At 47.1% G+C, this 142,049-nt stretch overlaps 3 protein-coding genes and 3 long non-coding RNA genes across 16 annotated transcripts; 5 read left to right on the top strand and 1 right to left on the bottom strand.

The window, feature by feature from the left end:
- Positions 1-25,912: 25,912 nt before the first annotated feature.
- Slc7a15 (solute carrier family 7 (cationic amino acid transporter, y+ system), member 15) lies at positions 25,913-37,438 on the top strand. 3 transcript variants are annotated; one of them, XM_087552533.1, is made up of 6 exons: positions 25,934-26,732; positions 29,877-30,007; positions 30,183-30,312; positions 31,183-31,307; positions 35,579-35,666; positions 36,272-37,346. In XM_087552533.1, the coding sequence occupies exons 1-6, from the start codon at positions 25,974-25,976 to the stop codon at positions 36,500-36,502; spliced, it is 1,464 nt and encodes a 487-aa protein (XP_087408659.1). In that variant the 5' UTR covers positions 25,934-25,973; the 3' UTR covers positions 36,503-37,346. The 3 variants fall into 3 exon arrangements, with proteins under 3 accessions (XP_087408660.1, XP_087408659.1, NP_001100184.1); NM_001106714.1 differs by having other exon boundaries at positions 25,952-26,732; positions 29,874-30,007; positions 36,272-37,438; XM_087552534.1 differs by lacking the exon at positions 29,877-30,007 and having other exon boundaries at positions 25,913-26,732.
- Positions 37,439-48,157: 10,719 nt separating this feature from the next.
- On the top strand, positions 48,158-67,126 carry LOC108351200 (uncharacterized). Its single transcript, XR_015622266.1, has 2 exons — positions 48,158-48,251; positions 64,663-67,126. It is a non-coding gene; the product is annotated as an uncharacterized LOC108351200 (long non-coding RNA).
- An 8,129-nt stretch (positions 67,127-75,255) lies between these two features.
- Positions 75,256-77,430, top strand: Rhob (ras homolog family member B). The gene has a single exon (NM_022542.2). The coding sequence runs from the start codon at positions 75,539-75,541 to the stop codon at positions 76,127-76,129; it is 591 nt and encodes a 196-aa protein (NP_071987.1). The 5' UTR covers positions 75,256-75,538; the 3' UTR covers positions 76,130-77,430.
- A 1,600-nt stretch (positions 77,431-79,030) lies between these two features.
- LOC148005137 (uncharacterized) lies at positions 79,031-85,470 on the top strand. 3 transcript variants are annotated; one of them, XR_015622254.1, is made up of 6 exons: positions 79,031-79,323; positions 81,142-81,297; positions 81,865-82,305; positions 82,519-82,871; positions 83,390-83,484; positions 84,156-85,470. It is a non-coding gene; the product is annotated as an uncharacterized LOC148005137 (long non-coding RNA). The 3 variants fall into 3 exon arrangements; XR_015622252.1 differs by having other exon boundaries at positions 83,387-83,484; XR_015622253.1 differs by lacking the exons at positions 81,142-81,297; positions 81,865-82,305 and having other exon boundaries at positions 79,109-79,323; positions 83,387-83,484.
- Positions 85,471-91,249: 5,779 nt separating this feature from the next.
- LOC120103508 (uncharacterized) lies at positions 91,250-123,436 on the top strand. 7 transcript variants are annotated; one of them, XR_015622260.1, is made up of 7 exons: positions 91,250-91,428; positions 107,234-107,332; positions 107,860-108,028; positions 108,337-108,454; positions 115,686-115,833; positions 117,210-117,356; positions 122,337-123,436. It is a non-coding gene; the product is annotated as an uncharacterized LOC120103508 (long non-coding RNA). The 7 variants fall into 7 exon arrangements; XR_015622263.1 differs by lacking the exon at positions 122,337-123,436 and adding an exon at positions 117,916-119,284 and having other exon boundaries at positions 108,337-108,458; XR_015622265.1 differs by lacking the exon at positions 107,860-108,028 and having other exon boundaries at positions 115,686-115,829; positions 117,235-117,356.
- Positions 123,300-138,807, bottom strand: LOC148005136 (uncharacterized). Its single transcript, XM_087554926.1, has 3 exons — positions 138,490-138,807; positions 131,884-132,069; positions 123,300-126,811 (listed from the first exon to the last, which is right to left on the bottom strand). The coding sequence occupies exon 3, from the start codon at positions 125,100-125,102 to the stop codon at positions 123,300-123,302; it is 1,803 nt and encodes a 600-aa protein (XP_087411052.1). The 5' UTR covers positions 125,103-126,811; positions 131,884-132,069; positions 138,490-138,807.
- Positions 138,808-142,049: the final 3,242 nt, after the last annotated feature.

The following is a 142,049-nucleotide window of genomic DNA, read 5'->3' as shown; positions in this document are numbered from 1 at the left end:
GAGTGTAAGAGCTGGAAGAAAGAGTCCAAATGTTCAATTTCTAACACAACATGGTCGTTGTACTCTTAAAACCATGACAGCTGGGGCTGGGGATTTAGCTCAGTGGTAGAGCGCTTGCCTAGGAAGCGCAAGGCCCTGGGTTCGGTCCCCAGCTCCGAAAAAAAGAACCAAAAAAAAAAAAAAAAAAAAAACCATGACAGCTGTGATTATTAGCACAAGTTCTGCACATAACTGAGTATGTTGACACCCTACCGTGGAGAGGAGAGAGCTTCGTGGGAACCCACTCCTCCCTGTGTATTTGTACAAAGTTAAACGTCAATAGCGGTGGCGAGAAACATTTTCTTTAGTGGTGTGGCTTCTGGGAAGGTGCTCGTGCACCTGTAAACAAACCGACACCTATGCCTCTGTAAACAGTCCTAACGAAGCTCACTCGGTCACTTAAAAAAAGGGGGGAGGGGCTGGAGAGATGGCTCAGAAGTTAAGAGCACTGACTGCTCTTCCTGAGGTCCTGAGTTCAATTCCCAGCAACCACATGGTGGCTCACAACCATCTGTAATGAGATCTGATGCCCATTTCTGGTGTGTCTGAAGACAGCTACATTATGCTTATATACATTAAATAAATAAATCTTTTTGAAGGCATGAATCAAAAAGGGGGTTAGAGGGGGGTCATTCAGCGTGAGTGGGAAAGGGACAAGAGATGGTAACAAAGACCAATATGACTGTAGGACAATGTAGTAATAAACATGTTATCATGTATAATTAATATATACTGAAAAAAAAACACTTGAAAAAATAGTTTCTCAGTTGCACAAACCATATTTCAAGTGATCTCGAGCCACGTGTGGCCAGGCATTTTTACATTATGGGTTCTGTATTGGATGGAGAGACATTCTCACATTAAGTCCAACCTCTTCACACTCTGGACTTAGTCCTGTCCTGTCTACACCGACCTCATCCTTCATCCACCGTCGGGTTCTCCCTGAGTCCTGCTTCCCCCAATCTGGTTCTTGGACCCATGAAGCCTGGTTTGGAACGAGCAGTATTTTTTGACAGTTGTTTGTTTTGAGACAGAATCTATCTGTATAGCACCAGTTAGCCTAGAACTCACTATGTAGCCCATGTTGGCCTTGAACTCGTGTCAATCTTGTTTCAACCTATCAAGTGTTAGGATTACAGGTATGAATGTTCCAGTGAAATGAATGCTTCTGGTTAAAGCATTTCTCCTCATATTTCTCCTGCGGATGTTAGCTGTCCTGCTATCAGGCCAATTCCAGGTCATTGGGCCCCATACTGAGCACCTCCATCCGTCGAGCCACCTAGCCAGCCCAAGTACTGGATATCTCTATGCACATGCTCACCTTGAAGAATTCGGGCTTCCAATAGATGGTGTGGGTTTATATTTTAAGCCCAGAATCCTCTTCTATCGGTTCTGCACCTGTCGGTAAGCACTAGAAGTTTGCAGTGAAACCTCTCTGGAAATTTGACTGAGTTAGCATGCGTCCTTTCATTGACACAGGTCTAGGTCAGTAAGATGCCAGAGAATCAGGTTCTGAAACCAGTGTCTTTACCTTTTATCTTCTGGTTCTGTCTTCCCTGGGTCGCCATAGTCACTGGCTCTGGGAAGGTGCTCAGAAGCCTGCCTCAGCTCAGACAGAGACAGCTTTCAATAGAGTGCTGAGATGAACAGAAGGAAGGAAAGGGGGATATATGGAGCTGGACACGCCCCTCAAGAGGGAAATTAACCAGCAGAGCATCCAGCGTGTTTCTGATTGGCTCCGTCACCTCCATGTCACATGTCACACGTCACAGCTGGCACTGCAGCTGTTTTGGTCCACATGGGCAGGTATGGAGCCAGCCTCATGGTCTGGGTAGTCTAGTACATCCTGGCTGTGCTGGGCTGTCTGTTTCGGCTTGGATGAGGACATAGGCTGCATTTACATATTTTCTTATCACCTTCCCGTCGGTTCTGATAACCAGCCTCCACTGTGGCGCTGTCGGAGCTTCGCTGACGACACACTATCTTCCTTTCGTCCTGGCAGCTTCCTGTTGCCCCAGCGGTGGTCAGGCTCCAAGATCTCATGCTGGACTGCTGTGACCATTCACACACTGACTGAGCTCTCATGCTGGGCTGTCTCAAAAAAGCAGAAGCCTTCCTCACCCACTCTGAGCCTCACACCCCAGGCCAGGCTGCTCCTGAGCAGGAACACTCCCCTACTTTTACCTGAGCTTAGACATCCTCGGACCAGTTACTATTCTGTCCAGATGTCCTCCATCAAAGTTTCAACACTACCATTTTGGGGACCATCACAGTGCCTGTCTATATGCATGTCTTCACCCCACCCCCTTTCTATAGTATCTCTAAGTGATCTGAATTTTGTAGATAGATCAGGCTGGCCTTGAACTCATGGAGATCCACCTGCCTCTTCCTCCCAGGTGCTAGGCTTATAGGCACACATCATCACACCTGACATAAGTCCAGTTTTTGGGACTTTTTGACGGCACTGAATCAAAGAGAAAGGAAAGAGGGCTGTGTGCATCCCTAGCATCTATAAAGCCTGGGCTTGAGCACTACGCAACTCATGCATGGTTGTACATGCCCCTGCACATGCCTGTAATCTCAGCAATCCAGAAGCAGAGGCAGGAGGATTCGAAGTCAAAGGTCATTCTCACCTATATAGCAAGCTAGAGAGACTAGCTTGAGATGTGTATGACTGTCCCTGTCTCAAACAGAAAGAGGAATGAAGTCATGGTTTGAGGATTAAGAATGCTCTTCCAGGGCTGGAGAGATGGCTCAGTGGTTAAGAGCACTGACTGCTCTTCCAGAGGTCCTGAGTTCAAATCCCAGCAACCACATGGTAGTTCACAACCATTTGTAATGGGATCCGATGCCTTCTTCTGGTGTGTCTGAAGACAGCTACAGTGTACTTTATATAATAAATAAATAAATCTTTAAAAATAAAAAAATGCTCTTCCAGAGGACCTAAGGAACTTGGGTAGCTCACAATTGCCCGACTCTAGCTCCAAGGAAACAGACATCCTTTTCTGGCTTCTGAGGGGCACACACTCGAGCATGCGCACACATGCACGCACACACACACACACACACACACACACGGGGTTTTTTTTGTTTTTGTTTTTGTTTTTTCTGGTTCTTTTTTTCGGAGCTGGGGACCGAACCCAGGGCCTTGCGCTTCCTAGGCAAGTGCTCTACCACTGAGCTAAATCCCCAACCCCCAACCCCCCACACACACGTTTTAAAAATAGAAACATAGAGAGATAAAGCTATAAAGTGTTTCTGCCTAGGGATCTTCATAAGGTTCTTTTTCTCTGATACTTAAAAAAAAAATTAAAGGTAGGATGAATCTTCAGTGCATCAGGTAGCTCAGGGAAACTCTCAGAAGCAGCTGATGAAGAAAGGCTTTCATCAAGAGTGAGAAAACACCAGGGGCAGGGGGCACACAGAGAAAACCCTCTGCAGAGCAGAGCCTGGGATTTCCCAAAGCATGGTCTGTCTTTGAGTGCTGGGGTTGTAAGGGGTTTTGAGAGTTCTTCCTTCCTTAATGTAGGGTCGGTCAGTTGGGCAAAAGACAGGGAGGCTGACGGGCTCACAGCTTTGGGGTTAACATGCCCTGATCTGGCCTTGAACTTACTGGGCTAGTCCACCTTCAGGGAAGCATATGTGGGCACATGCACTGCAGCTTGCCTGTGAAGGTCAGAGGGCAACTTTGTGGCGTCTGTTCTCTCTACCATGTAGGCTCTAGGACTCCAACTCAGGTGATCTGACTGTCTACATCCATATGCTGGGATTAAAGACATGCACCACCATGTTGAGCCCTTAAGAGTTTATGTTGGGGCTGGAGAGATGGCTCAGTGGTTAAGAGCACTGACTGCTCTTCCAGAGGTCCTGAGTTCAAATCCCAGCAACCACACGGTGGCTCACAACCATCTGTAATGGGATCTGATGCCCTCTTCTAGTGTGTCTGAAGACAGCAATGGTGTACTCAGATAAATAAAATAAATTATTTTTTTTAAAAAAAGAGTTTATTTCGTTTTGTTTTTAAGACATTTATTTGTTTATTCATCCATATTTGTATGTCTCTGTGTGAGTGAATATGCATGTCTGTGTGTATGTGGAGGCCAGAAAAAGGCAACCTCTCTTTTGCCTTTGAGGCAGGGTCTCTCCCTGAACCTGGAGTTCATGGCTTCTTGGCTAGACTGGGAGCTTGAAAGCTTTAATGATCTCCTGTCTCAGCCGTCCTTAATGCCTAGACTGTCATATAGGAGCTGGAATCTGAACGCCGATCCTCATGGCTGAGCAGCAGATACTCTTAACGGCTGGGCCGTTCTTAACTTCATTCTTAACTCTTTCTTTCTTTCTTTCTTTCTTTCTTTCTTTCTTTCTTTCTTTCTTTCTTTCTTTTTTTCTTTCTTTCTTTCTTTCTTCTTTCTTTCTTCCCTTCCTTCCTTCCTTCCATCTTCCTTCCTTCCTTCCTTTCTCCCCCTCCCCCTCCCCCTCTTGTCCCCCTCCCCCTCCCTCTGTCTCTTCTTCTTAGTCTGGCTCTTTCACAGGCCAGGCTGAAGATGACCTTGAATTTCAGATCCATCTGTACCCACATCTTAATATAATTACAGGCATTGCCCATCGTGCACAGTGGCTCTTATCTCACATTTATTATTATGTTTTGTGATTTTTTATTTATTATTTTTAAACATTATTGATTATTTTTAAAATTACTTATTATTGTATGGAGTGTGTGTATACATGTATGAGTATGTGTGTGTCTGTGTGTGAGTGTGCATGTGTGAGTGTGTGAGCGTGTGTGTATGTATCTATGTATGAGTATGTAACTGTGCATGTGTTTCTGTGTGTGTAAATGTGTTTATATGTGTGAGAGTGTGTCTGAGTGTATGAGTGTGTGTGTGAGTGTGTGAGAGTGTATGTCTGTGTGTGACTGTGTGTGTGAGTGAGTGTGTGAGAGTGTATGTCTGTGTGTGTGAGTGTATGTGTATATCTGTGTGTGTGAGTATGTGTGTGTATGTGTGACTGTGTGTGTATCTTTGTGTGTGTGAGTGTGTATCTGTGTCTGTGTGTGTGTGTGTGTGTGTGTGTGTGTGTGTGCGCGCGCGTGCGCTATGGATGTGTGGAGGTCAGAGGACAACTTTGTGGAGTCAGTTCTCTTTTCTTTTTCCTCCTTGTTCTAGAGATGGAATTCAGACAATTAGGCTTGGGAAGCAAGCCCTTAACCTGCCGGGCCACGCCTCTGGCTCTAACATGAATTACTAAGTATGAAACATGGTTTGAAACATCATATGGATGAGGTCATAAAATTCTTTAGCCTAGAGAAAACATGAGTGATCAGATCAAAGTCACTTGAGTTCCTCTGACCCAGCACAGCCGGTCTGTGCGCACTCCCTGACACCAAAGGTTACCAAAGGCTCCTGGCACAGCTCTTCCCTGCTTACTGCAATCCTTACCCAGGACTAATAATGTAGATGACTGGTACCCAACCAATGTCTTGTACTGCTCTTAGCACCCCACGTCACTATAATAACTGGTTTCTCTAGAGTCTTTCATGTTCTTTTTTTGTTGTTCAATAGCAGAGTCTCGTACATGCTAGGCTAACACTATCTCTGAGATACATTCCCACCCCCACCTCTCTTCATTTAATGTAAATCCCCCGCTGCCTTGGGTGATCTCCATAAGAATGCTTACTCTGAGTGTAGAGTTCATTTTTTCTCCCCAGGATCCCAACCTCGCTTTGGTTCCAGTACTGTCTCTGTTCACATACTCAATGGGCCTCAGCTTGCATTTTAGGGTCATATATTTTGTGACTGTCACAAAGTGGATCTTCCTTTACATACCTTTACATACTTCATCCTTGTTGTCTCTGTGAGAAGTAGTCAGATAAGATCAGCAGATCCCAGTGCAAAAGGTAGAGTTTAAAAGAGAGCAGAGGGGGGTGCACACTTGAGGTGGAGTGAGTGCGGACAATACCCTCAGAGACCACTACATGGACTGACGTTCTCTATGGACATTTGTGTGTCTTCTAAGGGCTATCTAGAATGAGTGGCCTCTCCTGGAGGGCTTTGTTCTGTCCAAATGATTGACTGCTGGCTCTGATTGAGCTTTAAGGAGGGAGCAATGGTATGACTTTGATCTTTATCAATCAGAAAAACCTTCTGCTATGTAGTAATCTCATAAGATTTGTGACTCCTGGAGTCAGGTTTAGAAAGTTATCCATTAATAACCTTCTCGGAAGGCCAATGTGTCATGTCTTCCTCCAGGGCCAGAGACGTGACTCAGTCCCCGTCTTTTAAACCAGTTACTAAACCCTGTTCCTCCTGTCCTTTGTTTTCTAGATTGCTGACTACAAGGGAGAGGCCCAGCCCTAATGTTTTCCTGGGGTAATGTCAAACTAGTTGCCTGATAAGGCACTCCAAAAATGTCTTTCAGCACTTCCCTCGTGGCTCTCTTCAGGCTTGGCTGGGATACCGATAGGATGGTGATGAATCCCGTATGCTCTCTTCCCACTCAGAGCCCACCCAGACATCAGGCCTGAATCCCCTCAGTCTCCCGGATATTTGTCTCAGACTGTGTTTTAAAGAGATGTTTTACAACCTTCTTTGAGAATTAGGCCTAATTTAAGTGTCTATGTGTAAGATAAGTACTGCCTCCTACTGAGTCTTGGACAAGCTGTGTGTGTGTGTGAGAGAGAGACAGAGAGACAGAGAGACATAGAGAGAGACACAGACAGAGAGGCAGAGAGACAGAGAGAGGCGAGAGACTGAGTATAGTGGTGCATCCCTTTAATCCTAGCACTTGGGAGGCAGAGACAGGAGGATCTCTGTCAGTATATGATCAACCTGGTCTACATAGTGAATTCCAGATCACCAGGGCTATATAATGAAGTCCTATATCAAGAAAGAAAGAAAGAAAGAGAGAGAGAAATAAAGAAAGAAAGAAGAAAGAAAGAGAGAGAAAGGAAAGGAAAGGAAGGAATGAAGGAAGAAAGGAAGGAAGGAAAGAAGGAAGGAAGGAAGGAAGGAAGGAAGGAAGGAAGGAAGGAGAAAGATCCAGGAGGGGTGGTGGCATATGCTTACAATCTCAATACTTGGGAAATAGAGGTGGAAGGATCAGTGCAAGGCTGCAGCCAGGCTGACACACATGGGAAGTTACACACCAGCCATGGCTACCTAGAAAGACCTTCTCTAAAAACTAAACAAAAATTCCAAACACCCAAACCAAAAAAAAAAAAAAAAAGAAAAAGAAAAAGAAAAGAAAAGAAAACAAATCCTTGGGGCTGGAGAGATGGCTCAGAGTTTTGAAGCACTTGTTGTTCTCGTCCAGGACCCAGGTTTGAATCCCAGCACCCATACGGTGGCTCACTACCATCTGTAACTCCAGTTCCAGAGGGTCTGACATTCGCTCTGGCCTCCGTGGACACCACACATGTACATACATATATGCAGGCAAAGACACTCATATATACAAATAAAATAAATATGTCTTTTTAAAAAAAGAAATAAAAAGGAAAACCTTCTCTCCACATCCTTCTAAAGCAAACAGTGAAAACCATGAGAATAACTTTCTGAAGAGAACGAAGCTCTTTCCAGATCGAAAGGGTGATCAAGAGTCTCGGAGTTGCATAGATTCTCCCACTAGAAGTTTCTTTTTTTAGGGAACTTTCAGCTCATCTGGAAGATGCACATGAAGACTTGGAAACTGGATTTCCAAGACATGTAAGAGAATCTCTAAGGTGAGGAGACCTGGAGGAGCAAGCCTCACACGCTGCACGCTGAGCCACACAAAGGGATTGAACTTGGACCTCTCGAAGGAGTGTGTCTGACAGCATCCACCGCCAGAGCCTTTCTTTTAGGGATAATCTTCCCTGAAAACCCCAGCTGGCTCCACAGACAACACCTACAAGAACATAGGAGAGAGGTCCTGTGAGGCTAAGGGAACCACAGGGTTCCTTGTGTTTTATTCCACCCCCCAATACTTTCAAAGCACATCACATACAGTCAGAAATACTAAGCATTTTTCTCGTGTACTCATAGCTGTGTTCTATGTCTTAGTCAATTAAAACGTCTCTAAATGTTTTCCCCGAGTCTGCTTTGCCAAAGAACAGAATGTGATAACACATTTCCTAAACCCTTACGTACTTGGGTCCCACGTAGACAACCCCATACTTGGCCCTCATTGTTTGCTTTCTTTTGGAATCTAACATCCAGTGGGAAGGCTTAGGTCATTAGAGTTGTTTGGTGTTTTTTGTTTGTTTTTTTTGTTTTGTTTTGTTTGTTTATTTTAGATTTTCAAGACAGGGTTTCTCTGTGTAGCCCCTGGCTGTTCTGGAACTCACTGTGTAGACCAAGCTGGTCTTGAACTTCCAGAGATCTGCCTGTCTCTGCCTCCCAAGTGTTGGGATTAAAGGTATGCACCACCACCTCCCAGCTTTTATTTTCTTTTAAAAATATTATTTTTACATTTATTTAGGGTTGGGAAGCATGTGTAATGTGGGATCTGAATGCTGGTCCTCGTGACTGAGCAGCAGACACTCTTAACCCTGAGCCATCACTCCAGCCATACTCCATCTATTCTCTGTCTGTGTCTGTCTGTCTGTCTGTCTGTCTGTCTGTCTGTCTGTCTGCATGTCTCTCTGTCTCTGTCTCTCTGTCCCCCCCTCCCTCTCCCCTAGCTCTCCCATAGTCCAGGCAGACCAGTATGTAGCTGAAGATGACCTTGAATTTCCTGCCTGCACCCACATCTCAATATGATTACAGGCCTTTGCCATCGTGCCCAGTGGCCCTCATCTCACATTTACTATTATGTTTTGTGTTTTTCACTTATTATTTTAAACATTATTAATTATTTTTAAAACTATGTATCATTAGTATGTGTGTGTGTATGTGTGTGTGTGTGTGTGTGTGTGTTTTTCAAACAAACGAAAAATAAAGTTGGAGGTTTATCTTTGGTGGTGTTTAGAAGCTTCTAAATGCAGCACAAATAAAGATCAACTCTTTAAAACAACCAAAAAAATTTAGTATTGTCTCTGAACTGACGATGTTCTGAGGCTACCATTTGCTGCCAGGATGCTCTTTTAGGGACAAACTCATAAGTACTTGTGGGAGTAGAAACTCCCGCCTCTTTAGATGACTGACCATGCCTTGTCAAAGTCCCCACCACCACCAAAAAAATTCCGTGAAACTTAGAAGGAACCAGCCGGAACCCCGAGCCACTCTGACTCGTTCTGCTCCGGTGACTTATCGTGGAAACATTGCCCATCGCAAAGTGAGTATTTCAGGCAGAGGCTTGTTGGAATATGTGGTCCGTGAACTGGAACTGAGCATGCTCAGGGGTATGCCCACCTCTACCTGAGAAGTGTCTTCCGCGTTTGAATGTAAGTATCTCCCCAGTTAAAGCCCCTTGTTTTCTTTGTTCCGGAGGACACTGCTTGGAGAATCGTGTAGGTGGGTGTTGGGTGTTCTCATCCTCACTGCAGGTCGCTAGCCTCTCTTAGCTCTTTATCTCCCTAGGGAGCACAATAGCTTTGCATCTGCTGGGAGGAGTTGAATGAAGGGGATTGGTTGGATGGTTATACTTTTCCCTGCCTCGCCCGATGTTGCTTGGGCTCCCCGATAGTTCAGTGCTAGGATCAGTACTTTAGTCGCTGAGACAAAGGCTTGATTCCTGGACCCTGAGCCTTGACACTGTTGGTAACCCAGACGAAATACTGTGGCTTCTCCCCCTTTACCTTCCTTCTCAAGAAGAAGAAGAACAACAAATGTAAATAAATAAATAAATAAATAAATAAATAAATAAATAAATAAATCGTGTCTAAAATGTATCTACTGTGGGGTGGGGAAGACTGAGTATGATTGCCTATAATCCAACACTAAGGTAGGGTGCACAGCCAGCTGGGACTGTATCACAAGCCACTGTCTCAAACCCAAAAACATCCATAGAAACAAACAAACAAAACCTCAGAAAGCCATCCCTTTAGTCTCCCACAGGCAACAGGAACCTTAGAGTTTACAAGAAGAGGCCTTTCTCCTTCTTAAACCTTAGAAGTCCGAATGAATGTCTGTTAGTGGAGAACAAACCCAGGCTTCGATAGGTCCTGGCTGGAGTCTTTCTGTTCCTCCTTCAACTTGCAGATGCCCACAGGTTGCAGATGCCGACCCCCTCCTCCCGCCCCTCCCCCCTACCACACCCGGTAACTAGAAGCGGGATGAAAGCTTAGCATCTTCGTTTCCATTTTGCATGTATCCTCTGCACTGAGTTGGTCTTTCCTGCCAGCATCTGGCCTGTAGGATTCCAGTAACAGTAGTGCAGACGGCTAAGCAACTTGAGACAAGGGCCCAACCACCCTGGAGGCAATAGCAACTGTCTTATTAACAATGCCTCTGCCTGACCAGTCCTGAGATAACGATCAGGCAGAAGACAGTTTGTCAGTTACCCCACGGGTCTTGTTCTTCCCCCTTCTGACCTTTCCCTGTATAATCTAGAGTCTCTGCAGTCCCCTAGAAGACATTACTGAGGACACTTGCTTCCCTCGCCCTCCCAAAGAACAACATGAATGCATTGCCTTGTGTCGGTGCTGGCATGGGCCTTGGTCTCTCACCATTGCTGGCTCTGATTTCAGAGATGAGCCCGTGCACCCAGGTTCCTAGGACTCCCTGACTTCAGGCTGGGTACGGCCTAGGGCTAGCAGTGGTTGTAGTTTACAAATCCCAACCCATAATGTTCGGTGCAGTTCCAACCCCCTTATCCCATCTACACTGATACATTTTCTCAATGGAAATCTTTTGTAAACTCCTAGTACACATATTTCTTTCTCTCAAAATGGGAGGTGTTTTAAAACTGAAGCAGGATGAGCAGTGAGGACCATTAAAGCAATCGCAATAGTCAATGTAAGGACTCCAAAATCCACTTTTACAGCATTCCTGTCTACAGTGGCTAAAAGCTTTAGAGGGCTCTGAAGAGGCATCCCCAAAGACAACCTCTGGTCAAATGGGCATACAACATGTTCTTTGTTTACTAAAGGACTGTGTCTAACATCTATAATCTAACATAAAAACAAATGGTGTTTAGAAGGACTGGGTCCATCCTCCAAATCACTCATAAAGTGTGACTTTCTGACTCTGTCGTTTGTGGTTTTGAGGCAGGGTTTCACTGTGTAGCCCTGCCTGCCCTGGAACACTCTCTTTAGACCAGGCTAGCCACAGCAATCCTCCTGTCTCTGCCTCCCAAGTGCTGGGATTAAAGGTGGGGCACCACCACCACCCAGAGACTTTCAGACATTTTAGCTATTTTAAAATATACGTCTATAAAGGAAAATTCTGTTCGTGAGGATGTTTTCCTCTCTGTCGACTAAGTCTCCAAGTAGGGAAAGACATTGACATAAATAATAAGCTTCATCCTTGACCATCTCGTCTCAAATGGATTTTTATTTATAGCAGCATTCTTCTAGCACACAGTGATTACATTGGACTTCGATAAAATTGTTGAGAGCGGGCTTGCCCTTCCCAAAGGGATTCCATATTTTGTAAAACAGTGGTTGTTCAGATTGGGCTTTGCCGTAAGAGACTCTCCTTTACACAGATCATGTGACCCCATTTTAAGGATGAGACTGACGCCTCTTGGTGGACATTTGACTGGTCCCATCTGTCCAGCACCACGCAGGCGGTACAGGCTGGTAACTGACTCATTCCTGGGAGCAGAAGAGGTGCCGCCCTGTACGTTTATGGGAGTGAACTGAGATTGTAGGAGCACGTGAACACATTAAAATCATGTCAAATAAACCAGCTCCAAGAACTTATTGGACACATCAAACTAGGGAAAGGGTGCAGCTCCCTCACCCGGATCCCGTAAAGAAGAAAACTCCTTAGAGTGTGATGAGGATGGCACTTCCTACCTGTTGCCTGACCACCTGTTGAGTGTGGCAAGGGACCCACAGGCCAAAGGTTTCTGACTGTCCCCGGGACTTCAGCTTGGCTTGGTCTCTGCTGTTGACAGGGCTTATGTGGACTGAAGTCTGCCTGTCCAGTATGTGAGGACAGGCTATTCCTTTGTCTACCTTAGTTCCTACACTCACCTCTGGACTTAATGCTGCAGTTCTGGGCAAACCTGTAATCCAGGATGAGCCGGCTCTATGTTAGTATCTCCAGCAGACTTCCCACTCTGCCATGTATAATTTAACCCTTTCTAGCCAATCCTTACTAATACAGACGCATATGTGTGTTGACTAAGCCAGCTCAGTCAGTCAACAGGGTTTCAAGGGAGAAAGCGGGGATTAAAGAAAGAAAAGACAATTAGACGGCATTACAACAGGACCCCAGCCAGTGCTGGAGTGGGTTTATTTTCTCCAGTCTGCTTTTATACCATTGTAGTCGGTACATGCAAAGAGTAGGGTCAGTTCTAGGTTAAAGACAAAGTAGTCAAGGGACAAACAAGGCATAAACAAAGGTCCCGTGATTACCTTGTTCGGGGACTTAAGGAGAAAATCAAGACACAAAGAGCACATTCCTCAGCTGTACTCATCTTGAGTCTACTTTCTTGTCTAGCCCATTGTCAAATTCTTGCCAAATTCCTAGAAGTGGCCCCAAGAGCTCTCCATAGTGTAAATATGTTGTGGTAAAAAAGTGGCAAGACCGGCTCACTCCATACTTCCGGCTCCATCCGGTCATAGTAACTAGTGCTAATAATTTATCTCAGCGGCTCAACATTGGCACCCATGGTACTCTCTAACCCAGGTGGCCCAAGAGCCATTCGAGCATGGCACCTTGCCACGACGCTTTGCTTTCACTCACAGTTTCCTTGGCAGGTTGTTACCATGTCCAAGCGTACATATCCCGATTCTGTGGTGGGCTTGGTGCGTCCCGCCACCGCACCTTCCCTTGAACTCAACTAAATTGCCACATGAAAGAACACACCACACAATAACCTCTGATCCAATTGATAAGATAGAATTTGCCCATCTAGACAGCATAAAATCCTGTACACACCCACCCCTTAAGAATAGTCATATCAACCTGTATCTATATGCACAGAGAAGAATCTTAATATCTGCCCGCCATGTTCTCCCAGCTCCTTCTCCTCTTTCTAAAACTTTTCTCTAGCCCATCCTTCCTTCTCATCCAATGACAGGCCTCGTTCTATCCAGTACCTGCCTTCCTACATAAAGGCATCGACCTACATGAGTACATGCATGTATTTGCATTCCGTATGGCTTGTGACCTGGCAGCTAAAATCTAATCTCAGCAGCAGGGAAGCAGAGTCAGTCATAACTCAAGGAGGTGGAGACTATGATCTACACGGCGAGTTTCAGGCTAGCCAGGGCCAAATAGTGAGACCCTGCCTCAAAATACAGGAAGAGTGGAATAAAGAAAATTGTGTTTCCCGGGGCTGGGGATTTAGCTCAGTGGTAAGAGCGCTTACCTAGGAAGCGCAAGGCCCTGGGTTCGGTCCCCAGCTCCGAAAAAAAGAACCAAAAAAAAAAAAAAAAAAAAAAAGAAAAGAAAATTGTGTTTCCCTTAGCCTGACTAACAAGGAAAGTGGGATTACTTGGCAAATTGCTTCCAATGAAACCACCCACTTAGTGAATTGATTATCACTCAATAAACTGTGCCACTGTAGAAAGACTCAAATCTGTTATTGTCATTTCTGACATCGTGTGCTCATGATGATATTGTAAATTTTACACCTTATTTTGTTGAAGAATCATTCATACCTTTAAAGTGCAAATGTGGGCTGGAGAGATGGCTCAGCGGTTAAGAGCACTGACTGCTCTTCCTGAGTTCAAATCCCAGCAACCACATAGCGGCTTACAATTATCTGTAATGGGATCCGATGCCCTCTTCTGGTGTGTCTGAAGACAGTGACAGAGTACCCACATACATGAAATAAATAAATAAATAAATCGTTTTTAAAAAAGGGTGCTCATAAGAGTTCCCTGTTGCTAACGATGATCTGGTCCCAGCCTCACAACTATAGTCTCTTTCTTTCTTCCTACATGGGACACAGCTGCCTAGGAATGAACCTCCCTTGTAACCTGGGACTCTAGTTCTTAGCCCCCTCCACGGCCCCTCCCCCGCCACCATCTGCTGATCATCAATGATTCCAGAGATTAATCTAAGATTAAAGATTCTGTAAAATGATTGTACCCTAGTAAGCATCTATCTTTATGTTAACTGAAGGATGGAAATGAGAAAGTATTTTAAATGTCACAAGAATGAAGTCACAGAATTCTTTAGCCCAGGGGAAAACATGAGACATGGGCTCGGTCTCTCGAGACTTCCTGTGCTATATAGACACCAACGCACACCAGGGGAAGCCTTTTCCTGCTTGCCTCACTTCTCACCTGGAGCTAAGTGTGATGGAAGACAGTCAGCCGGCATCCTGTGCTGTTGCAGCCTCCCTCTTGTTCTTATTAGTGTAAAAGAAAAACAACTCTAGCCCCCTCCCATTACCATTTGAGGAGCACTCACTCTCAGCCACTGGGGTTTGTATTTCTTCCCAGGTGGCTATCTTCATTTTGGTTCCAATAAACCCTTATTCTGACACTTGATAGGTCTCCATTTGACTCTAAGGTTGATTTGTATATAGGTTGACAACTGAGATTTTTGTGGACTTAAATCATGTAGTTCAAACAATTTTCTTCATTTGCTTTCAGATTTTATTATTTGTATTAAATTCTAGCAAATATTTTCTTGGCAGCTACTGACTTTAAATTTGTTAATATTACACACACACACACACACACACACACCATGTATTTTGAAATAAGGTCTTGCTATGCAGATAAGATTGGCCTTGATCTGCTTGATCTGATCCTCTTAGGTTCATGACTCCTGAGATTACAGGCATGTGTTGCTCTAACTAGATTAACCTTTCTTCGCTTCTCCTCTTCCCCCTCCTCTCCTCTCCTCTCCTCTCTGTCTCTCTGTTTCTCTCTCTTTGTGTCTCTCTCTGTCTCTGTCTCTCTTTGTGTCTGTATGTCTCTCTATCTCTCTCTGTCTTTCTCTGTCTCTGTCTCTCTCTCTCTTTGTGTCTCTGTCTTTCTGTCTGTGTCTCTATCTCTCTCTGTCTCTTTGTTTGTGTCTCTCTCTTTGTGTCTCTCTCTGTCTCTGTCTCTCTCTGTGTCTCTGTATCTCTCTCTGTCTCTGTCTCTCTCTGTGTCTTTCTCTCTCTGTCTCTGTCTCTGTATCTCTCTCTCTTTGTGTCTCTCTCTTCGTGTCTGTCTCTGTCTCTCTCTGTGTCTGTATGTCTCTCTCTCTGTGTCTCTCTCTGTATCTCTCTCTCTCTGTCTGTGTGTCTCTCTCTGTCTTTCTCTTTCTGTGTCTGTCTCTCTCCCCCTTTCCCCATTTCCCTCTCTCCCTCCCTCCCTCTTTCTCTCTGGTATGATGCGTACGTCTTGCTGGGAATCTAACCTAGAACTTCATCACACTCTATCATATCCCATATTGTGGTAAATAATTAGTGTAAACATGTTTTCTGAAATTTAGATGGCATTGCTTTGGCGAGACAAACCTTTGTCTCATAAAATTAGAAAGCACACTGTTGGATTTCATTTTTAATGTTATGTTAAGAAATTATGTGGGGCTAGACAGTGGTGGTACACACACATCTTTAATCCCAGCACTTGGGGAGCAGAGGGAGATCGATATCTCAGCTTGAGGCTAGCCTGGTCTACAGACTGAGTTCCAGGACAGCCAGGGCAACACGCAGAGAAGCCTTGTCTCCAAAACAAAACAAAACAAAAACAAACAACAACAAACAAACAAAAAGCCCCCTAAAAGAAGGAACAAAAACAATTATGTTTCTATATTTATAAGTGAGGATTTTTTGGGGGGATGGGGGCAAGGTCTCACGGAGCCCAGTCATTAGATAAGGATTTCATTAAGAAGACAAGGAAAATAACTTTGGGGAGGTGCCTCTCTGCACCAGAGGAATCCCCAGGGAAAACCGACAACTGAGAACTTTCTTCTAGCAACACTTTGCACTTGGAAGAATAAATCTCTCATTCCAAGGCTGCTCTTGATGACCCAGTACCTTATCAGGGAAAGCTGGCAGGCTTCAAGCACAGCAGGAACGCCAGGAGAGGGACTGAGGAAGACAATGAGCTGTCTAGGAGCTGGCAGTTGGGCACCAGTAGACAGCTAAACTGAACCAATAGGTCTGAAGCTCTAAGGCAGCGGTTTTCAACCTTCCTAATGCTGAGATCCTTTGATACAGCTCTTCATGCTGTGGTGACCCCAACCATAAAATTATTTTTGTTGCTACTTCATAACTGTAATTTTGCTGCTGGTATGAATCATAACATAAATAGCCAATATGCAGGATATCTGATATGGGACCCCTGTAAAAAGGTCATTTGACCCCCAAATCAGTGGAGACTCTTGGATTGAGAATTGCTGCTCTAGAGAGAAGTCAAGGACAGAAATACAGCAAACAAAACAAACAAAAACTCATAATGGTGCAATGGCAGGGCAGCCAACTCCCATTGGAGTTGGAACCAAGAGAAGATGACATCTGAGGTGACCAGCAGGCAGCTCCTCTGGAGGAACATATAGGGAGGAACAAGCAAGAACCTGCAAGCTCAGGAATTTCCAGCCTGGCCAGAGCTTGGTCAGGGTGGGTGAGGGTGCTGGTCACCAACCAAGATGGATGAACTCCAGGGACTGATACAAGGCACGGTGAGAAGACTGACTGCAGGTGAGAAGCCGGATGGCCACAGGAACGCGGATGTTCACGTGGGGACGTCTCCGTCTGTCTGAGCCCTCTGAGTCCACTAGAGGGCGACATCTCACAGTCTCGGTTCCAGCAGTCAGGCAGAGTCAGTTTGTTAGCTGCCCTCTTGTGGGGATCAAGGAGATGCTGAACTTCCGGGGCCTCTTCCCCCTCAGAGCTCTCCTGTTGTGTTATAGCGACCTATGTGGTGGGAGATTTTGTGTTTAAGAAAGAGGGGAGAAACTGCTTCCCTACCCCACCTTCTGAATTGAGAAACACTGCTCAGTGCCTGCGATCGGACAATCACTTTCCCCAGCTCTTTCAGGGCTGAGGGCCACAGAGCTCAAGAGATAGGGAGTTAAGTGATCTGTATCCAGAATATCTTACAATGCTCTGCTCTATTTATTTTTAGGGAAGGTTTCTCTTTGTAGCCTTGGGCAGCCTGGAACTCACTATGAAAATCAGGCTGGCCTTGAACTCACAAAGATCAATCTGCCTCCTCCCCCACCCCCACCAACCACCCCTGATTTTTAATAGACTCAAATATTCCAGGCTTGGCTTCAAACTCACTGTGACCTTGAATTTCTGATCCTTCTGTGTCTACCTCCCAAGTGTTGGCACTATGAGTGCTGGCCATTGGCAGTTTATACTATGCTAGAGATGTAACCTTGTGCATACTGGGCAGACACTGTACCAACTTCGCAACAGCCCCACTTGGTGTCCAGGACATTCCTGAAAGGGGTTCACTGTTATGCAGAGTCTCAAAAGCCCAACTCCTTACCATGAGCTGCTCCACGCCATTTCACCGGGGCACGTGCGGGCCAGGTAATTTCTGAAAAGGCACCTTGTGACCAGAGGTCACAGTAGAGGTGTCTGGGTCCTGGGGATCATTTCTGAAGGCACACTCGGGGCTGGAGGAGCTGAATTTTCCCACTCGAGTGGAACAGAAGTAGAAGACTCTGGTTGGGAGGTAGTGTGCGGGGAAACTCCTAGAACAATGCTCCCGAATGCTCGGGGTCTAAATGGATGACATGACCATGTATGGATAAATGGAAAGGTTTTTACTGTAACTATGAGAAAGAACAAGTGAGGCATCTGGGAGAGTCCAGACAGAGAAAGAAGCGGACTTATCATGGCCAGCAGACTGGACCTAGCCTTGAGAGAAGCAGGAGTTAGGCAGACAGACAGAGGCAGACAGAGAGACAGAGAACCGTCCAGTAGAGAGAAGGAGGGGCACAGAGAGAGGGAGGGAGACTGAGAGGAAAAGAGAGAAAATCATGTCGGGATTATAAGGCGAATGAGCAGCTGGGAGGAAGGGAGCCCTTGAGCTGGATGGTTTAGGGTGGAGCGAAGGGGAAAGGGGAGTGGGCCGGGAGGAGGGAGAGCTGGGAGGCCAGCATGGACTCTGAAATGTGTATCAGGTACTTGAGATACTGAAGGAGCCTGGAGACCAGCCTATTGCTAACAAGCACTAAAGAGAGCCGTTAGCTCTTCTGCCTTTTGGAATCTGAGGAAATGGGGTTTCCTTTGGACCTGACACCTAGTTGTAGGCCTCAGCAGCAGCCTCTCCCTGTCCCCACTATAGCTACCCAAAACAGCCTCACTCACAGCTGTGGTCCACTCAGGGGCAGATTGTCCTGTTCGGGCTAAGGGGGCTGAGGAGGGGTCCAAGGGCTTCAACAGCATCCTGGAGATTTTTTCCCCCAGAGCCCCTGATTGGGATGACGTTAATCGTGCCTTACAGAATGTGCATGGTGGCTGCCCAGAATGTCAGTGTGCTGCCAGAGGGAGGGCAGTGCTGTGTCCGTGGGATAGTTAGCTCAGGCTAGGTGGATGTGGCTGAAGTCTGTGTGTCTGGCCTAAGGAACAGTGAAGGCAAGCATTGCTTCACAGAAGGAAAACTACTAAGGCCCACCTGAGCAGGTCCAGGCTGAAAACCTGCCAGTCATTGTGTGGCAAGTAAAGGGGGCTATGTGATCTCCAGAGTCCAGCTGGACAAGGGTCACCGTTGAGTTGAGAGAACAGTATCCTCCGTCCTCTCCCTGAGGCTTGTCATCCCCGAACTACTACACAGTCATCCAAGGCCCAGTTATCTGGATATAGTTTTGGGAAGGATCTTGGAGGAACATTTCAGGGCCCTCACTTAGCTGTGTAGGGCGGCTGCTGACTATAACACCCCTCAGAGAGGCTGGTGTTATGGTCAAGTCTCTGACACACTTCCCCCTGCTGTGCTTTGAGCTTCAGATCACTGCAGTTAAAGCAGATGTCGCGTCAGGTCATCTTTGGGGCTCTGCCAGCACTGTGCGTGCCCAGCCTGGGATACATTCGTGATTCCTCTGTTTGGGTTAATGTTTAGCTGTTGTACTGTAGATAAAAAGAATGCATTTTAAAATAGTGTCTCGTGTATCCCCTGCATTGCAATTTGGGGCACTGGGTGTCTATCACTTCCTGGTAGAAGTCAAGGTCAGTTGCTAGGGTTCTCTAGAAAAGTCATTGCTGGGCTTGGCTCTGCCCTTGCACTGGTTGAACTGGGTGGCCGCTGGCTGAAACTAGGAGCAGAGCAGGAAGACTTGCTTACCGCAAGAGCACCGTAGAGCATCCCTGGGGCTTTGGGCTAATAGGGAGAGCCAGGAAAAGAACGAACTTCCTGCTGCTCTACTTAGGGAAAGTGAGGCAGAGCTTGCTTTGAGGCAAACACAATGCGGCAAACGTCGCATTTGGACAGGAGGCTTTGCTGAGCTTTGTTTTGGGGAGGTAGAATCTCATGTATACCAGGTTGGCCTTGAACCGCTGGGTAGCTGAGGATGACCTTGAACTTTTAACCCTCCTGCTTACTTCCACCTTCTTGTGCTACTTCCCCTGGGTTTTAAGTGATGTTGATGCTGGTGGGGTCAAGTCCAAGGCTTTGTGCAAAGATAGGCAAGCATCCTAGTAACATCCCCAGCTTGCACATAGCCTTGCAAAATCCCATTGCTCATCCTTAAAACATTTCAAGAGTTATTTTATCTTTATAAATATTTTATGTGCACTGGTGTTTTCCCTGCATGTATGACTGCGTGAGGGTGTCAGATACCCCTGGAACTGGAGTTACAGTCAATTATGAGCTGCCAGGTGGGTACTGGGAATTGAACTCAGGTCCTCTGGAAGAGCAGCCAGTGCTCTTAACTGCAGAGCCATCTCTCCAACCCCTCAAAAATTACTTTCAATTCTTTATTCATGTATGGAGGGGGGAGGGGCTTGCTTGTACCACAGTGTTAATGTGGAAATCACTTTATTTGTGTATGTGGGGTGCGGGGGAGGGGGAAGCTTGCTTGTACCACAGTGTTAATGTGGAAGTCAGAGGATACCATGGGAGAGCCATGTGTGTCCTGGAGATTGGACTCAGGTCTTCAACCTTAAAATGCAGGTATCTTAACTGTCAAGCTATTTTAACGGCCTGGTATGTTTTCTTTTTTTTTTTTTTTTTGATGGTCCATCCTTTTTATTTTTATTTTTATTTTTTTTTTATTTTTATTTTTTTTTTATTAACTTGAGTATTTCTTATATACATTTCAAGTGTTATTCCCTTTCCCGGTTTCCGGGCAAAATCCCCCTCCCCCCTCCCCTTCCTTATGGGTGTTCCCCTCCCAACCCTCCCCCCATTGCCGCCCTCCCCCCATAGTCTAGTTCACTGGGGGTTCAGTCTTAGCAGGACCCAGGGCTTCCCCTTCCACTGGTGCTCTTACTAGGATATTCATTGCTACCTATGGGGTCAGAGTCCAGGGTCAGTCCATATATAGTCTTTAGGTAGTGGCTTAGTCCCTGGAAGCTCTGGTTGCTTGACATTGTTGTACTTTTGGGGTCTCGAGCCCCTTCAAGCTCTTCCAGTTCTTTCTCTGATTCCTTCAACGGGGGACCTATTCTCAGCTCAGTGGTTTGCTGCTGGCATTCGCCTCTGTAATGTTTTCTTTTTTACTGTTTGTTTAGATTTATGGATTTCATGTGTATGAATGTCTGCTTACATTCATGTGTGTGTGCCACATGGGTGCTTGGTGCCCTTGAAGGTTAGAAGAGGGTGTTGGACTGGAACTGAAGCTACAGAGAGCTTGTGAGCCATCATGTGGGTGCTAAGAATTGTCTCTGGGTCCTTTAATAATGAGGGCTCTTAACCTCTAAGTCATCTATTTAGACCACCATCCATCTTTTTAATTAAAAATTTGAAGTAATATATATATATATATATATATATATATATATAACATAATAACTGTTTTAATGTAAGTTCAGGGGTTTTGCTTGTTTGTTTATTTTTTGTTTGTTTGTTTGTTTTTAGTTTGAGTAACATTTCCAGGAACTGAACCCAGATTCACACATTCTGGGCAAAGACTTTACCCTAATTTACTATTGAGCCGCAGCCCCAGATCGACTCCAGTGTACTTTTAGAAATTACATCCGTAATGTTGTACAGTCATAGCAGTAGCCAACGCTAGAAGATTCTGATCACTCTCTCCCAAAGGAAATTCATTAATCCATGTTGTTTTACTGGGCTCATCTGTCCCAGACACCTATGCTTTATAAACATAGCCATAACACGATGAAACCATTTGAGTCTTACTTTCTGCTTGTTCGAAGTTTGGTTGGTTGGTTTGTTTGTTTTTTAAACAGAATCTCATGCAGTCCAGGCTGGCTTCAAACTGTGTGGCTAAGTGTCATGGTTTGTATACGCTTGGCCCAGGGGGTAGCAGTATTTGGAGGTGTGGCCTTGTTGGAGTAGGTGTGTCCCTGTGGCGTGGGTTTAAGAACCTCACCCTAGCTGCCTGGAAGACAGTATTCTGCTAGCAGCCTTCAGATGAAGCTGTAGAACTCTCAGCAACTCCTGCACCGTGCTGGCCTCCTAAGCACTGGTATTAATGGTGTGGTTCACTAAGCCTAGATTTAAGTTTTTTCTTCACCTAGAACTTGCTCGGTTCTAGGCTGGTCTTGAACTCAGAGATCTGCTTGTCTTTACCTCCTGGGATTAAAGGTTTGTACTAAGTTGCCTGGAGCTGACTTACCTGGGTGGGATCTTGCCCCAAGGTCATTACTTTTTTTTTTCTTTTTTTCAGAGCTGGGGACTGAACCCAGGGCCTTGCGCTTGCTAGGCAAGCGCTCTACCACTGAGCCAAATCTCCAACCCTAAGGTCATTACTCTTAAGTCAATTAATCTCCTTCAACACAGGATGCAGCTCCATTTCACTTCCTGGTGTCCCTTTAATATGTGAACCATATAGGCTGTGTTTTTCCTTTCTGAGCTTGCTCCTTTTCATTAAAATGCTCTTCATAAGAGTGAACTTTAGTAAACACATGACAGAATTTACACCAGGCTGTTTTGAGTCTTCCTTTTTCAAAGCAATTAATGTAAATCTTTTCACCTTACCCTCAGGCACACTCTTTGGAAAATGGCAAAAAGCAGCCACCACCCCCCACCCCCAATACCACAAAAACAGTCTCTAGGCTACATACTGAAATTCCTCCTCACTGAACCATCTTGGTCCAGGTCTACACAGTTCAGATCACTCACAACAAACTCTTCCACATTCCTGCTAGGATAGCCCATTAAGCCCCACTTAGAGCATTCCACTGCTTTCCAAATCCCAAGTCCAAAATTGACATTCTTCCAAACAAAAGCATGATCAGGTCTATAGCAGCAACACCCCAGTCCCTGGTACCAACTTCTGTCTTAGTTAGGGCTTTACTGCTGTGAACAGACACCAGGACCAAGGCAAGTCTTATAAAGAACAACATGTAATTGGGGCTGGCTTACAGGTTCAGAGGTTCAGTCCAGTATCATCAAGGTGGGAACATGGCAGCATCCAGGCAGGCATGGCACAAGCAGAACTGAGAGTTCTGCATCTTCACCTGAAGGTTTCTAGCAGGAGACTGACTTCCAAAAAGCTAGAGTATAGGGTGTAGCCCACGCCCACAGTGACAAACCTATTCCAACAAGGCCACACCTCCAAATAGTGCCACTCCCTGGGCCAACCGTATTCAAACCATAACACCAAGGATGCCCTTAAACTCCCAACTTCACAAGTGCTGGGATTACAGGTATGTACCATCCTGCCTGGCTTTATATGGTACTGGGGGAAAAACTCCAAGATTTACACTTGCTAGACAATGACTGTCAACTGGGTGGTATCCTCAGCCCATGTGTCTGACTTCTTTTTTTTTTTTTTAAGATTTATTTATTTTATGTATGTGAGTACACTGTAGCTGTCTTCAGACACACCAGAAGAGGGCATCAGATCTCACTTCAGATGGTTGTGAGCTACCATGTGGTTGCTGGGAATTGAACTCAGGACCTCAGGAAGAGCAGTCAGTGCTCTTAACCGCTGAGCCATCTCTCCAGCCCATCTGGCCTCTTTCGTTTAGGATAATGTCTTCAAAGTTTGTTCATGGAGTTGCCTGTATCCTTAAGTCTTTCTTTATATGCATTAGTTACATCCCGCTTTACAGATATACTATAGTTCATTCATCCATTTATTACTTTATATAAATATGAGCTGCTTCCACAGAATAGTGCTGTTATGCCAGGCCTAATAGTACAGACCTGCCATCAGATAGTCAAGGCAGGGGGAGTGTGAATCTGAGGCTAGCCTGGGCTACATATAATGAGAGCTTATCTCAAACAAAACTAATTGTGTGACGTTTGGAATTCTGGGGACTTGTCAGAGGGTATACAAGTGCTAGGGCCTGAGATGAAGAGTGGGCTGTGGGTTGGTTGAAGTTTGTTAAGTAGCCATGTGCAAAAGAAGAAACAACAATAAGAAGAGATTAGATATCCTGACAGCAAAGATCAAACTTGCCCCCGTAAGCCAGCCACAAATTAAATGTTGTTCTTACAAGATTTGCCTTGGTCATGGTACAACTCGACGCCCCTACTCATCAGGAAGCAGTCTGACAATAAGGTCACCCCTTTCTGACCCCTGACTTTGTACTGTCATTGCTCACAGCTTGGGGCTTACAATGGCTAAAGTCTTGATGATGTCAACTTGAATACATTTGGAATTAACCAAAACCCAGGTGACTGGACCCACCCTAAATCTGGATTCTTTGAGGTGGGAGGAACCACCTTAAATCTGGCCACACCTTCTGCTGGCCGCCTATATAAAGGACATAGAAGGATGCTCTTGTTCTTCGTCTGCTTGCTTTTGCTCTCCATGGGAAATCCATCACTTCACTGGCATTAGAGCTTAGGTCTTCAAGATGTTGGTACATACCAAAGACCAACTGAGACATCCAGTCTCATGAACCGAACAACTACTGACTGTTAGACTTTCCACTGGTAGATAGCCATTATTGGATTAACTACTCTAAAAAAAGTACTATATCTAGGAGGTTATCCTTGCAACAGACATGAAAGGTAGGAGGAACACTAAAGAGCCATGATAGTAAAGGTCCTTGAGATGGTTTGTATATGCTTGACCCAGGGAGTGGCACTATTAGGAGGTGTGGCCTTGTTGGAGTAGGTGTGGCCTTGTGGGCGTGGGCTTTAATACCCTTGTCCAAGCTGCCTGGAAATCAGTCTTCTAGCAGCCTTCAGATGAAGATATAAAACTCTCGGCTCCTCCTGCACCATGCCTGCCTGGATGCTGCCATGCTCCCACCTTGATGATAATGGACTGAACCTCTGAACCTATAAGCCAGCCCCAGTTAAATGTTGTCCTTATAAAATTTACCTTGGTTATGGTGTCTGTTCACAGCAGTAAAACCCTAACTAAGATAATCCTGGTATTGACACATTCCGGAGATCCAAGTTGTCCGTGGGACTAGCTTGAGCTAAAAGAGCCTGATAGAAAACTATAAGTACCTTTATGTCTACTTTAAGAGTCAACATCTTTACCTAAAATCCCAGTAAGTTCTTATTACCTTTCTGTAACAATATTAGCAAAGGTCCTCTTACTGTATTTTGCAAAATGGTGTGCAAAAGAGTGATCAACTAAAAAGCCACACGCAATATCCTGAGATAAGTATTTTTTATAGATCAAAGACATTTAGACATGATAAATATAATTTAATATTAATTACATATACATATATATAAACATATACAATACACATAATTTAATATTAATTACATATACTATATATACAAACACAAAAATACACACACATATATATGTATATATACACACACACATATATATATGTATATATATATATATATATATATACACACACATATCCTTTGAATCTTTTATGTTCCTGATATTAATACCAATCCCTCTTTCCACCAGTGGAACTGATGAAAGTTGTCCAGAGAGTAAGGGATGTGGCCAGATTGCTGAAATGCTTCATACCTATCCAAACTAGTTCAGAGTATTTGTTAATTCTTCAAGTATCTCTACAAGATAGACATCATTGATTGATGGGTGAGTAAGATGAAGTTCAATCTCACATACAACTTTGAGGTTGAAGATCTGGGGTTTGAAATTAGTGATCTCATCCTAAAAATAAGTGTTCTGTCGACTTATGCTACGGTTAGCTTACATGGAGACAGGGTACTTACCACTTGGGGGGAGTCTGAAACGTCTTTAGGAAGTCTACCAGGAAGCAAGGATTCCAACACTGTCTTAGGGTCAATTGTATAAACCCTCGCCCAAAGAAGAACCAGGAGGATTGGTGATGAAGATACAGGACGGAGCTTGCTCCTTGGCAAGAAGGAAGGAAGTGGCTAAGAGCACAGGCTAGATCTATCTGTGATGTGAAGGGAGAAGGGAGATGCAGAAGTGGGGAGAAGATATTCGAAGAAAGAGGGATGCTTGGCTGTCCTCATGCAGATAGAGAGCTTTCATCCAGTTGTCATTCCACAATGTTTCTGTGGAACCGGGGGACAGAAATTCCTTCTTTCCCTCTTTTCCTGTCTTGCCCTTTCCCCCTTCCTTTCTCCCCTCCGTCTGATCTGCAGTGCTGGGGATGGAACCGTGCTCAAGCAGCCCACATGAGCCACGCCCCACACGTCAGTAGAGATTCCGACCCCTTCTCTCCCGGACCTTTCCTGAGTTCTACTGTCCCGTGGCTCCGATAGACTGTCTGTACTGAGGCTTGAGATGGACTGCTGCTCGCTTGTTCAGCTCCATATAGACCACACCCTGGGTCTTTGCCCTTTGTCTTGGACTCCCTCCAGCCCTTTAATGATTAACGCCTTCAGAAAACCCACGGACAGTAGGTACCACAGCCTGTACCTGTCACCAGCCAGAGGCAGTATCTGCTGAAGTCTCGGGATGGAGAGAAAGGAGGAGAAAGATGGCAGCGACAAGCCCGAGGGGCAAGAACAGGGCAGTGGGGCAGCGGGGCTGACGATGAAGAGGGAGATTGGTCTGTGGAGCGCAGTGTCCATGACGGCTGGCTGTATGATTGGTTCTGGCATCTTCATGTCACCACAGGGGGTCTTGGTTTACATAGGCAGTCCTGGAGCCAGTCTCATCATCTGGGCAACCTGTGGCCTCCTGGCCCTGTTGGGTGCCCTGTGCTATGCTGAACTGGGCAGCCTGGTTCCTGAGTCTGGGGGAGAGTATGCCTACATTTTGCGAGCCTTCGGCTCTCTGCCTGCCTTCCTGGTCATCTACATAATTGTTCTGGTAGGCAGACCAGCTGCCATCACTGCTGTCTCTCTGAGTTTCGCTGAGTATGCCCTGGCTCCCTTTTATCCGGGCTGCTCCTCAGTCCCTCAGGTCATAGTCAAGATTGTGGCTTGTTCTTGCATCCTTGTGCTGCTTCTGATCAACTTCTGGAGCTCACGGATGTCCACTGTGCTGATGAACGTGTGCACGGCTGCCAAACTGTTCTCGCTACTAGTCATTGTAGTGGGTGGGGCTGTGGGGCTGGCGCAGGGCCGGATTCCCACAGAATCCCTGCTGTTTGCCTTCCACAACACAACGCAACAGGCAGGGCGCATTGGCATGGCTTTCTACCAGGGGCTGTGGTCCTTTGACGGCTGGAGTAATATCAACACGGTGATAGAGGAGATCAAGAACCCAAAGGTGAGTTGAGTGTGCTTTTCTGTGGGTGAACCTCTGAGCATCTGAGCTCCAGGAGTTGGCATTCCAGCTACTCGAACGATTGGGATCGTGAGCTATCTGACTAGAATCAAGGCTCTCTTGCTGTGCTCATAGGACTTGCCTGGTAGCCCATCTGCCTTGAGTTTATGGAATTTTAACTACTGCTTCTTAATAAAGCAGAGTACTTCATAGCGTCATACTCCACGGTCTCTCATCTAGCCCCTTAGGTTAACTATCAACACCCCACTTTTTTTTTTTTTTTTGGGCAGGGGAATATTGAAGTCTGCAAGAGGGGAATTATTTTGAATTCTAACTGCCACCATTCTCATTGATTCTGTTGGCCACCTCTTGGATTGTCCCCTCCAGGACATTGCAGTAGATACTTCATAGTTTTTGAAGCCCGTGAACCACTTTGCCATGGGGAACAAACCAGTCACTCCTCCTCACCCTACCTGTGAGCCTGGCTTGGATAACCAGTGTGCTAGCCGGTCTTCGGGGCTACCTGGGACTCAGATGTGGCATTTGAATCTTCAGTGTTTAATGTGCTGACTCTTTGGCACACATATATTTTCTTCTTCCCTTGCAGGAATGCCAAATTCTTACAGAATGGGAACTGCAGATCTTCTGCTGTCCCCGCTGGGCTGGCTTAGGGGTACTCTGGCTTCCAGAGGCTTGGCAAAGGCTCACTGGAGTGGTCACTTGAGAAGAGAATGATAGCTTGGAGAGAGAAGAAGCACAAGAGCAGGGGGTGGGGGTTGAGACAGAGAAAGAGACACAGGAAAGACAGAGACAGAGGAGAGAGAAACAGAAAAATGAGAGATAGAAGTAAACAAGAGATAGAAACAGGGGAGAGACAGAGGCAGAGGGGAGACACAGATGGGGAAAAAGAAACAGAGACAGAGGAAATAAACACAGAGAGAGAGAGAAAGAGAGAGAGAGGAGAGAGAGAGAGAGAGAGAGAGAGAGAGAGAGAGAGAGAGAGAGAGAGAGAGAGAGAATATGAATGCATGGTGCTAGGAGTCCTAGGGGATCCATCCTTAGTTTTTTTATTATTATTCTTTCTTTGAGACAGGAGTCTCATTGTAGGGCTGGTGGGCCTTGAATGTGTTCTGTGGCTAAGAATGCCCTTGAACTCCTGATTCTCCTGTCTTTACCTTCTGAATGGTGAGATTACAGGAATATCACCATGCCTGGCAATTTTAATTTCTCGCACATAATCTTCTTCTTCTAATCCTTTGTGTGTGAAAAGGGACTATTTTAATAACTGCCCCGGCTTATTCCTAGGTTTCTGAGATCTCAGTGGTTCACTCTTGGCAGACAGCTTGGGAAATTCTCAAGTCCATGGGTAGCATGTGCATACAGTTGTCTCACAGCAGTAAAGCACTGTTTTCTCCAGCTAGACCATGGACTTTCTCACTAGGTCAAGGAAAGAGGAGGGTCCTTCAAGTTGAAGATAATCTCCCATGGTTGCAGAGGTCATCAGCAAAGTTTTTCTAGAAAGGATCCAAGAGTTAGGACTCCAAGCCCTGTCTTCATTAGTCCCTGTCACATCTACTCAGTTCTGTTGTGGAAAACTGCTGTAGGTAATAAAGGTTATTATTAATATTGGGCCACATGCTCCATGGTTTGATGATCTCTGCTAGGGCTGGGACTTTCTTGATATGGATTTCCAAGCAAAACCTAAGCCAGTTGTCAAAAATGCCAGTATTTAAAATTCTGCCTTAACTTGCTCTGAAGGGGTATATTTATTTCTCATTCTCCTCACCTGCACCAAAGAAAGTACAGAAAGTTTCCCAAGCCAGGGTCACCCTCATAGGCAGACTCCTTAGGGTTTGAATGAAGAGTTCAGGGCCCTCGGAATGAAAACAGAAAATCTCACTCTTCTTGTGCTATAGTGGCCAGAAACATGGAAAGAGGTTAAATTTAAAAGTGTTTTTGCTCTGACCACCCGTGAGGTTGGGTCATGCATGCTAGGTGCTCACTGTACCGAGGATCTCCCAATGAAGCCCATGAGAATGAGAACACCTTGGCTACAGGTAGACTTGTGTGAGCCTGGGCAGAGCCACATTCCACCCCCTGGGTAGTAAAGCAGCCGCTGCTTTACCCATTCTGTGATCAGGGCCACTTTCCTTTGAACTCGGAGTCCCAGATTTAAGGTTGGAGGGGGCCTGGGAGGACTCCCATACAAGAGTCTGCTGCTGTCTTGTTTGCTTGTCCCTAGTTCGCAGTATAGTCCTCTTGGGAGGGCAGACCAATAAAGCATAACAGTTAAACTAGGCCTCCTGGGAGAGGAGACCAGAGTCTAGGCACAGCTCTGCAGAAGCAATTTGAACTTGAACTTGGAGGCCAGAAAGGACAGAGCCTGCCCGTGTACCAGGGTACACAGGGAGTGGGGACAACATCCATGCTGAGGCTGGTTGCCAAGAGCTGAGCTAGGTCGAGATGGCCACCTTCTTCTCAGTGTCCCTCTCCTTCCCTTCCCTCTCCACTTCCAAGAATTTCCATGAGCAGAGCTCAGTCCTGGCAGAAAGCCCTGGAAACTGTCCTTTCTTTAAGGCTGATGTTCCCAGGAGGGGCAAATCCCTTCCATGGCAAAGCGCACCAGTGAGATCTTTAGCGTTCTTTCTCTTCTGTTCTCCTCTGTAAGAAATTCTCCTTCACATCTTCCTGAGTCATTTCCACGCATCAGAGAGACCCCAGTGATGGTGCTCTTCATCCTGGAAGCTTTGGTGGCGCCTCCACCTCTCCCTCTGTATCGCTCCTGCTGTCTGCCTAGCACCTCTTGTCGGTTCCCACACACCTGTCTGTGTGCCCATGACACTGGGATCATGACCTCGTGGAAGAGGAACCCAGTGCTTCCAACCCTCATAGGGCCTGGAGAGATGGCTCAGTGGTTAAGAGCACTGTCTGCTCTTCCAGAGGTTCTGAGTTCAATTCCCAGCAACCACATGGTGGCTCACAACCATCTGTAATGGGATCCGATGCCCTCTTCTAGTGTGTCTGAAGACAGTGACGGTGTACTCACACATATATAAAATAAACAAATCTTTTTAAAAAATTCTTTTTAAAAAGAAAGAGAGATCTCATTGACTAACCTTTACCATCTTCTCCCTGACCTTACAGCAGAACCTGGTGTGGGCAGTGGTGATTGCCATTCCCCTGGTCACCATCCTGTATGTCCTGGTCAATATCAGTTACCTGCTGGTTATGTCACCCTCAGAGATCCTCACTTCTGATGCCATAGCCGTGACCTGGGGGTGAGTCACGTGGTGTGTCTCCTGGGCCCCAGACAGATATTAGGGATAGGAGGGCCCTCTATGTGGATTTGAACTTGCCCTTAAATGCATTGTTCTCTCTGTTTCCGAGGAGGCCTCCTGGTCCCTCTCCAAGTTACTTCGAGAGTTCTTGACATTGATGTCTCTGTTGTCCTAGGAACCAAGTTCTGGGGTCCTGGGCCTGGCTGGTGCCCTTGGCTGTTGCACTTTCAACATTTGGCGCTGTCAATGGGGGGTTCTTCAGCGGCAGTCGCGTGTGCTATGCAGCAGCCAGAGAAGGCCACATGGTAAGAAGTGGGAACTGGGGTCACAGAAGGTGGCGAGGGCTGCAAGAGGGCCTGAGACACCTTTCACCTATACCTTCTCCTACCTGAGCTTTTAGCCCAAACCTGGACTTTCCCAATCAGATGTGACCCTCTTTTCTTCCGAGAATGGGGGACACGGCATTTCCGATGTATTGGCAATCTCTTCCAGGTTTTAGGCAGGCATGCTCCTAGATTGTGTGGGTTGGAAGATATGAGTGGTAAAGACTCTGTGTACAGCAAGAGTACAGAGGCCACGGGAAGGAGGCCCAAAGCACACATAGTGGCCTTTTCCCTCAGAGACTCTTTTGCCTCTGCGTTCACTTTTACTGTAATAATATTGAATAACAAACAACCCCCAATCGCAGTGGCTTGAGGCACTATTCAATTGTTGATCCTTGCGTTATCTGTAGCTCTGTTCATTTTGGTCATTCTTAGTTTGGAATGACTCTGTTCCTATTTCAAGGACCCAGGCCAAGTCAAATGGCTCCTGGAGAGCAGTTCTTGATTAATTCAGGAATCGGGTGTTCAGGTTATCAGATAAAACACATGAACACATTTAAAGCCCCTGCCTGTCACTTTGTACACGTGTTTTATTGGATGAATCAAGCGACACAATCTAGTGCACTTCAGTGGTTGAGAACTATGTTCCCAACACAAGGCGCAAAGAAAGGGAGACATTCCTTTGGGGGATAGTAATTCATTTACCATAGTAACCCAAGGAAGCCTATCCTCCTGGACGCCATGATACTAATGACCATCAGATTGGGCACACTGGTGTTCAGAGCATGACAGGGGACGGACTACTTGCTATGGCTTTTTTACAGCTTCTCTCACATTGCCTGTGTTTTCCAGCCCCAGCTTATGTCCATGATTCATGTGCATCGACTTACCCCAGCGCCAGCCCTGATCTTCACCACGGCTGTGGCTTTGCTGCTGGTCATCCCAGGAAACTTCAGCACCTTTGTGAACCTCTTGAGGTAAGTGAGAGTCCACAGGCTGCTATCTATGTCCTAGACATGTATCTATATACCCTTATATGTACAAACTTGCACATATTAATGAGTATGTTGTCTTCTGGAGTGCCTATGTGCAAGTGTACACACACACACACACACACACACACACACACACACTCACACACACACAAGTTTTCTCATCATAGCAATCAAATACCAGACAAGAAACCACTTAAAAGAGAAAGGAATCGTTTCGGCACATGTAAAGTACAGGCCAATGTGGCGGAGAGGCATGGGAATGGGAATGCCTGGAGGCTGCGATGAGAGGTCTGTGTAGCTCCTTGCTCATATCTCAGTGGACCAGGAACCAGAGAGAGGACAGGAAGCTGGGTGTTATAAATCTCAAGGCCTGCCCCTCACCAGAGAACCATATTTTCATTGAGCCTCCATCCTTCTACCTCTCACTAATCCCCTAAAACAGCAACTCCAGACGTCTCAAACACATGAGCTTGTGGGGCAATATTTTACAGTCAAATAATGTAAAATATTATCCGCCTGCCTGCCTATCTATCTATCTATCTATCTACCTACCATCTATCTACACACACACACACACGCGCGCACACACACACACACACACACACACACACACACACACACACACGGATGCTAAGGCTGGACTGCTGCTCTCATTTTTCCCTTAGTCCTTCTTTCTGCTCCTAAGACGAGGTTAAAGGGCACGCAGGCATTGTGCTGCTGGAGAGCCCTGGGATATGGTATGATTTTTTTTTTCCCTTGAGGACCCGGGCTAGTGCTCTGGACTCTGTCCCATTTAATTCTTCAGAACTCATTGTAGGTTCGCAGCAACTTGCTCAGGCACAGTGACTGCTCTGGCCTCGGGAAGGGAATGCTCTGACATCCCCTTTTAATGCTTTCCTCCAGAAGGAATCACAGGCTGTCGTGATGCCCATTTGTAATTTTCTAAGCTCCTCTGAAGCAGGGCTGATCCTTCAACGACCAGATGAGCAAAGTACCTGGGTGCGGAGGGTGTTTCAGTCATTTCTCAGGCATCACACGTTCCATTGCTCTGCTATTTCATCCAGAACAGGATGTTCAGTGCTTGGTGTGACTGTTGGGAACAGCAAGTCGCAAATGATGTTTTGTTTTCATTTTTCCCCCCATGAGAAAGATGGAAATCATTATATGGATAACAAAATCTAATCTGCTGTAGATTTGGGGGTTGGGACTGTTGGGTAGAGACTGGAAAATGTGACCAAAATGTCTCAGTACAGAGCAAGAATCCTGAGGTGATCTATTCAGCTAGGACCGAACACTTTACAGCCTTGATCCCTTCAAGGGATAGCTTGTTCTGGACCAAGATAGATAGAATTTGTGTATGTATCCATGTATATGTGTGTGCACATGTCTGTGTGTGTGTGCGTGTGCGTGTGTGTGTGCATGTGTGTGTGCGTGTGTGTGTATATGTGTGTGTATGTGTGTGTGCATGTGTGTATATGTGTGTGTGTGCATGTGTGTATATGTGTGTATGTGTGTGTGCGTGTGTGTGCATGTGTGTATGTGTGTGTGTATATGTGTGTGTATGTGTGTGTGTGCATGTGTGTATATGTGTGTGTATGTGTGTGTGTGCATGTGTGTATATGTGTGTGTGTGCGTGTGTGCTCATGCATATGTGCATGTGGAGGGCAGGGGACCAAATCTGGATGTCATTTCTTACAGGCCACTTACATCTTTAAAACAGTCAATGTCCGAGAGTGAGGGCTTCTATTGCTGAAATGAAACGCCATAACCAAAAGCAAGGTTGGAGAAGAAAGAATATTATTTGGGTCACATGTCCACATTGTAGTCCATTACTGAAGAAAGTCAGGACAGGAACTCAAACAGGGCAGGAACCTGGAGGGATGCAGAGGCTGTGGAGGGTGCTGCCTACTGGCTTGCTCATCGTGCTCAGCCTGCTTTTTTTTTTTTTTTTTTTCTGGAGCTGAGGACTGAACCCAGGGCCTTGTGCTTGCTAGGCAAGTGCTCTACCACTGAGCTAAATCCCCAACCCCTCAGCCTGCTTTCTTTTTTTTTTTTGGTTCTTTTTTTTCCGGAGCTGGGGACCGAACCCAGGGCCTTGCGCTTCCTAGGTAAGCGCTCTACCACTGAGCTAAATCCCCAGCCCCCAGCCTGCTTTCTTATAGAACCACGTAGAGGAATTTTAATCCAATGACATGGCTTCTCTGGCAAAGGATCTCATCCAAAGACCTTCAAGGTCCATAAGATCCGGCCAGAATGTAGACACAGCCTGGATTACAGATGATCTGGCTGGAATACAGATATGCCTTTAGTACACACTTTTAATCCCTAACAGTGAAGGTAAAGTTATTTTGTAGAAGGAAGCAGCCTAATTGAGGGTCAAAGTGACAAATCAAAGAAAGATTTGACGGAATGAGTCAGAGATAGGATACGTCCAACTCATAGGAGAAGAGCACAGGAAAGAGAGACTACTGAACAGCAGCAAGAGGGACAGAGCGGTTTGGTGTGTGGTGTGGTGTGACAGTTACAGAGACCAGTTGCAGAGAACAAGCTAGACACAGGTGAAGACAGAGCAAGCCAGAGAATGAGAAGGAGCCAGAAGATTAGAACCTATTTCCAAAGTTAGCATGAGGCCAAGCAGAGTGATTCAGGCAGAAGCAAAAAGAAGCCAGATTGAACCAGTCAGCTTGGAAGATTAGATTGTACGAAGCTTCCAGGCCTAGGTCCAGGAATAGTTAGAACAGAGAAAGAAATGCTCTGGGCTTAGCCCAGGCTGTGTATTTGCACAGCCTAGGTATAGCTCTCATTTCATTCCATCATCTAAGGAAATAAAAGCAATATTTACAGACCCTGGACCACCTGCCCAGGGACGGTACCACCCACAATGGCCCTCTCCATCAATCACTAATTAAGAAAATGCCCTACAGCCAGCTTTTATGGAGACATATTCTCAGTTGAGATTCCCTCCTTTCAGCTAACTCTAGCTTGCGTCAAATTGACATAAAACTAGCTAGCACATACAGCATCTTACTGTATGTGCTATGTAGCTCTGGCTGGTCTAGAACATGCTACACAGACCAAATTGGTCTAGAACTCATGGCGATATTTCTACCTTTGCCTCCCAGGTGTGAAACTAGCCCAGTGGGCTGGGCTGTCTAGCCATTGCGACCCCCCAGGTGTCCACTTATCTCTGCCTTACAGGGCTGGGATTCCAAACCCATAACATCACACCTGGCTCTCCCCACGTGGGTCCTGGGGAATGAACTCAGGTCTTTGTGCTTGTGCAGCAAGCTCCTTACTGACTGAGCCATTTCACCAGACCCTCAGATGGAATTTTATTGGAACGGTGGCAGCCACTCAAACTATAGACCTTGGAAAGGACAGAGCCAAGAGCTTATTGGGTGTTTAAGCAGCCTACATGTAATATCACCAACCATAAAGGAAGGGTGGGTTGGGAGAAGAGCTCTATTTCCAGTGAGATGTCCCTCCAATGAACACAGGCCTCCTTGAGATTCCACCATGCTCTCTTTTTCAAAATATTGTTTTTAAAAACTAGTATACTGTTTGACAGTTTCACACTTGATTTTAGCTGAAAGGTCAGGAAGCAGTTATTCTTTGACAAATTCATATATAATATATAATACATAATATACAATACATATTAGATATTATATGATGTATAGTATATGATATATATGCCACACACATATACTACATATGTGCATAATATGTATAGTAATGGTATATGGTATATGTGGTATATTGTACATAGTATATGGTATATATTCTGGCCACACTCATCCCTCTACCCTCTCTTATCCTTCCCCTTCCAGAAGCTACACTCCTTCCTTGACCAAGTTCCTATCCCAATTTCATGTCTTTTTGTTTTGTGACTCACTGGGTCATCTTTAGGCTCTTTTCAAAATTAAGATTTATTGATTTTATTTTAAGTGTGTTCTGTTTGCATGCATGTTTGTGTACCACATTCATGCCTGGTTCACCCTGAGATCAGCAGAAGGCATCAGATCTCATGAAACTGGAGTTAAGGATGCTTGTGAGCCACCATGTGGGTGTTGGGAATCAAACCCAAGTCCTCTGTGAGAGCAGCAAAGGCTCTTAAGCACTGAACCACCTTTATGGCAGCCCTCAGCTCTCTAGAGACAAGCAAATGCTCCTCCTTGTCTTTGAGTATTTGTCCTGATCCAGGCAAGTCCCGTGAAAGAGGCCTCATCTACACTTTCTACTTCTCGATGCAGCTTCCTGTCCTGGCTCACCTATGGAACCACCTTCGCCTGTCTCCTGTACTTGCGAATAAAGACAAGGAATCTTCACCACACTTACAAGGTAACTGGCAGGGTAGTCATCTTCTTCAAGGCCTAGACCAGTGATTCTCGGCCTTCTTGATGAGGCAACCCTTTCATACAGTTCCTTGTGTTGCAGCGACACCTCAACCATAAAATTGATTTCATTGCTACTTCATAACTGCAGTTTTATAGTTATGAATCATAATGTAAATACCTGATATGCAGCATATCTGATATGTGAGCCTCCCCAGGGGTCAAGACCCACAGGTTGAGAACCACCGGCCTCGACAAGACATAGCAATGGCTGTTATTGTCATTACATTTTGTAGAACAATGCACGTTTTTGGGGGTGGTGCTAAGGTGACCATTTCTCTTCTGGAGGTTCATGAAGGAGAAAGTGGAACGCAAACATGAGGCCATGTAGCCAGATAGACCAATGCTGGGCTCCAGACTCTGCTTCTAAAAGAACCCCCTCTAGCCCAGGGGGTGGCTCTCCTGGCCCAGCCTGGCATTCTAGCAGATGCTAGAGCAGGGGCACTCATGGTGGTTGGAAATAAGTGGGAGGTAGATAGGAAGGACAGAACTCAGTGACACCCTCGTCATTCCAGGTCCAGGGATCGAATACCTTCTCTGTGCCCTCTGCAGGTTCCCACCTTCATCCCTGTCATCATGCTCCTGGTGTCCCTCTACCTGGTGCTGGCACCCATCATTGACCACCCCCAGATGGAATTCCTGTACATCTTCCTGTTCGTGCTCACTGGCTTTCCGGTGTACTTCCTGCTTTTCCACTTCCAGTGTCAGTCCAAGTGTGTACAGACGGCCACTATGCATCTCCAGCTGCTCCTGGAAGTGGCTCCAACCATTAAAGATCACTGACTGGGTGGTCCTCCGATAGGTACTGCCCTCTTCACTGCAGACCCCACTCTTCCCACTGGTTGTCTGTAGACTGACTATACATAATTCTAGTGAGCACTTAGTCCTATAGGGCAGCTGCTTCAAAGTCTGGGAATACCTGCCAGGACACTAGCCCATTTCTCTAAAGCCTGTTCCTTTGGCACACGTACCACCTGGTTTCATAAAGGAGCCCGCTAATTACAGGTAGACGTTTAGTTGCTATTGTAGCCTAAGTGGATAGCACGGGGTGAGTTTCTTCTTTGGGTTTCTGTCATTGGGATCCTGTGGTCTTATTTGGCCTCCGAGCTTGCTTGAGCTGAAGATCTGCACACCTATGGGGGCCGCTTGTATCAAGTGGACAGGGAAGTAGAGAAAGCCAGCATGGCATGGAGAATGAAGGTGGTACAGGATGAGCCATGCTTTAACAAAACTGATGTGGTGCTGAAGAGTAGGGAGGCAGGATCTGAAAGAGTAGTTTTGATCTTTGTCCTATAGTCTGCTACTTGATAGTGTCCCTTGGGTTTTATATTCTTCTTCTCCTTCTCCTTCTTCTCCTTCTCCTTCTTCTCTTCCTCCTCCTGTTTCTTCCTCTTCCTCCTCCTCCTCCCCCTCCTCCTCCTCCTCTTCCTCCTCTTCTTCCTCCTCCTCCTCCTCCTTCTATTTTGCAAAGCTGAAGACTAATCCAAGGGCATCATGAATACTTAGGCAAACACCATGCTGTCGATTTTCTGGGACAACTGATTCCATAAAATAAATTTCTCATTTTGCCTCTGGTGAATCTGAATGGGCACCTACCTATGTCTGGCAATTAAATGAGATTCGTCTATGATGACTATTCTCGTTTGGTAAGACTTCCGTTATGGTTTGACGCTGCCCATTTGCTTGAACAGTGCCATGAACAGTAGATGTATTGCTAAGAAGGTGGGGTTATTGGCTTTGAGAAAGGGGAAAGACAGATACATTCCCAGGAGAAAGGACAGGGAGCTGGAATAGCTCCCGTGAAAGCTAATAATGATTATAAAACTAAAGTGAGATGAGAGGATAGAGAAACCTCAGTGTCCTGGGAAGAATTGGGGAGATGAAGACTGACAGGTGCCTAGAATGATGGTGAGCGTCTAGCTCCTGAGGGCATCTAGGGCATGGGTGATTCAAAAGAAATGGGGCAGAGAACATATTTTAGCTTCTCCTGAAAACTGGAGTTAGGCAGCTCATGTGTAGCTTTAGTGCACCTTGCATACAAGCCATTTATTACTTTTCTGATGGTGTGATGATACACCATGACCAAGGCAACTTATACAAACTGTTTATTTAGGCTCATGGCTTCATAGGGCTACGAGTCTGTCACAACCATGGCATGGAAGTGTGGCAGCAGGCAGACATGACAACTGCCACAGTGAGGAATTCATATTGTGAACTTCAAGCATGTGGGGGAGAGCATAGCTAGAATGGCATGATGCTTTTGATATATCTTGGGACATACCAGAAGAGGGCATCGGATCCCATTACGGATGGTTGTGAGCCACCATGTGGTTGCTGGCAATTAAACTCAGGATCTCTGCAAGAGCAGCCAGTGCTCTTAACCTCAAGCCATCTCTCCAGCCCTGGCATTTGATATCCCAAATCCTGTCCCCAGTGACATACTTCCTCCAGCAAGGCCACACCTCTCAAACCTACATGGATAGCTAGCTCCACCAAGGGCACCAAATGTTCAACAATCTGAGCCCATCATGGAATTCTCATTAAAAGCACTGCTTACCTCAGAAGTTTCATGGTAGAGATCAGTCAGAAAAGTTCAACAGTTCGATTCAGTTCTGACACAGCGTCTGAGTTTGGTCTAAGCTCCTTTTGTTTAAGGGTTCAGTTCCTCGTAACCACTATCACTTCAGACACCAGTGATTTAAGTACAGGATCCCCGCATTACCTATATATCTACCAGCATGTCGTAGAAATTGGACATCCCTGTAACTACCACCCTCAAGTACAGTAATTTACTAGGATGACTCACAGGACTCAGAAAACCACTTTATGATTACCAGCTGAATATAAAAGATTTAACTCAGAAACACTTAAAAAGAAGGGATGCACAGTGCAAGGCTTGGGGATGGGAGTGCAGTTTCTGTCCAATTCTGCTTCACTTTTGTTGCATAGCAGCTTCCTCTGATTAGAAATATTCCATCCTGGATGGAGGTTTGTTAATGCTCAGGAAGTTAACAAAACTTACAATGCTCAGGAATGTAAACAACTAACAATTCTCAGGAAGCTCCTGAAATTCATGAGATTCACAAGGCCCCTCCCTAAGGTGGTCAGGCCTGTACACAAGCTCCTCTGTTCAATGAGCCTGGGTAACTAGGTATTTGTATCTCCTCAGGAAAAGTCACCCAACTCCATCTCCAGCACCTATGTTTACCCAGAAGCTTTCTAAATCCTGCCATTCAGGACTTTTTATAGAGGTGTCATATGCATAATTGATTAAGTCATTGCACAGTTTCAATCTCCAATCTCTGTTCCTCCCCAGGGGAATGGATTGAATGCTCTAAACTTTTTTTTTCTTTTTTTTCAGAGCTGGGGACCGAACCCAGGGCCCTGTGCTTGCTAGGCAAGCGCTCTACCACTGAGCTAAATCCCCAACCCTGCTCTAAACTTCTAACCATGCCCCATTCCTTAAGCTACCAAGGTAGCATATAAAAAAATATTCAGCATTCAAGTCATTTCAAAGATTTTAGGGACTATAATCTCTTTCATGTACTAACAGTTGGGAACAAAACTTTATTTCTGATCTATCCCAGTCCTGAATCATGAACAGTTCATTAGTCCAGTTACTAGCATCCTATCTTTCCAAGGGGGATATGTTATTGCAGAGAATGAAACGTTTCAAAAGAGTTCATCCTCAGTTCATCCTCTAAGTAGATAGTGAGTTGCTGGAGAAACCAACCATGTGATTGGAGGATTGGAGTGTTTAGCATAACCTCTGGAGAGGAGGGGAGGACTAGAGATTAACTTCAGTCATCAAAGGCCAATACTTTAATCAAGCATGTGTGTATAATAGGGATTCTATACAAAATCTAAGTGAGGGAAGTGCAAGGCCCTGGGTTCGGTCCCCAGCTCCGAAAAAAAGAACCAAAAAAAAAAAAAAATCTAAGTGAGGGGTTGAAGAGTATCCAGGCATGCTGGGACTCCATGCCCCTCCCACCTTACCTTATGTACCTCTGCACTACCCATTCATGTTTTGTTCGAGACAGGGTTTCATCTAATCCAGGCTGGCCTCGAACTTACTACACGGCCGAAGATGGGTTCGAACTCCTGATTCTTGTACACACATTCCCGAGTGTTGGAATTACAGAAGTATACTGCAACACCAATTCATACAGTGCTGGGGATCGAACCTTGGGGACGCTAGGCAAGCACAATACCAACTAAGCCACATTCTAGTCCCATTTGCATTCTTTACAGTAAACTGGTGCAATCAACTGTTTTCCTGGGCTCTGTAAACCATTATAACAATGGTTAATGGTACAATTATCAAACAGTAAGATAGGGATTGTGAGACTCTTTTTTTTTTTTTTTTTTGGTTCTTTTTTTTTTCCGGAGATGGGGACTGAACCCAGGGCCTTGCGCTTCCTAGGTAAGCGCTCTACCACTGAGCTAAATCCCCAGCCCCGGATTGTGAGACTCTTGATTGGTAGCCCATTTGGCGAAGTACCAGAGGGTCCTGTGGGTTGCCAATGACATGTGAAATGGGTACAGCTCTCATCCGTGACTGAGTCTCACAGGTACCTAGGGCTGTTGAGCAGCAAGTGGCTATCACCTGCAGAGTTGGTCACGAAGCCACACTGGCAGCTTCATCCTCTCTGTTCTCCTTCCTCACAATGTTGGGTAAAAGCAAAAGAAGATGATTCTAAGTATTATCATTTGGTTTTTGGACTTCGTTTAATCATCAGGTAAAACTAAATTCAAGGTCCCAGCTCCTGGGGACTTCCCAATAGCTTAGCAGCTATTTATTGTAAGGAAATAGTTGAGTCCAGACATCTCAAGGACAAATTCTCCATTTTGCTGGCAGGGTCAAACTAAGTTCATGCTCCCAGGCCCAGGAACCAACTCCTAACCTGATTGGTGGAAACTCCCTTGTTCAACCCCTTATGTCAAAATATGATTGGACAATGCTACAGCCCACCCTGTTCCCCCTTGCTTCATTTTTAAAATATGCTGAACAGCATTTCTTCAGGGTCATAGTTCAGCTCTCAAGTCTGTTCTGCAGCCCTGATCGATCAGTAGTGGCTTGGTTACAATAAACTTTTGTCTCTGCACTGACCTGGCCTTTGTTGGATTTAAGTGAACCCCACACTAGGATAGCTTTGATGCGTCAACCATCTCCTCCTGGGGGGGGGGCGGTGCCAGTGTGCAAGAGGGAGTGAGCCAGACACGCAGGTGACACAAGCAGGTTATGATTCTGGGGTGTAACGCTAAGCTCACACTAAATTGTACAGGCAGTGCCCACTTTGAAATATAGATATCCTATGGGCTTTCCTAAAAACTCCTTAAGGGGACTCGACTCGGGGTTGGGGATTTAGCTCAGTGGTAGAGCGCTTGCCTAGGAAGCGCAAGGCCCTGGGTTCGGTCCCCAGCTCCAAAAATAAGAACCAAAAAAAAAAAAGGGGACTCGACTCGAAGTGGACAGAGTACTTGTCTAACGTGTTTGAAGCCCTTGGTTTGATCTCCAGCTCCTCGTAGGCAAGACTTGGAACTTGGCGCTCAGAAGCTTGAAGCCATCCTTAGTTATACAGCGTATTGAAGGACAGCCTACGCTACATGAGACCCTGTCTCAAAAAACCCAAACCCAAACCAAACTGAAAGGAAGGACAAGGTTAGAAATTCTTCTCCCCTGGCAATGGGCAAAGAATCATTGTCAGTGGTGGTATTCTCCTATCACTCAGGGGTTCATCCTAGCTTGATGCCTGGCTTGGTGGCCAAAGCTGTTTTAAGCTCAGGATGCAAAGTCACTTCAGGGAGCACAGCAAGGGAGGAGGAAGATGGAGACCTGCATTCTGCCATGCCATGTGGTGTGGGTGGGGAAAGACACTCACAGACTCTGCCCTTCACTCCCCATGGCAAGGGTGGGCCTTAGACAAACAGAGCCCAATCTACCACCACACAGCACAGTACAGAGGAAGGAGGCAGAGACCTGTGGACCACCATGCCACCCACAAGCTCCGGCACTTGGCACAGATGGGCCATAGACATCTGCTTGTTGGAGGATGTCACCCATGGACCCACCAGCCACATGGCCAGCCTACGGTGGGAGTCACCACAGTGTGTGAGTCTGTGGTGGTCAGATGAGAGAGAGAGAGAGAGAGAGAGAGAGAGAGAGAGGTGGAGTAGCTTGAACATTATGATGAGAGATGGAACTGGAGACGGAGGGTGGAGAGGAGAAGCCTGCTGTGAGTGGACAGCCTTGCCACCTGAGGCCATGGTGAGATCTCAGCCTGAAATGCCACCGAAGGCCGTCTGGGTCCATGGCTACACAGTGGCAGGGGTCAGTGTTGATGTCCACGACTTATTTTACCACTAGAACATGTCACTGGCTGGGACAGCTGCCAGGAAGGTGTTCAGAGACTGTACAGAACTGGCCCTGCCCCTCACCGGCTTCTGGAGAGCTGGCCCCAGCTCTCACCAGCAGCAGCTCAAGAGAGCAGGTCCTGTGCCTTGCCCAAGCAGCATAGTAGAGCTGGCCCTGGTGGTTGGGATGTGGGTGAGCCAACCCCGAGAGCATGGATGTAGGAGAGCTGAACCCACCACTCATCTGCTGTAGGGTGGCATACTCAGGGGTGATGCCCACCCTGCCCCCTTGCCCATCACCACCTGTAGCAGTTAGAAGAGCTGACCCCTAGGGTCATGAGAGTGGGAGAGCTGGTCCTGCCCCCTCACCAGCTGTATCACTAGAAAGAATGGCCAGAACCTTGACTGGGTAGCACAGCAAAGCTGGCTCTGAAGGTGTGGGTGCAGATAAGCCAGTCTGAAGGGCAGGAGAGCAGAAGAGCTGACCCTGCCTCCAGCCAATGGGTGGTCTAGCTGTAGCAGTGCTGAAGAGCTTGCCATGGTGATGAGGATAAGGAACAGCTGGTTTGTTGGCCAGAGCTCAGTTTCCACCCAGGCCCAGATCTGGGGCTCTGAGTTGGCCCACTCCAACATCTATATCACGTTAGGAATGGTTGGGACACATGGACGGGCCAGTCCTGCTGATCCAAAGTTGCAGGATCTCCATGACACGGGGCCACAATAAGATAACCGAGAGGAGTCCCAATGAGGATCCAATATTAATGGCGTAACAGAAGCCAGAGGTCTCAAAGCCAACCAATGACTCATTGCAACGAACGTTCACAAGTGAAGATGTGTGGACAGCAGGCTGTACTGTGGGACACACTGTGACACTCTACAGCTTCCATGATGAGATGTTACCTGTGCTTTGTTCTTATTGTTTGGTTTTGTTCATTTGATCATGCGCTTTATTTTGAGAGGAGGTTGCAAGGGCAAAGGGGTAGATATGAGGGGATGGGGAGATGATCACATGGGATGCATGATGTGAAACGCACAAAGAATCATTTAAAAAGGCTAAAAAAATGTTCTTAGTGATTTATGATTCTAGGAGGTCTTTTTGTTTACTTTTGTACCAGCATGATTTCAGTAAGGGTTTTTTAGTGTGATCTGAGTGAGAATGGTCCTCATAGGATCATATATTTGAATGCTTGGTTATTACTTGGGGAAACTGTTTGGGAAGGAGTAGGAGGGTGGCCTTGTTGGAGGAGGTGTGTCACTGGGGGGTGGGTTTTGAGGTTTCAAAAGCCTACACCAGGCCCAGTCTCCTTCTCTCTGCCTTCAACTTTTAGATCAGGATGTAAAAGTTCTTAGTTATTGCTACAGCACCATGCCTGCCTGCCTGTCTGCCGCCACATTTCTTGCCACGAGGGTCATAGTCTCATCCTCTGAAACTAAACAAGCTCCAAATTAAATGCTTTATTTTATAAGTTGCCTTGATCATGGTATCTCTCCAAAGCAGTAGAGATGCTAACTAAGATAGTTCTCCAAAGAATCAGACCAGAGGGTCCACCTGTGATGGATGACAGAGGGTTTAACTGGACCAGTCCATACAATTATAACATCTTGGAAATCTCAGGACAGCTGGGGACTGTGGGACACTCACAGCACACATCAGTTCCAGTCTCAAGACCTCAGTGCAAGGGAAGCTGAGGGCATACTCTCCATTTTGAGGTCAAAGGCTAGAGACCCAAGGAGGAAGCCATTGGTAAGAGTCCTGGAGTCCAATGTCTACTGCAAGAGCTGGCTGTGCCCTGGCCTTTGAAGGGAGACATCAATCTCCTTGTGGTTATGCTTTGGTTGGATGGTGCCCGCCCACACTGAGGGCAAGTCCAGCCTGGTGCACATGCTGTAATTCTCTAGAAACAACCTCACAGACACACCCACAAAGCTATCAAAAAAAAAAATCTCTATTTCTTAATCCAGACAATCTGGACACTTACAATTAACCGTCACATGCACTTAAGTAATTTTTACGGACTGCTTAATACTATTGATCTGCTCTTCATGCCTATTTGAGCACTTCCATTTTATAATTTGAATTATAAAAATTCAAATTATAAAAGCAGCACTTGAGAGACTATCTTGATGTGTAGACCAGGGTGGTCCGACCATAGACTTGATCTCTTGATCCAGATCTGCTACTTGTTCTAAGCACTGGTCTTCCCTAAGATTAGTACTTGCCATCTATATAAATAAAATACACAAGCAGCTCTAATCCTCATGGAGGCTGAGACAGGAGGATTACCATGAGTTTGCCGGCAGCTTATAATATGTAGTATGTTTTAGACTGGGCTACAGAGTAAGACAGTGCCTGTGTGTGTGTGTGTGTGTGTGTGTGTGTGTGTGTGTATGTGTGTGTATGTTGTGTGTAGTGTGTGTATGTGTGTGTGTAGGGTGTGTGTATAATATGTGTATGTGTAGGTGTGTATCTGTGCATGTGTTGGGGGTGGGGGTGGATCTGTGTGTGGTGTATGGGGTGTGTATATATATGTGTAGGTGTGAGTGAGTATGTGTGTGGGAGAGTGGGGGGTGTGTGTTTATTCCATAGTGTTGGAGATTGAATCCAGGGCCTTGTGCATGTGAAGCAAGCATTTTATGCCGAGCCTCAGCCCCTCCATACACATTTTGAACATAATAAAAGGCACCTAAGACATGAAATTATTGTGACATGGATCATGGGCTTTGTTAACTTTTGACTAGCTTTTAATTTGCAACTTTGTTCTTTCTTTATATAAAAACTCTGGATGGAGGCAGGGGGATCTCTGTGAGTTTGAGGCCAACCTGGTCTACAACCAGAATTTCAGGACAATCAGGGCTGTTACACAGAAAGTCCTGTCTCCAAAAAGTAAAATAAATAAATAAATAAATAAAAATAAAAATAAAAGCCTTTCATTGACCTCAACATCTAATAAACAATTCAGGCTCTTAAGGAATAGGCCTCAAGTGGAGAGGGGTGTGTCTCAGACCAGTACTGTGCCATGCCCACCACTCTTGTTTGGTGAATACCTGCCCATCTTGCAGGCTTCATTTCTTCCAGTCAGCTTTCTGTGGACCAAGCAGATCTGCTCAGGCATGTGCCTTTGCTTCCGTAATGGTTCGTCTCAGCTGTCAACTTGATTGGATCTGGAATCAATGAATAGACACACCTCTGGGCAGGTCTTTGAGAGTAGCTCCTGGAACGACTAACTGATGACAGACAACCCTCCTTTAGAGTGAGCAGTACCTCCTGGCAGTGGCCTGGATTTGAAGAGGTTGGAGGAAAAAGCAGTGCTATTCTTTGCCTGCTCACCTTTGCTCCCTGCTGGTGAGTGTGTCTACTCTGCAGCTGCTGCTGTCTTTGCTGACACCAGAACCCAGCTTCCTCAGCCTTCAAATGTGGGCTATCCAGGCATCCTGCAGGCTTTCAGTGCCAGATTGGGACTGCTGGGACATGCAGCTTCACGGAGAAGCTGCTGGGTTTTCAGACTTTCCAGAATGCAGACAGCCATTGCTGGACCTCCTAGCCTGTGCTATGCAAACCAATCTAGCGACTCTCTCTTTAATATGTACTCATTCTTTTGATTCTATTCCTCTAAAGATCATTAATGGATACAGCTTTTGTACAGTGCAATCCAAATACTGGTAAGATGATGTCTTTGGTTAACTGCGTCCTTGCCTGGCAGTGAGCTTCTCAGGAAGAGAACTGTCCACTTCTGTAATGCTACAGGCTTCCACAGAACTCAGCCTATTGTTGCTACTAAATCCCCGAAGGCACAACTTCTCAGAGGAAATTGGAGTGAGGGTAAATGGAGAACAGTGTTCTGTTTTGTTTTGTGTTCTAGGCATTTCTTTCTATCTTTTTTTTTTCTTTTCTATTTTTTGGAGCTGGGGACCGAACCCAGGGCATTGTGCTTGCTAGGCAAGCGCTCTACCACTGAGCTAAATCCCCAACCCCTAGGCATTTCTTAATACTAGGGTTCCCAGGCAATATTCCCCAGGTCGTGCTGACGGGTATGCCCAGGTATTAAAAGTAAGTAAGACCACACCAGGCATGATTCTTTGTGCCTTTCATGTATTGAATCATTTAATTGTCACAGACTTAGGTCCTGAGAGGTTAAAGCAACCCACACAATGTCACACAGTAGAGAGTGCTAGAAGCACAATTTGAATCAGACCATCTGGGTCCAAAAACCTGTGTCCCCAGATACCGGAACATTTATCCCAAGGGCAACCAGAATTGGGAAAAGGTGTCAGATGTCTTCTGATGCTAATTACATCGACGGCAATGCTTTTGACAAAAACTACCAGGCCACAGTGGCACCTTACCAGCACACTTATTCTCCTAGGAAAGATACCTGTTTATTTGGGGACAGACCTGTTTCCCAGCTCCCTAGTTATGTACCTCTAGAACGAGCTTCTCAACAGACTGCCCCCCCAGTCCCTACATGGACATATGGCCCAAGCAGACCCTCCTGGGACTGTGCAGGTCAGTTCTACGAGTCAAGAGAAGGTCTCGTGGGAGGCGAAGCTGGCTCCAGGTTCAAGCAAGAAGCAGACTGTCAGAGTAAGACACTTACTCACATAGAAACACCAGAATGAGAGATGAACAAGTATGTCTCTCCCTTTGCAGGGAGCAAGTAAGGCCTTTTACCCATCCCATCCTAAGCAATGTCTGATTCCTCACCTCTTAACCAGAATAGCCTTAACTAAGCCTCAACTTACAGTCCTAAAATCCTTTCATCGGCCACTGTGTTGTGGACTAGCTAGGGTAGCGGGCAGGGTGAGGCTCCATCATGAAGAAGTGAAAACAGCTTTCCAAGCAGCAAGTAGCGTGTCTTAGTCAGGTTTCTATTCCTGCACAAACATCATGACCAAGAAGCAAGTTGGGGAAGAGTTTATTTCGCTTACACGTCCATATTGCTGTTCATCACCAAAGGAAGTCAGGACTGAAACTCACACAGGTCAGGAAGCAGGAGCTGATGCAGAGGCCATGGAGGAATGTTACTTACTGGCTTGCTTCCCCTGGCTTGCTCAGCTTGCTTTCTTATAGAACCCAGGATTACCAGCCCTGGGATGACACCACCCACAAGGGGCCCTCCCCACTTGATCACTAATTGAGAAAATGCCTTATAGCTGGGTCTCCTGGAGGCATTTCCTCAACGGAGGCTCCTTTCTCTGTGATAATCCAGCTTGTGTCAAGTTGACAGGAAACCAGCCAGTATATAGTGACAGAAAGTGACATCAGAGCCCAAAGAAACAAATGGCTACCAGAGGTGCCTATCAACACATCAAAGGCTGACACAGTCCACCAGGCTCTCTCAGTCTCACAAGAACCTGTGACAAAGTCCTTGCTCCTCTGGCACTTTTCACCCTTGCCCCCTACCCTAAAACCCCTCCTGCCTGAGCTTCTGCTTCCTTTCTCCCAGTTTCTCTTTCTTATGTAACCCAGCTAAGTTCTCTTGTCCTCTTGGTTGCCCCTCCCTCTTCTCTTCCTCTGTTGCTCTGCTCCTCTCTCTTCCCAGCCCTGGCCTACTCTCTTCTGCTGGCCATGTTTAGTCAGGACTTTCCCAGACTCCTCTGATAAACAATTAAAAAAAAAAAAAAAAAAAAAAAAAAACTTCTCCCCAGCTGTCCCTAAGAGCATCCTACTCTCATTTTCCTTCAAGTAGTTTCTCCTTTAGGCGAAGGCTGTAGCTTTCCTTCTATAGTGCGACCTTGTGAGGGTCTACAGGAGGGGATCCAACACCCCTCCCCCACTTCCCTTGAGGCTCTAATCTGGCCTTGACTTGGAGCATGCATGAAGGGAGGTGGGGGCGGAGTCAGAGGGCGGAGAAGACAGTCCCGTGTACCCCAGTCTTCCCATTGCCAGAGTGCTTAGGGCCATGGGAAACAGAGAGGTCCCTGAAGACAGCGAGGTGACAGTCACTGCAAGAGTGGAAGAAGCAACCAAGAGAAGATGAGAGACCGGGATTGAAGGAACTAGTGTTCTCGCTGAAGGCCCCACCCGTCTGCACCCCTCCCACTCCTGCTAAAAAGCACCTCTTCCCGCCAATCAGATTTGAGATTCTCTCTCTGGCCTGGCCTGGGCCCTAGCTGGGGGACAGAAGTGGTTGTAACCGAAACTTCTTGCCTAGGGCTGCAAAACCTGAGACCGGACAAGGTAGGGAGCGGGTGATCTATCTTGAGGTTGCCGAACACCGAGTGTTCTTTCGAATCCTCCTCGAAGATCTTCAAATTCTGGCTAGAAGAGCAGGAAGTAGCGGCTGGAGGGAATTTCCTGTTTACTGATGGTGTCAGCGCAGGTCTGAGAGAGCCGCTCTGCGGTAGCTAATGTGAGCTGTGCCATCTTCCACCCTCCCCTGAGGCTGATTCATGAGTCTGCCCAGGATTAGAAGAAAGCGATCCAGTTCCCTCTGGTCCAGCCAGGTGCTTATCTCAGCGGCTCTCCTTTGCTGGCCTGGGCTGCAGGTAGCATTTCTGAAACCACTCAGAAAGCAGCAGCCTGCCCTGTTGGCACAGGCTGCCTGGTCCTGTGACTTTGATGTCACAGAGAAGGAAGAGAGGAGTGCTAAGGCTAGCAAAAACTATAATAAGTAGATAAAAATGAGGATGCTCAACTAAAGTCACATTTTAGAAAATGACAGGGCGGGTTGGGGATTTAGCTCAGTGGTAGAGCGCTTCCCTAACAAGCGCAAAGCCCTGGGTTCAGTCCCCAGCTCAGAAAAAAAAAGAGATATCTATCAGATATCTTAGGGCACTGCGGTGTTGGATCTACTGGAGGAAAAAAAAAAACAGCCTTTTGGGGCTGGGGATTTAGCTCAGTGGTAGAGCGTTTGCCTAGCAAGCACAAGGCCCTGGGTTTGGTCCCCAGCTCAGAAAAAAAGAAAAGAAAAGAAAAGAAAATGACAGAAAAAATATATATATATGGAGAAATGTCTTATTTTAGCTTACGGTTTGGCTGTACAGCTTAGGGGTATGGTCCATCATGGACAGAGAAGTTAAGGTGTCAGGAACTTAGATGCTGGTCACATTGCATCCACGGTGAGGAAGCAGAAAGAGATGAGTGCATTTAGCCCACTTTCTCATCTTAAAAAGCAATGCAGACAAGTCCCTCTGGGCCCAATTAGTGCCATAGGAATGTCCAGGGTGTGGGACCCCTCACTGGACTATCAGTAACTTACCAGTGGCCATGCTTGCAAAGAAAAATGGCTTCCTTCCCCAGCAGCCTTCCAACTGCCAATAGCTTTTGAGCCAAGGGAAAGAGGGCCTTGTGAGCTGTTGATCAGGTTTTTAGTGCTAGAGTATCCTGGGTTTTATCTTGTGAGTCCTAAAGGTATAGAAGGCCAGAGGATGTGGAGAGGCCCACATTGTGGCCCTATGATAGTCAGCCCAAGATTGTAGCTATGAAGATTGCGGACTCAGCGTGCCAGCCTGGTCACATGACCACTGTGCTCTTATCTAGGTTAGTGAGGGTGTGGTGACAGAGGGGATAAGAGTTCAACTCAACACAGAAGGAAGCAGAGTCTCCAAAGCCGTGATTGACAAGCCTGGTAACACTCAGCGGCAGCGGCACCTACGGTGGCTAATTTTGTGTCAATTTGATTAAGTCATGGAATACCTAGGTCAGGATATATCCATGAGGGTGTTTAGAATCTGTAGGCAGTGTGTGTGTGTGTGTGTGTGTGTGTGTGTGTGTGTGTGTGTGTGTGTAAGAGAGAGGGAGGCAGAAACAAACAGTGACACATACAGAGACAGAGACACAGACAGAAACAGACAGAGAGACACAAACAGAGTGACCCAGAGAGAGATAGACACACATGTAAAGACACAGACACAGAGACAGACAGAGAAGTCAGGCTAGACTTGAGTGTAAGCTACTTGATCAGCTGTCTGTCTGAAGCAAGTTGCTCTAGACTCACATGTCGACCATGTCACCTCTAGCTGGTAGCATTGTTCTGGGGTGTTATGGAGCCTTTTTTTTTTTTTTTTTTTTTTTTTTTTTTTTTTTTGTTTTTTTTTTTTTTTATTAACTTGAGTATTTCTTATATACATTTCGAGTGTTATTCCCTTTCCCGGTTTCCGGGCAAACATCCCCCTCCCCCCTCCCCTTCCTTATGGGTGTTCCCCTCCCAACCCTCCCACCATTGCCGCCCTCCCCCCATAGACTAGTTCACTGGGGGTTCAGTCTTAGCAGGACCCAGGGCTTCCCCTTCCACTGGTGCTCTTACTAGGATATTCATTGCTACCTATGGGGTCAGAGTCCAGGGTCAGTCCATGTATAGTCTTTAGGTAGTGGCTTAGTCCCTGGAAGCTCTGGTTGCTTGGCATTGTTGTACTTTTGGGGTCTCGAGCCCCTTCAAGCTCTTCCAGTTCTTTCTCTGATTCCTTCAATAGGGGACCTATTCTCAGTTCAGTGGTTTGCTGCTGGCATTCGCCTCTGTGTTTGCTGTATTCTGGCTGTGTCTCTCAGGAGTGATCTACATCCGGCTCCTGTCGGTCTGCACTTCTTTGCTTCATCCATCTAGTCCAATTGGGTGGCTGTATATGTATGGGCCAAATGTAGGACAGGCTCTGAATGGGTGTTCCTTCAGTCTCTGTTTTAATCTTTGCCTCTCCCTTCCCTGCCAAGGGTATTCTTTTTCCTCATTTAAAGAAGGAGTGAAGCATTCACATTTTGATCATCCGTCTTGAGTTTCGTTTGTTCTAGGGATCTAGGGTAATTCAAGCATTTGGGCTAATAGCCACTTATCAATGAGTGCATACCATGTATGTCTTTCTGTGATTGGGTTAGTTCACTCAGGATGATATTTTCCAGTTCCAACCATTTGCCTACGAATTTCATAAACTCGTTGCTTTTGATAGCTGAGTAGTATTCCATTGTGTAGATGTACCACATTTTCTGTATCCATTCCTCTGTTGAAGGGCATCTGGGTTCTTTCCATTTTCTGGCTATTATAAATAAGGCTGCGATGAACATAGTGGAGCACGTGTCTCTTTTATATGTTGAGGCATCTTTTGGGTATATGCCCAAGAGAGGTATAGCTGGATCCTCAGGCAGTTCAATGTCCAATTTTCTGAGGAACCTCCAGACTGATTTCCAGAATGGTTTTACCAGTCTGCAATCCCACCAACAATGGAGGAGTGTTCCTCTTTCTCCACAACCTCGCCAGCATCTGCTGTCACCTGAGTTTTTGATCTTAGCCAATCGCACTGGTGTGAGGTGAAATCTCAGGGTTGTTTTGATTTGCATTTCCCTTATGACTAAAGATGTTGAACATTTCTTTAGGTGTTTCTCAGCCATTCGGCATTCCTCAGCTGTGAATTCTTTGTTTAGCTCTGAACCCCATTTTTTAATAGGGTTATTTGTTTCCCTGCGGTCTAACTTCTTGAGTTCTTTGTATATTTTGGATATAAGGCCTCTATCTGTTGTAGGGTTGGTAAAGATCTTTTCCCAATCTGTTGGTTGCCGTTTTGTCCTAACCACAGTGTCCTTTGCCTTACAGAAGCTTTGCAGTTTTATGAGATCCCATTTGTCAATTCTTGATCTTAGAGCATAAGCCATTGGTGTTTTGTTCAGGAAATTTTTTCCAGTGCCCATGTGTTCCAGATGCTTCCCTAGTTTTTCTTCTATTAGTTTGAGTGTGTCTGGTTTGATGTGGAGGTCCTTGATCCACTTCGACTTAAGCTTTGTACAGGGTGATAAGCATGGATCGATCTGCATTCTTCTACATGTTGCCCTCCAGTTGAACCAGCACCATTTGCTGAAAATGCTATCTTTTTTCCATTGGATGGTTTTGGCTCCTTTGTCAAAAATCAAGTGACCATAGGTGTGTGGGTTCATTTCTGGGTCTTCAATTCTATTCCATTGGTCTATCTGTCTGTCTCTGTACCAATACCATGCAGTTTTTGTCACTATTGCTCTGTAATACTGCTTGAGTTCAGGGATAGTGATTCCCCCTGAAGTCCTTTTATTGTTGAGGATAGCTTTAGCTATCCTGGGTTTTTTGTTATTCCAGATGAATTTGCAAATTGTTCTGTCTAACTCTTTGAAGAATTGGATTGGTATTTTGATGGGGATTGCATTGAATCTGTAGATTGCTTTTGGTAAAATGGCCATTTTTACTATATTAATCCTGCCAATCCATGAGCATGGGAGATCTTTCCATCTTCTGAGGTCTTCTTCAATTTCTTTCTTCAGTGTCTTGAAGTTCTTATTGTACAGATCTTTTACTTGCTTGGTTAAAGTCACACCGAGGTACTTTATATTATTTGGGTCTATTATGAAGGGTGTCGTTTCCCTAATTTCTTTCTCGGCTTGTTTCTCTTTTGTATAGAGGAAGGCAACTGATTTATTTGAGTTAATTTTATACCCAGCCACTTTGCTGAAGTTGTTTATCAGCTTTAGTAGTTCTCTGGTGGAACTTTTGGGATCACTTAAATATACTATCATATCATCTGCAAATAGTGATATTTTGACCTCTTCTTTTCCGATCTGTATCCCTTTGATCTCCTTTTGTTGTCTGATTGCTCTGGCTAGAACTTCAAGAACTATATTGAATAAGTAGGGAGAGAGTGGGCAGCCTTGTCTAGTCCCTGATTTTAGTGGGATTGCTTCAAGTTTCTCTCCATTTAGTTTAATGTTAGCAACTGGTTTGCTGTATATGGCTTTTACTATGTTTAGGTATGGGCCTTGAATTCCTATTCTTTCCAGGACTTTTATCATGAAGGGGTGTTGAATTTTGTCAAATGCTTTCTCAGCATCTAATGAAATGATCATGTGGTTCTGTTCTTTCAGTTTGTTTATATAATGGATCACGTTGATGGTTTTCCGTATATTAAACCATCCCTGCATGCCTGGGATGAAGCCTACTTGATCATGGTGGATGATTGTTTTGATGTGCTCTTGAATTCGGTTTGCCAGAATTTTATTGAGTATTTTTGCGTCGATATTCATAAGGGAAATTGGTCTGAAGTTCTCTTTCTTTGTTGTGTCTTTGTGTGGTTTAGGTATAAGAGTAATTGTAGATTCGTAGAAGGAATTCGGTAGGGCTCCATCTGTTTCAATTTTGTGGAATAGTTTGGATAATATTGGTATGAGGTCTTCTATGAAGGTTTGATAGAATTCTGCACTAAACCCATCTGGACCTGGGCTCTTTTTGGTTGGGAGACCTTTAATGACTGCTTCTATTTCCTTAGGAGTTATGGGGTTGTTTAACTGGTTTATCTGTTCCTGATTTAACTTTGATACCTGGTATCTGTCTAGGAGATAGTCCATTTCCTGAAGATTTTCAAATTTTGTTGAATATAGGTTTTTATAGTAAGATCTGATGATTTTTTGAATTTCCTCTGAATCTGTAGTTATGTCTCCCTTTTCATTTCTGATTTTGTTAATTTGGACGCACTCTCTGTGTCCTCTCGTTAGTCTGGCTAAGGGTTTATCTATCTTGTTGATTTTCTCAAAGAACCAACTTTTGGTCCTGTTGATTCTTTCTATGGTCCTTTTTGTTTCTACTTGGTTGATTTCAGCTCTGAGTTTGATTATTTCCTGCCTTCTACTCCTCCTGGGTGTATTTGCTTCTTTTTGTTCTAGAGCTTTTAGGTGTGCTGTCAAGCTGCTGACATATGCTCTTTCCTGTTTCTTTCTGCAGGCACTCAGCGCTATGAGTTTTCCTCTTAGCACAGCTTTCATTGTGTCCCATAAGTTTGAGTATGTTGTATCTTCATTTTCATTAAATTCTAAAAAGTTTTTAATTTCTTTCTTTATTTCTTCCTTGACCAGGTTATCATTGAGTAGAGCATTGTTCAATTTCCACGTATATGTGGGCATTCTTCCCTTATTGTTATTGAAGACCAGTTTTAGGCCGTGGTGGTCCGATAGCACGCATGGGATTATTTCTATCTTTCTGTACCTGTTGAGGCCCGTTTTTTGACCAATTATATGGTCAATTTTGGAGAAAGTACCATGAGGAGCTGAGAAGAAGGTATATCCTTTTGCTTTAGGATAGAATGTTCTATAAATATCCGTTAAGTCCATTTGGCTCATGACTTCTCTTAGTCTGTCGACATCACTGTTTAATTTCTGTTTCCATGATCTGTCCATTGATGAGAGTGGGGTGTTGAAATCTCCCACTATTATTGTGTGAGGTGCAATGTGTGTTTTGAGCTTTAGTAAGGTTTTTTTTACGTATGTAGGTGCCCTTGTATTTGGGGCATAGATATTTAGGATTGAGAGTTCATCTTGGTGGATTTTTCCTTTGATGAATATGAAGTGTCCTTCCTTATCTTTTTTGATGACTTTTAGTTGGAAATTGATTTTATTTGATATTAGAATGGCTACTCCAGCTTGCTTCTTCTGACCATTTGCTTGGAAAGTTGTTTTCCAGCCTTTCACTCTGAGGTAGTGTCTGTCTTTGTCTCTGAGGTGTGTTTCCTGTAGGCAGCAGAATGCAGGGTCCTCGTTGCATATCCAGTTTGTTAATCTATGTCTTTTTATTGGGGAGTTGAGGCCATTGATATTGAGAGATATTAAGGAATAGTGATTATTGTTACCCTTTATATTCATATTTGGATGTGAGGTTATGTTTGTGTGCTTTCATTCTCTTTGTTTTGTTGCCAAGACGATTAGTTTCTTGCTTCTTCTAGGGTATAGCTTGCCTCCTTATGTTGGGCTTTACCATTTATTATCCTTTGTAGTGCTGGATTTGTAGAAAGATATTGTGTAAATTTGGTTTTGTCATGGAATATCTTGGTTTCTCCATCAATGTTAATTGAGAGTTTTGCTGGATACAGTAACCTGGGCTGGCATTTGTGTTCTCTTAGGGTCTGTATGACATCAGTCCAGGATCTTCTGGCCTTCATAGTTTCTGGCGAGAAGTCTGGTGTGATTCTGATAGGTCTCCCTTTATATGTTACTTGACCTTTTTCCCTTACTGCTTTTAATATTCTTTCTTTATTTTGTGCGTTTGGTGTTTTGACAATTATGTGACGGGAGGTGTTTCTTTTCTGGTCCAATCTATTTGGAGTTCTGTAGGCTTCTTGTATGCCTATGGGTATCTCTTTTTTTAGGTTAGGGAAGTTTTCTTCTATGATTTTGTTGAAGATATTTACTGGTCCTTTGAGCTGGGAGTCTTCACTCTCTTCTATACCTATTATCCTTAGGTTTGATCTTCTCATTGAGTCCTGGATTTCCTGTATGTTTTGGACCAGTAGCTTTTTCCGCTTTACATTATCTTTGACAGTTGAGTCAATGATTTCTATGGAATCTTCTGCTCCTGAGATTCTCTCTTCCATCTCTTGTATTCTGTTGGTGAAGCTTGTATCTACAGCTCCTTGTCTCTTCTTTTGGTTTTCTATATCCAGGGTTGTTTCCATGTGTTCTTTCTTGATTGCTTCTATTTCCATTTTTAATTCCTTCATCTGTTTGATTGTGTTTTCCTGGAATTCTTTCAGGGATTTTTGCCATTCCTCTCTGTAGGCCTCTACTTGTTTATTAATGATTTCCTGTGTTTCCCTAAGTGTGTTCACGTCTTTCTTGAAGTCCTCCAGCATCATGATCAAATATGATTTTGAAACTAGATCTTGCTTTTCTGGTGTGTTTGGATATTCCATGTTTGTTTTGGCGGGAGAATTGGGCTCCGATGATGGCATGCAGTCTTGGTTTCTGTTGCTTGGGTTCCTGCGCTTGCCTCTCGCCATCAGATTATCTCTAGTGTTACTTTGTTCTGCTATTTCTGACAGTGGCTAGACTGACCTATAAGCCTGTGTGTCAGGAGTGCTGTAGACCTGTTTTCCTCTCTTTCAGTCAGTTATGGGGACAGTGTGTTCTGCTTTCCGGCGTGTAGTTTTTCCTCTCTACAGGTCTTCAGCTGTTCTTGTGGGCCTGTGTCTTGAGTTCACCAGGCAGCTTTCTTGCAGCAGAAAATTTGGTCTTACCTGTGGTCCTGAGGCTCAGGTTCGCTCGTGGGGTGCTGCCCAGGGGCTCTCTGCAGCGGCAGCAACCAGGAAGACCTGTGCCGCCCCTTCCGGGAGCTTCAGTGCACCAGGGTTCCAGATGGTCTTTGGCTTTTTCCTCTGGCGTCCGAGATGTGTGTGCAGGGAGCATTCTCTTCTGGTTTCCCAGGCTTGTCTGCCTCTCTGAAGGTTTAGCTCTCCCTCCCACGGGATTTGGGTGCAGAGAACTGTTTATCTGGTCTGTTTCTTTCAGGTTCCGGCGGTGTCTCAGGCGCAGAAGTCCTGCCGCTCCTGGGCCCTCCCCCACGGGAGCCCAGAGGCCTTATACAGTTTCCTCTTGGGCCAGGGATGTGGGCAGGGGTGAGCAGTGTTGGTGGTCTCTTCCGCTCTGCAGCCTCAGGAGTGCCCACCTGACCAGGCGGTTGGGTCTCTCCATGGAGCCTTTTTAGAGATGGAACCAAGCTGGCTGACACAGGGCTGTTGGGGGAGAAGCTGGAAGGGTCTCTCCCAGTCTCATTCCAGCCTCGTCTTTTCTGTTTCCTGATCAGCCATCTAGTAAGCTGCTTCACCCTCTTTGAACAGCAACTACTCCTACCACAGTGAAGATTGCCATGCTCCCCAACCCTGGGGTCAACACCCCCCCACTGCAGTGTTGGTTCTGTTTGGGGGGGGGCGTACTCCCCCGTGGCCAACCCCTCCCCCATCTGGTTCTGCTTGCCAGTGCTCACCCTGCCTTGCTAACCCCACTGTGAAACTGACCTAAAGGGACTTCTTCCTCACCTTAGTGGTCCCTGTAAGGTAGTCCATCCAGCAATGAGAAAAGAAATGAATAGGAGACATGTCTGGCCTTACAGAGAAATCGTAAGGATGGAATTAGACCATGTCGATTACGCCTCTCACGCCTCAGCACATGGGGCGGGGAATTAAAAGTGCATGCTCTCCTTCTGGTGGCTGCTGACATCAGGAGTCACGTGGTAGCAGAAGGGCAAGACCAGATGACAGGGCTATGCTGGGCCCATGTGCTAGGCACGCAAAGGCTCCACAGCAGGACGTGGCTGCAGCCTGAGGTGTTTCTGCCACTTGAATCCCATGACCTAGGAGATCCTACTGTGGTGGGAAAGGATAGAAAGTGGAATTTGACCAGTCAACTGGGGTTAATTCTTCTATAAACCCTAGGCCATGCATGGCCTCTGTTGTAGAGACTGGAAATCCTTTGGCACATATCTGGGCCCTACAATAAGCAGAGCATTTGAGCTGGGAGACAAAGCCGAAACTGCCTGTTGCAGACGGAGCCCCACCAGTACCATCAAAGGCTGAAGCCACACAGCCCCAGCAGCCAGGTCTGATAGGAGAGAAGAGGTATATCTGGGACTGAGTCAGAGCAGCACAGAGGGGCCAAGGTAGCCCAGAAAGCCCACTGTCCCTTTCTCTCAAGTCATGCCCACGGCTGTATGGAGGATCTGAAGCACAAATGAAGGAGGCCAAGCCCTGGCTACTTTCCACGTATGTTCACTTGGCACGAGTGTGAGACCAAGATGGATAACGGCTGAAGGACAGCCTCTAACGGGATTGTAGAGGACACGGCTTTTCACCCACTTGGTTTTCATCCACTTCCTCCTTCCTTCAGGAGGCACCCGTGGCTTGTCTCTGACACCCCCTCTCCTACCCCCTGTCTTCTCTAATAGAACCTGACATTTGTACTCGGGTCTGTTCCCTGACTCTTTCATCGGCCCGTGAAACACTCAGATGCCATTCATCTTCTATGAAAACTAAACTCTACTGTCTTTTTTTTTTTCCCTAGCCAAGTCTTAAGTGCATCAAGGGGAACTATCCATTTCTCCCTCCCCTGGTCCTTCTCATCTGTCAGGCCTCTGTGCCTGCCTTTTTCTCCATGGCTCTGCCTCTTAAGAGATGCTTGCCCCACCTCTCAGCATCCCTCATGGCTGTCAGCTAACTGCAAACCATACTTGCTGTCTGTAAAATCAATCAATCTCTTCCCCCCCCTCTCTCCCTGTCTTTTTTAAAGAATTATTTACTCATTTTACATATGTGAGTACACTATCACTGTCTTCAGATGCACCAGAAGAGGGCATTGGCTCCCATTACAGATGGTAGTGAGCCACCATGTGGTTGCTGGGAATTGAACTCAAGACCTCTGGAAGAGCAGTTCTCTTAAACCACTGAGCCAGGGTTGGGGATTTAGCTCAGTGGTAGAGCGCTTGCCTAGCAACCGCAAGGCCCTGGGTTTGGTCCCCAGCTCCGAAAAAAAGAAAAAGAAAAAAAAAGAAAAAAAAAAACAAAAAACAAAAAACAAAAAACAAAAAACAAAAAACCACTGAGCCATCTCTCCAGCCCATAAAATCTCTTACAGCCTTTTCACTTGTGTCACAGTATTCCTTGGGCCTACTCCGCATGAGGCAAAGAATAGCTTATTAGGAGCATACATCTCAGCATGTCACATGCTGTATTAGTCTCCCAATGCAACTGGGCCTAAGCACACAAACCAAACAGCTTAAACAACAGAAATTAATTGTTGGAGGCTGACGGTTCAAAAGCAAGGTGCTGTTGGGATTGGTTTCTGTCTTGTAGTCCTTGTCTCTGCACCCACTCATGGCCTTTCCTCTGGACCTTCATGTAGCCTTCCTCTCGATATAACCTTTTCAGTTCTCTCTCTCTCTCTCTCTCTCTCTCTCTCTCTCTCTCTCTCTCTCTCTCTGATTTATTCATTTTTATTTTTTTGGCATTGGTGTTTTGCCTGCATATACATCTCTACGAGGGTCCCAGATCCCTGGAATTGGAGTTACAAACACTTGTGAGCTGCCATGTGGGTGCTGGAATTTAAACCTGAGTCCTCTGGAAGATTAGCTAATACTTTTAACCCTTGCATCATCTTTCCAGTCTCCCTGTTATCTCTTCTTAATAGCGCCAGTCCTTTGGGTCCAGGAATAGGACCTCACTTGAGTTCCCTTGTAAGGGCCCTGTCTTGTGTCAACTTGACACAAGCTAGAATTCTTTGAAAGGAGGGTACTTCAATTGAGAAGATGTCTCCATAAGACCAGTTTCTTAGTTAGTGATTGATGGGGGACAGTTCAGCCCATTGTAGGTGGTGCCATCCCTGTGCTGGTGGCTCTGGGTTCTAAGCAGACTTAGTAAACCATGAGGAGCAAGCCAGTAAGCAGCATCCCTCCATAGCCTCTGCATCTGCTCCTGCCTTCAGGAACTCTCCTGCCCTGCTTAAGTTCCTTCCCTTGCTGCTTCTGATGATGAACTGATACATGGAATTGTGAGTGAAATAATCCCTTTCCTCCCCAAGTTGCCTTTGGTCATGGTGTTTCATCACAGCAATAATAACCATAAGATAGGCCCCCTCTCATTTAGTTACTTTGGGGATTATGGCTACAATGTAAACATTTTGCAGAGACATTGTTAAGCTATAGTGCATGCCTGCACATTTGTGTTGCTCTCAGAGAAGGACAGACTCCTTTGCAGGACTCTGCCGAACTGTTTTTTTAATTTGCCAATTCTCTAAGCTCATCTAGTAGTCATTTTTCCCTTTCTGTCCCTTATGTCTCAACCCCAAAACATGCAGGCTTCTTAATTTTCTCAGCATACAGTGTTTCTTCTCCCTTAAGTTTTCTTCTTTCCCATCTCCTCCTATTCCTTCATAATGTGTACTTGTTACTCAAAATTCAGCCCACATCTCTCCTTAGTAAGTTTTGCATACCTCATCTCCAAGTCAGAGCCCTGTCTTGGGTTTTTCTTTTCTTTTCTTTTTTCTTTTTTTCGGAGCTGGGGACCGAACCCAGGGCCTTGCGCTTGCTAGGCAAGCGCTCTACCTCTGAGCTAAATCCCCAACCCCCTGTCTTGGGTTTTTCTACTCGTGTCTCCCTTCTCCCGCAGTACTTAACACCTTGCAATGGAATCTTGTTTTGTTTAATGCTTCTTTTTTTCTACTAGTTGGTACTATGGAATAAAAGTACCAACAGAGTAGACATCATATCTGTTTGTCCACTTGCTGCTGCCTCCCTGACACCCAACACAAAGCATCAAATACACACAGTGCTTAAATATAATCATTGAAATAATGTTTATAGGTTGAAGGTAGATTTAAAAAAAAACTATAACATTTTCAGATTAAAGGAAGAAATAGTAGTCATGGTCAATAATTTAAAAGTCCAACCCATGGTAAAAGTGGGTAAGATAATAATTTTATAACCTGATCAATTTTGGAAATTGTGGTGGTTTGATAGGTATGGCCCCCATGTGCTGGAATGCTTGGCCCATAGGTATGGCACTATTAGGAGGTGTGGCCTTGTTGGAGGAAGTGCGTCACTGTGTAGGTGGGCTTTGAGGACTTGTATATCCTCAAGCTACATCCAGTATGGTACATAATCTCCTTCTGCTGCCTTTGGATCAAGATGTAGAAAGCTCTTGGCTCCTCCAGCACCATTACAAGATGTCTTTCTGCATGGTGCCATGCTTCCTGCCATGATGATAATAGACTAAACCTCAAAACTTGTAAGCCAGCCCCAAATTAAATGTTTTCTTTTATAAGAGTTGCCATGGCCATGGTAACTTCACAGCAATGAAACTCTAACTAAGACAGTTATGGCACAAAAAATCCTAGCTAGAGTCTATAATGGTGATTGGTAAAGTTCTATCTCTGCTCACACCATTCAAAAGTAAAAACTTTTTTTCTTTTTTTCTTTTTTTGGGAGCTGGGGACCGAACCCAGGACCTTGTGTTTGCTAGGCAAGCGCTCTACCACTGAGCTAATTCCCCAACCCCAAAACTTTTTTTTAAAGATGGCTGAATGCACTGTGAAAATCAATATGGAGGTTTCTCAAAAACTGAAAATGGGGCTGGAGAGATGGCTCAGTGTTTAAGAGCACCGACTGCTCTTCCAGATGTCCTGAGTTCAAATCCCACCAACCATCTATACTGTGATCTGCCTCCAGAATGCTAGGATTTGAGGGTGAGCCACTGTCACCAGGCCTCGGGAATCCTTCTATGTCTTCATGCTTACTGCTGTGATACTCATAATAGCCAGGAAATGGAGCCAACTAGTTGTTCACCAACAACAGACACATGGATAAAACAAGCATGGTACATTCATTCATACAATGGAAGGTTTGCAGCCATCAAGAAAAATGAAATCATGACATTTGCAGGTAGATGAATACGACTGGAAATCTGTTTGCTTATGTAAAGCAAAGCAAGTCACAAACGTTTTCTCCCACATGGGGAAACTGGATTCATAATTATCTATATTTGTGTGTATATATACACATAGACATATATGTATACACACAATGTAGATTGTGTGTGTGTGTGTGTGTGTGTGTGTGTGTGTGTGTGGGGAGAGAGAGAGAGACAGAGAGAGAGAGACAGAGAGAGAGAGAGAACTGGGGCTTGTGTGAGCTTTTGAAACCACAAAGCCCACTCCCAGTGACACACCTCCAACAAGCCACACCTCCTAATCCTTCCTAAACAGTTCACCAACCTGGAACCAAGCATTCAATACCTGAGCCCATGTGGACCATTCTCATTCAAACCATGACAGGGTTCATGTTAAGGGAAAAGATCCTAAGGTGGGGGGAACTAGAGTAATAATTGAGTATGAGTAGTTGGGAAGCATAAGCTGGGAGGATTGGGAGAAGAAAGTGAGCCAACTAGAGCACAGCGGCATTGAGGAGGGGAGTAGGGAGGGGAATGAATGAGAACAAAGTACAGTGATGCCAGGGCAAAATCTTACTTTTCATGATAACCTAAATTTAAAAGGGCTGAAAAGTTTCAATCCATGCTTCTTTGCAATCAATTCTTTGCTGTTCCTTCTACACAATAAGGAGGAGTGCCCGATTATCTTGTTCCAGATGGCTCTTGTGCCCATTCTTAGCCAACAGAATCCACAGAAGTAATGTTATAGGAAACCTGTGTCCCACAGCCTCTTGTGTTCTTATGGCGTCTCTTCATCCCCTTGGACTCTTGCCTTAAGACCACCGAGTAGAGACGCTGGGTTAGCAGCCCAGAGAGTGAAAGGCCACACTAAGCACGATCAAGATGACTCAAAACAATCGCCTCCAACTTACAGACATGAGAATGAGACTCCTCGAGGCCTCTGTCTCTGTCAGCATTCCAGCCAAAACCAGTCATTAAGGGAGCCAAGAGATACCATCAAGGAAGCTGGCAGAGTTTGGGAGAATAAAGGTCTGCTAGACAGATTGTTACCAGAAGACTCGATGGGTTGCTAGTCCTAATTAACCTGAGACAAATTGACTTCCCTCTTCTCTGCCACCTCACTGTCTCCCTGTCACACGAGTATCAGTCACCAAACTTCCAAACAATCGCTGTTCCCAGTCATAGAGCCAAAGAAGAAGGTGGACAGACAGAACAGAGGATCTTCAACTATGTCTCTGTGTAACTCTGACTGAGTCAGGATGTAAGGACAGCCTCAGAGGCCACTTTCTTGTAGAAGCTGGCAGCACTGCGCCCCTGCGACATGAAAGCCCCCAAGTGAGAAGCCAGAGGCATCTCATACTCCCCGGGGTTGCCTGCAGCTTCTATACCTGCAATGCAACCCCGGGTTTCTGTTCAGAGGAAAAGCTCCTTCCAATGATGGAACACATCTGCAAATGTTAGAAGTCCTCCTACATGTCCTTACACAGACCCGTCCAAAGGCAGAATCAGCCATGGCAGCACAGTTTGTGGTCCAATAAAATAAAATAAAATAAAACAACAACAACAACAAAACCCAAAAAACAAAACAAAACCCAAACACCAAAAACCCCGGGCTGGAGAGATGGCTTAGTAGTTAAGAGCTCCGACTGCTCTTCTAGAGGTCCTCAGTTCAATTCCCAGCAACCACATGGTGGCTCACAAACATCTGTAATGAGGTCTGGTGTGTCTGAAGACAGCTACAGTGTACTCGTACATATTAAATACATAAATAAATAAACAAACAAACAAATAAATATTTAAAAAAACCAAAAAAACCCAAATGTTTCAACACAAGACAGATAAGTATTTACCAAATGGGACACTTGAATACATAAATGTGGTTAAACTTCAAAATGATTATCACTGAGTAGAATCAGGATGTTGAAGCCACAAAAAGTATACTATGAAAGTTCAAACCAGGTGTGGTGACAAACACCTTTAATCCCAGGACTCGGGAGGCAGAGATCTTTGTGAATTCCGGGCCAGCCTGGTCTACAGAATGAGTTTCAGGACATCCAGGGGGGATTACACAGAGAAATCCTGTCTCAAGATAAACAAACGAAAACAAGAAAAGGAAGGAAGGAAGGAGAGAGAGAAAGAAAGAAGGAAAGAAAGAAAGAAAGAAAGAAGGAAAGAAAGAAAAGAACAGAAAAGAAATGGGGAGTTCAAAATCAAGTATTTAGGACGCACTTGAGTTTTTAGCTGTTTATACACAGAGGTATAAAATAACACCTCTGAGGGAGAGGGCTTCCGGGGGACAGGACTGAGTAGGGGTACACCAGAGCTTTGAATACGTGTCCATGATTTAAGAAAACTGCAGAAAAGTCAGCAACTGCAAAACTAGATAGATGGCAGATATTACTGTCTACATTTTATGTTTTAGAATCATAAGATAAAAAAGTATATTAAGTCCCCTTCTCGGGTTGGGGATTTAGCTCAGTGGTAGAGCGCTTGCCTAGGAAGCGCAAGGCCCTGGGTTCAGTCCCCAGCTCCGGAAAAAAAAAAAAAAAAGAACCAAAATAAAAAAAAAAAGTCCCCTTCTCTCCTGACCAAATATCTTTTCTTTAGTTCAGTGTCTCCCGTGTAATGACATAGAGTGTCTTTATGTATAGAGTATCTGGCTGATTTGGAACTTGCTATGTAGATCAGGCTGGACTTGATTTTGTGGTAACCTTGACTTTGCCTTCCAAATACTGGGATTATAGCTGTGTGCTACCACACAACCAACAGACAATGAAGGTTTAAACTAGGGAGCAAGACAGTGCTTCTACAACTCTGACATTCGGATTTCTTGGAGATCTTGTTAAAATCTGTATTGCAAATTTGTAGATCCAGGGATAAGTTAGAACCTGAGAGTCTGCATTCCCAAAGCTTCTAGAACATGCAAAATAAGCTTGCCCTCAGACCACACTTTGCCTAGGGTCCTGCTGAGTCCCTTCCAGTTATATGAATCTAGGTGTGTTCTAGAGTCCCACTGACATCCTGAAATGTTCAAGCCTGTATAGGTAGGTGGTATTAGGATGGATGGAAGTGGGAGAAAGGCCTGGGTCTGTGGAAACATCAGGGTTCCAGACAGTGGCTCAACCTTCTACACTGATATAAATCTAGCTCTCTTATGCTTTTGGCCCCTCACATGTAACTCAGGGCCCTGGAATCCAAACACACACACACACACACACACACACACACACACACACACACACACACACACACACACACGGAGAAGGGGAACGGGGAATGGCAAGGGAGGGGGATAGAGGGAGGGATATTGGTAACATTTAAGTGGCCAGCAAGGTCAAAAGCTGCAGGTTAGAGGGCTGGTAATTCAGTGTAACAGGCTGAACACTGAGGCATGCATTCTATGTTACAGTCTTGGGTTAGACTCTTTTTTTTTTTTTTTTTAGGGGAACAGATGAAGAGATGAAGGCCTTCAACTAATTGGATGAGGCCCACCTAAAACATTGAATGTAATCTACTTTACTCCAAGACACGGCTTTTGGTGTTAACCTGTCTTTTAAGAAAACGCTCTCGGGGGTTGGGGATTTAGCTCAGTGGTAGAGCGCTTGCCTAGGAAGCGCAAGGCCCTGGGTTCGGTCCCCAGCTCCGGGGGGGGGGGGGGGGGGAGGAAAAAAAGAAAAAAAAAAGAAGAAGAAAACGCTCTCGAGTTTAAGTGGGTGTTGTCTGATGGGACATCTGAGCAATGTAGTCTGGCCAAGTGAAACATACATCCATCACAGTCCCTAGTAGGAGCCCTAGGGTGCTGAGCGCAATGAGCCCGATTAGCAGTGTTTCGCTGGCCTTGCAGCTACTCAACTGCTGCGGGAGCCGGGGCTGGGAGCCGGGGCTGGGAGAGGGTTATTCATGCATGAAGTGTCTCCAGGAAAGCGCTTTCCTTGTCTCCGATGATCACCCCAGACTTTACCTCAGATGCCTTTCCTCTCTGCTGATTCTGCTCTGTGTTGTGCCCTGTCATAAATCACATCTGATACGGATCTTTCCAGTCCTATCACTGGATTATTGATCAAGGGCAATCTTGGAGACGCCTATTCTGCTTTGATCTGGACTTGGCCCGCCTCCAGCTCCAGTGAGCAGCGCCTCTCCCTGACCCTATACTCCGCAGCTCCCCATTCAGCCACCTATACCGTATCCAAATCGGCTGAGCCATCTCGTGCCTCGCATGTGCTAACTTCCACGATACCAAGTCTCAGCATGTTTCGTTAACTGGTGCTGCAGAGCACGCCACCTCCAGACCCTGTGGCTTAAGACAACAATAGCTCATCGCTTCTCCTATCTCCGTGGGTTGATGAGTCAGGCGGTTCTTCTGCTTCCCAGGGGTTGACCGGGAATCTAGGGTGGAAATCTCTACTGGCTCCACCCACTCAGATGGCAGCACCGGCTGTTAGTTCAACTGAGGCTAATGCCCAAGGTCACAGTTCTCTTCCATTTGAGGCTTCTGTGTGAGACTGGTTGATTTTCTTCAGAGCACGGTGGGTCGGTTCCAGGAAAAAAAAATATATTCATAAAGAGCAAGAACATAGCAAGCTGCAGCTTGCATCAATCATGCTGATAAACCATTGAGGTAAGCCAGTGCCCAGACCAAGCTCAGCACCGTCACGGGAGGGAGCTACACAAAGAGACTAGTGCTTGAGTTCACTGGAGATCGCCAAACTCAGTATGTCATTTATTCAAGTCTTCTTGGACCTTTTTATGGCCCTCCTGTGTATTTAACTTATAGCACTTACCCCATCAGCTTGAAGCAGTATGTTTGGTTGCAAGAATTTTCTTGAACTGGAGCTCCTTTGAGAGCAAACACCATCTCTCCGTCCTCCCACTATCCCAGTCCTAACTACGCTGCGCTAGAAGGATTCATGGTGAATTGGGGGAAGACATGATTACCATCTATTTCCTACTTGCCAAACTCAGGCCCTATCGTAGTCACCTCAGTTAGACTCTGGAAGTCGAATAGACACTGTCCTCACTCAGAGTGTGCAGCCAGGTCCTGGAAATAGATTCCTGGCAGATCGGAAGCATCTAATAACCCTTGGTGGAAAGAATAAACACATGACTGAGCGAACTTCCTAGTTAATCATTGAGATTTTCAAGTCACCCGATTCTTTCTCTTTGTGACAGGCTCTCCCTCTGGTGCCCTGGCTGGCTCGGAAGGTACTATGTAGGTGGAACTGCCCTAAACCTCTTAAGGAACCACCTGCCTCCACCCCCTGGGGTGCTAGGGTTATTGATGGGTTCCACGGTATCTTGTTTTTCAGTTTATATATATGTTTTTAGACATGCTCTGTGGTCAGGTTGAGAAAGAACACAGATGAAGCAGGTCCATCAGAGATGTCTTTAGGAAGCTTCTCTGGTCTCTCTTTGGGACTATTCCGTAGGAACACAGTTTCACTTGCTAAATCATGTTGTACAGCTTTGTGTCTCTGGGTTAGGAAAGGACAAGGCACACCCCACAGATGTGTTCTCTGCTTCCCAGACTCTGGGGTTCAGAGCTCCTAATGCAGGCTCCATCTGGCTCTATAAATAGTCACAGACACATCTTCAGCGGCAACACACTAGAGTGTGGCAATCCATTGTGAACTCAGCTCCTCCCTATTGCAAAATTCTGACTTCATCAGAGAACAGCAGGGGTGAATCATTCCCTGTACAGAGGTTCCAATGACATCATTTACTTTTTAAGAACCAGAGGGAGAGGGAGATGGGAGAGAGAGAAGTTGGTGTTCTGTTCTGTGTTCCTCTTTGGGGACAAGGTACTTTACTCCGCTGTAGGCACCCCGGGAACTACTCCTTACCTAAGACCTCTTCCAGCTTCTGTCTTTTGAATGTCATGTTTAAAACTCAAATAAAAGGTTTGACCTAGTGGTTTGGTTATTCAATATGGTCAATCCTGAAACATATATACAAGTAACAAGTAACCTGAGTAGGTTATATTTAGGAGTGGTGTATGTGTGTGTGTGTGTGTGTGTGTGTGTGTGTGTGTGTGTGTGCAAAATAACAATAAAAAAGGGGGCCATGAATTTTAAAGAGGGACATATAGGAGGATTTGGAGGGAGCAAAGAGAAAGGAGAAATGATATAATTATAATATCTAAGATATAATATATATGTATAAGTACACGGGGGGGGGGGGGGCGCTAGAGAGATGACTCAGCGGTTAAGAGCACTGACTGCTCTTCCAGAGGTCCTGAATTCGATTCCCAGCAACCACAGGATGGCTCACAACCATCTGTAATGGGATCTGATGCCCTCTTCTGGTGTGTCTGAAGACAGCTACAGTGTGCTTATACATAATAAATAAATCTTAAAAAAAAAAAAAAAAGCTGGGCAGTGGTGGTGCACTCCTTTGATGCCAATGCTCGGGAGACAGAGGCAGGTGGATCTCTGAGTTTGAGGCCAGCCTGGTCTACAGAATGAGTTCCAGGACACCAGGGCTACACAGAGAGACCCTGTCTTGAAAAACCAAAAATAAATAAATAAATAAATAAAATAAAAATAAATAATAATAATAAAGAATTTTAGGAAGGAAGGGAAGAGGAAGGGAGGGGAGGAAGGAAAATAAAAAGATCGTCTTTCTGTTTCTATAAAAAGATTATATTTTTTTATTATTTTTAAGCTTTTATTATTATTGAAAGGATCGGTAAGGGTTCAGGATCCCCAAGAGCAAGTTCTTAGAACAAAGGAGATTTGTTTGCCCCGGAGGAACAAAGGGCAGGGAATAAGAGACAAAGACTGGAGAGATAGGGGATGAGGAAGAAGGGGAAGGGAACAAGGGAGAGGGAGAGGGGGGAGGGGTGTTTGTCCAGGAACTCACAAAGGACTGCCTCTGGATGAGAGGAGACAGATGGGGCCCACAGGCAAAGGGCGGTTTATAAAGGTAAAATGGGGAATGCTGAGTTAGGATGAGGTGCTTAACTTTAACTGGGCACATTAATCAGGTGATTGAACCAATGGGGGCTTTGGAGTGCTGGACTTCTATGCTGTGATAGCTGGACCTTGGAAGTCAGCCTCAGGAGGAAATAGCCAAATAAGGGAAGGGAGCGGGGGGGGGGGGGGGGGGGCTAGCTGTAGGAATGCAACCGAACAGTTTTTAGCAAAGCAGAGAGAATGGAGAAGGGCAAAGCCAGCCAGAGCCATGTTTGTCGTGCTCAGGCAGCGAGAGTTCCTACAGTTATTAGGGTTCCTTCAATTAATCTTCACACACTGTTGTGACTATTGCCAGCAGACAGTTGTATGGAGGTCAGTTCTCCTCTCCTTCCTTCCTGGGCTTCCATGACTGGTTGAACCAGCCCCATGTCTGTGTAGTAAGCATCTTTATCTGCTTAGCCACCACACCAGCTCTGGTTTTTGTTTCAGCAAAAGGGCTGACAGTATTTATTGCCAGCTCCCCCTGTATCCACGTAAATGGAGTTCGTCCACCTCAGGATCCAAACTGTTGGAGTTAGCCTGACCCATCTGTGCTTTTATTGAGCAGCACCTGCTTTATTCTTCAATTCTGGGTTTCTAGCCAGGGTGCGGTGGTACCCGCCTTTCATCCCAGCACTGGAGAGGCAGGGGCAGGCGGATCTCTTAGGTTAGAAGAGAGCCTGGACTACAGAGTGAGTTCGAGAACAGCCAGGGCTACACAGAGAAACCCTGACTTGGAAAAACAAGTAACAAACCAAAGATTTAAAAATTAAGTAAATAATTAAACAGACAGACTGTACAGCGTAGCTATACCACACTTCCTTAGCACCCCATTGTTGCCACGTATCTACTGTCTCACTGACAGTTATGCTCTGGCAGAAAGCCTGTGGAGATGTGATATGTTTATATCTTCATTTTTCTGTTTTTTAAATTTTTTACAAGTGCTGAAACTTACAAAGACCTACAAGGAATGACCTGTTTGGGGTTCAGACTTAGGAAGGGCTAAAAAGTGGCTCTGGGCTTTTGACACGAGGTTCCTCCTTTTCCGATTCGCATTGACGAATCCATGTAGTTCCGGATGAATTACTAAATGTGTGTGCATTTGCAGCTAATACCCCCAACCTACAGTGTCTGCAGAATGGATTTCGTAACGATGCCCTTGTGCAAAAGCAAGTCCCCTGGCCTTCTTTCCTCTCTGTCCTGGGAGGCAAAGCTCAGACTCCTCTCAGCAGGCAAACCTCACCCTTGGAAAGAGGAACCTGTTTTCCTCTTCTGCCTAGGGCTGTCTCTCCCTTCCTCACCATCAGACAGCTTTGGTTGGACACTTTATACAAAATCTGCACAGCAAATGTCTCAGATGTTCCATTTGCCGCCCCGACCCCCAACCCGGGAAAGGCAATCTCTCCTTATCCCAGGCCTGGTTCAAGTGTTTTATTTACTGTCTGTTCTTTATTTACATATCTGTGTGATATCACCCAGGACTGTGTGTTTACATTTTCTAATGATTCCGTCGATTGTTTTACCTTCATGTCCCAACCCCCACCCTGTCGATCTATGCTTATGAAATCAAAATGGGTAAGGCAGAGGTTCGCAGAGGACTTCCTGAGAATACTCTACATCCAAAGTTCACGTTGTGTTTGTCTTTTTCTGAAATTGAGCTTGGACAAAGATATTGGACTTTGCTATTCTCTTTCTCATTCTCCCTCTGTCCCTCTCTTCTCTCCCACCCCCCCACCCGTGTGTGTGTGTGTGTGTGTGTGTGTGTGTGTGTGTGTGTGTGCACGCACTCCGTAGCTCAATAAGAAATAAGCATACGGATTTATTTCCCGTGTGTGGGTACTGGAGGGCGACTAAGTACCCAGGACCCCAGGAAAGATTCAGAGGTCCATAAACCTTCACAAGCAGGAAAAGTAGATAGTTTGGGGGAGACAGGAAGGACAAGAAAACCTGATCTGCTGACTCTGAAACAGAAAATTAGTCAAAATGCAAAATATAGCTAACAACCTCAACTGAAGGGAGGGGAGCCTTTAAAGGATGGGGGAGGGGGCATGGTGGAACCGCAGCTACTTGGAATGCTGAGAGAGGAAGCTTTGGAATTGGAGACCAGACTGGGTAACATAAAAAGACCCTGTCTCAGGTTGAGGATACATCCCAGTTGGTACAATGCTTGCCTAGCCCGCACGCACCCTGGGTCTGATTCCCAGCACTCTATAAAACTAGGTATAGCACATTTAGGTCCAGCCTAGGCTACAGGGAACCCTCTCTGAAGAAAAAGAAAGCAGATCTTGTTTTACTTTTTAAAAAATATACACTGGGGACTAGAGAGATGGCTCAGCAAATTAAGAGCACTTGTTCAGAAAACAAGTTTGATTCTCAGCACCATGTTGCAATTCATAACCCTGTGTAACTCCACTTCCAGGGGATTTGATGCCCTCGTCTGACCTTCATGGGCATGCGACATATAGACATACATGTAGGCAAAACACTCACATACATAAAATAAATCTAAAGCACAGTATGCATTTTTATATACACAGACCACAACCACCACCATCACCACCAGGTAATCAGTAACTGAAGGGGAAGGGGACTCTTATCTTCCAGACTGCAGCGTCCCTGTGGGTGTCTGAATCTGATAATGAATTTGGGCCAAATTGAAGCAGATCCTACAGGAAAGAGCAGGACGATTCCAGTTAAGCTGTGACTGCTTGAGTTGGTTTAGAAGTCAGGACACCACGGAACCGTCAGGCATTTCTGAGCAGTGCTGTAGGAATACAATGCCAGCCACACACACGCAGACTTACATTTCACTCCGTCCAGAGCATTGCCACTTTGACGTGTAGTTTATGTGGCAGAGGATAATGAGTTCTGACGCCACGGGGTACTTTATAAAGTCACACACAGCACGTCTTTATTTGGTTATTAAACTTTTGGTGAAAATAAAATCTGCTTTTAGACTTCATAAAATTTCCAGTAGAAAAATAGATTCACCTCTCCGGTGTTTTACAAACAAACCTAATCTAAATATTAGGACTTTTTTTTTATCTTCCTTTTTTTTTTTCAACTAACTTTGACTTTCTTTAAAAACAAACAGCAAACCAGAAAAGAAAAACAAAAACCAGAGCCAACGAGCTTTATTTTCATTTCATTCTTTAGGTGTTTTACCTGCATGTATGTCTGCGTGAAAATGTTGGATCCCCTCCCCTGAAATTGGTGGTGACTGACTGTTGTGAGGTGTTATGTGGGTGCTGGGAGTTGAGCCCTGGTGTTTTGGAAGAACAGTTAGTGTTCTTAACCACAGAGCTGTCTCTCCTGCCCTTAAAAAAAAGGCATTATTTATCTACACTGTGTGCGTGCGTGTGTGTGTGTGTGTGTGTGTGTGTGTGTGTGTGTGTGTGTGCATAAGCACCACTGGCTGACAGAAGGGCACTTTAGGGAGCTATCTCTCCCTTTCCATCGTGTGGGTCTCAGGAATTAAACTATGGCTCTCATCCTTGGCCACTGAGCCATCTCACGTCCAACTGCTAAGCCTTTACAGAAAGAGTCCCATGTCCCGGGCCATGAAGTTGCTCCGTGGCCAAGAATTTCCTTGAAATCCTAATCTGCCTGCCCTCACTCCCCTCCCACCATGACAGTTTATTTGGTTCTGGGGCTCAAACTCAAGGCTCTGGCAGGCTAGGCAAGCACTCTACCAACAGTATACACACATCTCAGCCCTTCTAACGTCAGTCTTGACTATTTCAGTTAAAGTTTGACACTAGAGTTAATTCCTTCATGGTGTGAGGGACACCTCAAGTACTTGTACCCACCCGTGGTTGATGGCAGTAGCACAGCTTTGGAGCAGCAACGCCAGTGCACTTTATATCTTTCCCCGGATTCCGGGTTAGAAAGAGAGGTCAGACCGAAAGGTCATTGTCCAAGTTCCCAGGTTTAATAGTCACACTATGTTGGTTCTCTGAGGAATTCGCTATTCTGTTTTGAAACCCCAAGTCAAATTAGGTCTCAAGTTAAGGGACAGAGGAGCTGGAGAGCAACACACACACACACACACACACACACACACACACGAATGTGTAAAAAAATAAAAAAAATTCACAAAGAATCTTCATTTTCTTGTGAAATTTTTTAGAGTTTTATATCTTGTAAAGGATTTTAAAATAAAAATATTCACAAATGCTAATTTCAAGTGCTTTCTCTCTCTCTCTCTCTCTCTCTCTCTCTTTTTTTTTTTTTTAAAGAAAAACGTTAGGGAGAGTGCCACAAGGTGGCACTAAAATCTAGTGAAAATTCCAGTCTCTGGATTGATCTGGTCTGATCTAGTAGGGTGTGATTTACAGCTGCCCCTGGGGGTTGGGGAAACAGCAACAGCAACAAAACCCACAAAACAAACAAAGGGCAGATAAAATAGGTTGCAGACCAGAAATAGATTAGCCCCTTAATGTTGGAAAGATAATTTCTGCCCTCACACTGGTATGAGCATGTTACCCATCATATACTGAATCTATATATTCATAACTCCTGGGGAAGAATTAAATGTAGCCATTGCCTTGCAATGAAAGTGCATTTTGAAGGATGTGGGGCTGGACAAGGGGGTACTATAAATCCCATGCCACCAAGCTTGGAAAAGTTAATCCTATGAACAGTGAGGTCTGTGAAGCCCTTTGACAGTCCTTGAGAAGGCCAAGTGTTTTGAGTGTGAAAAAATGCCAGGAAGAAGCCACAGGAGAATGAGATTTTTCTCCCTCTTTACTTTGGCATACTTTGCCCACTTTGTATTTTTAGCAATTATTTCAATATAGAGATTTGAGCTTGGAACACCCCGTATAATACGTCTGGAAATCAGGAAGTGAGTGGACCTAATCCTGTTTCCTGATTCTTTGTTTTTAAGTTGTTTTTTTTTTTTAAGAACCACATGGTACAAAGCTCTGTTTTATATTTTCTTAATATTTAAAGCTGAAAGACATGGCCAACATTCCCAAGCTATATTAAGACCACAGGAAACAATGCTAACAAAGCAGCAATCAAACGTATTAACTAAGAGGAGAAGAATATGTGTAGATAATATTTTTTCCCGTAACAGGCATATGTGTATATGTGGGGTGTGTGTGTGTGTGTGTGTGTGTGTGTGTGTGTGTGTGTGTGCGTAGACTGACTTCCTAAACCAATAACAAACAAAACCATGTGACAGTTCCTTAGGTCTGAAAAACTAGAGCGGGGAAAAACAAAGACTGGGCCCCGAGATGGAGATAATCCAGAGAGAGTATGGGGGAAGACACAGCTCTTCTGGCACTATGGAACAGTATGACCTCATCATATCTGTACAGATACATAGAAACTGTAACATGGGAATCCTATGTGAAAACAGTGGCTACTGACTATATGGGTTTGGTCAGATTATAGCAGAACCTGGTGTTAAGAACTAAAAAAGCTCCACTTTTGAGAAATCGGGTTAGCTCCCAAAGTCATCTGCCCCTCCCCTTATCCCTCTCTCTTATTTTGTTGCCCAGACTGATCTCCAACCCCTTAGACTCAAAACCTCAATCCCTGAGCCTCCTGTGTGTCTGGGTCTACAGGTGGACAGGCCTACCACCACACCAACCATTTACTGATTCTTGAAAAGGACCAGGCATAGTGCTAGGTCTTCAAGATGCTCAGATGACACGAAATCCTGGCCCTCAGACAACTCACAGTCCAGGGAAGGAGACAAAGAAATGGGCACTATCCTCATGGTGGGTCATTTCCTCTACTCTAGATATAGCTTTTTCTTAGCTGGTACCCTTAGCCTAGTCCTCCATGAGGGACCCCAAGCAGCTATATTAAGCCATTTTCTTTCCTCTTTTTTCCCTTTGTTCAGTTTCTCTTTTCGGGGGAAGACCCTCCGTAACTCCCTTTGCTGCTTTCTGCCTTTTCCATTTCTTACAATGGACTGACTTAAATCCTTTAAGATAGGAGGAGGTGTCATCTCCTGCAGGATGGGCTAATTCACCAATTAAGACCTGGTGTATGCCAAGAAACTTTATTCTCTACGTAGTAACCATGTGCCCGCCTGCAAGTCCCCTGTGAGGCTGACTGCATGCCTATTTCCCCAGCTTTAAGCCTTTCTCCTCGATGAGAGTTGTTGGAGTGGATGGGTTTTCTTGCACAGTGTACTTCAAGCAGTTCTCTGGCTTTAGGACTGGAATCAGATGTAATGTCGTAGAACTGGGTGAAGGTTGCCTAAAATGGATGGTTTCTTTTTCAGCGGAATGCCCTCTGTACCTCTCTTTCCTTTGTCCTACAGCTGTGCCTTTTCTAGATTCTCATCTTCTTCACCCGGAGACCTAAGTGCGGGCCTTGAAGAGAAAAGCCTAGAGAGGACTCACCCAGGCCCACACAATTTACTGTGGGCTTCTCTCTGTGCAAAGGCTGCCTCTGAGAAAGTACCAGAGTTCGGCCCAGAGCAGAAGAGGGTTTAGTCACCTAAAGAAAGTAAGAAAGAATGAAACCCTTGGGGTAGGTAACCAAAAAAAAAAACAAAAAACAAAAAACCGAGCATGGGTGTCTGTTTAAGTGAAAACATGATCTCCTTAAAGGCGCTGCCCCTCCCCCCATGTTTGATCGGGAGTTCGATCCGAAGCTAGATAAATATGAAGCTGTGGGAGCAGCCAACGCCCCACAAAAGTGTAGCTCGTCTCGGAACTGCCCGCCCAGACCCGGAGGGCTCCAGGCTGCCTGATCCACAGTGTCGCGCTCAGAGAGGCTGCTACGAAGGCGGAGACCCGGCTGCTACACAACCCTACCCGGCGGTCGCTGCGCAGACTCCACAGTAACCGCCTCTCCCAGCCCGGCGGACAGGGCTGTCAATCAAGCTGACGGGAACCCGCCTTCGGACTGCAGCCGTCGGCCAATCGGAGCTAAGCTCCGCAGCGATGAGCTCAGCCCTGTGGCTTCCCATTGGGTGGCTATATTAAGAAAGTGGCCGGACTCTTTAAATAGCGGGCGCTAGGGCCGCAGCCCGCATCTGCCACCGCAGTCCGCTTGTCGTCGTCTGCGCCCCTGTACCCTAGGTCTGGAGAAGAACCCGCCCCGGGAAAGAAGCTAGGCCGGGTCCGCAAAATCAGCCATCGACTCGCACAAAGCAGCGCGACTCCGGGACAGCCGAGAACACTACCCGGCAGCAGCGCGGCGACACTCCGTGCATCGTATGCCCCTGCGCCCCTGCCGCGGCAGCCGGAGCGCCCCGAGAGAACGCTCCACCGCGGGGTCCAGGTGCAGTTAGCGTGCCTAGCCCGCATCGCGCGGTCGCGGGAGAGCGGGAAGCGGCAAGCAGGGAGCGGGACGGCGGCGAGGCGCTCGCGGGCCCCTCCTGCTGCCCGCGCCCGGCGAGCTCATGGCGGCCATCCGCAAGAAGCTGGTGGTGGTGGGCGACGGCGCGTGCGGCAAGACGTGCCTGCTGATCGTGTTCAGTAAGGACGAGTTCCCCGAAGTGTACGTGCCCACCGTGTTCGAGAACTATGTGGCGGACATCGAGGTGGACGGCAAGCAGGTGGAGCTGGCGCTGTGGGACACGGCGGGCCAGGAGGACTACGATCGTTTACGGCCGCTCTCCTACCCGGACACCGACGTCATCCTTATGTGCTTCTCGGTAGACAGCCCGGACTCTCTCGAGAACATCCCCGAGAAGTGGGTGCCCGAGGTAAAGCACTTCTGCCCCAATGTGCCCATCATCTTGGTGGCCAACAAAAAAGACCTGCGCAGCGATGAGCATGTCCGCACGGAGCTGGCCCGCATGAAGCAGGAGCCAGTGCGCACGGATGACGGCCGCGCCATGGCGGTGCGCATCCAAGCCTATGACTACCTCGAGTGCTCGGCCAAGACCAAGGAGGGCGTGCGCGAGGTTTTCGAGACGGCCACGCGCGCCGCGCTGCAGAAGCGCTACGGATCCCAGAATGGCTGCATCAACTGCTGCAAGGTGCTATGAAGGCCGCGCCCTGCCTCACGCCCTTGCCAGCGTGGCTCCCCCTCCTTGGCCCGGTCGCCCACTAACCGGGAGAAAGGGAGACCCGTGCCCCCGAGGACACCACCAGACTGCCTGACATCTGCTGGTGGCTCTGGCTGGTCACGCTGAATATTAGCGTGGGCACCGAGCTCCCCCCTTCCCAGTGTCTGTGTGTGTCCAGCTGTGTGGCACAGGCCTGGGCGCCCTGCTGAGTGCCAAGGGGTTCCTGAGCGTCCTTTTCTAAAGAGCCAGGCCTCGAAGTGTGGTTGTGTGTGTGTACGACTCCCTACACCCCTACCCCACTCCTGCCCCACCCCCGCCTCTGGTTTCCCCAGGGGCATGCAGAGTGGTTGAGCCCCAGCAGATGTTCGCTTGTAACCAGCAAGCCACTACTGTTGCTCCATGTCTGTAACATAGACCCCCTGGAATCACGGGAGGGGAGGGCTGGGGAGGATGGGGATGTTACATAAATACAGATTTTATTTTCGGAGGCAGAATGGTATTGTTTAGTGGTGAGTGGTGTGACCAGGGCCCATGAGCAACTCTTCCCAGGCTGGGTCAGGAGCCCACCCATCCAAGCATGAACTGGACTCGGCCATCTTTCCACACCCTGGGAAGACATTTGCAACTGACTTGAGGTTGAGAGGAAGCAGCTCCCAGACACAGTGTCTCCTGGGCCAAGCCCCAGCGAACCTCCTTTCCAGCCACCTGCAGAGGATCCAGGGTGTGCTGTGGGGTCACTTTTGCCATAAGCGAACTTTGTGCCTGTCCTACAAGTGAACATTGTTCAGTCGAGAGACTATTGTTGCTGAATTTATTTAAAGGCTGAAGCTTTTTTTGTTGTTGATGAAAGAATTCTTTGCACAATTGTCCCATTGTTTGACACCCAGTGCACTTGTCATTTGCATAAGGCAGCATTTTGACCACACTTGTATGCTGTAACCTCATCTACTTCTGATGTTTTTTTTTTAAAACAAACTATGATGACTTTAAGGAGATTACAAAAAAGATTCTAATTTTTGCTTTGTTTTCTTGAAAAAAATGTCAACCATGTGACTTTTTAAAAATTTGTGTAGCATACACACAGTTTTGGTAAAGGAAGGCAACACGTATTGGGGTCTATTTAAACCTCCCTCCCTCTCCCCACAAGACAAGTCTCTTCATCTATGTGAAATTTTCTGTACATTCTCTGTGCAGAGCAAAGCTTCCTCTTCCTTATTCCCTCCTTTCCCAGCCCAGTGGTACTTCTACTAAATTGTCTTGTTTTGTTTTTGTTTTATTTTTTTTTAAATAAACTGACAGATGACAAAGTGGTGAGCTTATGATGTTTACATAAAAGTTCTATAAGCTGTGTATACAGTTTTTTATGTAAAATATTAAAAGACTATGATGATGACATTTATAAACGGCTCCTGTGGCTTAATAGTGTCATAGAAAACGTCTGAAGTGGGGGGTAAGGGAAGAGACCCTTTCTGGAAGTAACTGCTTCTATATGGTAAATATGGTCAATGAACCTAGCACCTTTTAGGGGTTGGGTGACCCCAAGAGGCCAGGTTATTCCTGTCCGATTCCCTGAGGCGGATAAGCTTGTCAACCAGACACCCAGAGTGTACTGATTATTGTGCATTTAGTCCTATTACATGAGGCCAAAGATCTTGGTTTGACTTCATCTGTAGGTCTTTTAAAAAGTATCTGAGGTTTATTCTGGGGTGCTGCTTGTCTCACTTTGACAACAAGAACATTAAACCTAGATGACTTTTTTTTAAAATGTTTTTAGGGGTGGTTAATCGCATGCAGGACCAGGCTAGGAATTAAGTGGTGGGGTATAGCCCGGTAGTGGTGGGGTAGTGGTGGTGGATGCCTTCGATCCAGCAGAGGTGGGCGAATCTCAGAGTTCAAGGGTCTATGGAGTGTGTTCCGGGACTACAGAGAAACCCTGTCTCAAAAACAAACAAAAATACTCCCAGAAACTAAGCTGGTATCTCTGGGGAAGGGATGTGTGTGGCGTTCTTGAGTGGAAGCTTTGGGAGGGAGTTGAAATAAGGAGCTGGCTCTTTAATTACAGAACTTTTGCCTGAATGTTTACAAAGAAACCCATGATGCCTTCCTCTAAGGACCAGAAAGGGCCCTGGGTGACTAGAGCAGACTTTGAGACTTGAATTTGAGATTCAGTATTGAGGCCCCCTAATTTCAGACAGGCTTCCTTCTGCAGTGTACTCTGGCTAGACAGGCTGGTTTGGTCTTAGGAGACCACATTAAAACCCTGCTGTAGACGGGAGGGCTCAAACCTGCCAGCTCCAAGAAGCTTCCAGGGAAGGGTGCCAACCTCTCCGGTCTACTTCAGGGCTGTGTTTTTGCTTTTGGCAGCATTGCTTTCTGGGTTCTTCGAGCTGGGTTGCCACCCTCTCCGCGCCTCACCCCCACCCTCCACCCCCTGGGTCCAAGCTGGGGAGGCCTCCTTTGAAGTCGTATGCTTCAAAGAAGAGGCTTCTGTTTTCCTGTCTTCCCTCAGACACTGAAGCACTTTTTGTGAGCTCAGAAAAACCTGTCTGTGGTGACCTTTCACCCATTTAAGCATTTAGGAGCCAGCCTCTAGCTCCGCAGCGCCAGGGCCCATAGGCCAACAGTAGGGGTTTGTTTGGGCTCTGCCAGGAGTGCAGAGGCTGGGTCCACCCTGGGTGGCTACTTCTTTGGGCAAAACTTGCTCCTTCCCCGTCCAACACCATTCCTCTTTATCCCACAGTTCATTTCTTTTCATTTTAGAGAGAAGTCTTCCCAATGAAAAACCGTGTTTACTTGCACATCTCAGAGTCAGAGTCCTCCCGTACCAGGGAGTGCAGGAACTCTCTGTTGGGGAAGAACTCAGGCTTGGGCCAAATGCCCAGAACTGAGCTCTGCAGCCTGCTGTCTGAGAGCCTGGAGACCCCGTCTCCTGAAAAGGCCCATTCTGGACTTCCTGCCAGTGCAGAGCTGCCTGGTACCCAAGGCTGTTTGTCCGTGTTTGGGGGAAGACCAACACACAGATATTGCACGGCAGCCCAAATCACACTTGTTTTAAGATTCAGGGCACTTACTACAGTATTCCCGCCAGAATGCACTCTTTCCTTACACCAGGACCCGACTGGAAAATATAAAGATGGATTGCTGTAGGCTGGAAAATCAATTAGGAAAGAAAGGTAAAACATCTGGTGTTATTCTTAGGATATGAAAATTCATTTTGCACATTTAAAATAAACGCGTCGAGTTCATTTAACAGCCAGTTGAACTGTTTTTCGGAAAAATAGTGGGGTGGGGGGCGTTTTCATTGATCCTGGACATTTTACAGTAAGGGGCGTTGTCTAGAATTCTTTAATCTTAATTTTAATTCAGTCTGCATTGGAAGGTCTTTTCCACATGTATCTTAGTAGACTCAAAATGGGGATTTTAGAATTTGTGTGACAGGAATCATGTGGTGATCTGGTTAAAACGCAGATCGCCGCTAATGGTCGCCTCAGAGTTTCTGATCCAGTCGGTCTTAGTGGGGGTGTGAGAAACGAGAGTTTCTGATGGAGCCCTAAATGACATTGGTGCTGTGAGGTCAGGGACCACGCTTGGAGGGTGTGTGTGGCTTGGGATAATGGAGAGTGGGCAAGCAACTTTCACATTAAAGTGGACCAACTTCTGCAGACTTCTGATATGTCCTGCATGACTTCCTTCCCTGGGGAGCACAGAGAGGAAACAGAACACTTTGTTCTGTATCAGCATCTATTCTGTTAGTCCGATGAGATGGGCATTACAAGAGCAATCCTTGCCCTTCAGGAACTAGGTCACAGCTTCTGGCTCAGGCAAGGGTAGCCATGCCCTCACCGGGAGCGAGCATCCTCGGTTAGGTGGGGACGCGCTCAGGGCAGCGGTTCCAACATTTATCTCGAACATTAGGGAAGATGTCATAGAGGAAGTCATTTGAGTGGGTGAAGTGTAAGTGGAAGGAATAGTGAGGGGGAGGGTGGGCAACTGGGCTATTAATGATTTGATGACATGTATGGATGGTTTCTTTGTTACTCGTTAGGCGTGGTCTCTTTGGGGTGGGAACTGTGTGTATAGCCCCTCTGGCAAATATTTCTTCATTCAATCCTGTGCTCTCCCCTCCCATCCACAGCTCAGAATGTGCCTGGCAGGCCAGGGAAGAAGGTGGTTACTGATTATTTCAATGCTTTCTCTGTGTCTTCCAAGAATGCAGTGCAGACCTGGGCTGGTTTTGTAAAAACTGTGCTCCTGGGTAACACATCTCGGATCAGTAAAGCAATGAATACTCAGATGTACCTTGTGCCTCAGTTTCTTGGATATTTACCACATCCCTTGGTTCACCTTCAGGCTAGAGAAAGAACCTGGGTAACCAGACTATGTCCCTAACCCTCAACGGCCCACATAAGAGTCTAGAGGACTCAATTCATTCTTCCCTATTCATTCTCCCTCTACCCTTTGAGACAGGGTCTCCTATAGCCCAGGCTAGCCTTGAAGTAGCTATATAGTGGAGGATCAGCTTGAACTTGTGATCTTCCTGCCTCTACCTTTTGAGTGCTGGGATTACAAATATGCATGTTCTACCATGCGCTGTTTATATGGTGTTTGGACCTTAGACGTTATGCATGCTAGGCAAGCACCCTACCAACTGAGCTATGTCAACAGTCCATCTTGTTTAACCTTGTAGTCAACAAAATACTAGCTGAGAGACCCTGGGTTAAGTACTTTGTGAAGAGTTTGGCATGCAGTAGATAAATAGACTTCATCTCCTCTCTCATTAAGACTATTCCATCTAGTATTATGTACGTCTAGGTAAGCAACAATAATAATATTAGCCAAGGTTGATTGACTATGCACCAAGTGTTATTCCAAGCCCTTTGTTTACGATTTTATTTAATTCTTATATTAATATCTGTGATTACATAGCAAATCATTGCAAAGCTCAGTGGCTTAGAAAACCATTCATTGCCTCAGAGTTTTCTATAAATCAGGAATTCAGGCACGGTCGAGCTGTGTTTTCTGGCGCAAGAGCTTTCTCACAAGGCAGAAATCAAGTGTGTTCGTGGTCACAAAAGTCCTAGAGACTGGAACCTAAGGCTGTCTGGCTTCAGGACAACAATCTGTGTCGGGATTATGATTTGAGAAAGGTAAAACTGACCGGAGTGTTGAGGACAGGTGTGTGTGTGTGTGTGTGTGTGAGATCTTGAGGAAAACTTTACCACGGTCCATTAGAAATGAGGAACTGGACATTGGAAGGTAAAGCAGATGGGAGGCAGGAAGGAGAAGCTGTGAGAATCTTAGTGGGAGTCACCATGGCAACCTCAGGACCTTGGCATAAGTAACTTTGAGAATGTCAATGCCATTATTTAAGCCACAAATAAGAACCAAATGAGCAGATCCAGGTAAAGGGGATAAGAAGGCAGTACTGAGTTTGGTTTCCTACATATCGTGAGCCGAATATCTTTGGCGATGACCGCTGCCCTTACTTCCTGTATCCGATTATTATTCCAGGTTCAGGTCATAGAGAGAGGCCTCGATTTTTGTGGATAAGAATAGAGTCTCTGAAGCAAGGACTTTCCCGGGTGTCCTAGTTAGGGCTTCTATTGCTGGGATTAAAGCTGTGTGCCGCCCCTGCCTGTCCATAGATTCTGAAGACTGAACTCAGGCCCTAATCATTGTACAGAAAGAACTTTGCCAATTGTCTGTCTCCCTAGTTCTATCACCAGCACCACCGCCACCAGCACCACCACCAGCACCACCACCAGCACCACCGCCACTGCCACCAGCATCACCAGTACAGCTGCCATATTGCTCTGCTGGAGACTGAGCCCAGGGCCTGATGCCTGCGTGCTAAGCACGTGCTCTACAATTGAGCTATATCTACAGCCTAAATCAGTTCTGTGTTCAGGCCGGGCTTTGCTCGCTGACAATACCATTGGAGAAAAGGCCTTCTTCTCTGAAACCTCCTCGCCCCCCCAGCAAAAGTGCATGATGCCATCAACCCAGCCAGGTCTCTGGGAGGAGGTGGCAAAGCTCCTGAACCAGACAGCAGCAACGCGTTTCCAGGGCTGAGAGCCACCTCCACAGGATCACCTGGGTGGCTGCGTGTACTCAGTCTGTCACACTGTGGGCTTAGCCTCAAGTTTCAGAGGAAGGTGAGCAAAGGTGTGAGTCCTTTGTTGGCAGTTTGGCAGAACGGAAGCCTGTCTCTCCATTTCAGAAGGGCCAGGGGAAGCAAGCCTCTGGCTTTCAGGACTCATCTCTGTTTACTGGTTTGCAAGTTGGGAGTTCGCTTCTCTCTTCAGTCCTGAAAAGGTAAGAATCAAGTGTTACAAGAAGTGAGTTTGATCCGTTCCATTTTGTTCCAGAGCTTGTTTGACCTTTGGATAAACAACTAAAACCTTCTAGAAGCACCTCAAAGGGATGCAAGAACGCACGTGCTATTTGAATAGCAGAAAGGTTTTACGTGGATCCCTGACAGTATACAAAGTATTATTTATATGAGCGCTTAAAAAAAAAAAAAAGCACTTGTAAAATATACACTCTTCAGCAATAGCCAAATATGGAAGGCGTGGATATGGGATCGCATACGCAGGCAGACTCTGGAAATGGGGAGAGCCATGCCTGTCCTTTCCTTTGCATCGTGCGTTCACATGACTACGAATTCCACCCAAGGATGTCTGGAGTTGGCCAAATGGAGACCCCCAAGGACGTAAAGAAGGTAACATGAACCTAATAGCTGGCCTGGATTCTCTCTGGGTTTAGTTGGGCCCCAGAGGAATTGTTCAGAGTTTTAACCGTTTGAGTGATGATAAAATCTGTGTGGTGTACAGATGGTTCCCGGCTGAATCCGACAGACTAACCCAAGGCAAAAATGCAGCAAATGCACAAGCAATTCAAAAGGGAAAAGGGCAAACCTGGCAGAGCGAGCCAGGCATTTTCTCCCAGGCTTTGCTGTGATCTGATGCCTCTGGGCGACATAGCAACCAAAAGTAAACACAGAGCATCCAGAAGGATCTGCAGGATCACGAGTGGGGTGCAGGGGGAGGCCTGTGATAGCAGTGGCTGAGGTCACAGGCACACGTCACCATCCCCTCCATTTCTATTATCCCTTTCGTCCTCGGCTGATGATGAAAGAGATCCATCAAGTGAGGGGCAGAAGAGTAGGGTAGGAGAGGGGGGGCACCTCCCTTCTGTATGCACAGGGAGCTCACTGTGTCCCTTCATCTTCCACAGCAGCATGGATAGTAGGGGGTATCTGGAAAGCCGAAGCTCACAGACAAAAGGCCTGCACCATCTCTGTCATGGACAGCCTGGGCATCTTGGGCTAATTGGTGAGTATGTGTGTGTGGGGGGCATGTGTGTGTGCATGTGTATGTGTGAGGTGTATGCAGGTGTGTGGGTGGGCCTCTGTGCATCAGAAAAGGATGCTGGGTATCAAATATCTTTATCTCCATTTTATTTGTTCGATGTGGGTTCTTTTACTGACCCTAGAGCTTTATTTGTTTGTTTATGTAAATTTTTTATTTAGCTAGTCTAGCAGCCAGCAGGCCTCAGAGATTCTATTTAGGCTCCCCTCAGTGCTGGGCTTTATGGTAACCGCACCTGACTTCTGGGGTCAGAACTCCAGTCCTCCAATCCAACCCTTAACTGCAGAGCCATCTGCCGACCCTCCAGGGTCAATTATATTTTATACATGATTGCCTCAGCCTTTTTATTTGTAAAATAATTTCAAAGATTAAACGTGAAATGTTGGCACGGTGCCTAGTTCATTCGAAGTCCTCAGACAGCCTTGCGTGCCAACCTATGAGTGGATTCCTCTCAGTACCTTAAGTGTGAAGTGGAAATGGGAGAAATTTAGCTGAGTCTGTGACTGTGTCACCGTGAAAACTCTTTATTTGGAAGATCTTTCTTTTTGCTTTTATTTTCCTTTTATTAAAAATAGATTTTTCCCCCTCACATAATATATACTGATTATGGTTTCTTCTCCCTTTACTCCTTCTAGGTCCTCCCACCCAACCCCCCATCCAGATAAACCCCCTTCCTGTCTCCAGTTAGGAAAATAAAAATAGGCATTTAAGGTATAATAACAATTAGCAAAATAAAATATAATAAGATAAAACAAAAATGATCCCGTCAGACTTGGATAGAAGAGCCTTTCAATCTTAAGGTCCGCAGAGGATTGTATGGCACCCATTATTTGGCATCGTCAGCATCTGGTGCAGGAGCCAGCACATCACAGCTGCGTAGTGACTACACAGTCACCGAATCCTTCCTGGGGCTCAGGGGGCCTTTGATAAACTGGAGACCCTGAGAACTGCACGGATGAACTTGGCAGCTTATGCAGGAAAGTAGTGCCTGCCGTGGAGGTCCCAGGACAAGTGGCAGCAGAAATGGAATCCTTCCGCTGTGCAGTAGAAGGGTCTGGGACCAACAGATTTTCTTCCTAAGAGCAACGTGCTCCTGAATGTTCAGCAGAGGCTGCTCTGGCATGGTGCCAGTCTGATGACTCATGGACTCATAACTCAAGGATCTCGGCTGGCCCGAGCACAAAGCTGCAGGGGCACTGGCCAGCCCCACCTGCATGACATACTCATAGACAGAAGGGGCACTGGTAACTTGCCAGGGTGGCGTGAGTCCCGGTAGAGATGTTGACCACCCGTAAGAAATCCAGACATATACACTACAAAGAATTGTCTGTTAATCTCCTGTGAGCAGGGTGCAAATGTACTAGGCTCCGAATATAAGGGTTTCATCTGTAAACTAAGAACGCAAGTTTCTGTCTCTTTGCAGCCCAGGCAAATCCTCAGACTCAACCATAAAGAGTGGAAAGGAAGAAGGGAGGTTGGCTTGGTCATTTGACGGCCAGACTGTGAGTGTCAGAGCCCAGAGTCTGCTGGGGAGTTCACTAACTCCAAGGCAACTGAGCTCGCTAATCCTTTTAAGTCAGGACAGACTTGTTTGTCTAGCAGGGAGGGAGGAGTGAAGCTTCATTAGACTGCAGAAGTGGACAGGCTGAAGAAAATCCCCTTAGACAGGTTGGTTGGCTTCACGGCCCTTGTTTTAACTTTCTTGTCAAGGCATATTGAAAAAAAATTTATATCACCAGGGCAAAGCACCAGCTGGAATTTCTTGCTCAAAGCAAATCTCTCCATGCCCACCTTGGCCACAACTTCAACCTTTTCAGAAAACTGCCCTTGAACTTTGACCTTTTGGTAATGCTTGACCTCGATGAGATCTGGACTGTGTTTTGGCAAGGGTAGTCACTAGCGAGCGGGGTACTTGACTGTTCCTGGTTCACATTAAAGGGTTTTGGGGTTTGGTTTGGTTTGGCTTGGCTTCTTTCTAAGTGACTTTGAGATAGAATGTCAGATCAATTCATCTGTGTCAGATTCTAAATTCGAAGAAATTTGGGGCAAATTTTGGAATATCATGAGGTGGGAAGGTTGCCCTACGGTAATTGGCTATAGAGGGCAGAGTTGGTTGTGTATAGTGTGACTTCAGGTTTTGGCTGGCAACAGGCTACCTCAGCCGGGTTCATTCTGACTCATCCTCTTCAAATCATGCTGTGATTGGTCAGGCCTCTCCTTCACTAGGTCAAGGGTCAAAATGCTATTTGAGTTTAAAGATGCAGAACCTGAGCTGGGTAGATAAAAAGTTTCTTTTTAAAAGTGGTGGGTGAGGGATTGGAGATTTAGCTCAGTGGTAGAGCGCTTGCCTAGCAAACGCAAGGCCCTGGGTTCAGTCCCTAGCTCCGAAAAAAAGAAAAGAAAAAATAAATAAGTAAATAGAATAATAACAATGTACACTAAGAATTGTGTATGATTTTTTTCCCTTAGAAAAAACATGAAATCTAGAGGATAAGATTCTTTCTGTAGGTAGTAGCTTTTTCTCTGGGCTTTTAGGGCCCGGGAGGGGCAAGTTTCTGTTGCTTCAGAACTTGAGACAACAACTATCATTCAATTTCTATGACAAACTTCCTTGACCTTTCAAGGCTGGAGTTAGTTGGTCTAGTTTCTGTGGTTAATTGGGCACTGTCAAAGCCTGGGTAAGTTATAAGACAAAAAGGCTTCTGGTTCTGGAGGTTAATAATATATGTGTATGTATGCATATCTTTTAGATTTTCTTTCTCATAAAGCCACCCGTAATTCAATCATTACTCTACTCTGATGACATCATTTAATCCTATTCACAATCCAGAAGCCCTTTATAGTTGGTATACAGTCCTACCTTCTTTTTTTTTTAATTTATTTATTTAATGTATGTGTGTACACTGTAGCTGTCTTCAGACACACCAGAAGAGGGCATCAGGTCTCATTACAGATGGTTGTGAGCCACCATGTGGTTGCTGGGATTTGAACTCAGGACCTCTGGAAGAGCGGTCAGTGCTCTTAACCACTGATCCATCTCTCCAGCCCACGGTCCTACCTTCTTAATACCTTGCAATGGCCGTTAAATTTCAAAACATTCATCGTTGGGAAGGATGGAGGGAAGATGCCCTAGTCACATGGCTACCATATAAATACCAGGAAGGTTACATCTAGTTACACACAGTGAAGCTTGAATATGGAGGGAAAGAACTTTAGTTGAGTCTTTGTCTGCCTTCTCCTCCTCTCTTCGCTTTCCCTACCCCCTTCTCCTTCACAGATCAGAAGGCATGTTTATGATTAACCTGTTCTCAGACAGTGAGGGCAAACTCCCCTGGGAATGACTTACCTGACCCCCCCAGACAGGGCTGACTTCCCCAGCATGTGATCCTCTGTTTAGGTGGTGTTGACTTCACATTTGCATTACTTTTTTGAACAAGGAGCGTTGTGTTTTCACATTGCAGAAAATCAGGAAACTGCTTCTCTGGTTTCATTTCTAAAAGTGGACATTATAATCTACAGCACTGGAGGAATCTTTTGTCTCACTTGGCAAACTTGTTGTGTGGGGCAGAGGGTGGTGCCCAAGGACCCCTGAGGGCCCATCTCTGGGATTCCTGCTATTGTCACCCTTCCTGCCTGATCCCAATCTGCTGCTACCATCCATCCGAACTGAAGTAACTCTGGGGAGTGGAGAAAGAAGACAGCAGTGGGTTCTCATGTCCTTGCTTTACTGTAGTTGCCAGCCCTGGAGGGCTCTTCCTACCAATTAGACACTTTTACTGTACACTTGGTAAATAGTGGCCTCACAAGTACAGTTCTCACAGGAGCCTTCTGCCTTGCCCCCCTTGAGGAATTTGGGGGATTGCCCTGGCTTGGCTGCAAAACATTGCTGATCCCCATGACTTCCCATCTCTTTAGAGCCAGCCTGAGTGCTCTTCAGAGTGAGTCTGCTGACCTCCAGGACCTCGTCAAGGTGGGGTTGGACTTTTCTGTTCTTTTGGTTTGAGGACCTTGGTCTTGATGGTCTGGGGACCTCCTTAAGTGTACAAAATCCTGAGTATCTTTCTTAGAGAGACAAGAGTTTACATGCCAGTGGGAATCCTGGTACTAGAGGGGAATAGCTTTCTGTATGTGTCCAACATGTGGCCTTCGGACCACCTGTGTCCTAAGAGAGCTGTGAATGTGGCCCAGCATATTTGTATCATATTGTGGTACCAAGAGGCTGGACACCTCCTAGAGAACACATTGGTTCTACGCCTGGAGCCATGGTAGAGTCACTCTCAAACCTGAGCCAAGCCACCCAACTGGGACCACAGAGCTTAGGGGTCAGGCTCAAGGAAAGGATCCTTATGAACCACATGCTCTGTCATGTCTTGATGGTCGTTGTTTCTGGCTACTCTACAGTAGGGTTCAGATGAGTTCTTTACATCAAGAATGATTTGAAAGGCCATGCCTGTGGGTTTCCTGGGATACTTCAGGAGGTCAGGAAATGGCCTCACAAAGGTGTTCCTATGTCATTCTTTTATGATATCTTTTCCATAATGTTTTTATTGATTGAAAATTTCACATTATAAACCAGGAGCACTCACTTCCCAGATCTTCCAGGTCTGCCCCGCCACCTTTGGCACCTCCCTCATGCCCTAAAGAAGAATAAGGAGAAGGAGGAAGAGGAGGAAGAGAAAGAGGAAGGGGGAGGGGGAGGGGCAGGGGCAAGGGCAGGGAAAGGGAGGGGAGGAGGGAAGGAGAGAGAGAGAGAGAGAGAGAGAGAGAGAGAGAGAGAGAGAGAGAGAACCAAGAACCAACCAGTTTGTCAGTTTGTGTTGTCCTCGAGAGCATGGTCAAACTCCTGGTGGCAGCCCATTAAAGAAAACTGAGTCTGAGTCCTTCTCCATCCACATCCCCACAAGAAGCCATTAATTGAGAGCTACACTCAGCCTCCTTATCACAGCTTTAAGAGTTCTCTTTGTGACTCATGCTACCCCCAAAGATGATGGTGGTCTATGCAGATGTTTGTGGTCTGTGCTGCCATAGAGGGCCATGTGGATGTGAATGGCCTGCCCTGCCTCGAGGAGTTTAACAGACTTTTAGAGAGGGCCTGGAATAAGTCTCAGTCTTTACAACTGCTTCTTGGAAAACTAAGGAAGAGTAATCAAGTTAATGAGTAGAAAACAGAGTGAGGAAGTAGAGGGTAACAACTTCTTATATTTTTGGTTGTGAGCCTTTAACGGCTGAGCCATCTCTCCAGCCCAACAACTTCTAAGTTAAGGCCATTATCTCACAGCTGGATTTCCCCGCTGTAAGATACTATCAGTTTTATTTTTTTTTTATTTTTTTTTAAAGATTTATTTCTTATATATAAGTACACTGTAGCTGTCCTCAGACACCAGAAGAGGGCATCAGATCCCATTACAGATGGTTGTGAGCCACCATGTGGTTGCTGGGAATTGAACTCAGGACCTCTGGAAGAGCAGTCAGTGCTCTTAACCACTGAGCCATCTCTCCAGCCCTCAGTTTTATTTTTAACCCACTACTGCAAGTGGCAGAGACACCCCAAATTTTTCAACCTGAATGACTCATTTAAGAGATAGAAAACGGGGCTGGAGAGACGGCTCAGCAGTTAAGAGCACTGACTGCTCTTCCAGAGGTCCTGAGTTCAATTCCCAGCAACCACATGGTGGCTCACAACCATCTGTAATAAAATCTAATGCCCTCTGCAATTGTGTCTGAATACAGTGACAGTATAAATATAAATAAATAAAAATAAATAAATAATTTTTTTAGAAAAAGAGATAGAAAACCGAGGCTCAGAGAGACTGGGTGTCTGCCTGAGATCTCACAGAGCCTCAGGGACACAAAGAGTTCTGTCATCTTCCTTCTGTGTTCTTGCTCTCACTAACAGAAAAGTCTAAAGGTATTTTAGTTATTAACTAATTCCCTTGGTTTAATTCACTGAGAAGTAAGTAGATCAGGGCTCACCACATCCTCAGAACATTACAAGGGGATTTCAGTAGTTTTAATGAGTGAGGTTTTGTTCCTTTATTTTACCATACATTCGTCATCTGCTCTTTACTGACCTTATGCTGGGCTTCTAGCTTAGAGCTATGAGTAATAGCAAGTAGATATGATTTGAGTCCTCAAGAGCAATGAGAGAGAGAAAGAGAGAGAGAGAAAGGAGAAAGACAAGAAAGATAATAGATAGGTGGATGGATGGATGGATGGATACACAAATAACACCTTTGTTATGCCTCATCTAGGAGATAAGTTGGTTTTAGCATCAATACCTCCTGCTCCAACACTGTTTGGGAGCACTGGTCTTTGGGCTTTAAAAGTCTGTAAGAACAGAAGCCCAGCAGGCAGGATATCTTCTCTGCTCTATTTCAAACCAGAGCTGATGGTTGACGGCTGATTCCGTGGGACCTGAACATTCTGTCTTGCTGACTGATAGAGGAATCTAAGCCAAGATTAGACTCTAACATTTGTTCTCTCTGTCTCTCTGTCTCCCCTCCTCCCCCTCCCAGGAGCACAGAATACCAATTATAAGTTATATGGTCCTTATTAATCAGACAAGGAAATTAACACCTAGACAAATTTAACCACCTGAGTTATGAATCCAGGTGACTAGTGAACTTTCAACCCATTTAAACGTTTCATTGGTTTAGGAGCCAGTACACAGGAAGAGGTTTCCTTAAGAAAGACTTCATCTGAGATGCTGCTGGTCCTATGATAAGATATCTTGGAAAGAAGTCAAGTTGGCTGCGATCTCACTTTGCCACAGACTTTGAGTGAGTCACGCTCTTATGGACGATTCCGAGTGACTGGAAGTCAAACCAGATTGTCCCCGGTGCCAGTTGCTCCTTCTGACAAAAGACGGAGCCAGGTGGTAGACAGGCCTGTGATGCACCAGTCCCGGCCACGGGAACCCCCAGGGAACCCTGAGAAGTATTCAAAGGCTGTGGCCCCACCCCAAGATGTTTTGGGTTAAGCATGGAATTACTGTTCTCCCTTCAAAGCCCCAGGATAAAAGCTGTTCATGAATGCCCCAATGCCCTGAACGGCCTCGTGCCTTTGATGCTGGGAGGACCCTCTGTGACTACGAGTAGCACAGGACTTGCCTGGTCTCACAACCCAGGGTTTCTGAAATGGGCGAGAAGTCAAAGTCTGCTCTCTCATCTTCCCTCGTGAGCATGTACTTCTTGGTGTACTTTCAGTCCTCTTCATAATTCTCAAAAAATACAAAAGCACTTTCTCTTATGTGGACGGGGCTACAGCCTGTCTGGTGGGGCACGGTGAGTCTCCCCCATTACCCCCATGCGCCCCCACTCCCTCACACCCTCCCCACATCTAGAGCTCTGTCATCTGAGACCTCAGCCTGTGCTCTGTCAACTCCACCCCTGGAGAAGTTTGAGTCTACTGTGGGCTTCAAGCCAGCTCTCCACATCAGTACTTGTCTGTCTTCCCATGTGAGGTTCCGAAGGCCCCCAATATCAAGGGGCTCCCAAACGGGGAGGGGGGACTGAAGAAGTGCAAAGCAGCCCCCAGACTGCAGTTACAGACTGTCTAAAGAGGGAAATGGGGTTCTTATCTCCTGGCCTCAGGACAGACTGATCCACCTAGAACCACGGAAATCATGAAGTGTTTTGGGTTTGCTCTCCGTTGTCTTGGAAACTCGCTGTGTATTCTTCCGGCAGCGGCGTGACTCGTGACCTGCTATCCTAGGACTGGGCTCTTGTTTAGTTCCCTTTGACTCCTGTCTCAACAGAAACATTGCTGTGGTCAAGAATTTTCAAGATGATTTGAAAATGTCCGGAGTACAAAGCCGCAGGCCTCCCGCTGGGCTGGATTTTTTGGAGGGGCGTGCCCAAGGCTGAGTAAACCTGGGTACGCACCCATATGGGCGATCAGTTACAGAAGGTAAGCAACAGCCATAAGCAGGGTTCTGCGGGCTGAAGTGGGAGTCCATCCAGTATCAGTCCGAGCCCCATAGCTAACCACTTCTTTATGTTTGTCTCTGGGAAAGAGGAAGAGGACACTGAGAGCTAGCTGAGGCTGGGTAGCTTGTAGGGTAGAGCTGACTCTGAAGCCTCAGAGGTAACCTCTGGAGGGCTGAGTGGTTGGTATTTGCCTGGACAGCTTCTTAATGAGCTCCTTCAGGCCCCCAGCCTTCCTTTCATACACTCAGAAACACTTGATATTCAGTAGAGTAACCCAGTGGAGATGAGTCTTTTCATTGTCTGCCTAAGTGGATGAGCGAGAGCCCCCAAGGTTTATTTAGACCAGAGGAAAAAGAGCTCAAGAATGTGGCCTGATCTAAAATGTACAGGGGAGAATAAGGGCAGCTTCTGCTAGGTCTTTGGAGAGGCAGTGGTGAACGTTAGTGTGAGCGTGTGGCTCTGTAAGAGGCCTGGTTATCCCTCCCGCTCCAACAAGAATATAATTCTAATACAGGATGAAGAACAATGGCAAACGAGTCTGTTGAGCAGTGGCCAGGGAGTTGGTAGGCTGTGTGCAGTTAGGGAAAACATTGTTTACTTCCCCTCAGTAGTGTGTGTGTGTGTGTGTGTGTGTGTGTGTGTGTGTGTGTGTGTGTGTGTGTGTTTGCAGAGGAGGCTGTTTTACCTTGTATTTGAGTAAATTACCTAGAAAACAACCAAACGTAGTCTCTCAAATCCCAAGTCTAAATTGAGTTATCCTACTGATCACCCGGGCCTGTCCCTGACTCCTAAGACCAATGGTGGCATTGGCTTCGACCCCCATAAAATAATCCAATTATGAAACAAACTGCCAAGGATGAGAGTCGCTCCCTATGGCCTAACTGGGAAGCAAATGGGAACAGGTGGCTCAATGTGGAGCCAGATTCTACCTCAAAAGAGGGCCCAGGGTTTCCCTCTGGTGCAGAGGGAGATTTGCGCTGAAGACGGCCCATAGGGATGTTGCTGTAAGGGAAGTGTTGTACCTGAGGATGAGCTGCTCAGCCTGGTCCTGTGGAAGAGGGATCAGGTGAGGACCCTGCCCCAGTGTGGGACTGTCAATCACGGTCCAAGAATGGAGTCCTGTGAGGAGAATCCTAAGTGCCTGTGAGAAAATGCAAAGAAAACAAGACAAGAGTCTCGAGACCTCAGTTTTTTTCTTTCTTTTCAAAACACATGAAATTGTTCTTGAAATTGCTTTCACTCCCCTCCCAGTGGTAGCAGGTAGGAGTGAGTTTACTTCTGATTACTCATTACCACTGGCTAGTGTGATTTGTTCTTATGCCTCTATGGGATTGAACTCAAGACCTCTGGTAGAGCAGCCAGTGCTCTTTTTTTTTTTTTTTTTGGTTCTTTTTTTTCGGAGCTGGGGACCGAACCCAGGGCCTTGTGCTTCCTAGGTAAGCGCTCTACCACTGAGCTAAATCCCCAGCCCCGTGCAGCCAGTGCTCTTAACCGATGAGCCATCTCTCCAGCCCCCTCATGTGACTCTCCTTAACCCTCAGAGTATAAACTGGCTGATGCTCTGAATAAAGTTGGCCATTGCATATGACCTTGGTCTGCCTCATGTATGGGTTCTGTTCTCCCCGGGAGGACATGGTACTATCTTAGAGATGGCTGTTCTAATTTGTGCTCAACTCCCTGCAGCCCAAGGCTGTATGCAGTTGAAGGACCGCTTTATGAGGGACAGAAGATAGTCTGCTGTGTAGGTGAAAATCTTTGCCAGCTAAACATGAGCAGGGGCAAAAGTAAAATAATTAAAATCACTGTGTCACCTGGAGAGGCACTTTCCAGGGTTTCTTGGGGGAATTCCCGACTCCAAGAGCTAGGGCTGGCCCACAATAAATCCCTGTTGAATGGATCGTTCAAACAATAACAATGTTAATAATGAGTCAACCTCATTGCTGTAGTAAACAGCTGGACACTCCCAGACTTTGAACATGTGCAATGTGTGACTTTGAAAGCTGCAGGGGAAAGTTACCTGTCATTAATAAAGAAAAGCACAGGGGCTGGAGAGATGGCTCCATAGGTCCTGAGTTCAATTCCCAGCAACCACATGGTGGCTCACAACCATCTGTAATGAGATCTGATGCTGTCCTCTGGTGTGTCTGAAGACAGTAACAGTGCTCCCACATACATAAAATAAATAAATAATTCTTTAAAAAAAAATAAAGAAAAGCATGGCTTTTGTCACTGAAGAAGAGAGTAGTGACCTTTTCATTTTGACTCAGGTCTGCTCAACTTGCTAGGAAGCAGAGACCATTAGGAAAGCTATACTTTTCAAAACTCATATTGTAGTGCTTTTTAATTAGTTTTTTAATGTGGTTACATGTGAGTATAGTGCTGTATTTTACAGTTTTCTTTGGGTTTGTGGAAGGCAAGGCAGTTTCAGCATTCCCATTTTACAGATGGGGATGTTGAGGCTGAATGTACCCCTCAAGTAGCCAAAACTGAGACAGAAATGACTCAAGATTTTTGTGCCTTTCTAGTAGCCCAAGCTGGGGGGGAGTTGAGTCATCAAAGTGTGTAATTTTCTTTTTGTTCCACCAAATGAGAGGTGGCACTCAATCTGGTCTGCGTGGAAATGCTATTGTAAGCCAGATGCAGGCTCTGAATGACTATGCAATTACCAGGACAAGGGTATAATTTGGAAAGTGCAGCCTGGGTGGGCTTTACTTATGATAAACTCTGCTATTATCAGACAAGATCATGTGTTTGAACCAAATGAAGGTGGTTCTTGTCCCACACACTCGTCTGGCCCAGGTAGGCTACGTACAGCCTTCGTTTCTTGAAGGTGCCCAGTAGAATTCTGTGTCTAGGGTCATATCTGCGAATTCAGAGCAAAACCCAGTGAAACCCAGGTACGGCAACCCTGATAAAGACCTGCTTAACTCCATCACCCAGGTTCTGGGCAGTGTTCCAGTCCCTGTGTGAAGCCCAGGCTGAACTTTCCCTCTATTTGGAATACCAGAGCCAAATACCAGTCTTGACTGATGGGCTGAGCTGTGGTTCAGAACAGAAAAGCCAGCTGCAGCCTGGGGATGGATGGTTACGTCACTTCTGGTGTTCACCAAAGCCCACTGGGGTCTTTTGGATCAGTTACCTCAGCTAGAGACCTGGGGCCGTGGGGTGAGAGCTGCTGCTGGCCACTCTGCTCCTGGGCTCCTGCACAGTGGGTTGCACTGCTCTGCTCCTTGTCTTCACGCCAGCAGGTGAGGTAAATGGTTTTACTCATATTTCACAGAGGGAAACATAGAGGTGAAGGGATTTGATGTCTCGTGAAAAGAGAAAGAGAAAGAAGCGGACCTTAAACGGCCTCCTATCACAGCTAACCTGTATGTGCTACCATATCCAGTCATCCTCAGAGAAGCAACCCAGGCCATGCAATGAACCAAGGCCACACCCTGAGTTTGATAAAACCAGGGTTGCTGTGCCACACTTTTGCCTACAGCGCCAAACATCCATCCCCCTGTGGATAAAATGCATGACTGCTACCCATACCCTTGGAACTGATCTTCCTTGAAGATAGTTATGAAGACACTAGACCATAGAATTATTCATGCTTGCTTACGGCATCCAATCTAAGCAGACCCAGCCTGGTGCCCAGTCAACCCTAACTCTTGTTCCAAGACTGCTTGGTACTCTCTTGCTGAGATACCTCTGGTTCTCCCTCTCCCCTCTCCCCTCTCCCCTCTCCCCTCTCCCCTGTCTCTCCTTCTCCCCCCTCTCCAATAAATAAATACTTAATCAGGTAGACCATTGTTTAAGGCCCCAAAGTTGGTGATGGGTTCATTCCTAGGAATCGCCTTTCTCTGACCCCAGAGCCTGCATATTGGGACTTTCCATCTAGGCGGGTGAAGCATTCTAAGCACCGTAACGTACTCTAGTCACCACAGTGTGCTCCCCACTAAGGTTAAAGCTCTGATAGCCACTCCTGGTGGCCCTGATGGTGGTAGTACACTCTGAACCCTCCCATGAGCTCTTAAGTCATCCCCGCCAGAGGATCTTCCTACGAGCTGACCATTCGAAAGAAGGGATAATAAAATCAAACACCTCTCACTGTCGTGTGCTCGCACCCTCTGGATAAGCCAGTATGTTAGGTAACGCCCACAGCCTGTAAAGTGACCGTCCTATCCACTTCTGGTGTTCTACTCTGTCGGGCACATGAGCCTGCCGTGTGCTCCATTGGCGAAGACAGCTGAGACCCCTTTCCCAGCATTGTTCCTTGTTCTTGATAATGCCTTTAGACAGTGTCCCTCAGCCCGGTAAGCTGGAGGTTAAAGGAGACTGCTAGCTGTGATAACAGATACCCCGGGGCCCTGCAGCCTGTGCACCTGAGGGCTTTAGATGCAGATTTGACATAGCTCCCATCCACAGGCATCCAGTACGGATGCCAGGGAATCATTCTGCCTGTGCAGCTGCTAAGATAGCAACAATTCCTGTGGGCGCCCAGCATCAGTGCCACTTATGAAACATCGTGCTGTGCCAAGGACATTTTTATACTTATTTAATCCTCACTTAAAAACACTCTAAAGAATGGGGGATGTAGCTTAATTGGTAGACTTTTTGCCTAGCATGCACAAAGCTTTGGCTTTGATCCTCAGTGTGTATAAAACTGGGCGTAGTGTTTCACATTTCTAGTCCCAGGTTTTGGGAGGTAGAAGCAGGAGGGACAGAAGTTCAAGGTCATCTTTGGTTACATAGTGACTTAGAGGCCACCCTGTGTTCTGTGACAGTGATTCCCTCTCAACAACTAACCAACCAACAACTAAACAAACAGCCAAACAACCAATGAATAACATTGTAAGGTAAATAATGGTGTTGTTATTTTATAAATGGAAATCCAACAAGTTTGATACTAATCTCAGCTGATACCGTTTATAATTTATAAGCTACCAGGATTGAGCTCAGTCTCCCACTCTACTGAATCTCTCTCTCCAGCTCTGAACGTTGCTCATTCCATCTGCACTAAATGACCACATAGGTGTGGTGGCTACACTGTGCCATGGCCCCTACCAAGACCAGAAGAACTTCTGGGTCTGGTTGGAGTCACTACTGCCAACAGCCTTTCTAAGGACAGCTGCCTAAGGCTAGCTCTTTCTTAGGGACAACAAACAGCCATTGATTGGGGGAGATATATTGATGGGAGAGGCATAAAAGCCTAGCTTTGCCTTAACTGAGGACCATGATGAAGGCCCATGCCTGTTTCCAGTTCTCTATGGGGTCAGCTAGACCCCATGATGGTGCCATAGCCCAGGAGCTCCCTCTGGCAATCCTACCCACCCTGACCCTGTGATAGTCATCTTAGGAATCCTCAGGGTCTCTTTAGGAATCTTCCTGTATTCTGTTCTCTCTCGAAGTCTGCTTTCTTGGGGAACCCCTCCCATAACAAGAATATTTTGCAAGATGAGGTCTGGGAGAGATGAGCTTTGAAGATTTGCTCACTGGCTTCTGTACAAAACTGCAAACCCTGCAGACACTCCTGTCCTCAGGAGGAAGGACAGGCATTCTTATGTTCTTGGCCTCAACCGGCATGGGCTGGAAGCAGGTCTGTGACGTCCACCATCTTACCTGACAGAAAGAATTTCTCTGTCACAAAAGTTAAGCTGAATCTATCTATCTATCTATCTATCTATCTATCTATCTATCTATCTATCTATCTATCTATCTATCATCTATTCATATACTACTCATTATATTTTTTTCCTCAGGCTGGGGGTCTGTCTGGCCAGCAGTCAGACTTTATGTTTAAGGAAGTAAATAACATTGGCACGCATAGTTTAACCTTCAAAGCACAATAAATCATTTACATACGTATGTATGTGGACATACATGCATGCAGACCTGCAGGTTACAGACCCACCTGACCATGCCCTCACACACAGAAATGTCAGCCAAAGATATTGTGAAAAGAAATGGGCTTTGGAAATTAACTAATGTGAAAAGAAAAAGGCTTTAGAAATTAGTTACGTTCTTGTAGTGTTGGGCAGCCTGTGGCTGTGACCTTAGGGTATAGGAGGCCGTTCTAATCATCTTGTGGGACTATGACTTGTGGGTAACAGTAGTTGAAGACTTTGGACCTCTCCTGCTGCCATGCCAACTTCTCAAGAGTTAGTATTCTTATCATATATTTATAGTATTATAAATATTAATATTTAATATTAGTCTGTACATTTTCCAACTCTGTGTCTATGGTCTTCTAGATCAACTTCAATTGCTCTCTTGACACCCCATCAGAAATTTTTTCTGCCATCTGGGTGGTCCACTCTCTAGTACTCAGGCTCCGGAGGCTTTCTGACTACTCGTGGCCTTCTTGTCTTGATTCTTGTTTTCTGGAAGATCTCTCTTTCTGGAGGGTATCTCCATTCTCTTGACTAGACTTGAGGCTCACCTTTCTAGCTGGCTACAACTCTGTTAACTTTGTACACTCTTCCATGAAAACTGCAGCCCAAGGGTCTTCTTTAGACCCATGGTGAGGGCTCTGAGGGAATGAGGAAGGATTAGGTGTTGTATCCTGAAGGTGTCCAGTTGGATGAGGGACCAGCTTGCCTTCCTGATGTGATTTATAGAGCCACAGCTCTCTATAAGAACCAGAAGCTTCCTTCAATTCTTTATCGAGAATCCTCCAAAAATATCAAACAACTTTATCCAGCTACTTTGGGGGTCAGAAGTAGCATTTTTCACTCGTGAGTATAAATCAAGACAACTTCTGTTTCTTTTTATGGAAAGTAATAACTCAAAAGGGAGTGGCGAGAGGACGGGGCACTTTTCTGACCAGGCTTGGTTCTCTGGGAACTGCATAACTGGCCTCGATCCCAAAAAGGAGTAGGAAACTATTTTTCATATTTGAGTTCAGATCAGTTTTTAGGAAGAATGAATTATGGTCCATTTGCCTGTAAGTTTACATCTGTGCATGCGTGCGTGCGTGCGTGCGTGTGTGCGTGTGTGTGTGTGTGTGTGCTTGTGCATGTGCGTGTTGGGGGGGGGGTCTTGGAATTCAATTGTTTCTGTCCTCTGCTGCTTCAGCGAAACTCTGAACCACAACACCCCTGCTGCCTGTTTCCTTCTGAGGATGCCTCCGGCCAGGGCGGGTGTCTGGGGACCCTAGAGTTGCTAATTCTTTTTTTTTTTTTTTTTTTTTTTGTTCTCCCCCCCCCACCCCCCCCCGAGCTGGGGACCGAACCCAGGGCCTTGTGCTTCCTAGGTAAGCGCTCTACCACTGAGCTAAATCCCCAGCCCCTAGAGTTGCTAATTCTTTTCTTGTTCAGTGTTTCTCTTGTTTTCCCTTCCTAAGAAGCCCAGAGTTTCCACTGCCTGCAATGCCTCTCCTCTTGGCATTTTCTCCTGAGAACACCCACTAGCCTGCGGTGGGAGGACTTTAAATCAGCATGCATTTCACAGCTGAAGAGTCAGAGTGCAGAGAGAGAGAGAGAGAGAGAGAGAGAGAGAGAGAGAGAGAGAGAGAGAGAGAGAGAGAGAGAGGGAGAGAGGGAGAGAGGGAGAGAGGGAGGGGAGGAAGGGAGAGAGGGAGGAAGGAAGGGAGGGAGGGAGGGAGGGAGAGAACAAATGAGCGAGAGTACTTCCTAAGCCTTACCGAAAGTGGCTATTTCAGCCTCTGACCATGGAGACCTAGACCATAAAGGAGAGAGACTTGATCAGGCTCCTGTGGACTTAGCGCAGGATGAGGAAGAACTCGGAATTTCTGCCTCTGCTGGTCCCACGGAGCCTGTGAAGATGGACCATTAAAGGCATACAGGGAGAGAGAAGATGTGGAGTTATCCTGATCTCCCCATAATCCCCTGGGGTTTGTCCTGAGGCCAGCAGCTGAGGAAGCCTTCCAAGGGTCAGACCCCATGGCTCCGTAGAGGTGTAGGTGCCCTCATGATCCTATGAGAGCCTTGACAGTCTAGATGAGGTCAAGGATGGGGCTCTCCTGTGGGGTTATTGTCCTCATTAAAAGAGGCAGTCTGTCGCAGTGGGAACAGAGTCCTCACGTAACCTGATCTGGCACCCCCACCTTTCTAAAAAGCTGTGGCTTCCATTGTTTGAACTGCAGAATATGTGGCTGGAGAGATTGGTTGAGTTCGATTCCCAGCACCCACATGGTGCTCACAGCAGTCCGTAACCAAGAGCTCTGATAATCTTCTGATCTCTAAGGCACTGGGCCTGTGGTGCACATACATACACGTAGGCAGAACACCCACCACATAAAAGAAAATATTTACACCACACAGTCTGTGATCTTTTATTCTAGACCTAACCTCGATTGTGTTCCTATCACCTTGGTTCCAGGGAAGATTTACAGTGGGGACCACAGGGGTCCAGCCATAGCCATATGGGGCATGGGGAGAAGGAGTCAGTGCGGGGCAGATCACATGGGGCTAGCTCAGGCATGGGAAGGCTAGGTGTGGGGCTAATGCAGATAGAAGGAGTCAGAATGTGACCAGACCCTGTCTGGTTGCCCTCCCTGGCTCGCTTCCCTCCTTCTACTTTGGTTGGCTGGGACAGGTAATTTCCTCAGACAACCTTCCTGGGAGGACACAGTGATTTCTGGCCCAGACGTGTAGTTTAGCACTCTTGTGTAATTAAGCTGGGCTGTGGAGGGCCTGGCACTCAGCTCTGTCTGTGGTAAGGCTGCCCAGGTCTGTCATACAGCTGCCTGGCCTCCCTCAGTGTTCCTTTCTCCCCTCCTCACCCTCCTCAGGAGAGTATATTTGCCTGTTTTACTCCCAAGGAGCTGCGCTATGGGGGAGAAACATTCATTAAGTGCATAGAGGGGCCAAATCCTCCTCAGGTCCTTTGCCTGGGGTCTTCTTCCCCAGCCTAGGACTCTTCTCCTAGCCACCTGAATTTCTGCTGAGGAAACCTCACAGTTTAAGGACTCATGTCAAGGCTTCCCACATGGACCACAGCAGATGGCATTGGATCATTTGCTTTGTCTCCAGTGTGCAGTGATGGAAAGAAGCACTTTCTGCCAAGGTCCCCTGAGGATGGGGTGCATGTACGGGGGTGGTACCCCACCCCCCACATATGATGTACTTGTATGTGTATATGTATGTGTATGTATATGCATGTGCCTGGCATTGATGTCAGCTGTCTTCAGCTGTCACTTAATGTCTGGATTGGAGGCAAGTCCCCTCGCTGAATCTGGAGAGGTTACTAATCCTGCAGGACTAGCTGACCAGCAAGCCCCAGAGATCCTCCTGTCTTCCCTCCTGCAGCACTGGAATTATGTGCACATGGGACCACACCTGGCTTTTTACATAAGTACTGGGAATCTGAAAAAAGTTCTTAATGATTGTGCAAGCCACCACTTTACCAACTGAACCATCTTCTCAGCTCAGAGTCGACCCCCGCCCCCCCGCCCTCTGTTTTTCAAGACAGGGTTTCTTTATGTAGCCCTGGTTGTCCTGGAATTCACTCTGTAGACCAGGCTGGCCTTGAGCTTAGAGACCCACCTGCCTCTGCCTCCTGAGTGCTGGGGTTAAAGGTGTGCACCACCACCATCCCACTTGGAGTCTTCTCTTTAAGGGACTCTGCACCAAGTGATCTCCTACTTCTAGTCTGTGGCCTCGTGGGACAGTTGAAAGAGGGGTGACTAGGAAAGGGGACAGAGAGCAGAAAGAGAAAGAGGAGCCACGTTGTATGGAGTACAGACGACAGCACTGGAGAAGAAACACGTCCAAAGCAGGGCTCAGAACACCCGCATCCAGGTTCTGAGTTTCTGATATGACAATTTGCAAAGCCGCCCTGTTTTCTTATACTTTTTAGGAAAAGACATTTGAGTATTTACTTAGCTGGGTAGGGGCTACACGGCTCACAGGGTACAGCATCTCTCCTGGCTCTGATTCTGACCCTGTGTGGACTCAGGCTTCCCCATATGCGCCTACTTTTTCTCTTGTTGGCTGCTGCTGGGACTATACCCAAAGGGGCTGTCTGCAGCCTGGCAGAAGGCAGTAGCTTGACCAGATCCAAAAGTCTGGGCCCCTAAGCTGCACGAGATGCGTTGAAAGATTTGGCTGTGTTTAAAAATGCTTGACACATGTTTTTATAGGCGCATATCCCAAGTCGCCCATATTAGAGCTTGTCTCTCAGAAGCCCACTCAAACTATTCCTCAAAGCCAGTGTCTATAGAACAGGAGATAAAGGCTTGGAAGGGGGACTCGGGCTTTCTGCCTGTTTGCACATCAGAGTGCAATTTCCTTGGTCCAGGCAGGATGCAGGCTTGCATCTACTAAGCCTGGAGTATTTTGTAGTGATAGATGCTCCTCTGAGCCACAGGGTACCTCTTGAGTGTCTGGCCTGTCTATTTCCAGGCACGTGAGAGAGAGAGACAGAGCACTCCCAGCCCAGTGTTTACAAATGCATCTCACAGCTGGACTCTGCTTGCCAAAGATCTCAGTCTGTCATGGAATATCTAGGTCTAAAATTGTCATGGATTCCGCAGACCCAGGCTCCCAGTCCTAAATGTGGGTTATAATTGCCGTCCCTTCCAGTCTCTGACAGCTTTCAAAATGTTTCCGCTAAAATGTAAACATGGCAGCTTGGTCCGGGAAGGACCCCAGGGCAGTTTGGAAAGAACTCTCCGTCAGTTCTGCTACATGCAGCTGGTCTTGTAGCCTGTGGTTTCAGGTGAACCTAAGGGTTGCCCACGCGCTCCCAGAGTGGATTCCTCACGGTAGCAGGGCAACAGAGCTTTGAATGCTCTCATGTGGGCTTCTGCTCCTCCCAACTCTTCCCCCCTCCTGCCCCTCCCGCTCCAAGGCCACGCCTGGGTCACACTGCAACATTGTTTACTACTTTCTCTGGAGACAAAACTTTCTGGCCAGAGGGGACCCAGTTATTCTGTCCCTTTCTCTTTACAGAATCATTCCCCAATCTGTTAAAGGGTAAAAAAAAAAAAAAAAAAAAAAAAAAGTCACCACCAGGATCTTTAATAAATGGACTTTAATCAAGGGAATTATCAACGTGATTCATCCTCCCTCGGGGCAGATATGCAATTTATCTTTCAGCAAAGGACTCGGTGTCTTAATGCACAAGGCCTTGGAACAATGGCCATTAATCCCTTCTGTCCCCATGAGAAGGAAGAAGCATTTGATGTTAGTGCCTGGGGCTCTGACCCCATTAGGAGTTCTCCACTGGATTGCCCATAATGCTGACATCTTAACTAAAATGGGGCAGGAGAAGAGTGGCACACAGTGCTCCAGGGGCAAGGCTGAACTGGGCCATAGTGACCCCTCCTGCTTATGGGGACAGCCCTGGCTGCTAGGCTCAAGAGTGGCGGGTGCTCAAACCTTCACTATTTTTCTTACTTGTTCCTTTGCCTTTGGGTTCCAGCCCAGATCAGGGTGTGGGTGGGGTGACGGGGTGGGAGTGGGGGTGATGGGGGCTGGTGGGGGTGATGGTGAGGTGGTAGAGTAGTAGAGTAGTGAGTGGGGTGGTAGGGTGGGGGTTGAATGGGATGGTGGGTGGTGGAGGGGGTGGTGGGGTGGGAGTGGTGGCACATTCTCCTACTGAACAAAGGCGTTAAGGTGGGGGCTGTTCCAATTCCTGCCTTACTCACTCAAGTATGCACCTGGCCCTATGGTACCTACTGTTAGGGAATACAATGCAGCAGCAGGCAGGGGTACCTGGTGGGCCCATGTCAAAGTGCCCCCTGAGAGATCACACCATTCCACAGACCTGGGATAAAGAAGGTTAAAGAAGGTTGATTGGGGAAAGGGGAGGAGGGATTGATGGCCTGGAGAAGGGGTAGAGACAGACAGACGGGAGCAGAGCCATGAGAGCAGAGAAGGGACAGAAAGGAGAGAAAGGGAGAGAGACAGGTAGGCTGGGAACACATGGAAACAGAGAGAGAGAGAGAGAGAGACAGAGACAGAGAGACAGAGACAGAGAGAGACAGAGAGACAGAGAGAAAGAGAGAGACAGAGACAGAGGGGGGACACAGAGAGACAGAGACAGAGAGACAGAGACAGAGAGAAGACAGAGACAGAGAGACAGACAGAGAGAGGAGAGAGAGGCAGATAGCAAGCAATCTTTTTTTACCCTACCTGGAATGCTACCCACACCTGATAGCAGGTGATGGCAGCAGATGATGATGTAAGCTGACACTAGGTCCCTGGGAAGAGCCTAGCAGCATCCTGTAAGCTAATACCTACTGACCTACAAAATTACAGAATCAGGGGCTAGAACTGGGCTTAGATTGTGGATTTGAGTCTACCTTTTTGTGTTCTTTCCACGGGGAAATGATTATATTCTCCTTTTTTTAGCTCAGTGAGGAAGAAGGACTGATTTTCCCCTACTCTAGATTCTCACAGCTGAAGCCCCTTACCTGGTCAGGCCTGGCAAACCAGAACTCAGGCTTTGCCACCAACCCATGGCAGTACCCCCACCCCCATACCCCACAGCTCAACCCCTGTTCTGCCTTGGATCCTGTTTGCCACAGATCCAGAGCCCAGGGGCCTGGAATGGCTGCCACAACACTGTTAAGAGCTGACTTACTCCCAGAAGTACAGAACCTCTTAGAAGAAAACATTAGAAACCAAAGCACTTGCAAACTTCGTGCATTTTCAGAACCAGAGAACTAGAGAGAAGTCTAATCTCAAGTTGGGAAAGAATTTGTAGCAATCCACTTTTTCCCCCCAATGAAGTATCCTCACACGTATCTGTTTTATCCCCTTCAATCTTGGTCTCCATGCATATAAGCATGCCCTAGGGAGAAACATTCCCAGGAACTCTCCTGCCATTGCTGGATCCTTGGGAGAACCACACTCATCAAAGCAAGAAAGGCTGAGTGGCAAGAAATCTGACAGGTCTGTCACATTTATGGGTTGAGGCAGTGGGCTGTCCCTATGTTTTTCTCAGTGGCCTCTTTCCCCTTTACTAATGAGTCCCAAAAAAATTCTTTCTTTCTTTTAAAAATGTGTGTGTGTGTGTGTGTGTGTGTGTGTGTGTGTGTGTGTTTGCGCATGAGTGTGCACACCTGCAATTTTGCCTGCATGTACGTCTGTGCCCTATGTGTTTTACTGGTGCCCTAGGAAGCCAAAGGGACAAGTCCCCTGGAACTAGAATTGTGGATGGTCGTGAACTATCCTCTGGATACTGCAAACCAAACCTCAGTCATCTGCAAAAGCAACAGCAAGTGCTCTCAACCCATAAACGATCTCTCCCACCAATTTCTTACATCCAGATCCAAACAACCTGACACTCAGGAACTGCAGGGAGGTTTCAACCTTAGAGAGATGCCCAACTGCACAGATTTTGCCCAAAAAGGAAAAAAAAAACTTGCAAAGTCAAGGGCTCCTTGCTTGGCAAAGCAGGGCATCCCAGCTTGTCCTAGGGGTTTCTGGTTTGTGTTTCAGACCTGTGGGGTGGCGCTTCTCCAAAACAGATGCGCTCAGCTCCTTGAGCATCTGTGAGTTCATGCTCCCTGTAACTCAAGTTGGCTTCCTCCAAACTCCTTGTCCCTACCTCACTAGGTGAAGTCCATCCTGGGACATGCTGTCTCTGACCTAATGGCTCTCAAACCTCCATGTAAATCCGGATAGGCCAATGCAGTTGCACAAACAGTGCTAGGCTCTACCAGTTGTTATCGGCTGAAGGTACCCCCTCCCCAAATTCCTGTGTTGACATCTTAAACCCCAATATGATGTTATTACCAAGTAGGGCCTTCGATGGGGTCACAAAGGCAGAGCCCGCTGAATAAAATTAGTACCCTTATGAACTTGCCCATGGAAAGCTCTCTCACCCTTTCTAAGTCAGCCATTACAGCCCTGAGGACTGTCTGCACCCAAACCAACTGTGTAATGCTCCCTGTAACTCGAGACACCCCACGTCTAGAGCTGGGAACAGTGAGGGCCAAGCTTCTGTTGTTTACCAGCTGTGCAGGTGGTGTCAGGGTGCTGCTACAGGGACTCTGGCGACCAACAACTGCTCTGTGCATTCTGCTAGGTATCTCTAGGAGCTTGCTAGCCCAGGCTATGCACGATCACAGAGGCACATTGCTCTGCTGAGCTCCACAATCAAGCCCTATGCTCAAACCTCCGTGTCAAGCTGGGCTGGCTTGAGGACTGGCTTTGACCCATTCATGAACTACGAGCCACCTTTAGCCTCACCCAGGGATGTTTATTGAGTACATGGGGACCCGGAGCAGGAAAAATGCCTCTTCATCACCAATGGAAACTCTGTAACTTTCAGGGAGATGCCTGGGTAGCTCACACTGCCCCCACCCTGCAGGCAACAGGACCAGTGCTGGCTCCCAGGTATGGTAGAACTGGGAGTAGATCTTATCTTCCTCTGAGAACTCTAAGGATGGGACCTCATGTGTGTAGGGTGTCCTGATTGTTACTCTAAAGAACAGACTGACATGCTTGTACCCACCGTCGAATTTACGAGTGGCTTCTCCTGCTTCACATAGACCGATCCTGATTCCTGGTAAGGATTGTGCTGTTACTGGTTTCACAAACAGACAGGAGAGCTCCTGTGTGGCTGCATTGTAGATGGCAGGGCCTTGGCTTCCTGGAGGTGGGGTTGGGGGTGGGGGGGTGTCTTTTCAGCCAGGCACCAAGCATTTCTGCCAGAAATGGCTGCAGCACATTTCCAAGCGCCACATCTTGAATCACAAGCGTGTGGACTCACGGCGGTCCACACCATGAGCGGTTTATCCATCACTCATCCCTGCTGGGCTCCAGATTTCAGAGGGACTGGGCAAGCACTCTCCTGATGGGCACAGTTGGAACCTCTCATCAACTTGAACAATTCTGGTCATTGGGACAGAGACCACCAGGCCCAGCCTGAGGATTCATGCCCTCTGTTCTAGGAGGAAGCTAAGCCTGATGCCTATCTGTGAGGCCTGTTTTATCCTCCTCCAACACCCAGCCCCATCTCCTGCTTCTTTTCTTTTCCGTCTACAAAGCATTTACACTTTACAAACGATTAACCACACAGGAAAAATGACAGCCTAGCATAATGAACTCCACACATCCATCCCCTAGGGTTAACAGCTACTCACATCCTGCATCTTCCCTTTCTCTTCATTTGCCGTTTGTTTGCTTTTTTTTTTTTAACTAAACATTTTATTATTTTGTGTGCATATGTGAGTCCGTGTGAAAAAGGTCTACATCCATGTGTGCGCCCATGATGTGGAGGTCAAAGGACAACTTCAAGTGTTATTCTTCAGCCATCATTCACCTTTGATTTGTTTTTGTTTTTGTTTTTGTTTTTTTAAAGATTTTATTATGTATAAATATACTGTAGCTGTCTTCAGACATACCAGAAGAGGGCATCAGCTCTCATTACAGATGGTTGTGAGCCACCATGTGGTTGCTGGGATTTGAACTCAGGACCTCTGGAAGAGCAGTCAGTGCTCTTAACCGCTGAGCCGTCTCTCCAGCCCCTTTTTTTTTTTTTTTTTCCGGAGCTGGGGACCGAACCCAGGGCCTTGCGCTTCCTAGGCAAGCGCTCTACCACTGAGCTAAATCCCCAACCCCCCATCATTCACCTTTGAAAATGCTTTTAGATGAATTAGCCTGGAACTCATCAAGCAGACTAGGATGGCCCACAATCCCCATTGTGGTGGTTTGAGTAAGAATGGCTCCCTTAGATTTGAATACCTGGTCACTACAGAGTAGCACAATTTGAAAGGATTAGGGGGTGTGGCCTTGTTAGAGGAAGTGAGTCACTGGAGGTAGGCTTTGAGGTTTCAAGGGGCCAAACCGGGCCCACTGTCACTCTCTTTCTGCTACCTGCAGATCCGGATGTGGACCTCTTAATTACTTCTCCAGCACCATGTCTGCCTGGACACTGCCATGCTTCCCACCATGATGATCATGGACTGAACCTCTGACACTGTAAGCCAGCCCCAAATAAATGCTTTCTTTTCTAAGGGTTGTCATAGTCATGGTGTCTCTTCACAGCAGTAGAAGACACCCATGGATCCATCTGTGCCAGCCTCCTAGCTGGGATTGTAAGCACAGACTACTTAGTTCAGGGAGGGGTTGTTTAGTTGCTTGCTTTGGTTTTTAGCATAGGATTTAGCTTATACCCTTATGCGCGAAAGGCAAGCACGTCACCCCTGAGCTATCCATCTCCCTGGCTCATATCTAAGCATTTTAAAGAAATTGACTGTTGTATATTTTACCCTAAACATTCTAGTATGCATCTATAAAAGGTAAGAGGTGTTATCGTCATAAACATAATCTTGTCACATCCATCAAACTGATTGTTTATACCCAGAGTGTAAACAGTGGGCTTGGGATTTGGACAGCCCGCCACCTGCACCTCAGACTCCAGAGTCTGTGTTCTCAAATCCTGCTGTGTATGAGCAGCTAAGCCCTAAGACTACAGTGCTCTTAACTGGGTCAGTCTTCTGTTCTAGATCAGAGCTCAGAGGTGCATTCTGGTGCTCACCGGAGCAAGGACACCCTGCAGTCCCTGACCTCTAGTCTGCTGTCTGTGACCCACTGCGCTGGGTCAACACAATAACTCATGGCTGTGGTTATGAAAAGCCACAGCCAAGTTCCGCTTCAGCAGGGGCTGTGCTACAAGTAAGTGTGGGCTGAAGTTACAGAATGTGCTGGTGGGTAGAGGACTTGGTTCTTTTTTTCTACCATGTAAGTCCTGGGGACTGAACTCAGGTCATCAGCCTAGGACCACTAGACCATGTTTCTGGCCTCTGGCCTTGAACTTCTGATGGTTCTGAGCCACCATACTGACTCTGTGCTCTGTCTCTGTCTCTGTCTCTCTTTCCCCCTCATTAGGATGCAATTTCCAGCAGGTATGACAGAAAGGGGTCCCCATTCTCTTGTGATTTGGCACCCAGTGTGGGTCTGACCTGCTCTTTTTTGTCTTCCAGGGCTGGCCTGCTACCAGGCAACAGGATGAGAATGGGGTTACAAGCACCGCTCTCAAGACACCATGAAAGCCTGGTGGTGTTATTTAATATCTTTAATCCCAGCCTTAGGAAGGCAGAGGCAGGTAGATCTACAGACCCAGTTCTGGGCCTACACTGAGAAGAAACCTTGGCTCCAAAAAAAGCGGGGGTTGGGGGGCTGGAAAAATGGTTCAGCAGTTCTGCTTTCCAGAGGCCCTGGGTTCAAATCCTACCACCCACATGTCAGCTCACGACCCTCTATAACTCCAAGAACTGACACTTTCACATAGGTGTACATGCAGGCAAAATACCAATGCACGTAAGATAAAGGTTAACAAACAAACAAACAAACAAACAAACAAACAAACCAAAACAGAAAAGATACTGTGAAACTCTGGGAAGGCCTAGGCGGTAGCCGGCTGAGGAGCAGGCTGTAGCCAGGTAGCTCTGTGACTTTGCTGGAAGCACATCAAATACTTGGCACTCGGCCTTTCCCTCCCCCTGGGGACCAGACCTGGAGGGTCAGAATGTATGCTATGGCTGTGAAACGTGAAATAGTGCCTGTCACTTGCTGCACAGGGACACCGATGCACCGAGAACACTTCTCCTATTGGGAGGTGCATGGCCTTTAACGCTGGTGGAAATCTGGCCAGTGGATGGGCATCTAGGGCAGAACAGTGTGTCTGAGGTGGCAGGACACATGGAGCAGCTCCCTTCTACACTCCATCTGTGGGCGGGGCAGGAGGGATGGGGGAGGGGAGGCTCCTGGGGACATCCTGAGCCAGGCCTGGCACAGCTGCAAAGGCAGCAGCTGTAGAGCTCCAGGGTGGGTCTGCGGTGGCTTCTCCTTCCTTGGGCTGAACAGGCATCCTTCTGCTCTCCCCCAGCCAAAGCACGAGCCGTGTTGGGCAGGGACTATAGCACTCAGTCCTCCCCATAGAGAGGCTTGACCAGGTGGAGAGGGAAGTGTGGCTTAGGATGTGAAGAAAAACGGAGACAAAGGTGCTGAGGTGTCTTGATGTTTGCAGGGAAGGAAAGGAGACCGTGGTCACTACTTTGATGTATTTTGTGTTATGTAACTTCAGCTGAACTCCTTCCTAAAGGAAGAGCCACTGGAATTTGGGTTCTGTAGGGAACGTGGCAGGTGAACCCTGGGGGAACTAGCGGCAGGTTCTGAGTCAGTTCGGGCAGGGACAGAGGGTGGAGCTTGCACACTGGAGGTTGGCCAGTGGGTAGCGCAACGGTGAAAAGGGTAAAATGAGATGGGGGAGAGCCCATGTGTGGGGAAGCTCACAAAATTTGGGCACAATGATATGTCTCCCACTGCCACTTCTCTACTGGGAGTTGGATGTGTTAAGTGGGTCCCACTGGGCTTGGGAACATGTAAGTTATGTTCCATCACAGTGACAAGGAATCAAGTGGAAATGTCCCTTGGATGTAAGGGGCAGGAAGTCATCTTGAAGGATCAGAGATGGTGGAGCATGCACAGCGTGAGCCCCTGCAGAGAGCCCCAGTAGCTGGGTGGGAGCCTCCCAGAGATCCACTACTGGAGTCAATCCAACATGGCCCACTAGGACCCTTTCTAAGCTCACCAGTCATGGATGCTTCCAAGACTGGTACAGGTTCAGGCGCCTGAGCCTTAGAGAGCTGAATACTTCTCCGTGTCTCTTGGCACCTTTCTCCTTGGGGCCCAACATCTGGTCTGTGTGGTTAGGCATCGGTGGGGTGGGGTAGGGAATAAAGGACAGACATATACTCCTCATCCTCCCCTGACAAGTAAACGGGCCTTCCCACGGCTGCAGAGAAGGAGTTTCTCATCTCCTTCCTCGTTACAAAGGCAAGACTCACCCTAAATCTCTAATGGCTGCTGGATTGAGCAGGCCTTCAGTGAGAAAGCTGAGGACAGAGCTTCAGTTATGATCCATCCTGGCATCTACAGATCAGGGTGGTGTAGGTACGTGTGTGTGTGTGTGTGTGTGTGTGTGTGTGTGTGTGTGTGTGTGTGTGTGCGTGTGCCAGGAGCACTCAGTTTGGTCTATCCACAGAGGAAAGTTGCAGAGGAGAAAGCCTGTGTCTCTGGAGTCAGGGTACTCTGAGCAGCAATCAGGAAGCGGGTGGGAGTGGGTGGGGTTAAGGGAAAATGGGTTCAGAGTTGTTTAAGATGCTTGTGTGCTAGTCTATTGGCAACTGCTCAGGAAAGAGAAATTTGGTAGTGGGAGTAGGGTCCCCACCACCTGCCTTTATACACCTACAACTGTATTTATTTATATGTGTGTTGCGGGTGTGGATTTCGGGCCATAGCATGTATGTAGAGCTCAGAGGACAAGTCTCTAGACTTGCTCTCATCTAGTTTGTTGATTCTCTGCCTTCTGAGCTGTGTACTTGAGGTTAAGAGGCCCATGAACTTCCAAATGATTCTCTTGTCTTCACCTCTTACTCCCTATGGGAGTGCTGCAGGCATCCCAGATGTGCACTATGGCATCTGGCTTTCTCTGTGGGCTCTGGAAATTGAGGTCTGGTCATTGGGCCTTGCTTAGCTAAGCCATGCCCACCACACCACATCATGGACACATTTACAAAGGTTGGCACAGTAACAGGAAGAGTATCTATCCAGGCACCCAAGAATCAGAAGAAAGTGCCCACTTCTCTAAGGGACTTTGCTCAGTGTTCCAGGAGTCTATAGATTTCCGGGCCGGGTGTTGCATGTGGAAAATGCCTTCTCAGCAGTGAGGGCTGGACCATCCCTTACTGTATGCACCAAACACTCAGAAACACACTTCAGACTCAGAAACACACCGTGTAGCTCTGAGCACACCAACCACCCTCTACTTCCGATGTTACAACTTAACATCAGATGACAACCCCACCTTCAGCTTCCCAGCTGTACCTACACAAGTGAGTTTCCCATCTACTTATTTTTGCTGTGACTTCTTCCTACTTCTTAACCATGTACCTGCTAAAACTATGTCCCCCTTTTTGATGTGCTTGTCACATCAACAAAACATCTAACACTGGCCTTCAGGGAGTGTGTTCTCTGCCATTCACACACATTTTTAAAAATAAATACACATCTTTTTTTTTTCCGAAGAAATCCCTGTCCCCTTCAATGCTTTGGTTAGCATATTTTGACTTATCATGACATTTTCATACATAAACGTAAATGTATTTGAATCCGATTTACCTCTCTTGCCCTCACTCTCTTATCCCCCTGTCTCCCCTTCCTCACTACAAACCGGCTCCCCCACTCTACTTTCTTATTTTGATGACTAAGAGGGTTTTATTTTTCCCTCCCTTCCTTCTCTTCTTCTCCCCCTCACTTCCCAAAGCCCTCACCACTTAAGAGAATTTCCAGTTCAGATTCGAGTCTCAAAATCTAGTTCCGCCTTTCATCTTTACCAGCACCCCACACCCACACTTCAAGACCCCGTTTTCTCACTGAACAACTAGACAAAGGGCTCTTAAAAACCCTCCAAGTGTTGGCTCTGGCTTCAGCTGAGCCTGACACACTCAGGCCTCCTTGAAACAACTTCCCTGCCTCCACCCAGAGTCCTCTGCTGCCCTTCTGCCAGCACTGGTTAAACTCAGGAGAGGTCTCACAACCATCTCCCAGGAGGCTATGGGGCTTCTGCACTGGGGAAGTTTGTCCTGGGTTAGCTATGATTGCGATTGCTACCAGACTCTCCAGGTAAGCCAAGGCCTAGCTTAGGGTTCCTATATCACTACCCTAAGGAGAGAGAGAGAGAGAGAGAGAGAGAGAGAGAGAGAGAGAGAGAGAGAGAGAGAGAGAGAGAGAGGAACAGAGAGAGACAGAGACGGAGACAGAGAGGATTTGGGACTCAGGACTAGACTAACCAGCAGAGGCTGATGAATAATGAGGCATTAATTCTTCCTTAGTGGAAACTAATTAGACTCTGCTCGGGTAGAGTGGGAGCCAAGCTGCCTGTGTTCTGTTCAAAGCAACGGAACAAGCTGTCCTTGCCATCAAGGCTGAGGCTTCTGGGGTGCAGGTGGGTGGTTGAATAAGAGCTTTAAACATGCTCTCTCTACAGTATAGCAGAAGTCCCCAGGTCTCAAGTCCCAGCAGAGAAGACAACAGGCAAATCTGTGGGTAGCTGTCTAGAGCCTGCAGGGCTGAGATAGCTAGGTCATGGGACCAGATCCAGCCCTGTAAACCTTGGCCACCATAAAGTCTCCAAACTCCAAACTGAGCAAGTGTTTGTCTGCCTGTAGAACTCTCACAGCTGAACATGTTCTTTTTTGGAAACTTGGGCTCTGGCATGTCAACTCCTGTTGGGCTCGAGGGTCACTTAGTGTGGCCTCTTGGCATCTGTTGGGAATTGGCTTCAGAGAGGCCTTGGGATGGACAGTTTTCAGTCTTGACAGCAAAAATTTCATCTATAGCAAACATTGATCACATGAGACTTATCGAAGTTCAACACTCTCAAAGTGTAAAAACCCTGTGGAAACCTGGTACAGTGATTCTGTCATCCCAGAACTCAGGAAGTTTCAGGATTGCCACAGTTAGCAGTCGGCCTGGTTATGTACTAAGTTGTAGGTCAGCCTGGGCTTCAGAATGTATATTCTAAAGTGGAGCTGGGGTTTTCTGAGGGAAGACAAGCCAAACACTGGGAGAAAGTATTTACAAGCCACAGGTATTAGCAAGGAATAGAGTCTAGAAATGTGTCTGATGTCCAACAGTTTAAAAATAAACAAATACCAAGCAATCCAGTTGTAAAATGGGTAAAAAGCACACTGGAGAAGGCCCAGAGACAGAGGCAAGCACTCGAAAGGATGACATCGTTATCACCCCAGGAGAAAGCACAGCGGGATGTCATTACCTGCCTGTCCTGTCGGAATAGCTAAAATGGTGACAATCTCAGGGCAAAGCTGGCTGGTCAAGCAAGTTCTACAACAGCCAAGGTTACACAGAGAGGCCCTGTCTCACAACAACAACAACACTAAATAAACAACCAAACAAATGAAAACAAACAAACTGGGGCTGGTTCCTGGCCAGAGCTGTTCTGAAGTCAGGCCTGGGAGGTCTCAGTCCCCACCGTGGACTCATCCAGCGTGTGCCCTGCCCGCTGCCACCAGCCTTGGCTGCCTTCTATCAACCACCACCCACGGTTAGAGCCGGCCAAGGTCAGGCTGCTCTTGGCTCAGTTTGGAAGCCAAGCTCCGCTCCATTTCTCCAGACAGCTCAGAACAAACTGTTACTAAAATCCATTATTTTGAACTTCTAAGTCTGGTAACTTAGTTCAGGGTTTTAAGGGAGTCAAACTGAGTGCTTTCTTTTCTCTGGTTGTGCTATTTAAGAAATAAACCAGGCAATTTGAAACAGATAAAAGTTTTAAAAGAATTAATCTTCCAAACTGTTTCCAACTTAATATAATGACAGCAGTTGCTAGTTATACGCTTGACTCCGTGCTAGGTCCCATGCCAAGAACTTTTTGTGAATCATTTAATTGAAGTTTTACAACCTTCAAGGTTTAGGTTACTCCTTTTTTCAGAGATGAGAAAACAGGTTCAGAAAGGTTAAGTGATTGGTTTGAGATCACACAGCTCGGAGATAGCATGACCACAGCCAGAGTCTCCCCTACTGCCTCCCAACAGCCAGTGGAAGCATCTTGGCTCGCACAGTCAAGTGCCAGGGTCACGGATATTGATTGAGGACCAAGCTATTGCCAGAACCTCACACCTCAGGGAGTGGCATTATCCCACTGGTCAGAACCTACTTGCATGTACTTAACTAAATGCAAAGGACAGTAGGAAACATGGTTCTACTGTGTGCCTGGGAAACAGGAAATGGTTAATATGGAGTTGTTGGGATTCAAACCTGGGACTAACAGAAAGGGCATATTTTACATACCGAGGTGGACCTCTGGGTTTTCCCAGCATCCCTCAGTCCATACTTGTTACGGGACATTCCCTGGCCCTCTGCCCTGACCTTTCCAGCCCAGGGGCTGGGCTTCCCCCCACCCCAAAGGGTCTTTGCTATATAATCCTGAGATTTTTGGTCTCATCCATCTCTTCTCCCTCTCTCTGCACTTTCTCTCTCCTTGTATGTTCACACTCTTTCTCTCTTTCCTTTCCCCTCCCCTTTGTCTCCCTCTCCATGGTGACTTCCCTGGCCTCTTTCCTTGGGACCAGTGAACCCACCTGAGAGCTGCTTCCCAATAAACCTGCTTTTATATGGTCTAATCTGGCTTGGACTGGCTCATTTCACCAATGCAGAAGAATTTATCAGTAGTAGTGCCTCACAGAGTCTACGTGAAAGGACATTAACACACACACATACACACACACACATACACGCACTCACAAACACATAGCACATTCATGCACACTCACTTGAGTACACACACACACACACACACACACAATTATCTGTGCGTGTGTGTAGAGGTCAGAGGGCAATTTCTGAGAGTTGTTTCTCTCCTACTATGTGAGTCTGAGTCCACCTCCGCCCAGGGCTAGCCAAGGGCCCTCAAGTTCAGCTGAACAGAGACCTCCACAGTCCAGACAGTGGGTCAGGAGCTCCTGGCTGCTGCCTCTCTGGCCTCTGTCTTCCTGACCTGCCAAGTCAGCTCATCTTGTAGACAACTCACAAGTTCCAAAACAGCAGGCATTTGCACTGATTCAATTAAACAATTAGCCTCAGAGCAGCGGGAGATGCCTGGACTAACTCCTTCTGCAGACAGAGCAGGACTGCGGCCTTACATTCCTGGTTTCGGCTCTTCCACAGGCAGCTACAACCTCCCCCACAGCCTCGGCTCCCTCCCTAGGACAGCGTGTGCCTGAGATGCTGATGGGCCTTGGAGGATTTTTACATTTTACCCTCATGCCAGGAGGAAAGGTCAGTCTGACTCTGCTGGAGCAATGGTAGTGCCTCCACTGAGCAGTTGGTGGGCACAGAGCGCCAGCCCTGTGGAGGATATAGTCCCCATTGTAAGGAGGGGATCTCAGTACAGAGACTTTCATATAGATGGGTGCTGGCCTCTTCCTAGGGGCATAGAATAGCCTTAGGCATCCAGGGAACTTCTCTGAGCTCTTTTGTTCAGACAGAAACCGTAGCAGAGAGATGTGAGACTGCATGGAGACTCAGCAGAGTAGGGGCCAGGGCTGAAAGTCTAGCGGAAACCTCTTCTGCCTATCCTATCCACCGCAAGCAGCTTCCTGGGGAGCCCTCCAAGAGGACGACACCTAATGTTTCACCAAGGCACTCAGGCAAACACAAGACCTCGCCCTGATGCAGTGTGAGGTAAAGAAAGGCTCTTGGGGACTCACTGTTGTTCTAGAGGCTGAGATGCCCTCTTCTGTTTCCTTCCCAGGTCATGTGGTACACATGGTCCTGTCCTAAGCCCTAGAAGCATCCTATAGGCTGGACCCCCTTGATGGCAAGGGCAGAAAGGCAGGCTCTCACCCCATTCCTCATCTCACGGTTGGAGCAGATGAGCAGTAAACACATGTCTGAGGTAGGTGCGTACCTGGGCCACCTTTTGGTTGCGGCTAGGGACTGGGCTGGGAAAAGAGACCACGTATAAAAGTATCCGCAGGTCTTCTCTGTCTGGATCAGACAAAGGCGTTGAAAATCTACACGGTTCCCAAGAGAGCACCAGTGGGGTCTCTCCTTGAAATTGCCTAGTTTGGAGGGCTCCAGAGCTTCTGGGTGCTCCTGGGTCAGGGACAAGACCCGGAAGCATCGTGCAGTGTAATGAGGCAGTGTCTGGCAAGCACTGGAATATTCTGCGACTTGCAAGCTGACTCAGCCCAGCAAGTATGGCTTAAGCAGCTGCTCCCTGCCTAGCATTGTGGTTTGTGGGGAAGGGCCAGCACATCCCTATAGGGCGTGAGAAGGTGGCTGAAGTGAGAGATAGGGAGAACCACACCCAACTGTGACAGAAATGGCAAAAGCAGTCTTCTTGAGCATAAAGGCTGAGCTGCTGTCATGAACAGAGGAAGCAATCAGCACAGATCCGGGTCATGGGATCCTAACTTCAACTTGGTAGATGGAACTAGGTCCTTCTGCTCAGTTGCTAAGGTCAGCCCTGCCAGGAGGCAGAGGGCTGTGGGAAAGGACTATGGCGTCCTCCTACCCGGAGATGGTTGTATAACACAAACGGCTCCAACCTCAGCAGGCCTCGGCCTTACCAACAGTTCCCTTCATCTTCCTTGGACAAGAAGCTCTTGGAAGAATCTGGGGCTCGCTTCTTAGATAGCTGAAAATAATAGGGAAAGCATTTCTATTTTAGAAGGTAACACTTACATAAGGTGGAACCTTTCAAAATGTTCAATTGGATCCTATTTAAGGAAATATCAAAGAACCCCACAGACACAGCTGGGAGGAGACTGCTCTGTCCTCCTGGCCTCTGTGGGCTGGCATGGTCTGCCCAGCTGCCTCCCATCTGCTTAGATGGTCATCTCATTGTGAGTGGGCAGTGTGGCCCACTTGGTTGGGGAGGCCTGGATCACTGCCTGGCTCTGACTGTCTGAGTCAGGGTGCTACCTGGAACCTCCTTACCTGGGTGCCTCAAAGTTACTTCAGGTACAGCCAGGAGGACTAGAGCCTCCAGGTGATGTCTCGAAGCTCCAATCCAGTTTTCCCTGCATCAGGTCCTTTGTGTTTACTCTTTGCATGATGGTCTTTGGGAGTCGTAAATGCATGTGTTGAGAGGTTGGGAAGAGTTGTTCAGACTGTTAGATATCTGCTTGTCATCATTTGCCAGATCTAACTTTGAAATTCCAGAAGGAAAAGAAGGAATGAGGGGGAGAAAATGTTGCATTTCAAGTCTTTCTTACACCAACCAGAAGCAGAGCTTTCAAAACATTCTCCTCTCTCCCCTTTGAGTGAATAGGATTTGATCTCCTTGATCTCCTCAGCTCTGAGAACCAGAGAAACTGGCTAAGCCTGGTGAGTGAGTCTAGAGAGATCTTGGTCCTTCCTCAGAAGGGGACTTCATCAGCATCAACCTTCTCTCCAGAGCATCTCGGACATCACCCAGGTCAGTAAAGCCAAAACCACACAGAAGAATCCAGAATCCATTTGCCTTCTCACAGTATCACAGTCGGTGAATTTTAGAATGGTCCTGGTACCTGGAAGGACATGGAGTCTCCCTTCCTGGACCCACATAAACAGATTCCAAAAATGCTAAAGAGGTAATGTCTTCAAATGCTGACACACACACACACACACACACACACACACACACACACACACACACACACACACACACAATATTGCCTTTATTTTTCTGAGACAAGATCACTCTGTGTAGCCTTGGCTGTACTGGAACTCACTCTGCAGATCAGGCTGGCCTCAAACTCACAGAGATCCGCCCACCAGTAAAACCAGTAAAGGTGTTCGCCACTACTGCCTGGTGTACATTTTGTCCTTCAGTATTTTGGATGAGGACATTCAAGTATCCATGCTCCGCATGCCATCCCTGCAATGCTCTAATAGCTGTGGGGGATAGTCCGGAAGTGTCCAGCACACTTTGGACTTGGAGTTTTAAACACACTTAAGACTCGTTTATTTCTTTACCATCTCTACTGATCTCTTAGATTGGAGCACCTGACGCTGGCTGTAAGGGTTCCCTGTTCTACCCACCTCCCACTGAACAGCCTCAATTTGAAGATGACAGCAAACTTTCCACAGAGAGGAGGAGGTGACAATCCCAGACACAGGGATTGCCCATGAACAGAGAGACATGGGAGCCACTGGAGAGGCAGCCTCGAATGCCAGTCTTCAGAGGACAAGCCCAGTGGCAGGGGATACCATGGTCAGAAGGGCACCTGGTACAGGGTAGTGCAATCCACAGCAAGCAGACCAGACTCTATTTAAGTGAGCGGAAGTTCTTAAATGTTTTAAGGGGAAAATGAAGACTCAGATGGCTCAGCCTGCATTCAATTCCTAGCACCACATAAACCCAGAGTGATCAGGTACACCCATGACCTTAATGCTTAAGAGGTAGAGACAGGAAAATCGGGTGTTCAAAGCCATCCCTTTGCTACATTAAGAATTTGAGGTCAGCTTGTGATGTATGAGATTCAGTCTCAAAAAAGAGAAGAAGAAAAAAAAAAAAACAAACAAACAAGGGGGAAATGAGCATCTGAGATTGGCATTTCACATGTTAGGGCATGCATACAACAGAACTCTGGCTCCAAGGATGTGAAATGGTTCCTACCTCAAGTATGACTGCCTGTTAACCAAACATGCCCCAGTGGGGACAGTCCTTGCCCCGGCCTGGGCCCTGAAGCAGATGCTACAGACATAGGATCCTACTCTTTGTGGCTGTTGCCTTTGTATACACACCATCTTGGCAAAGAGGCGCCTGAGGGTAATGTGAGAAGAAAGCAGAGATCAGGGGAGAAGGGGCTGGACCTCCTCTTAAGCCATGGAGTTGACTTGGTCATGGAGTTAGGCTGAGTTTTGACAGCAAACTTGAGGAGGAGAGAAAAAGAAAAGTGGTCCTCGACATCGGTGAAGGGGTTTAAGGATCAGTTTCCTATTTTTGCCTCAGCCCCACCTTAGTCTGTAACAACAACCTGGAGGCCTTCCTCAGACCAACTGTCAGAAGCCCCAGAAGTCAGGCTTACACTGTCAGAGTAACTCCCACATTAGCCTGTAGTCCACAGAACTGCTACCATGGGTCTCTTCAGAGCTGAAGCTGGCGTCAGTTCATGCCTTCTGGGGCCTAGCTGTGACTTCTGGTGTAAGTTGGCTGACCAGCTAGACAGGAACAACTCTGAGCACTGGGTTTCTGAAACCCCTTGGGCCACAGGACATAGCTGAGGACTCCCTCTGTTCTTGGAAGTCTTTGTACCTTCAAGGTACATTGACCAAGAGCTACCTATAACCCTTCTCTCAGTCTCACTTCCTCTACAATGACCACATCCTTGCCTTGTTTTCTTTTTCTTTTTTTTTTTTTTTCTGGAGCTGGGGACTGAACCCAGGGCCTTGCACTTGCTAGGCAAGCGCTCTACCACTAAGCTAAATCCCCAACCCCCTTGCCTTGTTTTCTTCCCCTTTCCCAATGCCAGAACCTTCCCAAGTCTCACCAGGAGGAAGCTCATATTTTTCCCTTCTCTGGCTTCCTTTTCTTCTGAGACACTGGACCCTGAAAGAACCTAACGTCTAGCCAGACCCAGTCCTGTGCCCTCAAGGCTCTATCATGGGAGAGCTAAGACCCTACCAGAGCTCTGTAGCTCCAGGCTCCTCCAAGGCTTGGAAACCACTTAGGTGGGTCATTACCTTACTTAATCCGGAAGCTTGGGTTTAACCATCTTTTCTTCCCCACTACAGCACTAAGCCTGACAGTGTCCCTGACATTAGCAACTGAACCAACAAAACTGCACCCCCTTCCAGTCAGGCACTTCAGAAGCACACAGCACAGGACATCTGAGTGGCAGAGCTTTCAAGATCAAAGCTGTTCCTGTCTCTTGGGGAGGAGACAAGGGAGATCACATTTCAAAAGAATTCAGAGGGGAAGGAATTAATCCATTTGCTGACACGGGGGGGGGGGGGGGGGGGGCTTTCATTCTGGTCCAGAGATACCCTGTCTGTCCTTCCTAGTGAGGCTGACTCCCTTGCCTAAAGAATGCTTAGCTTTCTTAATTAAAACCCAGAGGGGTTTAGTCAAACCTTAAGTGGGATGAGATGATTTATGGAAAGGGCTATACCACTCCCTTTCCACAGCCACTGGTCCACTAGTAACAGTGATGCTGTGATCACTGGCTTCCTCTCCCAAGTAGGGCCACTCTGGTTTCTCCTGTCACCTGGGGAAGAACTCAAGGTCAAATTCTGGCTCTAATACAATCTCTGGGAGCCAAGGGTCAGCTTTGATTCCACTCAGAGGATGCTCTCATCATGGTGTCTGGGAGGATACAAGGAAAGGAGCAGACATTCAGGAAGTTTCAGGAAGGACAATTCGAGGACAGGATTATGGAAAAGAAGAACCTTCAGCATAGGGTACGTTTGCTGGCTTTGCCGTCTAAGGAGCTGTGTGACCTTGGGAAGATGTCTTCCCTTCTCTAAGTCAATTCTTTATCACCTTTATAGACATGCATGACATTCAGTGAGTGAGTACAGTATGTCAAGCCCCTTTGTCAGGTCATTTAGCCCTTTTAAGAACTTGATTGAATGGACATTATTCCTATTTTATGCATTAAAAAAAAACAATAACAAACTAAGTTTGGGGAGATTTCCAAACTTCCCAAAGACCGGCTGGCAAGTAATGGGGTCAAACCAGGCTCCGTGTGATTCCGAAGACGATGGGTATGTGGTGGACCATACAGCAGCCCTTAAGAAAACCTGTCCCCTGTTCTAAGTCCCACACCCTGTGTATGTGCCCTCACCTAGAAAAACGGAACTTGTACATGCTGTTATGCATCTTGATATGAGGTCACACAGGGTCATAAGGAGGGAGTCATGTAATGAGAGACCCAACACCGAGATTTGCTCTTCTGGCCTCCAGAGCTTTGGAAAGATGAGCAGCTGTTGTGCTGGCCACTCTGTGGGCATTTATGGAGTCTGTCTTCAGATACTGTTAGCACTCTGGGCGGTGGACTCGGCTGCATTGTGAAGCTGGGCTTTGGTCCTAAGAGACTTACACACTGGAGCAAGAGCGATGGGAAAACGATGGAATGCTAGTTAGATCCTCTCAGGCTGGATCACACTGTTCAACTCTGCTCCTGGTTAGCACATCCAAGTGGTCTCGAGCCACCTCCCTTGGGAAGCCACACTGAAAGGACAGTGTGAGATTCCCATAGACTAGGGATGGGGCGGGCAAGAATCTGCTGCAGCAGGAGCAGAAAGCTCTCTGCCTTCTCCTGGCAGCTGCCCTGCCATGCATTTCTGTTATGTGGGGTACCACCCAGGCTCCCCACCTGCTCCCATCCCAGGTCAACTGGGCCAGGAAAGCTGGTGTAAAGAACCCTTGGTGAAAGACCAGGGGCTGGGAGTCCGTCCCAGGCTCCTATATATGGAGCTGGCCACTTGCCCTGTCTGGGCTGGGCCTTGAGTCAACCTTTTGCAAATTGGACAGTCTGCTTTACAGGGACCCTGAGAGGAGCTGTGGAATGATGTGGGTGATGGGAAGGAAGGCATGCTCTCTGTTCCTGCTGGTGTCAAGCCAGGTGCACCCTTGAACGTCTTTTGGAGGGACAGACAGATGGCTGCTGTTGGGTTCCTGATCAACAACTCTTCAGTGTTTCCTATTAGGCTCCTGCATATATCTTTCTGGGAAGGATTTGGCATCTGTGACATTCTTTCCAAAGCCTTCTGGATATGGTGGAATAGTACAAGAGCTGGGCCATGTCCAACACCAAGAGAAAAATAATTGAGAAACTTGGAGGCTGACTAGGAAGCAAGTGTGGGACAGCTGCAAGGCTAACAGTAGGGGAAGGGACAGAGGCATGACAGATCTGCTGGGCGGCTCATGGGACTGTAGCCATGGCAACCACAGTGGCGGTCCTAATGTAGAATGTAGACCGTCTATGCACCCATCTGGGTACTCTACGATATGTGTGTGAGAGATTCTCTTTTGGGAAGAAGCCTGTTTTATTCTGGGTAGACGGAGAGCTTGGAGACTCTGAACCGGGATCCATAGCAGCAGCCTGGCTATAACTATTGTAGATACTAAAGGCTCTGTAAGACCAGGGTAGCGCTCTCTCTCTCTCTCTCTCTCTCTCTCTCTCTCTCTCTCTCTCTCTCTCTCTCTCTCTCTCTCCTCTTTCTCTCTCTCATTTATTTTTTGCTCTGGTTGTGTGCCAAGAGGAGCAGGGAACTGCCATGGACTCCCAAGAGACACTCATATAGCCAGGGCAGGGTTAGCAACAGTTTCTGATAATTTTAGTCTCATGGGGAGGAGGCCATTGTCTTGGTTTAAATGAGCCCACGCCAGTGAGGCTTTCTTCAGGGACAGGAAGGCCAGCAGAGGTTGGGAACTTGGGACAACAGCCTTTGGACTTCTCTTCTCTGCCAGGAAGAAGCAGCCCCAGGAACAAACAGCAGGAAGACAATTCAACTGAATCCCCAAGGAAGCACAGAGAGCCACTTTCTGATGGAGAAGGGACAGGGGACAGATCACAGGAACGGAAGCGTTGGGAACACGGCCTGAGTTGGGAACATAGGTCCAGCTGGAATTAGTTGTTAGACTATCCGCTTGGGGACTTTCCACAGGACAAACAAATGTCCCCCATTCGGGACTAGGGTCAAAGGCCCTCAGGACAGAGAGCATCTTCCATTTCCCTGCTGTTCTACTGTTCTGCTGTACAACCTTAGATGAGCCTGAAGTGCCAGCTCCTAGACAGTGCTTTCCTGGGGTGCTAGAACTAGGAGATTTGAGAGAGTTGGAGGGATGCTCCCAGCAGCCCCTGGAACCTGGTAACAAGGGCATCATCCCAGGGCACCGGTATATTTAACTGAAGACATTCTGACGTAGCAGGCTTGTCTGTTCTCAACAGTTTCATACGTATCTTAGCTCTAAGGCCTCTGCTTGGTCTGTTTAGCACCTGACTCTGTCAACTCAAGGTTATCATGAGACACCAGAGACTGTGTCACCTAAAAATCTACACACAAGACTTTTTTGACTATCCTAATATTCAGCTGAGATCATGCCCGGGCAGGATTCTGGGACAAGATCCAGAACTGGAGTTTGTGTCCAGCCTGGCTGGCTCCAACATCTGTTCTCTTCCCTTGGGGTGATCTTATGGAACACTCTTAGGGGATGAACCTCGTTAGCAGGGGCTTTCCCTCAGTCTTTGAGCCTCCACCTGGACGGTTCGGATATTGTTAAAACAAAGCCTGGAGGTTTTATGTGGATCTATGTCCTGATAAGGCAGCACAGTGCCTCTGATGAAGGCTGGTGTTCTGAGCCAGAGCTCAGGGTCACCATTTGCTGGGTGACCCCTGCCAGTCACTTGACCTTCTTGATGTTTGTTTTTTCTCATTTGTTAAAAATAATAGTGTCCGTTTCTAAGGTTGCCAGGAGAATCACATGAGATACGTTTGGAACGCTATTGGAGCAACCCCTGGTCTGGGTTAATTTTCTAAAAATATAGCTCTCGTCCTGATACTCTAATATTTCTGGCTCATTTGCTACTGGAGACAAGTGTAGTTGACTGGCTCCTGTGTATGTGTGTGTGGGTGTGTGGTCTGTGTGTGTGTGTGTGTGTGTGTGTGTGTGTGTGTGTGTGTGTATGTGTATATGTGTCTGTCTGTCTGTATGTATGTATGTATGTATGTATGTATGTCTGTGTGTACGTGTGTATGTGTCTGTCTGTCTGTATGTCTGTGTGTGTTTGTCTGTGTGTCTGTGTGTGTCTCTGTGTGTGTGTCCATGTCCGTCTGTCTGTCTGTATGTCTGTGTCTGTGTGTGTCTCTGTATGTGTGTCTGTGTATGTATCTGTCTGTCTGTGTGTCTGTGTATGTATCTGTCTGTCTGTATGTCTGTGTCTGTGTGTGTCTCTGTATGTGTGTCTGTGTATGTATCTGTCTGTGTGTCTGTGTGTCTGTGTGTGTGTGTATGTGTGTATGTGTCTGTCTGTATGTATGTATGTCTGTGTGTACGTGTATATGTGTCTGTCTGTCTGTCTGTATGTATGTATGTCTGTGTGTACGTGTGTATGTGTCTGTCTGTCTGTATGTCTGTGTGTGTTTGTCTGTGTGTCTGTGTGTGTCTCTGTGTGTGTGTCCATGTCCGTCTGTCTGTCTGTATGTCTGTGTCTGTGTGTGTCTGTGTATGTGTGTCTGTGTATGTATCTGTCTGTCTGTGTGTCTGTGTATGTATCTGTCTGTGTGTCTGTGTCTCTGTGTCTCTGTGTGTGTCTCTGTGTGTCTGTGTGTATGTGTCTCTGTCTGTTGTATGTCTGTGTGTCTCTCTCTGTGCGTCTGTGTGTATGCATCTGTGTGTCTGTCTGTATGTGTGTATGTCTGTGTCTGTGTGTGGTCTGTCTGTTTGTCTGTATGTGTGTATGTGTATGTGTCTGTCTGTATGTATGTCTGTGTGTGTTTGTCTGTGTGTCTGTGTGTGTCTCTGTGTGTGTGTCCATGTCCGTCTGCCTGTCTGTATGTCGTCTGCCTGTCTGTATGTCTGTGTCTGTGTGTGTCTCTGTATGTGTGTCTGTGTATGTATCTGTCTGTCTGTGTGTCTGTGTATGTATCTGTCTGTGTGTCTGTGTGTCTGTGTCTCTGTGTGTGTCTCTGTGTGTCTGTGTGTATGTGTCTCTGTCTGTTGTATGTCTGTGTGTCTCTCTCTGTGCGTCTGTGTGTATGCGTCTGTGTGTCTGTCTGTATGTGTGTATGTCTGTGTCTGTGTGTGGTCTGTCTGTTTGTATGTGTGTATGTGTATGTGTCTGTCTGTATGTATGTATGTCTGTGTCTGTGTGTGTGTCTGTCTATCTGTATGTCTGTGTGTGTTTCTGTGTGTGTCCATGTCCGTCTGTCTGCCTGAATGTCTGTGTCTGTGTGTGTCTCTGTGCGTGTGTCTGTGTGTCTGTGTATGTATCTGTCTGTGTGTCTGTGTATGTATCTGTCTGTGTGTCTGTGTGTCTGTGTCTCTGTGTGTGTCTCTGTGTGTCTGTGTCTCTCTCTGTGTGTCTGTGTGTATGCGTCTGTATGTATGCATCTGTGTGTCTGTGTGTCTGTGTGTCTGTGCATGCTCCTGTGTACAGGCATATTCGTTCATGTGAACCCTATCCACATGCTGTGGTGATTTGGTCTGTCTTCTGAAAGGGAACACGTCCTTCATGTGGTTACTCTGAAGGCTGCTAACAAATGCACTCTGCTTAAAGTCAGATCCAGGATGAAGAGGGGTAGGACTCTTCCAGGATTATGTATCCAGTTAGAGACAGGGAGAGTGCAAGGTCTGAGATAGAGGCATGTCCTGGAATTATATAGAAAGACTCTGGGTTTTTTCCTAGTACCACATAAGCTGGGTATGATGGCGCATGTCTGCAATCTCAGAACTGGAGAGGTAGAAGCAGGAGGATCAGAAGTTCAAAGTCATCCTGGGCTAAATAGTGATATTGAGGTCAGCTGGGAATGCATGACACCGAGACCCATTTAAAAAAAAATCCAGAACAATGAAACCATGGACATCTTTCCAATCTGACTTGACTGAACAAAACCTTCTTCCAGAAGGTTAGACATCAGTGTCTGAGCTCATTGGATCCAGGACAGGGAATGCAGAAACACTAAGACAGAATACTGGCAGTCCTAGGCACCTCTGAGGTCTGTGTGAGGGGCTTTGTGATGGATGTTTAACTGTTAGGTTTGCTCTGATAGGGCAGGATCCTTCCCTAGGCCTAAACACAGTTGCAGGATAACCTTCCACTCATAAGGAGACCGCACGGACACACTTCTTTTTCCAAGACATTGGCCCCTCAGCCTGGCTTCAGAGCAGCCTCATGGGCTTCAGGAATTGGATCAAAGACTTTGCACAATACCGATATCATATTGAAACTATCGCATCGATAGTTGTGTCTACTCACTGAAATGACAGCATTCGAGCGCACAGCAGACTTCACAGTAAGAGAAGATTTCTTACTAGAGTGAATTCAGGTCAAGCCTGTCCCTGTCTCCCATGAATGGGTGTCTTTTTCACCATATCATAGCCTAGCATTGAATGCGGCTCTAGTCCCTTCCCAGTCTCTAGAACAGCGATTTTTAAGCTGTGGGCTACAACCCCTTTGCAGGTCTAATGACCCTTTCACAGGGGGTGCATATCGGATATCCTGCATGTCAAATATTTACATTACGATTCATAACAGTAGCAAAATTACAGTTATGAAGTAGCAACGAAAATAATTTTATGGTTGGGGGTCACCAGGGCAGGAGGGACTTATGAAAGGGTCACAGCATTAGGAAGGTTGAGGACCACTGCGATAGAGTACTAAAAGTTAGCAGACTTTCTTTAGATATTGCCAAAGACACTGTTAAGTTTCTCAGCAACTGACAGTTCCTTATCAACCAATCAGTTTTCCAGCTAAGGCAACAACTACAGGAAGTTCAGTGAGTCATACAAGGACACTTGCTAGGAAGCGGTAGTGCTTGGATCCAAACCCATTCTTGGGTTCCCGGCGAGTGCAAGCCACACAGAGGGGATGGGTGAAGGGTCGTGGATAGCTTCCTCCCAGTGACCATTCATAAGGGTGCCATTGTTATCAACCCACTGTACCCTTGGGGAAACTGAGGCTGGTGAGCGGGGTGGGGTGGGGTATTTCATATCCACCCATAGTCACCCAGCTAAGCAGAGTCAGTGAGAGTCAATGTATTGCCATTTCACACTAGGCTTCCCAGAAGGCACTGGCACTTCTCTGTTGCCCACCTGCCTCCTGTTACTGACACAGCAGTCACGTCACCATCTCTCGCCTTCACGTAGCCTCCTGGAAAGGCCGGGAAGATTTCTCTTTCTTCCAAGGTCCTGGGCACAGAAGCGTTAGAAAGCAGAGCCGTATCCTGGAAAGACAGATGCATGTCATGCAGGCTACTGGGTCCACATCCTTAGTCAGGTGAAAAGGAGCCTCCAGGGAAACCATGGCTGATGTGCTGGCTCTGTTAAGATGGCTAAACAATGGGCTGGGGGGGGAAAGCTGTGCTTCCTGCGTCCCTCCTACAGAACAGCCCAGAGTGGCCTGGGTCTGGGATTTGGATTGCAACCCTGGTCTCCTTACCTGGGGACAACTTGGCCTGAAGCAGCTAAGACTTCTCCAAGGTCAAATTGCAGCCTGAACCCACAGAACTAGTAATCCTGCTCTGGTAATGTTCCTGAGGCAAAGGAGACAGGAAGCACCCAGGGCCCTATCCCGAGGCTGCCAGCACATCCGTGAGCCTTGTCTCTTCTACTCTGAGAAGCCTCCTAGGCTTCTATTCCCAGAAACACCCAGGTTTGAAGATGTCCTCTCAAACTATGTTATACCAGGGGTTCTGCAGTCCAATGATCAAGAGAAGCTTGCTCATGTCTGCTGTGGTCCACCCCTAAAGAGCTGCACCACATGTCAGTGATTTGCTGGGAGAAGCTCCATTCTAAAGGCCCACGTTTGGTTTTGCTTCATTCACCCAGTATCGCCCATATTTGCTCACCCATAGAATGACCTAGAAAGCTTTCCATAGAGTAGAGGGCATGTGCAGAAAAATCTGGCCTCTTCCGTTCTGTGCCCTCCACACTACAGACAAGGTCTGAGGCAAACCGCTGTGGTCACCTAGGGCCCCATACCTTCCTGCTACCTCTGCCTCCCACAATGTGGTTTGTGCAGCACCAAGCAGACAGCAGATTCTGAATTAGTTTACTTCCTGGGCAGCTTCTGATAGCCTTTTTTTTTCTTCCCTGAACCCCACAAACAGAGGGAGAGGCAGCTCCCCGGGAGGAGCAGTGGCCAACTGGAGGTCTGGGAGAGGGGGATCCCACCTGCCAACAGAGTCAGGAACCAGGTATCTGAGAAGGCTTCTTGGAGGAGGTGGCTGGGGAGCTAGGTCTTGATGACTCGAATGAATCGGATGGGGTCAGCACTGACTGCAGACAACCTGGCTTGGTAGCCTGAGGATCACGATGTAGGGATGGGAAAGGTGGAGAGGGCACCGAGTCTCTTCTGTGACTGCAGAATCTAAGCCTTAACTACGTAGTCAACTGGAGAGAGCCAGTGCCTTCTAGCTAGACAGATAGGCCTCCAGGGGGCAAGGAGAGATGAGACACATCCTGTCTGCTCTCAGACGACCTAGGGTCATCACTTTGGATCTCACACATTCCAAATACCTCTTTACGGTATTCCTAACATCCATGTGGCCTCTTATACTTGAAGAGAGTCTTGGGGACACTCTTTACACACCAGGGACAGTTTAGCCCCTGCACACCGGAGCCTGTCCTTGACTGACATAGCTCTGGTGAAGACCAAAGGTGACATATGAGGTTTCGAGTATAGAAACTTTTCATTCTCCACCCCACCCACCCTTTTTATTCCAATCAACAAACACACACCAAGCACTTGTCTATTCCAGGTGCTATGCTAGATTCTGGGGACCCAGAATGTCTTATGTCACAGAGAATAGTACAGTGTGAGCCTCAGGAAGGCATTTGCCCAACGAAGCTTCCAGATGTCATGAGTAAGAGGCCTGTGAGGGGAGGTTGCTGTATCATGGGGTGAAACCTTATGGTTTTCCTGTCCTGTACTCTTACTGAGGAGTAGCGAAGCACAATGGAGCCCCTGGGAGAGGTCCTTGGAACAATCCCCGTGTTGGGGTGCCTCTCGGGGGAGAGAATGCTTGCACAGGTGTAAAAGGCTGCCTGGCAGAGGAAGAACTGTCCAAAGGCACTGTGGTACCAATGGCCAGATTCTGGAGCTGCCCCAGAAAAGTGCAGGAGACAGTTGGAACTGAACCAGACCCGGATGGAGTTTGTGTCACTAGGAAGCACTCTGGTGTTTGTTTGTTTGTTTGTTTGTTTGTTTGGGGGGAGGGGGGGACAGGACCTCATATAGCCCAGGCTGGCTCCAAACTTTTTGTTTGTTTGCTTTTGTTTTTTTCAAGACAGGGTTTCTCTGTGTAGCCCTTGCTGTCCTGGAACTTAACTATATAGAACCAGGCTGGCCTTGAACTCACAGAGATCCTCCTGCCTCTCACTCCCAGGTGCCGGGATTATGCACCACCATAGCCCAGAGGCTGCAAAATTAATATGCAGCCAGAATGATCTGAATTTCTGATTCTCCTGCTTCCACAACTCAGGTATTTGGATTACAGGTGTGCGTGCTGCCACACCTGGTTTTACAGGGTGCTAAGGAGTAAACCCAGAGTTTTGTGAGCAATCCAGGCAAGCAGTCTACCTTCTGATCCACACCCCACCCCATGGAAACTCTTTTGCCTTGTAGCTAGAGTATGGAGACCAGCAAGCCAGGCATTGACAAAATAGCCAGGATACCTGGCTGGGGACCATTTGCCTTCACAAAGTGGGGACAGTCACTGATGTGAATCAAGGCTGTGGGTTTATCTCCAGAACAATTTCTCACCAAAATTGTTTCTTACATGCTGGGTGAGGGGCCTGCATGGAGATCTCTCTGTTCTGTTCATGTGTTATGTTGCTTCATGTTCTGGAGAGGGGGAGAGAGAGAGAAAGAGAGCCACAAAAGTAGAAATGTGGCCTCCCACGGTACATGCCAGTTGAAGGGCTTTGTTCCTTTTATTTCCAAGTCATGGGGAAAAGGAGGGATGGAATGGCCTCTTCTCTGAAGGACCTGGGAAAAGCAGACACCCTTAGGGTGTGCTCCAGGAAATCCAGCCTTCGGAGTGGTTTTCTGTACCTACCAGGGGACCTGAACGTTGGAGCCCAGGTTCTGCTGCCTATTCTCCTAACCAACCCAAGTCTTCATGCTGGGGGAGAAAGACTCCATCTCTCTTGCCTCTCTAGAATAAGGCGAACACTCCTAAAAGGTAGTGTTGCTGACCCTGGCTGGACAACAAGCCTAGATATATAACTTAAGGCATGCCAGGCCTTCAAGAGACCTGGAGTGGGCAGAATACACTAGGTGTTTGCCTGACTTAGGAGCCTGGCGTCTACTCACGTGAGGCTGGCCTTGGTACTTTGTCTTTCAGCCTTCAGTTTTCTCAGTTACAAAGTGGGCCTTTTAAACAAGGTCCCAGAGGAAAGTCCAGTGTAGCTCTTCCAGCTACCACCTGCACCCCCCCAACACACACACACACACACACACACACACACACAGAGAGAGAGAGAGAGAGAGAGAGAGAGAGAGAGAGAGAGAGAGAGAGAGCTGTGAAAATGAACAGTGAACAGCCGGGACTTGGGCTGAAGCACAGAGGGGCCCTGGATGATGAGAGGTCTGTTGGTAGGCTGGGCTCTAGGCTTTATGTCACCCATACGTCCCCAGGAATGACAGGAGATGGTCACTCTTGGTGGATTTAGAATCTCAGAGTGGACCCCTGGAACCCAAGGAAGCAGTAACAAGCCCAACAACAGTGGTTCTCAACCTGTGGGGCTCAACCCATTGGGGGTTGCATATCAGACATCCTACCTCTCAGATATTTACATTACAACTCATAACAGTAGCAGAATTACAGTTAGGAAGTAGCAATGAAAATAATTTTACGGTCAGGGGGCACCACAACATGAGGAACTCATTAAAGGGTCACAGCGTTAGGAAGGTGGAGAACCATTGCCTAGAGGGAAGGACCGTCCGTCATTGGGTTGACATCATCAGGTCTGCCTCTCCGTTTCTCTACATTTTGGCTTCCTCATTTTGTAATGGGATGCTAGCGCTGGCCCCACGGGCTGCAGCAAGGGAGAAATAAGTGTGAGGACTGAGGGCCTTTTGTTTACTTTACTCATCGCTATATCCTGGGCGCTTAGTTGGTGTTTATCAGGCCTCCGATAAATGTTTGTTGAACAAATCATGCTACTGAAGTACACAGTTGAGTGACAGGCACAGAATCCAAAGCAGGCAGTAGCGCTGTGCCAACTCCCACTCTTCTGCCTAGAGCCGTGTGCCCATTGTCCCGTGTCGTTACAGCCTGGGATATTCCACACACTCAAGGAGATGGGGTTACCACCCAGCCCTGGCCCAGCTACATAGCGAGGGACCTCCCAGCTGTGTGAGCGTGTCCTGTTCTTTGAAGCTGCCTTGTCAGGAACCTCCACTGTCTGCCCTGTCAGACATTAAGACGCTCTGGGAAAGGAAGTAGGATTTCTGGGCGCCTGCGAGGTCACCTACCACTGCCCTGCCCTGCTTTGTATTGTCCTTCTAGCTCAGGGTAGGGCTTGGTTCTAGGCCCCATCTTCCCTCAGCGCCAGCCTGCCTGGCCTCGCCCTCTTCCCTTTTCCCCCTCTGGCTGGAGACCAGAGTGCCCTTCATGTATCTGTCTCTCCCTTTTCCTTTCACACCCACACCATCTCCCATAAGCCCCAGTGGCTGATTTAAGAATGCGGAGGCCCACTCCTGACTCCGGCTGGCCACTCTGTGGTGTGATAGCGGTGGTCAGATTTCTACCACTCACTCCACACTGGCTGCTTCAGAAATAGTTCCAAGCCCACTGCTTAGGACGGCCATCTGCAGCACATGTTCACATGGTGCTTCCCACAGGGAGGTCGGACAGTGATCCACTGTGAGTTGCTGCCAGATGCACAGAGCTCAGATTAGCCTTCTCGCTCTTGGGTTACTATTGCAATGGGGCAACAAGCCACCCCCGAGACCTCAACCGAGTCCTCTCCCTAAGACTGAATGAAGCCTGTCCTGGCTATTTCTGTACCCGAGGAAGGATCTACTGAAGAGGTCCCCTGCAGAGCAAGGATATGAGGAGAGCAGGGCTGGCAAAGTGGAGCTGGGATAAGCACTATGATCAAAGACAGCATGGGAAGAAAGGGTTTCGTCTCACACCCCCAAAGAGCAGCTCGACGCTAAGGGAAACCAGGATAGGTATTTAAAGCAGAAACCTAGAGGCAGGAATGGAAGTAGAAACAGCAGAGAACTTTTCTTTCTGGATTGTTCCTCCTGGCTTGCTCAGCCTTTCTTATATAACCCAGGGCTTACCTGCCTAGGGACAGCACTTCCCACAGTGGGCTGGTCCTCTTACATCAGTGAAATGAAGGAAATGCTTCACAGACCTGGTCATAGGCCAATCTGATGGGGGCAATTCTCCAAGTGACGTTCCCTCTTCCGGTGACTGACTGATTCTATATGCCTGCTGACTTCCGGTGACTGATTGATTCTAGATGCCTGTTGAGTGTGGTAGGTACATTCAGTTAATGGTGCTCATGGAGGTTAGAGGATCACTTCCGGGGAGTCAGCTCTCTCCTTCCACGTTGTTTTGAGGCAGGGTTTCTCGTTCTAGCCCTCTGTTGTGCATCCTTGCAGGCAGCATCTGGGACTATCTCAGAAGTGTATTGCCACATCTACCTTTTTACCTGGGCTCAAGGAACTGAACTCGGGTCATCAGGCCTCTTAGGGCAAGCCCTTTTTACCCACTGAACCACCTCCCCGGCCCCAGCCGGCTCTGATTTTGAAAATGGAGGAAGGATGTATCAGAAAGGGTAGGACACTTGTTCCGGGTTATACAGTAAACACAGCAGATCTTGATTTCCAAGGCAAGCATGTTTGATCCCCAAACTAGTGCTCCAAACCACTGAGTCACCTCTCTCAGGAGGACTCTCTAGGAGGACAGGAGGTAAACACAGAGGGAGAGATGTGGTACTTGGCTTCTCTGTCTGAGGCAGTAGAGGCAACACGCAGCTCAAGGTCAGCTTGACCTTCTTACCCTATGCTCCCATCTTCCCTCACAGGGGCTGCTCAGGCAGGCAGGCAGGCAGGCAGGCCTCCGTGAGCAGTGTGGAACGAACAAGGGGATCTGACCTGACTGGGAGGAACCGGCTGCAGACCCTGGGGTGGACAAGGTCCTTGAAGGGTGGGAAGGAAGCTCCGTGGCAGATCAGGTTATAAGTGTATTCTCTGCCCCAAGAAGGAACAAGAAGAGGCCTGGGTCCCCTCACTCTTAACCAGCCTAAACTGCTTGGGAGGGTTGGCAGGGAGACAGACACAGAAAGGCTAATAGGCTGACTGGATGAGGCCTGACCTATAACCAGACATGGGCAGTGGAACGGGGGAAGGGCAGAGGTCAGGAAGAAGCTGGCCAGACATTTGGAGCCAGGGTTCAGGGGCCTGGCAGCATCTGCGATGAGCAGCAAGCGTGTCCAGTTGGACAGCCTAAGTGTCTGGACAGGTGGCGGGAGTCCAGTGACAGGATTCTGGCAATGGACAGTTGGGTTCTCCATGCCCCGAATCTGTGGCATGGAAGACCTTGCAGATGGTAGCGAGCCAAAGGCTACTGTTGTGGGCTGGAAACCAGGCACCTTGGCTCACATACCTGTCAGGAAGGCTGTTATCTATTCAGTATGTCCTTGTCTGTTGGGGCCAGCCTGCTGAGGAGGGTAACTCGAAGCCAGGACTGTGGCAATACCATGCAGTTGGTACAGACAGGGCTAAGGCTGGTAAGGGGAGTATCTGTGCTTGGAGCAGCTGCCCCAAAGCCTACTGGCTCCAGAAAGAAAAGAGCCAAGGTTGGTGCTTTGGGCCGGTGCCAGGGAGCTATCTGTTAGTGGCTTTGTTGAAAGAAGAGCCTTTGCCAGGAAGTCCAAGCAGAGGGTTAGCGGAATGGCTCAGTTAGAGAGGTAATGTTTTGCAGACGTGAGGGCCTGGGTTTGATCCCCAAAACCCATGGGAAATAACCCAGGCATAGTGACATGTGTAAGCCAGAGCTGAGAAATGCAGTAGTTAGATTTCTGGGACTTGTCGCTCAGCCACCATAGCCTACTTGGAGAAAGAGCTCTAGGCCCATGGGAGACTGCTTCAAAAACAAACCAGCAACTTCACTAAAATAAACAAAGGTAAACAGACTCAAGGTAGTTGAATGACAAGCAAAGATCTTCTGGCCTCCACTTCACACACACACACACACACACACACACACACACACACACACACACACACAGGCACGCAGGGTGGGGGTTGGGAGACGGTTTCTAGAGAAACAGGGACCAGGCGGAGCCTGTGCAGTTCTTCTTTAGAAAACACACTCTGCTATGGAGGGAGGATGAGTACCCAGCAGGGACTCCCACTGACACTTGGTTGAGCAATGTGAGATCCTGGACTGGTTTGGCTATGCATGTGCCCTTTCTCTTGGTCCTCTTAAAGGCACCTGGGAGGAGGGGAAGGGAGCGAGTCATTGCTTAACGGATACAGAGTGTCTCTGGGGATGATGAAACCACTTTGGAAATAGCTGCTGGTTGCAAAACATTGCGGGTGCAGTGCCTAATTGCTAACGAATGGCAAAGACAGCAAAGATTTGCTCTTTTAACGACCCCTTTGGGCGTCTATGTATGTACACTGTATGCTATAGACATAATCCATTTTATACCACAAAACAGGGAGACTGGGATTGTAGCCAGTGGCCCAGCATGCTTGAAGAAGCCTCGGATTCAATTCCTAGCCCCTACAAACAAGGCATAATGGCCTATGCCTGTGCTTCCAGCTAAAGATGTGGAGTCAGTAGGATCAGAAGTTCAGAGTCATCATCATGGCTACTTTAATAGTCTGAGAGACCAGACTGGACTACAAGAGATTCTGAAAAGAGAGAGGGGGCCGGGAGAGAGAACGGGTCATGAGAAACGGGGAAGGACTGGGGATGGGTTAGAAGATAACTAAGTACAAAGTGGAAACTGAACTTGGAGCCTGAACAGAGGAAGGGCCGTTTAACGTGCGTTCCAAGGAGCAGAGGAAGTGAGCGTGCAGCCTGCAGCTGAGTCGGCAGTGCTGCCCCAGGGTTAAGTTCCAGCACTGGCAAGTGTGCCTGGTTATGGAAGATGTTTGCGTTAGAGTAAGGTGGGTGAAGGATACCCGGGAACCCTCTGTGTTCTCTCCAACCTTTGTGAAAATTAAAGACAAAGGGGGCGCTTGGAGCGTCAAGGACCGCTGAGGGCTGCCTTAGCACGTGTATGTCTGCTCTGCCTGCTTCTGGCTCTCAGTCCCTGGGTGAGATCTTCTCTTAGTTTTGGGGAGCCGGTCCCTGCTGGAAAGACAAAGGCATAGAGAGGTGGATGTTGGAGTGTAGGCTGGGATCGGAAAGCATCGCTGAGCAGTGCCAACGGCCACCCTGGGTGCTGGTCTATGTGGCTCCTCTCTGGTCTGCAGGATCGCTGTTCTCCAAAGGAGGGTCCCAGTCATCCTTGTGAACATGAAGTATACCAAGCAACCAAAATCGTGGATCTGGCTGAGCCTCTCACACAGCCACATAGTGAACACACAGGGTTTGGTAGCCCCGCCCTGGTGCAACCTGGTCCATCTGGAGCCACATGCCTGGTTTCTGCTGCTGACAAGAAATGATTCCAAGTGCCTCAAACCTCCAGTCTCACTCCTGGGTGACTGGGGATCTGACAGTGGCCTCCATCTGCAGTGGTGAATTAGTTAAACCACTTTGGCTCCTGGCAGGTCGTGTGTGCTGCAGCCCCCCCCCCCCAAGAACTCTCTGGATTTGAGAGTGAAACAAGTGCGCGCGCGCGCGCACGCACGCACACACACACACACACACACACACACACACACACACACCAGCTCATTTTGATATGCCTTGCCTAACTCAATGGGTGGACACTTCTAAACCTTCCTGAGGCTAGTACACATTTCCCTCCAGTGTTCCTGGTTTAATGCCTTCTAAATCTATATTTTTGCTGCCCTCTTACTGTCTGGGAAGACCCTCCATAGGTCTACATTCCCTTCCCACCTACATTGCTGGATGGTTTCCCCCCTGCAGCTCTTAAATCTGATCCTTCTGCTTCTGAGTCATGGCGATTCTCCTGTTCTCTCTCTCTCTCTCTCTCTCTCTCTCTCTCTCTCTCTCTCTCTCTCTCTCTCTCTCCCCCCCCCCTTCCCCTGGCAAGCACAATCTAAAAGTCCTGTCCTGTCTCCCTGCCCAGCCATTGGCTGTACAGCATTTTTTTATTATCAATTGAAGCCAGTTGGGGGCAGGGACCCTCAGGTCTAGAAGTGCAGCATTTGGGAGCTGAAATATGACAAAGCATTAGAACTAATTCCCAATATCCATTCACCTGGGGTCTGCAGCATGGCTACTTTTTGGTCACACTCTTCTTACTTACTAGCTCGTCCAGCTGGGCTGGCCCCAGCTTGCGAGTCCTACTCTGGGCTTTTGAACATGCACTTGGGTTTTCCCTTTATATGGTTTTGACCTATCTTCTCAATATTTAAGTCAGTTTTTCACAGTCTTTGCCAAATACCATCCTCTAGAGAGTCCTCTTGCTGACTCATTACTATTCTTGCCCCTCCCCACAACAAGTCAGTCACAGTTCCTCTTTTTAGCTGCAGACTCCAGCTCAGGGCCTGGCACAAAGGAGACCTCGTTAAGGAGTGACAGAAGTTGCTGTGTGTCTTAGTTAGGGTTTTACTGCTGTGAACAGACACCACGACCAAAGCATCTCTTATAAGGACAACACCTAATTGGGGCTGGCTTACAGGTTCAGAGGTTCAGTCCATTATCATCAAGACAGGAACATGGCAGCATCCAGTGCAGGCAGAGCTGAGAGTTCCAAAGACAAGCAGGAGAAGACTGGCTTCCAGGTATTTAGGATGAAGGTCTTAAAGCCCATGCCCGCAGTGACACACTTCCTCCAACAAGGCCCATTCCCCAGGCCAAGCTTATTCAAACCACCACACTGGCGTTCTGGGGTTCCGTTGGATGATGCTCCCAGTGTTGGGTCTAGTTTGGCCACAAAGCAACAGTGGTGTCCTGTTCTTTCAGCTGTGTACTAGTTATGTCTACCCCTTACCCAAACAGGGCCTGACAATGCCTCTGTGGCATCTATGGAGCAGGAAGGAACCAAACCCTAGGACCATGGCTTTATACAATTCAGCCCGCTTACCCTTGACCTGGACCACATCTCTGTGTCTACAGAGGAAAGGGAGAGCCTATCCCAGTTCAAGGCTTTCCTGGGGATGGCTTCAGATACCTCCAAAGCGTGACCAGCTTGACAATGTGGCCATCTGCCCTTGTCAGCTCATTAGAGAGGTGGAGAGTAAAGGTAGCTATTAGTAATGGGCTATTAGGTGAACTCAAACAGGACCCATGGCTGTCCCTTAACATAACTCCTCTCCTTGTTTCTCAGTCATCTGGACTTCCATTTCTGATGTGAATCTACACAGGGACTCTTCGCCAACTGTGAAAACCTGGGCACAGAGAGGCGAGGGTCTGAGATGTGTTTTCTCAGCTCCAAGCTGCTATAGCCGGAAGACTGAGACCTCTGCGGAAACCACAGGGAGGAGGAAAGGGGGAAGGGAGAATTTAGTATTACTGCATGGCAAGCCGACAGACCTGGCTCCCGAGCCTCCTAATATTCTGTTGTTTTAAGACAGGATCTCGTTTTGTAGCTCAGTATGTCTTTGATCTTCCTGCCTTGGCCTCTTGAGTGTTGGAATCACATGCTGGGATCCTTGAGTGTCTGTAAATCTCACCAACATCCACAAAATATGCCCAGCCACTCCCTCCCTGACACATCAGGAAGCTGGGCTGGGAACTGGCAAGGGGTGAACTGCCCAAATGTGTCAGAACTAGGAGGTCAAACTCGTGTTCTTGGACCTACCTTCTTTTCTCTTTGCTGGGACGTGCAAGGAACGTGCTGAATCTAACCCTCTAGGTTGGGGTCACTACCCATGCTGAGGGACATTCTGAGCTTTCAAAAAGATCAGGTGGCAGGAGCAAGGGTCCAATTGATGGTGTCATCCCCAATGGGAGAGGACTATGTGGTTAGGTTGCTCGTGCTCTTATGGACTGGGGCAGGACTTGGCATGGGAAAAGGCAATGTAGTTACATCGTGCTTGGAACTGTGGTACAGAGCTACTCTCTTCCCAGTGCTCCTGCCCTCCGATGTGGGCCCCTTGCTTGCTCTATAGTGCTTGGACAGATCATGCATGTCCTGGAGGCGGACTGAAGGTACCTCTTCTCCCACTCACTGTATCTTTCCATCCCCTCAGGCACTGCTCTGAGGATCCTCTACAGCACCACCCCTCCAAGAGTCTCCCTATGCACAAACTTCCGTGCTACAAAGGAGGTTTCTCACCTTTAGGAAGCAGCACCTTACAGCGTTAGGAGCTAGTTCCTCCAGTTGGATGGGTGGCTGCTCTTTGAGAGAGATCCTCATGGTTTTCATGTTCTTTAGCCCCAGCCACGGTGGCATGTGTGAGCTCTGAGCTCGAGACAAACTAAAAAGCAGGGCTGAGGCCATGCTTTTGTGAGAGTCCTGAGTATGGACAAATGAGACTCGCTAGAGTCCTGGCAGCAGGAGACATCCCTGATTTCCCTGAACTAGATCTGTGAAAGGTACATCTTGTTTGCAGTCTAGGCCTGGTGCATTGTGTGTCTCTGGGTACAACCTCTATTCTGAGCTGCATTCTTCCAGGCCAGAAAAGAGCATATGCCTAGAACATTCTGTGACTGCAAGCTGTGGGGGCTGGGTATGATTTTGCAAAAATGACAAGTGTGTCTCTAGTAAAACACAGAGTGATTTTTAAAAAGACCTAAAAAAAAAAAAAAAGCCCAACACCCCTCCCCCCTCCACTGACCCCCCCTCCACTGACCTCAGAAATCCCAGGGAGCAGCTGGCTTGCCCTTGGAAACGGCCTCTGGCAGGACACACTCAGAAGACTGGGAATGCAGTGTTTCAACTGAAGCAATCTCTTGGTGACTGCCAAGGGGAGCAAGTAGGGTCTTCCCAGGCTGGGTACAACCCTCAGGGTCTCTGGCTAGTGTGGAGCATAGAATCTTAGACATCTTACTGCAAGAGGCTCTCTTCTTGCTCCAGAGCCCTCCCCTGGAGTGCTGGTCTGTTTCTACACTCCCTTCCCATCTCAAGTAAATTTATCTGTCTTCCTCTGATGATGATTCAGCCCCAACCCATAATTCCCTGTCTTAGGTCGCAGAGAGACATGGGCCAAAGCACTGTTACTGTTGCTTATCCATTAGGCACGGGTTCTGGGTGTGGAGAACTTAGAGACTCAAAGATCGGCAGTGTTTGTGCTGAGGGGAAACAGGAGTGTGGGACAAAGTCTTGCCATGGATGCAAAGGACTGCATGGGGGGTGGGTTCGAAGGGGAGGGGGAGGTCTGGCAGGCTTCCTAGAAGAAAGGGCATTTGACATTTGGAGGAGAGTTAAGACAACCATATCTGGAATTGTTCAGTAATCCCTTTGTTAAGTAATTGCTAAATAAGTCCTTTTTCCTAAAAGAAGGGCTGGGGGTTGTTGAACAGCGCTTGCCCAATGTAAGTTAGGCTCTAGGGTTAGGGGTTAAGGGATGGAGAGGAAGAGGAGCCAGGCTAGGTAACATCCTTGGAGGGAAAACTGGCTACAGAGATGGGTGGACAAATCCAAGACTGGGTTAAGAAGGACCTGATCCCTTGGAAGATGATGGGGCCCGTGAAGCCTCATGCAATGATATGTGTGAAAGTGCCCAGCCCCATGTGGGACGTAGCCTGCTGCTCAAGTCATGCTCACTTGTGACTGAGTCTAGCAACAAATGGGCATACTGTTTGAGAGAACCTAATCTCACTGGTTTGCTGAGACCCTGTGAAGATGGAGACTTCTGCATCTGGCATAAGCTTGAATGCACTACCCTGGGAAGAGACAGACACCACCACACACCTTCTTCTCTGGTGGACAGTCAGGCCTGTCTTGTACACCACATGGAGGAGACTACTAACTGGAGTCTAGAGCGCTCCCAGGCAAAGCCTTGTTCATAGTAAAGACTGTGCCAAGAGTTGTGTTCCTTGGGGTCATCCCAATATCCCCTCTAAGCTTCCTGACAAGGATCCCTCCAAGACTCACCGAAGGCCACACGGAGCCCACATGGGCTCCATAAGGAAAGACTTACATTAGTTACACACACATCTGTTTATTCTTTTCTCAGAGCTAATTGCTCAAGCAAAGCCTCCTGCCACAAGCAAGAGACATCAAAGAGTGCAGTCTAGGCCAACCATGACTTGGCTTCGGTTTACAAGTAGCTTCCAAGCAGAAGAACACAGGAGATATCTTAGTCTGCTTTCTATTGCTGTGATAAACATCAAGACCAAAAGCAACTTGGGAAGAAAAGGCTTGATTTTATCTTACTGCTTCTAACCCATCATGAAAGGAGTCAGGGCAGAAACTCAAGGCAGGAACTGAAGCACAGACCACAGAGGAATGCTGCTTATTTGCTTGCTCCCTATAGCTTACTCAGTTTGCCTTTGCATACAACCTAGGGTCACCCGCCCACGGTTAGCACTATCCTGTGGTTGGGCCTTTCTACATCAATCATTAATCAAAAAAAAAAATGCTCCCATAGACTTGTGTACAGTCCAGTGTTATAGAGGCATTTTTCAGTTGAGAATTCCCTCTTCCCAGATGACTCTAGGTTGCGTTAAGTTAACAAAAACAAACAAACAATAAAAGCCAACCACCAAAAACCGGACCAGCACTTGAGGCCTACTTGGATGGAATGCCACAGGGTCTCCTTAAGATAGCTGAGTCCCAAGCAGACCTCTCTGTTTTGCTGTGTCCATTTGCAGATGGACAGTGAAGCCAGCAAGTAATGAGGGCTGAGAGTAGATCTGAGGAAACAGAATTCTGAAAAGAGAAAGCAACTTTCATCTGGCTATGCCCAGGCCTGGGCTCTGCCACCCATAGGGTAGGCTGGTGAGAGGGGGGATTGCACCTGCTCATTTCAGGGAGGAGATGGGACTCTGCAGGGGTGAAGCCACTCTTACTGAGCTTCTCAGTGACTGACCGATGATGCTCTTTTGCAGGCTGGGATGCTGTCCCTTATCCCACACAGAGGCTGCCTGTGAGTTTGAGAAGGTAGAATGTGGAGAGTCATAGGTGCCCTGTGGAGGGGCAGTCAGTGGGAGGAACTACCTGGGATGTGAGAATAACATCAAGGATGTGATGCTGGGGGAGTGTAGAGGGAGAGTCTGTGAATGGGCACATGAGAGGCCCTTGTGGTGAGGGTACCCTGGGTCTCACCTGTATCGATGCCAGCTTCTTCTTATCCTGGCTGTGATCTGTATCACAGAACCTTGCAAGATGCTCTGAACCTTTGAGGAAGTGGGGTTTGACAGGTTCAGGGCTCACATGGGATTTTATACGAATTGACAATTGTCTCAAAATAAGTTTAGTAGTGGATATCATTTTCTGTTTTGTTTGTTTATTTGTTTTGTTTTTTGCCTTGACTGTCCTAGAACTTGTTCTATAGATCAGGGTGGCCTCAAACTCAGAGATCTGCCTACTTCTGCCTCTTGAGTGCTGGGATTGAAGGTGTGACCACCACACCCTGCTTATTTAATAGTATTTTAAAAAACAAACAAACAAGGTATTGCTAGACTTGCAGACCAGTCTGGCCTCAAACTCATCAATTCTCCTGCCTTAGCTTCCTGTATGCTAAGATTATAGGTATGGAGCACCATACTCTATCAGCAAATATTTGTCAAAGGGGAAAAAAAAACCATATCTGAACTGGAGTTTGAGAAGAAGTGCCACCTTGGAGATGGGTGGCTGGGCTCAGTAGAAATGGCTAACAAACTGTCACAAAAACACAGGCCCACTCTGGGGAGAGTCGGTCATAGGCATGAGGCCAGACAAAGTGTATGAGTCCAGTGACCTCTGAGGCCAACATAGGTGAGTTTCCATGAGCAAGAGGCAAGACTGTGAAGGAGTTGGAGAGGGAGCCCCAAGCTAGAGGGAACCTGAAGGAGATAAGGAAGACTGAAGCTTTCACACTCTGTGACTGGTGAGCAGGACTGAGACAGGTAGGGGAGAAATGCTATCTACTCTTGGCCTATGAGGAAAAAGTGCCATGATTGTCATGGATACTTGAGCTATGCAAGGCCAGGTGGCCCCGTAGAGGGCCCTGAATCAGCAACTGTTTTCAGATCCACAGGAAAAGATTAGACACTAGGTCTGGGCACAGGCAGTGAACCAAAAGCCCATGCAGGCATTTGATAGGGCTCAGGGTTTGTGCTGTCTGCAGCTTAACTCAGGGACCTCTCCAAGCTGTCTTCACTCTCACCCCAGTACAGTTAAGTCTCAAGGAGACACGGTGCGTAGTGGGTACTAACAGCTCTTCTAGCCCTGCGCATGCGGCTGATGGCACGCAGAGTGGAGGAATTG

The sequence above is a fragment of the Rattus norvegicus genome, chromosome 6, assembly GCF_021556685.1.
Source record: "Rattus norvegicus strain SHRSP/BbbUtx chromosome 6, alternate assembly SHRSP_T2T, whole genome shotgun sequence".
Taxonomy (NCBI): Eukaryota; Metazoa; Chordata; class Mammalia; order Rodentia; family Muridae; genus Rattus; species Rattus norvegicus.
Note: the sequence above shows the minus strand (reverse complement) of the source record. Positions and strands in the feature narration are given on the sequence as shown.

What these genes read in the sequence shown, in the direction of transcription:
- LOC148005136 (XM_087554926.1), bottom strand. Translation starts at nt 125,102, where the DNA reads ATGAAGGACGTGTTCCCTTTCAGAAGACAGACCAAATCACCACAGCAT.
- Rhob (NM_022542.2), top strand. Translation starts at nt 75,539, where the DNA reads ATGGCGGCCATCCGCAAGAAGCTGGTGGTGGTGGGCGACGGCGCGTGC.
- Slc7a15 (NM_001106714.1), top strand. Translation starts at nt 25,974, where the DNA reads ATGGAGAGAAAGGAGGAGAAAGATGGCAGCGACAAGCCCGAGGGGCAA. An exon ending in GCCATAGCCGTGACCTGGGG is followed by an intron (nt 30,008 to 30,182) that starts GTGAGTCACGTG and finishes CTGTTGTCCTAG; the next exon opens with GAACCAAGTTCTGGGGTCCT. An exon ending in ACCTTTGTGAACCTCTTGAG is followed by an intron (nt 31,308 to 35,578) that starts GTAAGTGAGAGT and finishes TTCTCGATGCAG; the next exon opens with CTTCCTGTCCTGGCTCACCT.